The 121,896-nt window shown below is 52.3% G+C and overlaps 1 protein-coding gene across 7 annotated transcripts; it reads right to left on the minus strand.

The window, feature by feature from the left end:
• Nucleotides 1-2,232: 2,232 nt before the first annotated feature.
• Nucleotides 2,233-119,706, minus strand: ANKRD11 (ankyrin repeat domain containing 11). Of its 7 annotated transcripts, XM_052656656.1 has the most exons (15): nt 119,598-119,706; nt 69,266-69,347; nt 29,407-29,550; nt 26,454-26,541; nt 25,085-25,223; nt 19,042-19,138; nt 18,446-18,616; nt 18,148-18,351; nt 17,539-17,681; nt 15,099-15,246; nt 8,408-14,805; nt 6,623-6,721; nt 6,389-6,532; nt 5,070-5,162; nt 2,233-3,199 (listed from the first exon to the last, which is right to left on the minus strand). In XM_052656656.1, exons 5-15 carry the CDS (start codon nt 25,109-25,111, stop codon nt 3,014-3,016), a joined length of 7,710 nt encoding a protein of 2,569 aa, XP_052512616.1. In that variant the 5' UTR covers nt 25,112-25,223; nt 26,454-26,541; nt 29,407-29,550; nt 69,266-69,347; nt 119,598-119,706; the 3' UTR covers nt 2,233-3,013. The 7 variants fall into 7 exon arrangements, with proteins under 7 accessions (XP_052512616.1, XP_052512615.1, XP_052512611.1 ...); XM_052656655.1 differs by lacking the exon at nt 26,454-26,541; XM_052656654.1 differs by lacking the exons at nt 19,042-19,138; nt 26,454-26,541 and adding an exon at nt 4,734-4,893 and having other exon boundaries at nt 3,073-3,199; nt 29,407-29,547.
• Between the last annotated feature and the right edge of the window lie 2,190 nt (nt 119,707-121,896).

Here is a 121,896-nt window from a genome sequence, read left to right on the forward strand (position 1 = left end):
TCCTGTCCATCTCTCCCTTTACGTGTCGATTCCATTGTTGTTCAGTCGCTAAGTCGTGTCTGACTCTTTGCAACCCCATGAACTGCAGCAGCCCGGGCTTCCCTGTCCTTCACTATCTCCTGGAGTTTGCTCAAACTCATGTCCATTGAGTTGGTGATAGCATTCAACCATCTTGTCTCTGTCGTCCCCTTCTCCTCCCGCCTTCAGTCATTCCCAGCATCAGGGCCTTTTCCAGTGAGTCAGCTCTTTGCACCAGGTGGCCAAAGTATTGGAGCCTAAGCTTCAGCATCGGTCGTTCCAATGAATATTCAGGGTTGATTTCCTTTAAAAGGATTGACTGGCTTGATCTCCTTGCAGTCCAGGGGACTCTAAAGAGTCTTCTCTAACACCACAGTCCAAAGCATCAATTCTTTGGTGTTCAGATTTCTTTATGATCCAACTCTCACATCCATACATGACTATAAACCATAGTTTTGACTAGATGGAACTTTGTTGGCAAAGTAATGTCTCTGCTTTTTAATATGCCACCTAGGCTTGTCATAGCTTTCTTTCCAAGCAGCAAGCAGCTTTCAATTTCATGACTGCAGTCACCACCTGCAGTGATTTTGCTGCCCAGGAAAATAAAGTGTGTCATATTTTGTCTGATTTTGACTACTCAGAAGTATGTCATATAAGTGAAATTGTCCAGTATTTGTCTTTTTTCATTTAGTATAGTGTCCTTAAGGTTCATCCATCGTACCTCATTCTTTTCTTTTTAAAGGCTGAAAAACTACTTCACCTTTTCCTTATCCATTCATCTGTCAATGGATAGTTCGGGTTGACTCCATGTTTCAGCTGTTTTGAACAGTGCTGCAGTGAACACTGGGGTGTAGACAAGTCTTTGAAACCCTGCTTTCAGTTCCTGTGGCCTGTGTTCCTAGAAGTTGGATCAGTGGATTATATGTTACTTACATTCCTTGAAGAACCTCCAGTGTTCTCCATCATGGCGGCACCATTTTTCATTCCCACCAGCAGTGTAGGAGGATCCCACTTTCTGCACATCCTCACCAGCACCTGCTGTTTTCTGTTTTGTTATTGTGTTGTTAGCAGCCATCCTGATGGGTGTAACGGGTATCTCATTGTGGTTCTCATTTGCTTTTCCCCAGGGATTAGTCATGTTGAGCATTTGTTCATGTGTTTGACCATTTGTTCATCTTCTTTGAAGAAAGGATTGTTCAAGTCTTTTGCCCATTTTTTAATAGAATTTTTTATGGTTGAGTTTTACGGCTTTTCTACATATTCTGAAATTTAATTCCTTTTTGTCTTCTGGGTCCCACTCGTGCACAGGCATGCCGATGACAGCATCCATGACATTTGTCTTTCGTGGCTGGGAGTCACGTCATTGTGGTTCAGACATGCCAAACGTGGGGCGCACTTCTGCACAGGCTCGTTGGTGCAGAAGCAGCACCTTCAGCAGGTGGGACCGACACCAGGTGTGGGCTCCACCAGGTGCAGGATCTCCATAGGGGTGGCCTAACGGTGCTGAGGCCAGGATGGACCAGGTGAACACGTGTGGCCTAATTCCTGATGTTGAGAAAGGTGCTGGGTGATGAGGGGGAACACAAAGTTGGGGGGCTGGTGAGAGCTTAGGCCAGGGAGCCCACAAAGAGGAAATTGAATGGTGTTGTGTCTGCAGCTCCCACCCCTACCAGGTATAGAAAAGCACGGGAGTGGGGGTCAAGGTGCCCAGGGTTATCCCCAAAGGCCAGGCTGGCCCCAGCTCAGCCCTGCGGCCTACACCCGTCGCCTTCCACCTTGGGCCAGCCATTGGACAGACACCCCTGGCCTGAGAGGAGCACAGACCCCAAGACGTAATTACGAGATCAGAGTATGTGGTTTCAGGCGGGACCCGCGTCCTAGGTGGGTGCCCTGCATGGCAGGGTCCCATGGGGAGCTGGGAGACCAGGGATCCATGTTTGCACCGCCCAGGCCACCAGCCGTCCCATGGCTCACGCCTCGCCTATCTCCTCCTGCTCTGATGGGCCCTGGGGACACAGCCGCTGGGTGACCCCTACTCTCACAGCCATCTAGTTGTGAGCAGAGGACAGCCACTCAGGTCCCAGTAAGGGCAGGAAAGGAGGTGCAAGTATAATTTGTTTCAAAAGGAAAAAGGTTGAAGGCATTGGGGTTTCGAGGGAGGGACCCCTCCCCTCACAGCCACATCTGCCCTCCTGAGAGGGGTTGTGTACAAAGAGCATGTAATTAATTTATTTATTTCTTTACACATAACTGAAGTGATGTTACAGTACATAAGTTATTTACAACTGTGCAGTAATGTGTTGCAAAATAAATTATCTAGAAGGCAGCAAAAGTACATTGTGAACGTGTATAAAACTGTACAGCGTTTACGGGTACACTTTTTATATGATTATTGGCTCTGTAGTGTTTCAAGTTATGTTCTCAGAAAGAGAAACAAAATGCCCAAGATTAAAGGAAAAAATATACAAACCACGTGGATTTGACTCCATTAAAAACACAACTGAGTGTCCTGCCTCCGTGTCCCTGTGAGGCGGGCGGGCGGGCGGGCGGCGCAGCCAGGCCCTCACCCGGCCCAGCGTCCTGGCCCCGGTCTGAGGCCCGAGCCATCGGCAGCTTCGTGGTGACAGGACAGCAGCTGGCCCGGTGCTCTCCCCGCCCTCTGACCAGAGACCGCTGTTGCTGAGGGGTAGACGCCTTAGTTTTATTCTCTTGAGTTGATCAAAAATGGAACCAGGAATTTAAAGACTGTTCTCCATCCTGCAGCTCCTGAGATGCCTGCGTAGCCGCCAGAGAAGAGCCCGAGGCCACCGCGCCTGTGCCTGTGCCCCCGGCTCTGCGTCCTCCCGCAGGGGCTGGTGGGAAGGAGGCGCACCAGGGACCCAGTGCGGTTTCTCCCTAGGCGTCCCCACTGGGGACATGGTCTCCTCCCGCCGCCTGGACTCGGCAGCAGACGTCAGGGGGGCTCGCCTGTGTCCTGTGCAGCTGTCCCTGTGCATCAGGCCGGCAGGAGCACAAAGTCGTCGTTGACGTCGACCATGGGCACGTAGAAGGACGGCACCTCGTTCACGCACAGTGACTTGTGCCCGGCGGGGTCCAGCTCCTGGACTTTCAGCTGCCACTCCATCCTCTGCACGGCGTTGAGAGCCGCCGCCTCGTGCTGCTGCCGCATCAGGAGACACGTCTGCACGGGAAATGTGGCAGGTGAGGAGGGAGGAGAGACCCTGCTGCCCACTCCCCCTGCCGCGGCACTTCTGTGAGGTCGGGGCAGGGGACCCTTTTAAGCTCTGGCCTTGGGACGGCCTCTCGCATCTGGGTCTCATCCTGCCCAGTGAGTGGCCTTGCTGAGCACACAGGCGTCTGTCCATTCCTGCTTTATGCCCCTACGCCTGGGGGTTTCGCCTCTAGTCAGAACTTGTAACAGTTTTGCTTTTCTGTTTTCACTTTACAATTACTTTATTTATGGCTGGTGAGATTGGCTTCATTCGCATTCTCAGCATTAGAAATAGGTACCAAGGCAAACAGACTGGAGTCTGTGCTGTGTGTTTCATGTTAAGAATGCAGAATGTTGGAATGAGGACAGTACCTGGGTTACCCAGACGGGTCATAACCCGAGGCAGCAGTGTGGGCTTGCGGGGGGGAGGAGGTGTGAGGGAGTGGGGGTGCGGGGCACGTTTTGGGAACACATGGGAGATAGCAGCATGGCGGGTGGGAGCACAAACTCGGGTTAACAGACTTAACGATGTGACAGTGATTGCGCAGGAAGCTCATCTTATTTTCTTAGATGAGCACACAAGCGTTCAGGGCAGGGTATCACAATCTCTAAAGTGCTTTAAAATAATTCAGTTTAAAAACCTATTTCAGAAATAAGCCCTGTGTGCACCAGCAGGCCAGGCGTCCTCAGCACGCACAGTCACTCATGACCCTCAGAGTCCCGCTGCTCTTACTTAATTTAAGGTACTACGTAGGGTCTCCATCTCTGGGTGCTCCCGAGCCTGAGCTACTCCTGGGCTTCTGAACTGCTGTACAGTCCGAGTTTTCAGTGACTGAAATGAAACTGTTAGGCTGAAACCCCATGACACCCAACAGGCATGCCTGTTTACCCAGAAAACTGCCCTGAAGGTGCGGGACCTGAGGAGGGAGGCCTGTCTCCTAGCGGGACCTCGTCCATCCTGTGGTCCCAAGCGAGCAGCCACGCGCAAGGAGCCCATTCCACGGGGGTGTGGCCATCCCGTGCCCCTGCTCTCTATACCTCACCAGTTTCTTTTTCTATTACTTTTTAAGTTCTTGGCACATTAAGGAAATTTAGACTCAGCGTGGTCTTTTTAATGTACCAAGACTCATTTTACTTTGGTCAAAAAGTATCTCCCTAAAGGAAAGTTTTCCAGGCAGCTCCCTTCAGGCAGGCTGGTGGTGGGAGGACTGACCATGGGACCTCCATACCTTGGAGCTTGTCAGAAACGTGGCCTCAGCCAAGCCTGAAGGCCCTGTAAGCTGTTGCCTCTCTCCTCTGGACCCCTGGCCACCCCCTTGGGTATGGTGCTGGGGGCGGTCACCGAGGTAAGGTGGGGGTGAGGCTGGCAGCCCAGCGTGGAACCTGGGTCTCGCCTCCATCAACTCCACACTCAGCAGGCCCTGCCTCATGGGCCCTACTCTGTAGCAGGCGCGTCACTGCCGGTGTGTGTTCACGCGCCTACAGAGGAGGATGTGCTTCTTACTTGCTAAGCTCTCTATCTCCCCCCTGTCCTCTGCCTGCTGCACTGGTCAGCACATCCAGGGCAGGGCTGCTGGTGGATGCTGTGACCTTTGAGGAGGGTCAAGGTGGGGTCCCACAGAGGTCTGACCGCCAGCTGGTGACAGGAGCTGCTCCCCGCACACCTGGACAGGAGGGAAGACACTCTAAGAGGCAACATGGGGGCGGGGAGGCCTCGCTCGCTTGCTGCCAGCTGGGCTCAGAGCCAGTGTGAAGCTGCCTCCTCCACACGCAGCCCCACAGCAGCCGCCCCCACCCGGAGAGCCCGGCCCGCCACTGCCGCTCAGGGAGGGAGGCTCACCTTCATGCGGTCGTACTTGTCGTCCACGTCCTGCAACCAGGATATAAACTGGCGGGCGTTGAACCTGTCCCGCACTGACTTGTTCTCATCACCCTGCAGGGAGAGCCAAGTGCATGGGAGCATCAGGGAGGGGCAGCTTCCTGGCAGTCAAGACCGCCCCCCTCACTTGGGGTGCAGCTTCTGGAACCCCACCCTGTGTCCCCACATCAAGGACCAACTAGCAGGACACACACCCCCACCCTCCTTATGGGCCCAGGCAGCTGCCCCCCAACACTGTCCAGAGTGGAGCCGCCCTGCGGGTGACTCTGGACACCCCCTCAGGGTGAGCCCACGATGGCATCTGTCCAGTTTCTTCTTTGTGAAAACTGCAAGTGGTTTTTTTCTTTAAAAAGGACATCTGGGAGGCCTGAGGTGGCTGAGGGCCCCTGCAGTGGACAGTGGTTTAGGAGTGGACCAGGTTTCCCACCGGCTCCTGCTGGTTAGCTGGCGGGGCCTCTCCCCAGAGCCGCAGGCAGCCACCTGCCTGAGGAGCCCTGGCCCAAGACCTCCCGTCTCTGGACCTTCAAGAGGAAGCCCAACAACACCCTTTCAAGGTCAGCAGATCCTGTTTTCTTTTAGATGCAAAAAGCAAAACTTCTATCGATAAATGCTTTTTGTTTTGTGAAAAATATGTCATGGCTAGCACATCACCTGAGGAAAGTTTTAAAGCTTTTGTATCCTTAAAGATTATAGGTAAGTGAATGGAAAATCTTTAACCACTGTTGCATCACATGTGGCCAGTCTCCACATGATCTGCCCAGTGGGTAGGGGATGGAAGCCTGTTGGGGAACTTGGTGCCGAGGCCTGAACAGGGACAGAGGCAGAAGGCAGGCCCGGAAGGACACAGTCTGGGCTGTTTTCAGAGTTGTAGAGGCTGATGAGAGTAGGTCAGGGTGCACACAAGTCAGCTTGCTTTTTGCACGTGAGATCTCTGACATGTCCATGCATGGGGTAGGGGCCCTGAGGGGCACAGGCTCCACCTACTGGGACAGAGGCAGGCTGGACCCTTGGAGTGGACATGCAGGGCCACTCTAGAGGACCGACGAGGCAGACTGTGTGTTCTGACAGGTGGTGCCCTGGGCCCTGCCCCAGACTGGCAAGTCACTGGTAACGGGCCCCTGGGCCCGCCTGCCGTCAGTGGCAGCACCGCGTCCCCAGGGCGACAGTCTCTCAGGGTCCTCTGCTCAGGAAGCCCCAGAGCAGCAGCTCTGGCTGCTCGTGTCCGAAATTCATGTGAGCTTCAGAGGAAATGGTCAGCACACGCCCAGCCCACGCCCCACCTGGCTCTCCAGCGGCATGTTGTACACCTCTGAGTCCAGCAGCATGGTGCAGGCGCTGAACGGCACCGCCTGGTTCGCGATGGTCCTCGCTGCCCGGCAGTGGACCCGCAGTATCTCCTGCTCGCAAGAGACGATCAGCTTCTCCTGCGGGAGAGGGGTCGGGTGAGCTGCGCAGGCGGGGCGGGGCGGGGCGGGGCGGGGCGGGGCGGGGCGGGGCGGGGCGCGCGCACTCACCCGCTCGATGCTGTGCTGCAGGCGGAGCTTCCCCCGCACGGCCTCCTGCTGCTTGAACAGCTCCTTCAGGGGCTCCGCCAGCGAGGGTGGGGGCGCGATCTGTGGCCACAGAAGAGAAGGGCTCACTGGGGGCTGAGTGCTGCCCCAGCCCACGCGCCACGGTCCCATGATGCCAAGCAGGAGCCCGCGGCAGCTGGACGCATCCCCGGGAGCAGGTGAGTGAGCCCCCCTGCCCCAAGGGAGCTGCAGGCACCTGTGAAGAGGGCGGGGGGAGGCGGCAGGGGAAGCCAAGAACTGGGTGTCTGCAGCGCTGCCCTGGTGCGGTCAGGAGCAGGGGACTGGCAGGGTCCCGTTTACCACAGGCTTCACGCGCTCCGAGCAACGTGAGGCGCACTGGGACACAGCTGCCGAGAAGCGACACAAACAGGACAGTGGGCCTGCCCGTCTTCCCAAGGTGGAGGACTTGCCCGGCCGCTTTGGCAACTTTTGAAGAGACACCGCCAGGCCAGAGAAGCCCATGGATGCCGGCAGCCACCCCAAAGGGAAGAGCCAGTGCTTCTGAGTCACACAGGAAACGTTTGGCCTTGACCCTGGGCTGGAGGGGGCAGGAGGGAGGAAGAGCTCCCAGCCACAGACCATCTGAAGGGCTGCACTTGAGGCCCGCACTTGAAGTATGTGCTGTCTTCCAATCTTTTGGTTTAAAATTAGCTCAAAACTTGGAAAGGGAAACCCCAGCTGGGTCTCTTCAGCTGCCTGCCTGCCCCCTCAGGGCCCAGGGCACCTGGCAGATGTCCCCGTCAGGGTCTCGGCCCTGAGAACCCCTCCTCCTGCTCCGGAGGGCGGAAGCCCAGGCCCACCTGCGGGGCAGCCTGCCGTGACCCCAAGCCCTGCACCCCAGATAGGGTTGAGCCTGGCACACGCGCAGGCTGCTGTCAGTGAACTCGGGTGGCAGGCACCCTCGGCTGTTGCCTGTTTTCTGGTTCCAAGTGTTCTACAGACAATCGGCAGAAAATCCCTCTCCCTGAACAGAGATCCCAGGACAGGTTCCTGAACCTAGTGCCTCAAGGCCCCGACTGTCTGGGGACAGGCCACACACATGGGACACAGCCCGCCCTGAGCCTGATGGACAGAACAAGAGGAAAGCTAGGTTTTCTGCAGAGAAGGGGATGGTGTCAAAAAGCGAGGCGAGGTAATGCTCATGTGTGAACAGGTGGCGCTTGGGGAGCATCACAAAGCTGAAGTGGCCAGGCTCTGGCTGCGGATGGAGAGAAGTGGCCCAGGTGGGCTCTCACGGCCATGAACCCCGTGCCTCTTCCCAGGTGGGGGGTGGGGGGCAGCCAAACATGGAGGACACGCTTCCCCAGAGGTCCATGTGGCAGGACCTGCCCACGGCCCAGATGCAAGTATGAGGATGGGACCAGAGGTATGCGCGGCGGGGCCTGGATGGTCACAGCTGCACGAATGTGGGGAGCAGACGGCTGACAGGCAGGGTGGGGCCTGTGTCTGGTAGGCCTGCTGGGTGGGGGCCTGCTTCAAGGAGGCATGAGCAGCGCCCTCTGGCCCCTGGGGAAGAGGGTCTAGGGCCGGGTTCTGTAAAGCCTCATGCTGTGGGAAGGGGTGCAGAGGGGGCTGGGTGTGCCTGAGGTGGGTGGGCCGGGGTCCAAGCGCAAGGTGACCAGGCGGCTGCAGGGAGGGAGGTGACACTGGGCAGTGTCATGGGCAGACGGCGAGTGGCAGAGGCCAGTGCGGAGGGGGCTGCTCCCCGCCTCTGGGGCGGGCACTCACCACAGGGATGTGCAGCTTGCTGAGTGGCTTGCCATCCAGGAGGTAGGAGCCGGTGTAGGTGACGTACTCGGCGTAGCACTGCGGCGCCTGCGGGCTGATGTAGCACAGGATTTTGCGCTTCTCCTCAATCTTCTTCCGGATCTGCAGATACTCGAAGTATGGGTTGGACCTGTCGCTGTGGTAAGGCTCAATGGCGTCCAGCTTGATGGCGTCCACGATGGCGGCCAGCGTCTGCTGGATCACCTCGCGTGTTTGCCGCGTGGATGTGTGCATCTGCTGGGCCAGCTGCTGGCTGGAGCGCTGGAATCGGCGTTTGCGTGGGTGCTGGGCCTGGGGGTCGTCGTCCTCAGAGCCGCGACCCTTGGCCCTGGGGGTGGGCGTGGGCGTGGGCGTGGGCTCCTTTTCAGTGGGTGGTGAGCTCTGCTTGTGCTGGTTAGCCAGCATCTGGGCACGGGTCCTGGTCATGCGCTGAGGGATCTCCTCTACTTTGGGTGCCTTCGGGGCCTCAGCCATCGGTTTAGGTTCTGGTTCGGTGGATTCAGGCTGGACGCTGTCCGGGGTCCCCTCGGGCCCGGCACTGTCCTGAGGGCTGGCCCCATCTGCCATGTGGGCCTGAGCCGAGCCATCCACAGGGGCATCAAGGGTGCTGTGGGGCGAGGCCGAGGGATCTTGGCCCTCGGGCTCCTCATCTCCACTCCCTGGTGGACGCTGCTCTGAGAGGGCTGGTGTGAGCCCTGAGCCAGGGTGGGAGTCCTCAGGGGCTCTCCCCTCTGGCCCGGACCCTCCCTCTGCCGTGGCCTCAGGCAGCGCTGCTGGCTTTGGCTCCTCTGGGGGCTCCGGCACGGCTTCGGTGGGGAGCCGGGTGGCTGCCTGATCAGGAGGCGACACCAGCTGTTGGTCAGCAGCTGCCCCAGCAGCCTCCCCACTGCCTGGGAGCACAGGGGCCCCCAAGGGGGTGTTCTCTGGAGGAACGAGAGGACTCTCTTCCACAGGCTCTGCTTCCACGTCGGGAACATCCTTGGTCTGGAGAGGGAGCTCTGGCAGTGAGAAAGGCCCCAGGTCGAGGTCGTCCTCGGCAGCGGGGAAGGCACCGGACCAGGGCACCGGCTCCACCGGGCCGAGTGCCGACAGGTTGTGACCACCTTCCAGGAAATTATTCTCCAGGGGCCCCAGTGCCTCCACCTGAGCCACGGCTGTCACACACGCAGGCTCTGGGGGCGCATCAGGAGGCGCATCAGGAAGGGACTTGCAGTTACTGAAGAAGGACTCCAGCCGGGAGGGAGGGGCGAACGGGGCCGACTCCTCAGAAGCAGAGACGGTGGCTGGGACTGTTCCCTCGGCCTTGTCCTTAGCTTCCAGTCCCGGCTCGGGGACCGGCAGAGGGTATGAGACGGGGGATGCCGGGTAAGGGGGCTCGGGATGGAGTGACTCGGCAGGGCAGAACTGTTTCGGGGACTCTGGGAACCTCTGTGGGGACTTCAGGAGGAGGTCCGACCCCACAGGCCAGCTGGCCGTGTCACCAGGAGTGCCCCCAATAAGGGCGGGGGGCAGGCCCTGCTCTGCAGCAGCAGGGTGCGCCCATTCGACTGGTTCCTCCGTGATGACCGTGCTGAAGGGGCCCTCGTCCAGGGGCTCCAGGAAGCTGGGCTCCGGGGGAATGATGGCTGCAGTGGCCTGCTGGTCCTCCGTGGCATCCAGGGGGATGCCAAGGTCAGGGGGGAGGGCCCCCTCCATGGACGGGGCCAAAAGCTCATCTCTGTGTGAAGCGGGGGACTTGGCTTGTAAACCAGCAAAGGCGCCCTCTGGGGAGGGGGTGAGGTTGACTGTGGCCGCAGGCGGGCAGTGCAAGGCGTCGACTTTGGGGGAGGGCATGCCATAGTCCGGGGAGTAATACCCTGGAGACAGGCAGGCGAACTTCTCCGCGGGTGCTGGAGGGCCAGGGGCCTTGTCCTCGGGGTGCTGTCCTGGTGAACTGTAGCTGGGAGCAGCGGGGACACTCTGCTGTCTGAACAGCTTGTCCCCGAGGCCAAACTCCTCCTCGGGGGTCCTCCTGACGTCCACGGAGACCGAGCGGTAAAGGTTTGTGCACAGTGGCCTCGTTGATGTCTGGCCTGGGGTCTCTGAAATCCCACTTGTGGCCACAGAGAACCTGTCAAAGAAAGAGGGTGAGCAGGCGCTGGCAGAGGTGCTGGACATCGGCTGGGGGTCCGTGCAGTCGAACATGAGGTCGGGGTAGTCATCAGCGCTGCAAGACGGGGTCCGGGGCGTGTGCATGGCCTCCTCGTAGCTGGGGCAGGACACCACCGAGGCGGGGGTGGGGACCCCAGTGGGCCGGCCATGGTCAGGCCTGGGGGACGCAGGCAAGACCTCTTTCATGTGGGGTCCTGCCAGCCAGTCCCGGGGGTCCACTCCTAGTCCCGGGTGGGGCTTGTTCTCAGTGGCGGGGGCAGGAGGAACGGACTCCTTTGGTTTTCTGTCCTTTGGGGTGAGGTCGGGCCCAGGTGGCTTCTTGGGCGGGCCATCCAGACTCTTCTTGCGTGCGTCCTCTGCGGGCCGCGCCTTCTCCTTGAGCTTGGGGTCCCCGGAGCGGTGCCGCAGCTTCTCCATCTGCCTCATCCTCTCCTTGTGCCGCTTGTGCCGCTCCTCAATCTCTAGGTCCTTCTGGGACAGCATCCGCTCGAAGCTGGTCATCATCAGGTCCCCGTCGCCCAGAAGCTTCTCCCGGGGCCGCACGTCTTTCTTGCCCGGGTCTCTGGCCGGGAGCAGCTTGTCATTTCCGTTGCTGAGCTTCGCAGGGTCTCCCTTCTCCTTCTCGGGATTCTCCTTGGTCTTCTCCTTCAGCCTGGCCTCGCCGAGCTTCCCACCCTCGTCCTTGGCCTTGTCTCGGAAGGCGCTGGGGGCGGTGTCCCTGGCCGGGGGCTTGGGCTCCTCACGATGGTGCCGGTGCCGCTCCTTGTCCTCTCGCCACCGCTCGCGGTGCTTCTCCCGCCGCCGCTTCTCCTTCAGGAGGTTGAGGGCGCTGGAGCCGAAAGGCCGCAGCTCCTTCTCCACCTTCTTAGGAGGCTCTCGTTCAGGATCATTTTTCTCCTTCTTTTCAGCAGAAAACAGCTCGAGGGCTTTGTCCAGCTCATCCTCTGCGTCAGCCTTGGAGCCGCAGGAGGCACCGTAAGCGTCGCTGTCCAGGAGCTCCTTCTCGTACTGGCCGGCGTCCTTCCGGCCGCCGGCGTCCTTGCAGTCGTCGCTCTTGTCCTTCTTCTCGAGCTTGTCCTTCCTGCCCCGCTCTCGATCGTGGCTCTTCTTGGAGGAGGACGAGGCGTGCCGGTGCCGCTCCCTCTCCCGCACCCGCTCCTCTGGGGGCTCCGGGAAGGACACGTCCAGGAGGGCGCTGAGGCTGGGGTCCTGGCCGCGGTCGGGGAAGCCGTCGGAGGACGCCTCGCTGGCCTTGTCGTGGGAGTCCTCGCGGAAGTCCTGCAGGGCCGCCTCCTCCAGCCGCTCCAGCAGGCTCCTCTCTGCCTCAGCGCCCTTGCTGGCCCTCCTCTCGCGGCCCTGCTCACGGTCCGGCCTCTCCCGGTGCCTGGCCTTGGCCTTATCCTCCGCAGGGGGCCTCTTCTCCCCCTTCTCAGGTAGCTTCTGCTTGCTCCTCTTGTCCTGCACGGCGTCCACAGACGTGCGGTCCCTCCTGTCCCTCTTCTCCTTGTGCTTCTCAAAGGTCTTCTCCCTCCTGTCCTTCCCCCCGTCCGCGGCCCCCTTCTCCTTCTTCTTCTCCCTCATCTCTTTGTCCTTCTGCTTCTCAGCATGGGCTTGCCTGTCGGCTGAGTGCTTCCGGTGCCGGTCAGGGGGGTGCACCTCCCGCCCGTCCTCTCTCTCGGGGGGGCCATCCCCCCGCCCTTCACTCGCCTCCCCGACTTTGAATCCGCTCGCTGTGTAGTCATCTTTTTCATCTTCACTTTCATCTGTGAAGATATCTGCAATATACCAGCTTTTCTCTTTGCCCTTTTTCTCGTCTTTTTTTTCAGAGAAGTCCTCGGAGAGGATTCCAGGGAAGGCCTTCTCCCGTTTGTCTCTGCCTTGGTCAAGGGATGCCTTCCTCTCCTTGTCTTTGCTGTGCACGTCTTTATGCTTTTCCTTGGCATCCTTTTTCTCTTTAAAACACTTATCAAACTCTCTGTCCCTCGGACATTTCTCAAGGATGAGTTTTTCACTTTTGTCCTTGTCGCTGGACTTCTCCTTGTGCTTCTCCAGCTTCAGCTTCTCCCTCTTCTCCTTCTCTCTCCCCGGGTGGTGCCTCTCCCAGGGCTCCAGGCTCTTCCCAAAGTCACAGCCATACTCCTTCAGGTCCTCCCTGTGCACCTCCTCGGGCTTCACGCGCCCGTCTCTCCGCTCCTTAGCAGCCTCAGGGGGCTCCTTCCGGTCCCGGCTGCCCTCTGTGGACTCGCGCCGCCGTTTGTCCTTCTCGCAGAGGAAACTGGGGACGGCCCTGTGCCTGTCGGCCACGTGCTCTCGCCGCCGCTCCAGGCCATCCCTGTCCTTTTTCCGAGAGAAAAAGTCCCTGTCCCCGCGCTTCTCCCGGGCCTTGCTCTCCCGCCTCTTCTCCTTGCTGTCCTCCTTCACCGTCTCCAGGATCAGCCTGGCCACAGAGTCGCTCTTCATGTCCCTGTAGTCTGTCACTGGGGAGTCCCAGCTGTCTTCCCCTTTGAAATCGAAGGAGGAATCTGACAGATCCGAGAACCAGCGATCCTGCTGGTCGTCAGAGAGACTGAACTTGGTGTCTTCGTTTTCCAGAAACTGACTTTTGTTACAGTACTCGTCAAAAGCAGAGTCCTCCCGATACCCTTTTTCTTTTCTGAGTTTTTCTTTATCCTCCTTGAAGATCTTCTCCTTCTCTTTGGGAATTTTTTCATCCTTAAAGTCATTCTTTTTCTCTAACTTTGAGGGCCTGTCTTTGGACTTCTTCTTTCTTTCCTCTTTGTAGAGCCGCAGCTTCTCCTCTTTAGGAGACTTTTCCTTCAGCAGCCTCTCCTTCTCGGCCTTGTTTGAACGGTCCTTCTCCTCCCGGAAGGCCCTGCCCCCGTCCTTGTTCAGGTCCCTGATTCTCTTCAGCGACTTCTCCTCTCTGGAGACCTTGATCATCTCGTCCTTAAAGAGCCAGTCTTTTTCTTCTGACTTCATCTTGCTGAGCTTCTCCTCTTTCTTGCAGTGGTCTCTCTCATGCTTCAGGCCCTTCAGCTTGTTCTCAGCGGGCACGTCGTCCAGGAGGATGGCCTTGTCCGCCCTCTGCTTCGAGTCCTCGTACTCGTAGGTAAAGCTCTTCAGCTTCAGTTCCTGGCTGACAGAGCACAACCCCTTCTCCTTGCTTTTGTGTTTATGTTTAGTCTTGTGTTTCTTGATGACTTTGCCCTCCTTGTCCAGCTTGGGGATGGCACCATCCCCGCTCGGGTGGAAGGAGTTCTTCCTGTCGGGTAGCGTGCCCTGCAGGCCAGCCCTCTTTTTGTGCTCCTGTCTCTTCCTGACTGGTTTCAGTGACTCCACGCTGGAGCCTTCAGAGGAGCCATCAGACTCACTGCTCAGTCTTGTCCTGGTGGAGTCTGATAAGGAGCTGACCTCGGACCAGGCAGGAGAGGAAATGGTTTTCCAATTGTCTGTCCGCCAATGCTTGGCGTGTGGGTCTGCATGGCCGGTATTATGCTTCTGGGCGGTGGAGCTGCCGTGGGATGAGGTGGAGGAGGCGGACAGGGAGCTGAACAGGGCGGGGTCCTTCAGCACCAGTGGGGACTCCTTGAGGCAGCCTGGGCTGCCCACCGAGTCCCCGCCATCCTCACCACTTTCCGAGGACTCGCTCTCAGACTCGGACGAGCAGAACGTGTCGCCCCTCTTCCCAAACCGCACTTCTTTGCCCTTTATTTCTTTCTTTCGCTTCTTTTTCACTTTATTTCTTTCCTTCTGCTGCTTGCAGTTCGAAGGCTCCCGGGTCTTGTTGCCGGGCAGCATGGTGTGGGCTGAGAGTCTCAGCTTCTCCCCCGCCCCCACGGCGACGCCGACGTCCTCCTCGTCAGACGTGTCCGACAGGATGCGATGAGACGCCTTCTTTGGTGCAATCGTGCTGTTTTTCGTGTAGCTTTTCACTTCCATTTTGGGTATAGAAATAAAACTATTTGACTTGGCTTCTCTTCTGTAGTCCTTTTTCAGTAAGTGTTTGTCGTCCACTGGGGGGGTTCTGTCCTGCTCGTCATCCTCGTCAAACTCATACTCGTCCTTGACCGGGGTCACGGTTTTCTGCGGCTCTGGATTCTTGGCCTTGTGCTTTAGGCCCTTCTCAAACTCTGAGTCTGTGTTATTGCCATCAACTGAGCTGGAAGGTGCGAACGACGGGGCGTCTTCCTCCTCCTCCTCGGAGCTCTCTGCAGGAACAGGGAGAAAGGAGTCAGGAGCTGTTCAGGCAGGGGCAGTGGCAGACAAGCCCAGAACTTGAATAACTGGACTGAGGCTGGCCCTGGGCCGAGTGGCCAGATAGGGGTCTCCACAGACAAGGGGCTGGAGGCCTTGCACCAGAGCCCCCATCCAGGGTCCGGTGCTCTCAGTCCGGAAGCTCCCATCAGCACCGGGCATCCAAGCAGGCTGCCTGAAGTGAAACCACCTGCCCTGCCCCTCGGCCCACCCCCTGCCTTCCCCGCTCCCCGCCCCCAGCACTGACCAGCTGAGCTCTCCTCGCTAGACGTGTAGGTACCCTTGCCCAGAAGCAGGTTCACCATGGTCGGGGAGCTGGCCACCTTCAGCGGTGTCTCGCCCTTCCTGTTGCTCTGCTGAGGGTTCCCTCCATACCGGAGCAGCAGCTTCACCACCTATGTAGCAGCAAGAGGCACGTCAGGGACGTGAGGACCGTGGAGCAGCCACACCAGCGCCTGCTCACAGGGTCTGAGCGCGACCAGGCTGAGGGCTACAGGCTGTGCGTGCTGCCCACTGGGCCTCTCCCCGCCACAGACCCATCACACAGGTTCCTAGTATTTGGTTCAAAGTTTTGTATTGGGTAAGGGTCGGGTGGGGGGGCCTGTTAGAGTAGGGAAAACAAAGACCAAGCTTCCACAAGCAGGTGTATTTCATGTTTTTTATTTTAAAAGTCAGACTGCCTGTTCTAGTCTGTGCCCAGGACCACTGAACTCAAGGGCAGGCAGACCTCGATTTGTCATACTGTGTAGAGATGAAGGCCTGTGATGCACCCAGCAAGTCTATCGACACCATTTCCCTGAGGCCATTTGCTTCCTTGGTGTCTCTGTGTTACGTTTTGGTGATTGTCACGATATTTCAAACCGTCATGGACGTGAGTCTGAGTGAACTCCGGGAGTTGGTGATGGACAGGGAGGCCTGGCATGCTGCGATTCATGGGGTCGCAAAGAGTCGGACACGACTGAGCGACTGAACTGAATTGAACCAGCAAAAAGATCATGACTAGCTGGAGATGCAGATGACAGTTACAGTTTTAGTAATAATGTATTTTTCTCCTTTCTTTCAGGCCCTGCCACGCCTCATTTGGGATCTTCGTTCCCTGACTACAGGTGGAACTCGTGCCTCCTGCCAAGGAGGCATGGAGTCCTAAGCACTTGACCCCCAGGCAAGTCTTGGAATAACATATTTTTTAAGTGGGGTGTAGTTAATGTTTTACACTCTCTTTTGATGTGGTCCATTTTTAAAGTCTTTATTGAATTTGTTAAGATTTGCTTCTGTTTCTGTTTTTCTAGGCTGTGAGGCATGTGGAATCTTCATTCCCTGACCAGGGACTGATGTGGTGTCCCCTGCACTGAAAAGCGAAGTCCTGACCACAAGCAAGGCCCCTAGTTGATGCGTCTGTCTTGACCAACAAGTGCAGGTTGCTCAGAGACACTACTACTGCACGCCCAACAGCGAGCAGACAGTGTTCAGGTGCATCAGGAAACCACTGCTCCATCGCAATCCTCAGTCCACTCTGGTGGCCTCCCTTCGATGGCTGGCAGACGGGACAGGGGAGAGCAGTAACGGCATCTCCACTGCGGAAGCTCCCCTGCCCTGGGGACAACCACCGTGCACAACCCTGGGGCCAGAGGCTGGGCTCCAGGGCCTTGCCCTTGCTGTCTGTCAGCTGGGGGCCAGCCACCCCAGCCACTGAAGGCCACCATGCTCCCAGCGCTATGGGCCCTCCCTCTAGGACTAGCGATGCAGGCCAGTCCCCTTCACATGGAGAAAGGGTCTCTGCTGTCCACACCCTTGTCCACCTGTACAGTCCAGGGTCATTTCCCATCTCCTGGTCTTCCAGCTCCCCTCTGCAGAGGCCCCCCCGTCCTGAGGCCCCATGTCCACAGGCCTTTGACCACTCTCTAACAACAAGTTTAAAGATGAGCTTACAAATGCAGGCCTCATTTCATGTATACCTGCCCACTGCCCCGGGGATATTTTTAGCAAATCCTAGATATTTCATGAATTTTTCAGCCTATTTCTCTAAAAGGGCTCTTAAGAAAGAAAAACAAAACCCCTCTCATCTTCCCTAAAATGTTACCTAATTTCTGACGTCAGCACTCAGGTGTCCACAGAAGCTTTGGCATCTCGAGCCCAGAGCCCTTCCCAACCTCTCCCGGCACCCATGTGTCATTGTCCTGGTGTGCCCATCCCCCTGGCCAAGCTGCTGGTTCCCTGGCACCTGCCAGCAGGGCCACCACCAAAGACCAGATGTCACACGCCATCACGCTTGCCTGCCGCCTCTATAGACAGGGACCTTTTCAAGACATCGTGGTGTGGAAGTGGCCAGACCCTCACCTACACATGTCTCCAGTGCTGGGCCGGCACCCCAGGGGCTCATAGCTCCTGGCTGGTCTCACGGGTCACCCCGTGTGGCTGCACCCGTCCAAGGTGCCTGGTCTGACAGCACAGTGTTGAGGACACAGCTCCCGTTCTGGGGCTGGCCACTCAACCTTCTAATATCCAACCATACCTGTGTGGCCAGAGCAGGACCCTGACACACAAGCCATGGCAGGTGTGCAGAAAGCTGGGCCGAGCTGGGGTCGGGGGTGGTTAAAGACTCACTTCCTGGTCACCCTGCCACCAGGAAGGAGAGAGACCAGGAAGTTGCAGCAGGCCCACCCAGAGGTCTGCGGGGAGGCACCCACCTTGTAGTGCCCGTTGTTGGCAGCATCGTGCAAGGGTGTGTCATCATCCAGGCCCTTGGTGTTCACCTCTGCGCCCGCAGCCAGCAGCTGCTTCGCGACATCATAGTAGCCCCGGTTACAGGCCTCATGCAGTGCCGTCCAGCCTGGAAACAGACACTCAGCACGTATGTGACTTAACCCTCAAGGCCACTTCCACCTCGGGTGGCACCGGAAACTTTAAGGACGGGTGCCCAGCCTGGGTGTTCTTTCCTGGGGCACCTCTGGGTTGCCCATGACCGCTAGCGGTTCACCCTATAGCTAGGAAGCTGTGAAGGGTCCAGACAGGTGAGCAGTATCATCACACAGGAAAACAGAGCAGGCCGTGGGTTTGGACAGGCCTCTGTGCAGCAAGCCACCCCAGGGACTGGTCCCAGGGTTTTGGAAAAATTCAAAGTAGCACCTCTTAAAATATCAGTATTCCTAAATCAGGTTTGGGTCAGACATGTGGGGATCATGCTCAGCACGTATTCCAGCGTCCCAGGCCTCCTGAGGAGGTAGCTCTGGGCACACAGGAGAAGGAAGAGGGTGCTGTGTCAGAGTCTGCCCTGGTCCCACCCTCCGAGCGCTCACCCGCAAAGTCCTTGACGTTGACGTCTGCCCCCTCGCTGATAAGCTCCTTGATGCGCCGGGCATCCCCCCGGATGGCTGCCCGGTGCAGGCGGGTCTCCCCACGCTCGTTCCTCTTGTTCACTTTATCTTTGGTTTTTGAGGCAGAGTTGGGCGTCCCCTTCTGACACACTGTTGACTGAGAGGGGTGCTTTGGTGTCATGTCCACTGCAGGCCAAGGAGAGGATGGCAGAGGTTAGCAGGCGGAATCTGCCACCGTCCAAGGGAGGGCCGCCCCCAGCCCTGGACCTCCTGGGCTCACCTGGGCTGTTGGCGGATTCCTCGGCCGTCATCTGCATGAGCAGAGCCACCTGCTGGCGCTCAGAGAGAGGGTAGCCTGCACGGATCCCAGACAGCCCCATGCCGAAGAGCAGCCCGGCCTTGCGGGTGACGGGCTCCTTCCTGATCCGCTTCCGCTCAGGACCCTGCTTCTCTGTGAGGCGTGGGGGAGAGAGGGGACACTTCATGCCACGGGGCCCTCGACCCCGGAGCCTCACCTGGCCGCGCGGGAAGGGAAGGGGCAGCTGGCGGCACACAGGCCACCCGGCATCACCTCTTCCGGCAGTAACCGTGCTGGGAACACGATTCCAACACCTCGTCACCAGCCACTGAAGCCAAGCCTGGCCCCCACCGACCATCCACTGCTCCAGGTGCCTCCCCAGACCGTTCCCTGCACGCCAGGCGGCGGGACGGCCGACCCGAGTCCCCGCTCACACAGGACGGGCCTCGGTCTAGCAACTGCTCGCGCCTGTGGTCCAGGGCCTCCGCCCCACCCGCCTCCAGAACAGTTCAGATGTAAAATGCAAACACAGTTTAGAGACCCATGGAGAGGTCAAGGCTGACTGGGCGGTACTGTACCTTTCTTCTTGCTTCTAGGAGCCTCCATCTCATGCCATGGCGCTTCGAGGAGCGAACCAGCCTTGCAGTACCACGGCGTGGACTGAGCTGGAGGCATCTAAAGGCATCAACACAGAGCACTAACAAGATACGGGGCCAGCCCGGCGCCCCTCAGCCTCCTCACGACAAGCACTGCGCTCCTCGGGCCCCTCACACACACCCTGGTGGCCGCAGACAGCCACAGTGCCCGTGTCTTTCACGGGGCAGGGGTGATGGAGAGAAAAGCACTCCAACTCCTGGGATCAGGAGCCCAAAAAAAAGCTCATGGGAACTGGGGATCCACCAAGTCTCAGATCCCTCCCCTGCGTCCCTGTGTGTTCCGGGGGAGCCCCTGTGTGGTGTGTCCTAGGTCATGGGGTGCAGACCACCGGGTCGCCACTGGGGGCCATGCTTGAGAGGTTCTCCCTGCACCCCTGGGCTAGGTCAGACCCCAGAGAGAGGCAACATCGCCACTCCCAAAACCACATACCTTTACCGCTCACCACCTCAGGCCCTGCAAGTATATCACTTTCCATGTTCTTAAGAGTTTTCACTCCTACTTCCTTAAACTGCTTGTTTATAAAAACTACAGCTGTGACTTGCTGACAGTGCTCATCAGTGTCTTATGTGATCACTCCCCAGGCTACCCCACCAACTACTGATTTTTAACTAACCCACAAGGCAGAGGCCCAAGAAAGGAAATTCAGAAAAGATGCTCCTTATCGTTGACCAAGAGCCCTGCTTCCCCATAAGCTGTGAAGGCAGCGAGGAGGGGGCGGCGCAGGGGACCCAGCCTTGCACCGGGCAGAGCTGGCAGAGTAGGGACCTGGTGGCTCCAAGGAGTCCTGAGAAATGAAGCCATGGTGGACGACAGTCAAGCCACAGGGCCCGGCCCAGAAGCTACGCCACAACTGAGCAGTCACACGCATCTGTCTGGGCACAGCCTCACAATGTGGAAAGGCGGCCCTGGGTGTCAGAACCCGAGCCCCGAAGGGCCTCAGACAATCGAGGTGTGTGGCCTCCCAAGGGGTGCTGCCAAGGGACAATACAGACACGAATTCCCCAGAGACAAGAACAGACGCACAGCCTCCCACCAGGCTGCCCTGCCAAGTCCGCGAGGTCACCCTGGAAGCACACAGACCAGCACCACTCCTCTTCTGCTGCACAGAGGTCTTTGGGACAGAGGCCGTGCCCATGACTGTAAGACACCAGAGGAACCTGGCAGAAGGGCCACAGCTGACTCTGTCTTCAAGTGGCTGTGCGGGAAGTGACACCCAGGGCCAGGGGTGCGCCTCGAGGGCTCCACCTGCACAGCTGTTAGTGGCAGCTGAGAAGCACCTGCTGCCCAGACACTGACCCCAGTTGCAGGGCAGGGCCCTGGGGACCCAGGCCTGTAGTCTCAGGAAGAACGAAGGCCACCCACAGGTAGACCAAGCACATGGCAGGCAGGACCCCACCCTAGGGGATGGGAGAGCTGGAGGGCTGAGGCACCCCAGCAGGAGTCCTCAGGTGCCGGGTGTGAGGAGGTGGAGGTTTCCCAAGGCTTAACACAAAGGAACCCCTAAATGTAATCCCATCTCCTGAGATGCTGGCTTCTCCACACTGAAGTGCAGTTTTTTTCTACAGGCGCAGCGGGTGCCAGTATCTAGAGGAGCCCACGTCTGGCTGGGCTGCGAGTCCCGGATGGAGTGGGCACCCTCGGAAGCTTGGCCACAGAGGAGTGGAGGCTGGGGTGCTGGCGCCATAGGAGGGCCCGCCTGCCTGACCGCCGTGTCCTGTCAGCACATGCCCACCCCAGAAAGACCTGCAAAGCCTCCTTCCTGCCCTGTGCGACGACCACAAGGACACGGCAGAGGAAGTGTCCCAGGCAGTGGCCACTCCCCTGGGTGTTCTGCTACGGTTTTGTTTCTTACATCCACCCAGAAGCAAAACAGAACCTACAGAAGCCCAGACGGCAGGTGCCAAGTTAAGAGACATGGATACTGACAGGTGCGTGTGAGCAGCAAGGGCAGGCCAGGGGGTGATGTGTGGGGGCTGGAGGCGCCGTGCCCTGCTTCTATGGAGACATGCCTCTTCCCAGGCTGATGAGGGGGTGGTCTCATGAGCTGAATGTCCCCTCGCCACTAGGAAAGCGCGACTATGTGACCTGGCACCCTGAGTCTCAAGCTTGGTCATCTTGCTGGTCCTCTGTGAAGTCGGTGCAGATTTATCATCTCTTCCTGGGACGTGGTCACCCAGCCGCAGCTGCAAGGATTCCAGCAGCCCTCAGGCCTTCGCTGGTGTCCCAAGAGGCCTCTGGAAGATGGCTCTGTTCCCCCCACAACTGCCCAGCTGGGGCTGTGGAGAGAGCAGCCCTGAGCACCTCTGTTTCATAACTTGGCATGCAGAGTTGTGCTCCCTGACCCCAGCAGAACTGACAGCAAGGACGCAGAGTTTCGAGAAGACCTTGTGAAACCAGGGCCACCTCTGGCTTTCGGGCAAGCTTGCAGATGCCTCCGCCTCCACATCCCCCGGTTCTACCTGACACTCTGAGTGGGCCGTTCTCACACCTGCACAGCCACTAGGCGACCGTGTGCTCTTCCAGAGCCAGGCTGGATGCCCCAGCTCCCTGCTGCGCCTCAGCAAGGGTGCCAGCACCGGGAGGGCGCACCCCCTGCTGCCTGTGTGGCTTCCCAGTGCGGGAGCCCCGTCCTCTCCGGGACGCCATCTGATCTCAAGCCGGCTTCCCCGTGCAGCCCCTCCCGCTGCTGCCACCTGGGGGTCTGTCCTCGCTTCCACCTCTCCAGACAGAGTGGACGACAGCTGTTTCCAGCAGAGGCCATCCCGCAGGGGCAGGATGGCACGAGCCTGGGAGATCACACGGACCCTGAGCGAAGGACGGCGTCCTCCGGCCCAAGGTATCATACAGCAGGCAGGCTGTCCTCAGCCTGTCACTGCCACCAGAAGCCTGTGTCTGGGGCACAGGGTGAGTCCCCATCATCACACAGTCCTAGGCTTCCCAGCAGAAGAGCCTCTCTGGAGACTGGTTTGGCACAACAGTGGGGAATTGATGACCCTCTCAGATGTCACCACCACCTACACTCTGCCCTGAAGGGTGGGTGGGCATCCACAGTCCCCACGAAGTCACAGGGCTCAGTCAGAGCAGGCAGGAGGTGGGGTCAGTGCCAGGACCTGCCATCCAAGAGAGTGTCCTATCTCTTGGTCTCAGAAGCACACGGTCCACCATGCAGGACAGAGTCACAGACAGGCTCCTGACCAAGCAGCCAGCCTGGGCACCGTCCACACGTGACAGGGTGCCCCTGTTACGCTCCAGCCCTCTGGTGCCCTGGGCTACCACAGGCCTGTCATTCAGGCTGCAGTGAGGACCTGCTTCCTTCCGGTTTCCTGGTGTCTCCTTTTGTTTAAAGCAAATCACCATCACTGACCAGCGAAAAGGAGACCTGTGTGGCCTTCAGTACGTCCTTGACCTGAGGGGGCACGTGGGGGGCAGTCTTTCTCCTCCCTATTCCTGACTAAGGCTTCTTCAGCGCCTGGCGAGGGCGACAGAGCATGATCAGGAGGCCAGGGTCTGTGAGGTAAGGCCAGCATGAATGGACCAACAGCAGGGCTTCCCAACCACCGACCCCAGCTTTCACTCCAGCAACACCTGCAAATTGAACCAGGACTCCAGCAACACACGGACGGGCCACCCACTCTGCTGGTCCAGCCCATCTGGAGGCCTCCAAGCACCCCTCGGGCCCCCATCCCCAAACTCTGGCGACCAGTAGGCAGAGCAGCCACCTGACCCAGACCAAGTGGGCCCAGCCACACCCTCCAGACTCAGCCCGAGATGGAGCTGGCCAGTACCCCACACCAGTCCTGCTCTCACTGGGGTCCTGAGGACTCCAGGGTCATGGCATGGGTGGCTCTCAGAGCGTTACTCTGCTTTGGTCCGTGCCCAGCAGGTGGCCAAGCGCCTGTGTGGTCACACAAGTGGCCTCCAGCACTCAGCAGGGCATGTTCTCAGAACTTCAGAGCCCAGCACATCCCCCCAGAGCAGGCCCTGCCCCTCAGGGAAGCCACGTGCAGCCACCTATGTCCCCAGGTGGAGGGAGTGAGACCGTCGTGAGACTAAGCAGGAAGGCTGCTGTGTGGTGGTCAGGTAGGTGTGTGTAGAGTTAAGCTCTGGAGAAAAAAAAAAAAAAACAGAATAATCTGAAGCAGGTCCCAGTCCCACCAAGACTGGCACTGGGCAACAGCAGCGGGCAGGAGGATGCCCCTTCCACACTGTCCTGGGTGCATGTTCTCAGCAGGCCAGCCCCCGGGGCAGGGGGCGGGGGTCTGGGGCACAGCTGAGGAGATGCCACTGGTAGCTTGGAACCAGGCTGCATCTCCCAGCAGAGGGCGCTGGAGGGACGCAGGCACGCAAGAGGGAGCCCCGGCTGCAGCGGGCAGGGATGGGGATGACTGCAGCCCCTGGCCTCTCGGGGAGGACATAATCCTGCCCAGATGGCTGCTCACCAGGAAAGGCAGACAGGGATCAGTGACCAGGGCTGCAGGTGAGGTGCTCAGTACTGACTCGAAGGACATGACACTCCCTGTTACTGGAGTCTGGTTTGCCCCATGAACAAACCAAACAGGTAACAGAGCTGCGCGGTGGGCCCCTAGGGGTCACAGGCGGCTCATACCCTGCTGTTGAAGGGTTACTGGCCCAGTAGGACCCGTCCCCAAATGGGCGATGATGACCAGGAAGAGGGTGAGTGCTCTGTGCTGGGCCTCTGCAGTCACCCCACAGGACTCATGCTGAGGTGCTCCCAGCCCCCGGCCGCCCCCTCCTGGGGCAGCAGTCTTCCTGTGAGTGACAGGAAGGCCTTGCAGGAGAACACTGAACTGCAGATGCCCAGCATCCAAGAAGACTGAAACCAAACAGCAACACTGCACCCTGCACAGACCAGGACTGGCCAAGGCGCTCAAGCCTAAGTACGTGTCCGGGCCAGCCTGTGTCCTCTGCACCAGGCCTGACCCAGAGGGTTCCTGGGAGGATGCCGACAACTCTTCTTGTGAAGGACCTCATGGAGGCTGGACCATCTTCCCAGTAACCCAGTCGTACCCCAGCTGGCACCACCAACTCCACCACCCTGCACCACCCGCTTGCAGCGCATGAGCCCATGTGCTTACTCAGGGCTGGGAGCCCAGGGGTCACACGCTGGTGGGGGGGGGGGGGGGTGGCGCCTGTGCAGGAGCTTGAGGAGGAAAGAGACTCCTTTCAGGCTTCTCCCTTTGCCACTTCTCCCAACTTTCTCCCATCTGTCTCATTTCTGTGCCTGTACTTGTCCTGTGAACTGACGCAAATTCTCACACAGCAGGGCCTGCACCCCACCTCATCCTCCGCTCCTTCCCCCATGGCTGCATCCTGGGGGAAGCAGGACCCCCTCGTGGCGCCATGGATTCGCCCATGCTTGCCCCTGGCTCAGGGGCCTGCCCTCAGATGATCGGCAGGCTGGGAAGGCTCCAGCCCCAGGGCCAAGAGGAGGGGAGTGAGCTGACCAGCAGGGGGGCCAGGTTCTTGCCTGGACCCAGCTCGTCCCTGTGCAGCTCAAGACGGAACGGCCCTGGAAGCACGGGCACCACGCGGCGGTCTCCGGTCCTCCTGCACGCGCTCCACCGCACGTGAGGGAAGACGGCACTCGCTTCTGCCCGTTTCACAGTACCCTTTGGCTTTTACTTCAAACAACTGGGTTAATTTATGTGCGTCGGCAGCCCTGAGGGGAACCCATTTATCCTCCCATGTAAAGCTCTCCGGAGGCTGAACAGAGTGCAGGTGCCTGGAAGTTCAGAGGAAGAGGAGCTGGTGGTCACACACACACGGTGGACAACACGGAAAGCCCCTGGGCCGGGGCGATTCTCTGCAGGAAACCTTCCCTATCGGCTCCCAGTCACCCTGCCATCAGTAAAGAGTCTCGCCCAGCACCCCTCCCAGGCCTTCAAGAAGGAGCCCCTGGAGTCAGCGCAGAGCCCAGGCTGTGAGGGTGGGCGAGAGTGGTACCTGTGTCCGAGTCCTTCTGCTCTCCATTGGCCCCCACGGTGAAGGGCAGCTTCCTCTTGGGTGCGCGCTCTCTCACCTCCTTCCCACCATCACTGCGGTCCAGCTTTGGGGTCTTGGTTAGAGAAACTTTATCTTTGTCCTGGAAAAGAAAGTAACACCTTCAGACAGCGTCCCCAAATTAAAGCTTCAATGTCCTCACATCTACAAGGACTTCACTTCCTGTGTCAGGAGAACACACCTCACACTTGGCAATGGAGCCTTCTACCCGCCAGCCATGGCACTGCTCGTGGGACGGACTCGGAGGTGAGCAAGCATACCTTCAGAGAGGCTTGACTAATGGCGCCCACTGTGCGCTGTAAAGCCTCCCACTGGACAGAAGCATGTCTGCCCAAGACAATGGGCTCCCCTTTGCGTGAAGCCTGGTCTCTCCTCCTGTCCATGGGCAGCCCCCTGTCATCTCTGGCCTCACTACAGGCCTGTGACCCTGCGGGTAGCCCCAGGGTGGGCGGCCCACCCCAGCGCAGGAGCTGGCCTGGACGGTGGTGGGGTGTGGCCATCACTCCCAGCCCTGCTGGCCTCCCAGCAGGTTAAGGGCCCAGAAGCCCACAATCCAGCCCCGTCCTGGGAAGTCCAGTCACGCGTCTGCCTTGGTGTCACTATCTACAGAACCGGAGGTGATGCCTGCCTCGTGGGAGGGGTGGAGGGCTCAGACTCCACAAGGCCCCACCCAGAAAGAGCAGCACGCAGAGCCCTGCAAGTGGGGTGGGACGGGGCACACTCGGTGGCACCTCCGACTATGCAATGCCCGGCTCACTGGCCCACAGGGCGCCGCACAGGCCATTGGGCTCGCACTGACATGGAAGACAGCACTGCTACCGCCATGCGGCTCCCTTCCCCAGCGGCAAGCTTTCTTTCTGGAATCCTCCCCACACACACCACCTGCGCAACACTGAGGCACTCAGGTGATCCTGGAAGGGTACACCGAGGCCTGAACGCTGCACAGCCTCGTCTCCTGGGGCCCCAACAGCCCTCTGGTCTCGGGAGGTAACAAGACACCCTTGGTGACCAGGGGTCCCGCCAAAGCACACCACAAGCTGCAAGGGCATCTGGAGTGTGCAGAGGGGCTAGCAAGCAAGGCCCAATACAGGCCGGCCTGTCCCCACCTGCACCCCACCCCCGCCGGAGAGCAGACCCACCAGCTAAGCCCGAGAAGCCTCAGCACCTTCCCACCAAGAAACTCCTGGCCCAGCCGATGACTCTCATCTTTAGACAGAAAAAAGATAATCCAAATCAAAATATTTCAGAAATGCAAAACATTTGAAAAATGAATGTAATTCACATTAAGAAAATAAAGTACAGAAATCACGACCTTCTCAACTGCAGAAATGGCCTGAGTCGTCCTGACACCACCGCCCAGGTCACTGTGAGAAGGGTGTCCTCACTCGACACAGGCTCCACTACAAAAGACAGGGTTCAAGGCGAGAATACCTATAATCACAACTGCTGAAAAACAAAACCACTTTTTTAATGAGCAAAAGAATACAAGCATGCACTTAAGAAAGTGCCCCCACTCCAGCACAGCCGTGGGTGGGGGCGCCCACCCGGACAACAGCCTTGGGAGGTGGCTCCTCCAGTCAGAGCAGAGTCCCCCCAAACCCTGATCTTCCTGAGGGACAGCAGGATTGGACACCTGAAAGAATCATGAGGGATATACAGTCCAACTCTTCAGATTGGTGAGTGGGTGAGGGAGGCTGCTGGACAGAAAGCGGGCGGTTCCTACACACCACAGACAACCAGGAAGTCACGCTGAAGCAGGCCGTGTTAATATCAAGAGACATCAAACACACAGGAATAAACCTAACAGAAGATGCTCAAGGCCTCTATGCAGATGACAAATATCCCTGAGAACAGAAACAGGACTGACAAAATGGAGGCCACTTGTGTTCATCACTGTTAACCCAGCACATCTCCCAAACGCATCTTTGCATTCAGAGCAGTCAAAGCCCAGCAGATCAACCAGCTTTTCCAAAATGTACATGGAAACCAAAGGTACAAGAATTAACAAGGACAATGCTGGAGAACAATGAAAGCGGACAAGTTAAATTACCAGGCACCAAGATCACACAACAGGTGGCCCTAAGCTACAGGCCAAATGTCCAGAGCAAAGAGCACAAGTGAGCCCCACCTGACCGCCACAATCCAGGAGGAACAGACAGCCTTCCAATGACAGTGACCAGGTGGACATTCATGGGAAGAAAATAAACACTGACCCTCCTTCACAGCTCAAAACAAAACTGAGTCCAGACGGATCACGGAGAGCCTGTAGACAGTAGGAAAACCCCTGTCTGTCTACAGACATCACTGAGTGTCAGCATGGATTGGGTCCACCTCGACCAGGTTCTGCGGAGCAGAACTTTGCAGTCACTTTGAAAAGTGAAAAGTGAAGTTGCTCAGTCGTATCCAATTCTGCGACCCCATGGACTGTAGCCTACCAGGCTCCTCCATCCACGGGATTCTCCAGGCAAGAGTACTGGAGTGGGGTGCCATTTCCTTCTCCAGGGGATCTTCCCAACCCAGGGATCGAACCCGGGTCTCCCGCATTGCAGGCAGACGCTTTACCATCTGAGCCACCAGAGGAGCCGTCATTTTGACCAACTAGTAAACCCTATCTGTCACCTCTGCAGAAAACCCCTCAATGTACGTGTGTTCACATCCCAGACCTGAATCCGCACAACGGAGGTGGAGCTGAACATCCACACAGCGGATACCACGCAGCCCCAGAGGGAAAACCTCCTTCTTGACACCAAGAGCCTATCCACGAGAAAGCAGCAGAAATTCCTGCCACGGGTCCACATGCCCTGTGGGTGGGGAGGCATGGTTAGCACAGAGGCTTGACGGGGGTGGGATGGCCCCCAAGGACACTGGCGGTGCTGTGAAACCTGGTCTCGATCATGATGCTCCCAGGTTCTAGAAATGAAAGGTGCATTTCTACTTCAATCAAACTAGAGTCCCCAGCAGCTGGCTAACAGCGTGCAGAATACACCGTGCACACTGCTTTGGGTTGTGGGCTTGCCTCCTCACGCCCGCTGCCACACCCCTGGGCACTCCTCCACAGACACCCCCCAACCCAAGTCTAGGTGCTCACTGCTCTCAAGGTGGGACCCATCCCTTCCCTCATGGAGTCTGCTGTGGGCACGTGTGGCTGTCACACAGCTGTGCCCAGTGAGCACAGGGAGCTACAGCCCAGGTCCTGCAGAGCGGGGCAGGGTGCGGCCTGGACTGGGAGCAGAAGGGGCTCACACTGGGCACAGTTTGTTCCTTGAGGCTTTTTCTCCATTCCTTCTGTGCCCTCACAGACAAGCAGGTCCCCAGGCAACATCTGCCTCACAGGTCATGGGGACCACAGGAGTCCATCCAGGATGGCAAAACCCTGTCCCTTCGCTGCCACCAGAAAGCCTGTCTGGGGCCCTCCCTGGTGGTCCAGAGGTTAAATGAACACTCTGCGCTTCCACTGGAGGGGGCGCAGGCTCAACCCCTGAACGGGGAACTAAGATCTGGCAGACCCCTGCCCCTGCCGCCCTTCCTGGGCTTCAGCATCTGCACGTGGATCCTGAGAACCAGCGCGCAACAGTTTCCCAGCATTCAGAGGAGCAGGGAGTCTGAGGCCTCATCCAAGACCTGCTTGAAAGCCACGTGACGAAGCAGCATCAAGCCACACCCAGCTTCCACATGAGGTCATCTGTGCACCGGCCCCTCCTCCTGGACAGGAGCCAGGGTACGGGCCACAGACCGCCTTCGCGGGTGGCTCTCCCTCGGGAAGGCTGTGAGTCTGGGATTCTGCAGACCAGCCTGGAGGGGACACTGGGGTCACAGTGCGTGGAGCACACGGCACACCCCCGAGCCCAGGGCACCAGCACGTGAACAGGACACAAGGGTGCAGGCCGACATTCCGTTTCCTGTTCACACTGGGTCGAGCAAAACCGCGAGTCCAGTTGCCCAGCAGCGTCCCGGTTAGGACCGCTCACACGGCCTCTGTCACGTTTGGTCTGCCCACGGCTGAGGTCAGAACCCGGGGTCCTGGGGTCTCTCAGACAGGTACCAGCTTCTGTCCATGGACCTAGTGCTGAAAGCACTCTGCTGCCAAACGACAAACACATCCTCCAGAGGAAGCTGGTGCCGTCGTCCACAGCCACCCAGACCACGGCAGCTCCTCCCACGCTGGCCCCAGAGGGGGCCCAATGCCAGCGCCCTGCGCTGGGACAAGCAGAGCAGCCCGGGCGGGCGACACCCAGGTCTGACCCCGCACAGATGTGGGAGCTCACCTTTTTCCCGGGCTGCTTCTCCACCATGTCGCTGCTCAGGGAACGCTCTTCCTGCTGTGGGGTTCTAGAACACCCACCCTTGGGCATCGTTTCTCCTCACTGGGCCTTCATTCACGCCGCCATCGCTTCATCATCAACCGTCTGCTTCAAAACAAAGGACATGGGATTAAGGTTCGGTGACCCCACAGGAAACCCAGGCACCTCCAGCCAGCGTTGCACGATGCATGGTGCAGTGGCTCTTCTGAAGGGGTCCCCTCCCCCATCAGGGCCAGAACAGGGCTTCTCCTGACATACTATCCAGTGGCCAGCCCGGCAGGGCACTGTCTACACCCCACGATAGAGAACACGGCGGGGCCTTCGGGTTCACATGGGAGTCCAGCTAGCAGGCAACTAGAGACCCCACTGCATCGCACGAAGTTGGTCAATCCCCCCACCCCCCTCCCCGCAGAAACCCAGTGGAGGCTCTGCCCGACTCGACGTCTCACTACCGTGGGCTGCTCCCTGACCGCCTGGCAGGCGCCAGCCTCTCTCTGCACCTGTTCACGAGTCTCTTCTGCCTGCGGCCGCACTGACTCAACCCAAGCTGAGCCTGCCGGGCATGGACAGTGCCGCACATCCCGTCCATCACGTCCAGGCTGTTCACTGTGTTTGGCAGAAGGAACAGGGAAAAGAAGCATTGCTCTGTCTTCCTGGCAGTGCCCTCCTCAGCCCTCATCCTCACAGTCAGAGAGAGCATGTCACACCAACCAGATCACACGCCCGGGGGCCTGCCGTGCTGGACGAGGGTCTCACACAACTCACCAGAATTAGAAACAAAATCAGCCTCTGCTCTGAACAGCTTTGCAAACATGCTGTTCGGAAGCATCTGGATTGGGAGCACCAGCCTCCCAAGAACCTGTCTTCTGTCTCCATGTCAACTGATAAGAGTTCACAAAGGAGCCCCGGCTCGTAACTGGCTGCCACAATCTGGTGGCACAGCACCGCCCGAGGGCCCAGGTTTGCCTCCGCACATCCCAGGGCTGCGGCCGGAAGTGACATTTCCTGTCTATAATTGAAACTGGGAATTCCAAGCTTTCTTCTACTTTCCTACTACAAAACTGGACCATCTCAGCCTGAACTATGGCATCTCAGAAACTGACTCAAGACAGTGGCTGAAGCTCCACACTACCTGGGAACTCATCAGTAATGTTTCCATAAAAACTTAAAAGATTATGCAGAAGATAAATTTTTTAAAAACTGACTGCCTAGTCTCAAGATGAGAAAAATTGAGCCAAGGAGCCCTGAGACTCTCGCCCCTCTTGCTCCAAGACATGGGTACCTCTGAGTGTGTGTGACACCTCACAGATCCATGAGTCCTGGACCCTGATCTCATGGTGTCCAGACCAAGAGGGCATGCAGAGGCCAGTCCACACTTTCAAAACTCGTCTTAGTACATGCCCTGTGGATCTGAGTTGCACAAAGCCAGGCCATTCTTCACTAATCTTGTTTCCTTTTGTAAAATAGTTACTTTTCAGTAAAGGTCTACTGTGGCGAACCCTCAGGCATGTGAGGATTCAGGCCCTGCCACTGACCACCTGTGTGGCGACCCCGGGCCCAGGGAGAAGCGGGAGGACTTGCTGTCGGGAGCATAGTCAGGAAACCACACAGTGATCCCTGTGCAGAAGCCATGTCGGCAGGAGTCAAGTAGGGAAAAGTCTCGTGGAAAGAAGGAAGGAACCCTGCTAATAAACGTAACAAGGAAAGCAGAGAACCTCAAGTTCCATAAATAAATATTAATTTAAAAAATTAATGTCACAGTTTTTAAAAAGCTGAACAACAGTGCTGACACAGCCTGACGCTGACATGGGCCCCCCACAGGCTGAGCCCGTGTGCAGGTGAGCTGCATTCCCACCGAGGAGTGCAGTGCAGAAACGACAGTGATCCCCCCACAGAACCCACAGACCGCACGAACATGCCCTGGACGACAGACAGAACACTTCCGCAGCCTCCAGGTAAAGAAGACGCCTGCAGAGCCAGAACACTGACCATAACGGCCAAGCCTGCAAATTCCGACACCTGGAAAGCAGCACATTTTGTTCATTAAAGGTCGCCGTCCCACAGGAGAAGAGGGAGCTTCCTACACACACACCTGCCAGCAAGCCCTTAGGCAACCTCTGCAGAGAGCACCCACAAACCAGCAAGCCAGAGAGTAGACGTCCACTGTGGACATGGACGCGAGACTTAAATAGGCCCTTCACAAGAGAGGAAATCCAGATGAGAAATCCACACAAAACCAAAACAAGATACAGAGCATCAGCAAGGACGCAGAGCAGAAGAACTGACATCCTGACAGGAGCGCAGGCATAGCCATGCACACAGCCCCGCCACACAGGCCCCAGCGGCCCCAGCGGCAACTGAGTCACACAGGCCCGACCGTCTCACAAGTCATGGGGGGAAGAGGGCATACTGTCTGTCTGCCTGATTGAGGCGACAGGACGGCTAAGACGTCGAGCGGTGATCGCTGTAAAAGTGTGGAGGGGAGTCACGCCCGGGAGTGTGACAGGAGTTTTCTACACAAAGGCCACACCCACGTGCACTTTGTGAGAATGAGATCCTACATTTTTATCGATACTTTGCAGACTTTCAGATGTTATGTTACATTTCACAGTAATGAAGTTTAAAATGCTGGTTATGGACAGACTGCACCCTAGGAGGTCATTAGAAAGTGGGGGGCTGGTTGTCAGACTCTGTTCCAAGACCATCTCCCTTCAGGGGGCCCCATGCCTCATACAGAAGGGCAGGTCACTGGACACAAGGGGCAGCAGCTCAGGGCTCCCAGGCTGCAGGGAGACCTGCCCCTTGCACAGAGCACACGACAAGCCACTGTAACTGCGGCCAGAATGGAAACGAAACCTGATCACACAGCTCTAGGAAGATGGGGGGTGAAGGCGCTGGAAACACAGGAGGAAAAACAGCCATCGTACATAGAAGGGACCAAGATGCACCGGAAATGCAGAAGACAGGGACAGGCTGATACCCGCCTGAGAACTCAGGTGACCAAGAGCATAGGGGGCAAGTCCACACACCTCCACGGCTGATCCACGGAGAAAGAAGTGACAGAGATGACCAAGAGACAAAAGCACAAGCCAGAGGAAGACCAACCTGAAGACCCAGAGGAGGACAGCTCTGGAGAGAGACAGGACAGGGAAAGTGGCCCTGGATGGTCCTGCAGCACTGCCAAAAGCCGGGGACACAAAGCCCACCCACTAGGCAGCTGCAGGAAAATGGGGAGAAGAGCCAGCACCAGGTCCAGAGTGACCCCTACAGGGTCACCACGTGGAGAAGGTGACCAGAGAGGGTGGGCAGTGACGCCGGTGTCAGAAACCTGCAAACCTGGTTCAGTGCTTGAAAACTAATCAACACAACCCACCACATCAACAGGTCAGGGAAGAAGAATCACCCAATCCTAACAACTGATGCAGAAAATGTGTCTGGCATTCAAAGCCCAAGACTTTGAGGCCCAAGCCCTCAGCACCACAGGGTCCAGGAACCCCTCAGAGAGAGGAGGGGCGTGGACAGCACTGTCAGCCAGCATCGCCCTGACAGTGAGACACGGGACACGCCTCCCTCCCACTCCCGCTTCTGGACATCGTCCTTGAACAACCAGTCAGCGAATGAGGAAGAAAAGGGGGAAAAGAGACAAACTAACTGGGACGGAAAATAAAACATTCTACTTGATAATGACATGACTGTCTATCTAAAAAACTGCAAGAAATCAACCAAAAACTCCAAGATACAGTGAGCTCAAAGAGGCTGCAAAATAGCAGAGCAACACACAAAAATCTACCCTGTGTCTGCTAACTAGCAAGAACACGTAAAAACAACAAAAACACAGTATCATTAACAAGCGCTCCAAATAGTAACGGAATGCTCAAGTATGCATCTTTAAAAAAAAAAAAAAAAACAAACCTATAACAACCTGTACAAATTTCAGGAAAAACAGTAGGAGAAATCTTTGAGACCTCAGGTAGGCAGCGTTCTTAGACACGACACCAGCAGTGCCATTCATTCAAAAAGGGAAACACCCGTCCTCTGCATCTCAACCAAACTGAAAGCCGCCCAGGGAAGACTGATTTACAGGATGAAAGGACAGACTGCCCACCGCAAGTCAGACAAACGACAGCATCCAAACAGAAAATGCACAAAAGACACAAGCAGACTTTTCACCAAATGAGAAACACAAGCATGAGAGGGACTCTGGGGACATGCCCCGAGATGCAGCTCACCTCCTGCGGGTTTCCTGACCATACGTGGCCCCACCACTGCTGCAGCATGTTCAACAGCCATGTTTTAGAAAGTGGAATAGCCCACAACACAGAGTACCAGGGGGCATCACACTCACATCTCATGAAAGTCACCCGTGAGCACGTTTCCAGGGTATGTTAAGGGCAAAGACAGAAATAGACTGTTTTCCTCACAATGAGAAGCTGTCAGGACATTGCAGAAACACTGGCCTAAGTGGGTAAGGACAGAAATCTGTTGCTTTTCTATACCCTAATAATGAACTGTCAGAAAGAAAAAAACCCCATTTTGAATGGCATGAAAGAATACCTAGGAATAAACTTAGCTACAGAGATGAAAGATCTACACTGTAAAAACTATAAAACACTGGTGAAGGAAATTTGAAGGTGATATAAAAAAAATGGAAAGATATCGTGTGCTCTTGAGTTGGACAAATTAATACTGTTAAGATGGCCACATGACCCAAAACAATCTACCAGTTTAACGCAATCTCTATCATAATATCTATGACATTTTCCACACTACTAAAACAAATAACCCTAAAATTTACACAGAAGCACAAATTTTGCCAAATTGCCAGGCTGCTTTGTGTGGCCTGCAGGAGTGTGGTTCTCCAACCAGGGATCACACCTCTGCCCCTTATCCCGGGAACACAGAATCTTAACCACTGGATGGTGAGGGAGTTACTGCCAAACCAGCCCTAAGAGGAAGGGACAAAGCTGGAGGAATCCTGCTCCCTAACTTGAGACTAGCCTCTAGAGCTCCAAAAGTCAGAACAGTACGGCTCTGACAGAGAGACAGACATTTAGACCACAGACCAATGTAACAGGACAGAGACCCAAAAACCTACTGCAATCAATCTATGATGAAGAATACACATGGAGAAAAGACAGTCTCTTCAATAAGTGGTCCTGGGAAAACTGGACAGCCATATGTAAAAGATTAAAGATTAGAACACTTTCCCACACCATATACAAAAATAAATTAAAACGGATTAAACACCTAAATGTAAGACCACAGACCATACACCTCCTAGAAGAAAACACAGGCAGAACTTTCTTTGACGTTTAAGTCATAGCAATGTTTTTTTGGATCCGTCTCTAAAGGCAAAAGAAATGAAAGCAAAAAAAAAAAAGGGTATCTAAGTAAATTTTAAACTTTTGCACAACAAAAGAAACCATAAAAAGGCCAACTTACTGAGTGGAAGAAAACACCTGCAGATGATCTAACCAAAAGGGTTAGTATCCCAATGGGATAAACATGAACCTCCTGGCAGTCCAGTGGCCAGGACTCCACACTTGCACTGCTAAGGACACAGGTTCGGCCCCTGGTAGAGGAATTAAGACCCCACAAACCGCATACTGTGGCCCTATGTGTGTGTATATATATAGATATATATAATATAGGTACATATAATATAGATATATGTGTATATTACATGTAAATATATATATAACATATAAAGAATTTAGACACTGAAAACATTTTTTAAAAAATCAGAAAATGGGCAAAAGTCCTGAATAGACATTTTCCAAAGAAGACACACAGATGACCAACAGGCACACGAGAAGATGCTTCACGCGGCTAATGACGAGAGAATGTAAGTGAGAGCCACAGTGCGGCACCACCTCACACTGTTCAGAATGGCCGTCATTAAACCGCAGATACCAAAGGCTGGGGAGGAGGTGGAGGAGAGCGCCCTCACGCACTGTTGGTGGGAATGTGGACTGGTGCGGCCACTGTGGAGAACAGTATGAGGTTCCTTAAAAAACTAAAGGCAAAACTATTATATGACCCAGCAACTCCACTCTGGATTATGTCTGGAAAAAACAAAAATACTAATTCAAGATGATACATGCACCCCAGTGTTCACAGCAGCACTAGTCAGAATAGCCAAGACTCAGAGACAACCTAAGCGCACGCGCACGCGCGCGCGCGCACACACACACACACACACACACACACACACACACACACACACGATGAACTACTATAGCCAAGACTCAGAGACAACCTAAGCGGACATCTACAGATGAATGGACAAAGAAGAGGTGATGCGCACGCGCACACACACGCACGCACACACACACGATGGACTATTAGCCATAAAAAATGAAATTTTGCAGCAACATAGATGGATTTGGAGAGCATTATGCAAAGCCAAGTAGGTCAGACAGGCAAAGACACACACTGCATGATACCACTTCTATATGGAATCTAAAACATACAACAAACTGGTGACTTGACTCACAGATGTCGAGGACAAACCAGCGGTCACCAGCAAGCAGATGTAAGGCAGAGGGGCAGGAGAGAGGTGTGGGCTTAACAGACACAAACTCCTGTGTGACAGAAATTAGCTGCATGGACGCACTGTACGGCACAGGGGATGATGGACAGCGCCCACAGTCACCGCACTGGAGCCTGGTCTATAGAAGCACTGAACCACTGCCGTGTAGACCGGGAACATACATGACAACGTGGCAAATCAAGTATGCGTCAGTGAAGGAAAACAAAGAGCCTTAGTTTCGTGACTGGGCAGGAGGGTCTGTGCTGGAGACCCCGGGATCCAGCGGCCTCATGGCGGCTCACCCAGGCCCCCAGCCGCCCCAGGTTGTCACACGCAGACCATGGGCAGCAAGACCCAAGTCAGCCGGAGGCTGGACGCTGCCTCTGCTGTGATCACTTTATCACAGCGTGGCCGTGCCCCGGCCCCCGTGACACCCTTAGGCAGCCCTTTCATCGTTTCTAAATGAAGACGTGATGGCAGCTTCACAGGAAACGCGACACTCTTCCAGCCAGTTGGTTCGAAAAAGCCTTAATTGTGACTTTTGATGATTGGTTTCCGGCCAGGTGACCAGGCAGCCAAGCGGCTTGAGGACTCAGCACCACCATCCTCAGGCGTGGGCAAGGCCCAAGGTCGAGACGAGGACACTGCCTCTACTAGCCCAGAGCAGCCTGGCTGAACACACACACATACACACACATAAGAGCACACAGCACACAACCTTACAGTCTGGGCCACCAGCCCCATGAGAGTGCTAACACCTCCCCTGGCACTTTTCCGCAAGGCTTGAATAACAGCCATCACCACTGTGGGAAACAAACCCCAGGAGCCCCGAGGCACCCAGCCTACAAAGGGTGCCTTCCAAGGAAGAGGAGGGGCCGCCTGCCCAGAGCCGGGGCCTCTGGGGGCCCTCCCGCTCTGCACAGCCCTGTGCCCCCAGGACAGCCTACGCCGCTGGACAAACTGAAGGACGGCTGACAGAAGAATTCTGTACAAGCCTAACATTTTGGACATAAAGGGACATCTCCCCGTCAGGAAACTAGGCAGAGGGATGGACACGGAGCAGAGCGCCAGGGCAGGAGGTGCTGCCCAGCCTTGCACGGTGGCGCATGGCGATCACAGGCCTCTGGCTGCAGAGTGGGGTGCCGTCTGGGCGAGCCCAGGAGGAGGACCCGCTGTCTGCCCCCTCTTCCTCCGGGGGGCCCGGTGCCCACGCACAGGTGACCGAGCAGGGGTCTCTCCAGGGGTCTGGTCCTACAGCCCACGCGCCCCACGGTGCATTCCCGCAGAGCATCCTCACTGAGGACACGCGTCGCCCAGTCCCCCACTCTTCTAGAACTGCTTTTTAAAAAGACCATTCATGTCAGCCTGCTGGGCCGTGTGCTCTGACAGTGCGTGCACCCCATGTGGCCGGCAGCACCTCAGCTGGTTGTCTGCTAGGCCTATGTGGACTTGGAGAATTTTAGGGAGAAGACTGCAGGTTGGCCTCTGAGCAAGCCTAGGAGGGTGCCTTGCTTTTTGGTAGCCTTTTTCTACAAAACACTTTGTTTTAGGAAGCAGAGTGTACATGGACGCAGTGTTTCCAGCGCAGGTAGGTCCTGTCCAGGCTGCTGTGAGTCTGGCAGCAGTGTCCCCTCTGACAGATGGCTGGGCCAGGGTGGCCTTGGCCCCAGGAAAACCTCAGCAGCACGTGACAGGGGCAGCAGCCTCAGCAGTGCCTGGCTTGGACAGGTGGACATACATGCAGGGCTGCAGGCGTGTCATCATGGGGCCCAACGGAGGACACGTCTGGGGAGTGCTCACGCCTATCCTGTGACACCGTGAGAGAGGGTGCTGCTGCTGCACCAGGAGGCACTCACAGCTGCATTCGCGTGTCTCACGGCAGAGGAGCCTTAGAGACGGGTTCACCAGGTCTGGGCTCCTGCTGCAGGCTGAGAGCAAAGGCAAGAGGAGGAGGCTTCTTGGCAGGTTTGTCCATGTCACTGGGCAGATGTGAGCACCCACCTTGCGGTGGGCAGTGCCCCCAGACACGTCCTCCGCTGGGCCCCATGACAACACCCCTGTGCCCCGCATGTCTGCTTGTCCAAGCCGGGCACCATCTAGGCTGCTGCCCCCGTCATGTGCTGCTGAGGTTTTCCTGGGACCAAGGCCACCCGGGCCCAGCCATCTGTCAGAGGGGACACTGCTGCCAGACTCATGGCAGCCTAGAAGGGGCCTATCTGTGCTGGAAACAGTGTCCACATACACTCTGCTTCCTAAAACAGAAAGCTTTTTGTAGAAATAGAAAAAGGCTACCAAAAAAACGATCATCTCTGCTTTCCTTACATTTAAATAATCGGCTGGTTATTTCCCTCCTTTAATAGCAAGGTTTGCCAGGGGGATGCATGGAACAAAACAAGCCTAGTGAGTTAACAAATAAGTCATCCAGAAATAAACCCATAATGAAGCTGCCTCTTTTGCCCCAAAAGTCACCATCAGCCAGCCTTGGGGATGAGGGACCAGGGAGGGACACAGTGTCCTCAGCTCCGGACATGTCACTGTGGAACTTGAGCAAGGAGACGTCGGCTGACCTCTCAGAGCAACTGCACTGGCCGAGACCTTCTAAACACAGGTCTGGCACCACAGACAGGAGCTGTAAGCGCACACCCCAGCCTCAAGCCCTGCTCGTAGTGACCCTGTGCCTTTGTGACACTGGGGGCGTGGCCTCTGCCTCCCCCGAGGGCCTGGGGGCCCTTCCCGGGCACTGGCACCGCTCACTCGGAGCAGGACACATGCTGACCGTGGCAGACGCTTGCCCAGCCTCACCTCCTCCCTGGAGAGCCGGCTTTGGCAAAACCCAAGAGAAAGCCACTCCTGGGTAGGGTAGTGGAGCTCATAGAGAAACAGTGATTGTTCCTTAGTGAGAGAGCACTGAGAATACAGGGGAAACGCATCAGCCCAAACACCCCACTTCCTGTGGGAGCGGTCCTTGTGCATGACAGCTGGAAACTGCAAACAAAGCGTGTCCACGACTCAGTGAGCGGCTGGGAGCACCCGGCACACGGAGCACCCACAGTGGTCCCTGTAGGTCACGAAGAGCTCTCTTGATGGGCTGAGTCCCAGGTGAGCACACTGATGCCACACACCTAAAACCTGTGTGTTTACAAAAGAAAAACCCCACGTTTCCCTCCAGGAGACACTGGAGGGAGCTGATTGGCAGACCCCAAAGGTCTCTCCATGCGGCACTTGTGAGCGCGACCTGACTGGGTAAAAGGGAACCAAGTGAGGGTCTCGAGGTGCTCCGAGTAGACCCTCGCCCCAGCGCAGGCATCCTGATGAGGGAAAGGGGACGGCACCGTGGCCATAAGCCCAGGAAACTGGGGGCGGCCGGGGCCTCTGCTGGGCCTGGCAAGGGGTGTCCCACCAGCACCCCCACTCCCAAGTCTGCCTTCAGAACTGAGGACACGCTTGTGCCGCGCCTGCTGCCTGCTGCCTGGCGCTGTTACCGCGGCCTAGGGACTAACACACCCATGCAACAGCAACCGGCCGCACGCTCCCCCAGCTTCCCCCCCACGTCCTGTGCACCGGGGCCCCTGAGACCCCTGGCTTCAGGGTCACCTCCACCTGAGGAAGGCCCCAGGCCTGGCTCTCTGGCTGCTCCCCTCGCGTGGGGAAAGGGACTCTGAGCATAGCTAGTCCGAGCCAGAGAGTGGTTATCACAGAACCTGGGGTTTGTTTACAGCAGATTAACAACATTCTCAGTTTAGCCCAAAGCAAGAGGCTGGTCATTTGAAAAGACCCTGATGCAGGGAAAGAGTGAAGGCAGGAAGAAAAGGGGACGACAGAGGATGAGATAGTTGGATGGCATCACTGCCTCGATGGACATGAGTTTGAGTAAACTCGGGGAGCTGGTCATGGACAGGGAAGCCTGGCATGCTGCAGCCCATGGGGTTGCAGAGTCGGACACGACTGAGCAACTGAACTGAACTGAAGAGGCTGGTGGGCACTTACTGCTCCCTCCCTGGAGAAAAGGGACAGCTGGAAGGGGACCCAGCAAGGACTTCTGACAGCCCTCCCATTGCCAGTGCAGGCTTTCCTCCCTGCGAGGCCCTCCCTGGAGTCACCAGCATGTCAATACCTGTAAATAGTGGTCCTAGTACCTCTGAGGTGGCAAAGCCTGAGGTATTTCCCCTGGCCGTAGAAGAAAGAGGGCCAATCCTGTGCCAGCTCTGACAGACACACTGAAGGGCAGGTCACAGCTGCTCTGAGGTCTAAGACGGAAAGGCAGAGACCGTTGGGTGAGAAAGAAGCAGTTATAAGATAGCAGGATCTCGTTTTTGCTAAAATTCAACAGGTAATAATAAAATATAATTAATCCACAAAGCAAGAATCCAGAAAAGCGAGTAACACAGGGATCCCAGTGGGAATGTGTTTCTGGTCTTTTTTGTATTTTATAATCTCCCACTATGCACATACAGTGCCTCTGTCATCCAGTTAACAGAATCAAGCTTATGGAACTGCAAACTGCGTCCACAGACCTCATTTAAGATTCTGTGTTTTACTAATCATTTTACCTACATAATATGGAGAAACTCTATGAGTTTGGCCCTAGGACAGTTATTTCACAGGCACTATGGGAATGAGTGTCCCAAGTGAGCAAGTGAGAAGCTCAGGGAGTCCAGAGTAGAACCATGCCCCACCCAGAAACCCCTCCAGGCTGGGAAGCCGGAGGCTTCCAGGGGACTCTGCCTGTCACAGCTCCCATTCAGGTGGGACAGGGACACGAGGTGAGGTCCGAGCACTGCAGTGAGAGATGGAGCTGGGTCATAACGGGACCTGGGGACTCCCCTGGACACAAGCCAAGGTGTGCCAAGTGGCCAGCTTGGTTCCAACCGCAGCACCTCCCAATTAAAAACAAAACACAGGTACTTCCCTGGTGGTCCAGCAACTCCGCGCTCCCTATGCAGGAGGCTGGGGTCCAGTCCCTGGTCAGGGAACCAGATCCCGCATGCTGCAACTAAAACTTCCCTCAAGCTGCAACTAAGACCTGGTGCAACCAAAAGGAATGAATAAATAAATATTTTAAAAACACACACACACACAAAAACAATCACAAAAAACCTAAGAAACTTTAATTTAAAAAATTACAGGCTGGGCGAGCCAGTCGACAGCAGCAACTGAGGTCAGTTCTGCATCCTCAAAGCCCACAGCACCACTGTCTGACGCACATGTTCACAGTGCTGAGGTTTAGTTCTTTTCCAAACCATTCCAGGAATCTGGAGGGCCGTGAACATGTTTAAATCGGGTTGGTTGCTTTCCTGATTTCCTCACAGGAAGGATTTTCTATCCTTGTCATCTTACAACAAAGTAACAATGTAGAAGCAAACAGAAGAGTATGAGGTGCAATTAAAGAAACACTGATGCGTCCATCGTCTGCTCATTTTGCCATATTTGGTCTGGAATGCATTATATAAAGTAATACATGCGTAGCTGCAGCCCCGATGAAGCCTGCTGTCTCCTCCTCTCTTCTCTGAAGATTTTGGATTCTGAGGCTAATCCTCACCATACATGTCTTCACACTCATGCTAACGCTACACTGCCAGCCTCTACACATGACGTGGTGTTGTTACAGGAAACAGGTTGCACAGATCCTCATACACCTCTGCCCTCCAGAATGCTTTTGAGGATTCATCTAGGCTTCTGTTAAACGTAGTTCTACTTTATTATGACTGCAGTGTGGTATTTATTTTCTCTTGTTGACTGGCATTTGTGTTGTTCCAACTCTGGCAATACAAACAGTGTTACAGTGAACACCCGTCTACACTTCTGTACGCGTATACCTAAAAGTTTAAGGCTTACCACTAGAAATCAAACTACAAGAAACTAAATCCTTGTAAAAACCTGAAGCAGGACTTACCTGGTGGTTCAGTGGTAAAGAATTTGCCTGCCAATGCAGGAGACATGGGTTCGATCCCTGATCCAGGAAGACCCCACATGGTGCCTGGCAGTTACCAAACTAAGCCCGTGTGCCACAGCTACTGAGCCTGCGCTCTAGGGCCCGGGGGGCCACAACTACTGAAGCCTGCTTGCCCTAGAGCCTGTGCTCCACGATGGAAGAAGTCACTGCAGCGAGAGGCCTGAGCACTGCAGCTGACCCCCGCTCATCACAACTAAAGAAAAGCCCGCGCAGCAACCAAGACCCAGCACAGCTAATAAACAAACTTCTCTAAAAGACCTGACGCAGCTTCACACTGGCACAGTCATTCACACCACTCTTTCTGTCACTTCTGGTAGTGGCATATGTCTTCAGTTGTAAAACTATCAAGAGATCTTGACTGAGAAAGGGGAAAAGGAACTCTGCATGTAAGAGAGTCTTCTGTGGAATAAGACCAGGTTCTACCCAAAGTCACTAATCAGGAACTTTCATCTAAACAGAAACTGAATTCGAAGCTCTGAGACCAAGTTCAGGGGCCGCAGAGGTGACAGCACAAAGGTCAGGGGAGCCCTGAGGCCCCAGAAACTCTGAAGGAACAGTGAGAGGATCCATTCACAGCTTTGCCCCAATCCTCAGAGGGTTCAGGACCCAAACATGGTTGATGGTTTCCTGTTCCTGAAAGTGCAGTGAAGTGGCAGGTGAACAGGAGAAGGCCCCGAATGACACACAAGTATACTTGACTGTGCAAGCAGCCTTCAGAGAGGCGGACTGGAGGAGCAGCGCTGCAATATACGCGACTTCAGACTCCTTTAACCCAGGGAAAAAACCGTAAATCATAACCCAGGCCATGACTAAAGTTGCTTATGTGCAATATTTTTGAATGTTTAAAGGATATTTCCACTGACAAACACAGGAAGCCCAAGTCACTTGTGTGTTTCTAAGGAGGTCGGCTGAAAACCACAGAGGCAACGTGGGTCCCCTTCGCTCCATGGGAAACGCATCACAGGATTTTTCTTTTTAAGTTACCAAGGAAAGCAGTCGAGCCATCAAGCTACAAGGGGGCAGCCTGTGGACCTCTTAGTTGAACAGACCCCGCCAGGCAGCCCCTCCCAGCAGGACTGTGTGGGTGGTGAGAAGAGGCTCGTCACCTTGGCAACAGCTCTGAACATATGTGCCGTGACACCAGACGATTTCTGAAAGCTGTAAATAGAGGATAATGTCACAAAAATTCCAGATTAAAGGAATTCCAGATTAAAGGAGCACCCATCCCCTCCCCTTATTACCCTGCCCACTGCTTAAATCCCACTGGTACCAGTGAAAGTAATTCCATGTATGCAAACATGCCTTCCAATCCCTGAACACTGCAAAATTATATACCTGCAGAAGCAAAATAAAGCCCCTGGATGAACCATCTTTGTGCAAACTCGTGTACGGACATGAAGTGGCCACGAGACGGCAGCCTCGAGGCACAGGGCGTGAGCCACTTCAGAGGCGTCCAGTCCTCCTGCCCACATATCACCTGAGCCTCCCCAGGCCCGGGTCCAAGGTTCCCAGGACCGGCTCCACACCCGGCTTCACAGGCAGCCAGAAGTCCCAGAAGAGAGGGGGGCAGCCACAGCCTGAGGAAGGGCCCAGGCCAGACCGTCTAAGGTTCGAGCCTCAGAACCCAGTTCAACTTTGTTTGGAAAACAGAGGCCATTTCATCTTTGGAGAGTTTGAGACCTTGGAGCCAAACCATTCAGTCCAGGATAAACCAGCGGTATAAACAGGGGAGCTCCTGACAGGCTTGCAGAGAGACGGCCCAATGTGAACCAAACAGCACAGGAGGGAAGCATGCACGCCCTGGCGCAACTCCAGCACCGTCTCCGTGGATCGGAAGCGTCTGCCCTGTCCCCTTCGGTCTTCCAGTCTGAGATGTGGTGAAGAGAAACATACTTTTCTCCTATCTTCTTCCTACCATATTTTTAAGCCACTGTACAGAACGCAAAGCAAATAAACCCCTGGATCATGAGCTCACATTATTAAGAGGAAAAAACAAACTTGATATTTCATGTTGCAAAAATCTATTTATGGGCCCTACAGATACACTTCTCAGTATAGTCATCATTAGAATCAAATACTAAATATTCCAAGGAAGAAAAAACTGTATGTTAAAATGGAGTTGTTAAAAATGTTCTGAGAAATTGTTTTTATAGAATAACCAAACTTTCTTTTTTTTTTTTTTTTAACCAAACTTTCATTTCCTCAGTGTCTTCTTCAGTAATTCCTCCACATGGCGAAGGGGTGGAAGACAGAGAGGAGGTGTGGACAGGGGCCTGGGCAAGTCCTGGACTCAGGAGGACCTCTAGTCACGACCACTCACATACCTAACTTTCTGAACAGACATACAAATCAACAGCTAAAAACTCCAGTGCTTTGTTTTAAAGATTCAGCTATTTAAACTGCATCTGTGGCAAATTCTTTCAAAGCGTGTTATCAACTCAGACTGCCTTCTGTGTGATCTGTGTAAGTCACAACACGGGTGTTCCCATGCACGAAGCGGCCAGCGCGGGGCGGGGCGCTGCAGCAGGCAAGCCCCCCGCCCCTCGTCAACAGCCTGCTCCAGAGAGAGGACCTGGTCCCGAGCCCACGCCAGGGAGGAAGCACACGTGAGTGAGGCTGCGGCCAGCCAGGTTCACCGCCAGCACTCACTGCTCCTGCTTCCGGGTGTTCCCAGCAGTGCCTGGGGCCCTGAGAGACAATCCCAGGACCATGGAAGGCTCCCTCCCCTGTTCTGGCCCCAAACCAGACCGAGTAGAGGGAGTGAAGGCCTGCACGACAGGCTGCTTCAGGCCAGGGCTTTAGGAAGTTGGGCCCCTCACCGCCTGCGGGGTGGCTGTGGCCGTGGCACACACTTCGTGCTCACGGGCTGAAGTCGTGAGCAAGCCATTCAACCCGCCATCCGTCTCCCTGTCTGTAAATGAGGACAGGCATCACTGCCCTTAGGGCCACATGGACCCAGGCAAGTGCCCGGGACCCACAGCAACTATCAACAATGACAGCGCCGACTCCTCAGGGAGCGTGTGGGCCTCAACGATCCATTTTAACTGTATATGAATGGAGCTGTATTCTCAAGTGTTATTTTATTTACAGCCCCTGACAAGTCTCAGCTGAACAGATGGTATTGTCTAGGCTCGGGTAATCGTGGGGGTACTGACCAGGCCTCTGTGCAGGGAGGGCATCCAAGCATCAGTTCTCAGGAGCACGGCCGCTGGGCCAGCAGCTCCCAGTGAACCGACCAACGCAGACTTGAGAGGGTAAAATAATTCCATCTTCCAAAATTATGCTGAATCAAGGAGCCTTGGGGACAAATGCAGGCACTCCGCTACAGCCTGGAGAAGGCATCTGGGAGTAGGAGAACCAGGGGCGAGAGCAAGGTCTGCATCGCAGGCAGGCAGAGGCCCAGACGAGGCCTGCACAGGTCAGCGCCGGCTCTCCACTCTGTATTCACCTTCAGGAAACGCTGACGTGCACTTCTCTGGTTTCATCATGAAGCTTCAGTAAAGATCATTCGGAAGAAGTGGAAATTGCAGGTGAAAATATATAAACACACACACAGCACACACAGGACAGGAAACGAGGAGATGAGAACTATGAGAAAGGGCGAGCGGGCTGTAGGTCCTAGGTGGGCCGAAGAGTCAGGGGGTCATTTCCCTACATCTGACACTGAACTTCTTCAGAGCTGTACAAGTTTCAAAATCTCCAAAAGCCGTACAGCCACCAGGAAACCAAGAGAAAGGCTGGTTTGTCACACATCACTTTCAAGGTGACCACGAAAATGTACAATTCCCAAACTTGTAGAGAAAAAAACTAAAAAGGCAAAATAGGAAAGAAAAGAGAAACAAGTCAAGTGTGACAGTGTGACAGAACTAAATGTTTCTTAAGTACAGAAGTGAGAGGACTAAGAAACAGCTGGAAGACCAGGGTATGCCAGCCTGGATGGAAAATGCATCTGCCTAGCTCAGAATGAGTAAGGCACGTTGAAAACTTAACAACCCAGGAAGATTTTGAGAGGACAAAAAAGATACCTGGGCTAAACAGCAAGCAGAGAGCCCTGGACACAACCAGGGAGGAAGCAGCCACCCCTGCAGAGCAGAGGCTCCCTTCAGGAGACGGGAGGACGCCCTGGAGTCAAGAGCAAACCCTGATACGATGACAGAACAGACGCTACAGCACCCTACAAGAGCTGACGGGCCACGGACATCAGCCCAGCAAACATCAGAACACAGGACACTGGGACACAGTAGCCAGTCCGGCCAACGAGCACACACAGCACCCAGCCAGTCATCACTCGGTGCCCTTGCTTTTCAAAGACACAGGACAAGCAGTCATGAAAACTGTCCACCAAGGCCCACAGAGCAAGTCTAACAACCTGAAAGGACCGACCTCTTAACACCGGAGTGCAGCGTGGTGGGGTGGGGAGACCACTGACAGTTTAAGTCAGAGAACTAAGAACAAGGGCCAGAGAGAGAGGAAACTACACTGGGAATTAAGTCTTTAAAACTGGGGGTGACAAAATGCTACACAGTTAACTGGGAGACACCGATAAGTGATTCTTAAGAGGAAAAAGGGTTTACTTCCAAAAAATATCTCAATAAAGAGGCTTTTCAAATCAGAACATATCTTAACAGCGTAGAAGAAACGTGATGAAGGTAGCAACACAAAACCAATAAAAAACGGCCATGTAACAGAGCCTGACAGTCACAAGCGGACTCCATTCCAACGACCCATGAAACAGGCTACGGAAAGGCAGGGCCAAGGTACTAGCGCAGAAGGGCAGAGGCAGAGCAGGGCCTGGTGGGCAGGGCGGGAACTGTGTCAGGGAAGGGCCGGGGGCGGGCCGGATGTCGGACCCTGCACCCTGGAGGCCTCGCCACAGTCCCACAGCAGACGAGACAGAGCTCGCTGTCACACAGGCAACAATCACCGACTGCAAAATTAATAAATACATATTATATACTCGTCAGCCAGGGTTCTGTCAGAAACACAGATATGCATATTAAGAGGTTTATTGCAAGGAATCAGCCTGAGTGCAGCCCTGAGTAGGAGCCTTCCCCCAGATGCAATCAGGCCACTCCTTCACCCCAGCCGCTGACCACCGACCGCAGGGCTGTCCACACAGCTGCCCACATTCCACAGCAGTACCGGGACCAGTGCAGGAACACCTGGATCCTGCAGCCTTACACATACAGTACATACACTGCTGCTGTTTGCTGTTGTTCAGTCGCTCAGTCGTGTTCAACTCTTTGCGACCCCATGGACTGCAGCACACCAGGCTTCCCTGTCCTTCACCATCTCCCGGAGTTTGCTCAAACTCACGTCCATTGAATCACTGATGCCATCCAACCATCTCATCCTCTGTCATCCCCTTCTTTCTCCTGCCTTCAATCTTGCCAGCATCAGGGTCTTTCCTAATGAGTTGGCTCTTAGCATCAGGTGGCCAAAGTATTGGAGCTTACTGGTTTGATCTCCTTGCAGTCCAAGGGACTCTCAAGAGTTTTCGCTAGCACCACAGTTCAAAAGTATCAATTCCTCAGCGCTCAGCCTTCTTTATAGTCCAACTCTCACATCCATACATGACTACTGGAGAAACCATAGCTTTGACTAGACGGACCTTGATCGGCAAAGTGATGTCTCTGCTTTTGAATATGCTGTCTTGGTTTGTCATAGCTTTTCTTTCAAGGAGCAAGCGTTTTTTAATTTCATGGCTACAGTCACCACCTGCAGTGATTTTGGAGCCCAAGAAAGTAAAGTCTGTCACTGTTTCCATTGTTTCCCCATCTATTTGCCATGGATGGGACAGGATGCCATGATCTTCATTTTTTGAATGTTGAGTTTTAAGCCAGCTTTTTCACTCTCCTTTCACCTTCATCAAGAGGTTCTTTAGTTCCTCTTCGTTTTTTGCCATAAGGGTGGTGTCATCTGCATATCTGAGGTTACTGATATTTCTCTCAGCAATCTTGATTCCAGCTTGTGCTTCATCCAGCCTGACATTTCTCATGATATACTCTGCATATGCTAAATAAGCAGGATGACTCCTTTCCCAATTTTGAACCAGTATTGTTCCATGTCCAGTATTAACTGTTACTTCTTGACCTGCATACAGGTTTCGCAGGAAGCAGATAAGATGGTCGGGTATTCCCATCTCTGTAGTAGTTTTCCACAGATTGTTGGGAACCGCATAGTCAAAGGCTTTAGTCAATGAAACAGATGTTTTTCTGGAATTCTGTTGCTTTTTCTATAATCCAAAAGATGTTGGCAATTTGATCTCTGGTTCTTCTGCCTTTTCTAAATCCAGCTTCTACATCTGGAATTTCTCAATTCACATACTGTTGAAGCCTAGTTTGAAGGATTTTGAGCATTACTTTGCTAGCGTGTGAAATGAGTGCAATTGTGCGGTAGTTTGAGCATTCTTCGGCATTGCCTTTCTTTGGGATTGGAATGAAAACTGACCTTTTCCAGTCCTGTGGCCACTGCTGAGTTTTCCAAATTTGCTGGCATATTGCATGCAGCCCTTTTACAGCATCATCTTTTCAGATTTGAAATAGCTCAGCCGGATTTCCATCACCTCCACTAGCTTTGTTCATAGTGATGCTACCTAAGGCCCACTTGACTGCACACTCCAAGATGTCTGTCCCTAGGTGAGTGATCACACCATCACTTTAAGATCTTTTTTGTATAGTTATTCTGTATATTCTTGCCACCTCTTCTTAATCTCCTCTACTTCTATTAGGTCCACACCTTTTCTGTCCTTTACTGTGCCCATCTCTGCATGTATGTACACATGTGTAAACACACACACAAGATCTCTCCTCCAAATGATGAAAATATGGTATTTTATGCTTTATCGTTCCTTATTACTATTTCCTAATTTTCCACAATGCAGAGTATTGGTTCAGCAATAAGGTTATTTTTATTTTTAAGAAGAGAACAAAAGAGGTGCCCGCAGCAGCCCACTTTCACCTGGTGTCAGGAGAGGACTCAGCCGAGCTATTCACAGGTAAGCGCATCTAGCCATGGTCGGGCCCCCGGCGGCTCAGCAGATGGAAGGAGGCCTTCTCAACGCAGCATGAAGGGGTACGGGGTTTTGCCACTTTCTTTGCTTCGCGTCTTTCAAGATGATCTCCCAGTTTTTCTTTTCTAGGTGTCAGTCTGGCATGTTACAGTGATTAATTTTTGAATGTTAAATCCAATATGAGCTGCTGAGATAAATCCTACCTGCATCACTATCCTTTTAAATTGCTAATCTACTTTGCTTCAAAGTCAGGGTTTTTACAGCCACATTCATGTGGGAACTGGCTTGTGGCTTTTCAGCATGACCTTCTCTGATTACAGAACCCAGGTAACCCTGCCTTAAGGACAGAGGGGAAGCCTGTGTATGACGGATGCTCCCCACTCTTTAAGGAATGGTAGAAATCACCAGTGAGGACACCAGGGACTGAAGGCTTGTGTCAAGATTTTAATTAAAAATTCAATTTCTTTAATAGGACTTCCCTGGTGGCTCAGATGGTAAAGCGTCTGTCTATAATGCGGGAGACCCGGGTTCGAGCCCTGGGTTGGGAAGATCCCCTGGAGAAGGAAATGGCAATCCATTCCAGTACTATTGCCTGGAAAATCCCATGGACAGAGGAGCCTGGTAGGCTACAGTCTATAGGGTTGCAAAGAGTCAGACACGACTGAGTGACTTCACTTAATAGACACAGGGTTACTCAGGTGATCCATTTCTTCTTCAGTGAGCTTAGGTAATTTGTGTCTTTTAAGGAACTTGTCCATCTTATCTAAGTTGTCAAAGTTATTGGCATAAAAGTGTTCATATGCCGGTTGAACTGTTGTTTCCAGAACAACAGTGCAGATTCAAGTATCAGTTCTGTGAAAAAGGTACGGTGCAATTTTGGGGATTCCCCCAAAAGGACATGGTGGTGCAGTGGTTAAGACTCTGCACTCCCGATGCAGGGCCCAGGTCCCACCCCCGGTCAGGACACTAGGTCCCACGTACTGCAACTGAAGATCCTGCATGCCACAACTAAGACCCAGTGCAGCCAAATAATTTTTTTTTAAAGGACATCACACATAATAGATGTCAACAGAAGCTAGGCTGTTGCCTCCAAGGGCTGATCCCAGGCCCTTCAGCCATCACCTCCAAGGCCCAGGACCTGCTATTGGCAGGGGTGGCTCCTGGACCCATGGTGCGCTGTTGGGAGAATGTAAGACACCAGAGCCACTGGGAAGGTCCACAAAAAGGCCAACTCCTAATTACCATGTGACCCCACAAGTCCACTCCTGAGCACATACCCTCCCCACAAATGAGAGCAGGGTTCCAAAGAGTTATTTGCTCTTTCACGTTCACAGCAGCGCTATTCATAAGAGTCAAAACATGGACACAACCCAAGTGTCCATCAACAAATGAATGGATGACAAAATGTGGTTTATCTACACAACAGAATGTTCATCATTCTGCCTTAAAAAGGAAGGAGATCCTGCGATATGCTACCACACGGGATTTGGGGGAACAGAGAACACTGAGGACAATACGCTCAGTGAGGCAGCCAGTCACAGAGACGAATACTCTAAGACTCCGCGGATGTGAGGTCCTTGGAAGAGTCAAAGCCACAGAGAGACACAGGAGAGGGGATGACAAAGGGCCATTTTTAACTCTGGCATCATAGTCCCTCCCAGCCCGCCTCCTTCCCTGGCAGGATGGCCCTTCTCTCTGGACAAGGAGGAGCACAAAGAGGTCCTCCCGAAGGCGACCCTGCAAGGGAGCCGGGAAGGGGCTGCCCCCAGCTGCTCCCTCTGTCCTGGGACTGGGGCGAAAGAGCCAGGAGCAAGCTGGGTGCTCTGGGTGAGGGAAGGACCTCGGGGAGGGGCCGATGACACCCCGCCCTCCCCCAGCGCACCTCCTCCGCTCCATCCTTTTGTGAAGAACACTGCGCTGACAGCAGTGAGAAGCAGCAAGCCCTTCACAACGCGAGGCAGGCGCATTTTCTGTGCTGACTGCTGACGTCTGGTCCTTTTCCTTCTGTGAGGCCACACCCACGTCTCACAACCACAGCCCCCAGGCTCCTCCAGGGGCATGCAGTGCAGGGACCTCCTCACACGCCACCAGCAACAAGCACATCCACAACCTTGGGTCCCAGAGACCCCTCCACACCCCCACACCCGCCCCCCCACAGGAACACTCGCCACACACACCCTCACACCCCACTCACACATACCCCACACACACATCCACACACCCCCTCCACACACACACCCTCACATAAACACACCCCACCCACTCCACACACATAGCCACAGCCCGCTGCTGGGTTTAATGGAGAGACTGTGGATCTCACTGCAACTTCCAGCCCCACGCCACAGGCCCCTGCGAACAGTGGGGCTGCAGCCTCTGGGCTCTTGCCCATGTCACAGGGGCTTCACACCCACACCTACTCCCCGTGTCTACAGGTGTGCAGATCAGTGACAACACAGGCAGCAGTGCACATGTGCCTCGGTCTTGGGACCAGGTTGCCAGGCCAGGCTGGCACTGGGCCCCTGGGAGCAACCTGGGTGAGACCTTTCCCTCATGGCCCTCCCCACGGGCCTCCCACAGAGGCTCTGCTTCAACCAAGCGGGTGTTCTGTTCAGAAAGGTCAGACTGCAGCAGCTGGATGTTCAGCTCTGCTATGTGAGCAGTGGGGGCCTGTGTGGACATTCTCTGAACTTCATCTCTCAAAGCAAGAGCACCCAGGCCCAGAGGCTTCTGTGCTGGGGATAGGCCCCACACACACTCACTCCACACAGGTCTCAGAAGGTGATGCTCTGAAAGCCCAAAAGGTGAAGAAGAAAGGATGTCTTGAACACAGAGAACCAGGCCACCCGACACTTGGGCATCTTCTCGACGAATCACCACCGTGACTACTGTGACACAGGGCGCCGCTTGCAGCCAACTTAGCAACCACCAAAAGTGCTAGGCTTCCATGTGTGCGCTGAGGAGCCAAGCAGAACAGAGGAAAAGAATTAATCCACCAAGAACTCTAAGTGGAGTGAAAAACTTCAGGATAATTATTTTAAAAAAAAATCAAACGTCAACGAACAGTGAACAGGGATCTTGGTCTGCCCTGAAAACTGAACATGGGGTTAGGAGGCCGCTGGGCTGAAGAAACACGGCCTGGACGCGGGTGGGCGGAGGCCAGCTGTGCCCAGTGCCCAGCTTCAGCGGCTGCTGCGCGGTGCTGGCCTAGGTCCTGGTGATGTGTGGTGCGCACCCTTGCGCTTACAGAAGTGGGAACCGAGGTAGAGGGTAAACGAGGTATCAGCTCCATTCACGTCATTGTTTTCATCGAAGATTCTTGTAAACAGAAGAACAAAAAATTTAGAAGGAAATGACCTGCTACAGACACGTGCCATTTCAGTTTCCTCATCGTGCACTTTCATCTTTATTTACCAAACACTCCATTTTCTTCATCTCCAAAACTACTCAATTTAGGTCCAAAGATAAACAGGTATATAAAAGCACCTCCTTTCTACAAATGGTTATTTCTGGCCACCAGGTACAGAACACCAATACAATTTTAACTCCTTCGCTCCCAGGCTGGCTAAGCCACAGGCTCCGCCAGGGCCCCTGGTGGCCACACCTGCGTTCTCGGGGGCCCCAGAGGGAGGTGCCCTGGCTGGTGGACAGTCTCCGTGTGCACGGGAAGTCACAGCCGCCTCTGCTGAAAAGCAACGACCCAGAGCACACAGGCTCCTGGGCCAAGAGAAGACAAGCAGGCACCGCCCAGTGCGCTTGCCAGGCTCCACGTGAGTGACCCACGCGAGGCCTGCTGTCTAGAGGAGGAGAGAGGCTGAGTGGGTCTTGCCTGAAATGTAGCCCCGATAACAAACATCATGCCAGGCACGGCCCCAACAGGTCCAAGGGCCCAACCCTGAGAGGAGAGCAAGTTACTGACCCACACAGCTGCACAGGCCTGGGTGACCGAGGGAGCGCTGCAGGAAGAAACCGCAACACCCCTGGGCGGGCAGTCCGAGTGGGCAGCGGCTCTCCTGCGGCCTGCCCCTCAGTTGCACACCGTCAACAAAGAGCCACACGAGACAAGCACTCCATCCAAAATCCAGGTGAGGCAACTCCACGGGATAGCCCACTCTCAGCTCTCACAAGCGGGCGGACTTGCTCCCACACTGAGGACCGCGGGGCAGTCACACGGGGGAGTCAGCACACAGCCCCGCCCGCCGCCCCTTCACCGCAGACACGTGCCGTTCGCTGTCGCCTCGTCTCCAGGGTCTGCACTGGCAGCTGGTTCCACGTGAAGCCGCCTCGGGACGCGTCCAGAAGAAGCCTTTTGTGCAAAGGGGAAGCCACACCTGAATCAGACCTGCTGAGCTGGACTGTCAAGCGCCCAACAGGGACGCACCGCAGCACTGCCACACCGAGTGTGGCCCCAATGCCAGAGCAGGGGCCCAGAGCCCGCCCTGTAGCTCAGGCCCCTGTCCTGGCCAGGCAGAGCCCTGTCCACAGGCTCATCAGGACACACGAGCCACAGAACCAAACCTTCAGAATTCTCTTCACAAGAAAGGAATGTCCCATGACTACTCAGATCCTGCCTGGAGAGTTTTTGTTGGTAGACATGTTTGTGTACACACACACACACAGACACACACCCTGAAGTTACTCACTTCACCATCCAGGGTTGGTAAACATCTTCAGCCCCAGGAATGGATGTCAGGCGGGGGGGGGACGATGGCTGGGCCTGGCTTGGCTCACCCTGCCCCTGGCCTGGCTCACCCACCAGGTGACACAGTGCAGCCAGGCCCAGCCCTCTGGGGCGTGGCCTCCCAGCATTGTTCAGACCCTGTCTGCTCTCTCCCCCTAGACCACTGGGGACCCTTCGAGTCCAGGTGCCGTGTGGCCATACTGTGGAGGCCAGGGAGACAGCAGGGGGCAGAGACCCCTGCCCAGACCCACCTCCTCCTTCCCCGGAGCCCAGAAAGCCAAGGTAGATGCGTCAGACCGTGCCCAGTGCAGGGGCCAAGGCGGAGCTGAAACCAATCATTACTGCAGGCTCCACTGCACCAGGCTCTCCAGACCTAGAGATCAACAGTTTGTCCCGGCCTTTTAGCCTAACACAAAAATACAAGCGCAGTCTTTAAAACACGAGGCCATTTATCTATTCAACTATGCTCTGTCAAATAACTCTTTTTTGTCTGGATTTTCAACTTTCATACCCCTGTCAATTATCTTAAAACAGGTAATGTTGTTCTTGTTCAGTTGCTAAATCATGTCCAACCTTTTGGGACCCCATGAACTGCAGCACGCCAGGTTTCCCTGTCCTTCACCATCTCCCAGAGCTTACTCGAACTCATGTCCATTGAGTCAGTGATGCCATCCAACCATCTCATTCTCTGTCGTCCCCTTCTCTTCTCACCTTCAATCTTCCCAGCAACCTTTTCCAGTGAGTCAGCTCTTTGCATCAGGTGGCCAAAGTACTGGAGTTCAGCATCAGTCCTTCCACTGAATATTCAGGGTTGATTTCCTTTAGGATTGACTGGTTTGATCTCTTTGATGCCCAAGGGATGCTCAAGAGTCTTATCCAGCACCAGTTCAAAAGCATCAATTCTTCGGTGCTCCGCCTTCTTTATGGTCCAATTCTCACAACCATACACAACTACTGGAAAAACCATAGCTGTGACTAGATGGAGTTTTGTCAGCAAAGTAATGTCTCTGCTTTTTAATACGCTGTCTAGGTTTGTCGTAGTTTTTCTTCCAAGGACTCAGGCCCCCAACCCCTCACAACACAGTCCAGTTGCTGGGCTCAGGGCTTGAGACAGTAAGATAGGTGAGGCAGGGTCTGTCTTCATTGTAAAAAATTTGGGTAATACTGACACACTAAAAGAAAACTAAAGACAAATCCCCCACCTTCAAGTCTCCAGTGAAACAATGAATCACTGTTTCCCCCTCTCCACTTATGATTACTAGTGTTACTCAGGAGCAACCTTCCCTAAAGTAACACAGGAACACACGGTGGAGTCCCCAGACCTGCAGGGCTCCACACTAACCTGTGCAGCTGCCAGGACTGGTTATCAGGCCCTGCCTCCCCCACTGCTCTGTTCAGAGCAGCGGGGAGCAACATGTGCGTCCCAGGCTGTGGGGCGCACTCTCTTCACCTGGAATACAACCTCAGGAAACAGTCCCTCTCAAGCCCCGTCCCCCTCCTCGGACCACCACTGCCTGGTTCTTCAGTAGCCTCCTGCCACTTGGAAATGCCCACCTGTGACATAAGGCAGAAGAAGATGTCCCAGTGCTGACTAAGGTCCAGACAGGTTTGAGGACCGAGGTCACCTGGCATAGGAGTGGAGGAGCCACACAGGAGAGGGTGAGCCTGTGGACGAAAGTTCCAACAGGACAAGAACCTGCCAGGAGGCAGCCCTGAGGGAGAACGGACATCCCACCTCTGCTGGAACAGCGGGGACAGGCCCTTCCTGAGGCTGCTTTCTGTCTGACTGCAAGCCTCCCTGTCTTGCTATGTGGACACCTGCCATTTAACCTGTGTCTACAGTGAGAGCTGGGCCAGAAGCAGTGGAGCCCGCGGGCAGCAGCCGGGGCCCAGTGCTCCACACATTCAGACACAGCGGGTGGACAGCCCACGGGAAAGAGTCAAGAAGCAGACACCAAATGCACCCGTGCAGGCCCCACGGACCCTGGAGAGAGCCTTCCACCCACCCGCCTTCCCACCTCCCCCACAGCATGCCCACAGGGGAGGTGACAGTGGTCACACTCACCAGAGCTCTGTTCCCAGAGAGAGAGGTGCTCTAAGAGCCACAGGTGAGATAAAGAACCTAAAGCACCTCACCTGTCCTGAGTCCTGAAATCCCCTCAGAAGGAGAACATTCCCTAAGCTGAAGCCTGTCCCAGACTCCAGCCTCAGACCCTGGGACAGGGCATGCCAAAGGGACTGGCCCGCTGCTTGACACACCTGCAAGTCTAGCCCTGAGCCAAACCCAGAGCCTGCCTGGAGGGTCAGGGAGTCACTGGCCACAGCCTGCTCGCCCGCACAGAAGGTCAAGCACATCTCAGGAAGCAGGTGAGACCCGTCTGCAACCTCTCCCTGTCGTGTGCAGGGACCTGCACTGAAGTTGTTCTGAGACAAAGGCATGTGCCTCAGCTCCATATGGACACTGATGCAGAACACAACAGCGATCGACACACACACAGAGCTGCGAGGGAGACCACAAGAGGCAGCTGGCACAGAGAGGCAGGTATGGTGGAGGAAGGAGATGGCAGAAAAGGCAGAGCGGTCTTACAAGTTCTCATCACAAGAAACAACATTTACCGCTGTGTGAGGTGACAGAAGATGACTAGATTTCATGGGGTCATTTCTCTGCACACCCGAAACTTACACAAGGTGAAATGTCAATTGTGTCTCAATAACACTGGGGGGAAATAAAACATAAAAAAATTTTAAACTTAGGGACAGGGAATGATCTTTTCCTTCCTTTTGCCTCAAACACCTGGCCTTTGGTTTGACAACATTTTACAGCAGCCCGCATTTAGTATATGCAGAATTCAATCCTCACACCCCATGGGTGTCTGCATCACGGAAGGTCGGTGAGGAGTTTGCTGGTGCCCACGTGAGAGCCTGTGTGTGTGCACATGCATGAGCACAGACAAGCACGCACCAAGAGGCCGCTTTTCACAGCAGAGCTGGTTAGAGAGGCAAGAGCTTCCAGGCCATAAAAAGGAAACGAGATCTGTCCTCCAGCACAGGGCAGCGTGTGGCACAGAGCACCCCACACAGAGAGAACCCCTCCCAGGAAGCCTGGCTGGATTCCAGCCAGAGATGAGCCGCATGAGGGAAGGCACCCAGCAGCATCCAAGCCGCCGCCAGCTCTGCTGCAGAAACGCAGCTAAACCCCACATCCCGTACAACCTACAGATGCTCTATGCCACCTGTAACCTCTAGCCTCTTCATGACTTTCTAGTTGGACCACTGTGTTAAAGAAAACACCAACTAAATGCTTTCTAGGCAGCCCCGAAGCCAACACCTAACGAACAAAACCTACTGCTCCTCTACTCTCGCTTTTCTAAACACAGGCTCAGAGAGAAGGTTCAAAGAAACGCCAATTCTCCATGGCCGGGACCCAGAACATCTGAGTAAATGCACTCCCCAGAGAGCTACAGCGCCCATGGTGCTCGCATCTTGAGACCTCAGCCCAGGAGCCTCCCCGCCTGCCCCGTCCCTGCTGGAGATGGAGACACCCGGGTCCACAGGAGGGAGGCTCAGACAGGCTCCCATGTCCTAGGCTGGCCAAGGGCTGCCCTCTATGGCAAGAAAGAGGGCAAATAAACTGGTCCCGACAAGAACACAGAACCAAAGGACTAGGCCTTCACTTCTCGGAAATTATACTCACTGGGGCTTCCCTGATGACTCAGTGGCAAAGAATCCGCCTGCCAATGCAGGAGACACGGGTTTGATAACCCTGGTCTGGGAAGATCCCACATGCATGAGAGCAACTAAGCCTATGTGCCATAACTACTAGGCCAAGGAGCCCTAGAGCCCGTGTTCCCCACCAAGAGAAGCCACTGCAATGAGAGGCCCGTGCACCACAACTAGAGCGCAGCCCCACTCGCCGAAACGAGCAAAAGCCTGCAGTGGGCTGCACGAGTCACAGGCTGGAATCAAGCCTGCTGGGAGAAATACCAGCAACCTCAAATATGCAGAGCATATCACTCTCATAATAGAAAATAAAGAGGAACTAATGAGCCTCTTGATGAAAGAGAAAGAAGAGAGTGAAAAAGCTGGCTTAAAACTCAACTTTCAAAAAACTTAAGAACATGACATCCAGTCCCACCACTTCACTGCATACAGAAGGGGAAAAAGTGGAAACAGTGACAGACTTTACTTTCTTGGGCTCCAAAATCACTGCAGACAGTGACTGCAGCCATGAAATTAAAAGACGTTTGCTCCTTCGTTGCAAGGACTATTGCTGAAGCTCCAGTACTTTGGCCACCTGATGCGAAGAACCACCTCATCAGAAAAGACCCTGATGCTAGGCAAGATTGAAGGCAAAAAGGAGAAGGGGGAGGCAGAGGATGAAATGGTTAGTCAGCATCACTGACCCAAGGGACATGAATTTGAGCAAACTCCAGGAGATAATGGAGGACAGGGAAGCCAGGCATCCTGCAGTCTAAGAGGTCACAAACAGACACAACCTAACGACTGAACAACATCATACAGAACTCCAAACCAGCAACTGTGTACCAGTATATTCTGAGTCATCACGATCCAGATCATCTTAAAAGATCTGCAAAATCTGGAAAAACAAAGACAAATTTTTAGATCAAGTGATGAGGCTGAACCACAAAAGACAAAACTTCAGTCAGCCAAGTGTGAGCTACATGGTTCAAATGACCAAGAGAATCAGTGTCTAAAGCTGTGAGACGCACAGCCAGCCTGGAGACAGCTTCTCCGCAGGTAGAATTATTCGAGGAAACTGGCTGAGGCCCAGGGAGGGGCGGGCGCTTCTAGAGGAGGGGCGGGACGGCGCCCAGCAACCTGTCCTGGGAGCAGAGTCCACGTTCCCCTCCAGCCCCGGCCACCCGGGAGCAGAGGCACACAGGATGCCTGGCCTTCGGCTTTCTGCTGCCTTTCTGCTGCCAGTCTGCAAAGAAAGAGGAGGCCAGAGAAAGGGAAAGCAGCTTAGGGGACTGACCCACAGCGAAGAATGTGTGCTCGCCAAAAGACCAACCCGGGAGACACACGCAGACACCTAAAGGGGGCCAATGTTCATGTCCCCTTGACAACTACAGGAGGGGACTTAATGCCAAGGCTCTACCGAATCAGGAGCCCTCTGAAAATGCACACAGACTCAGGTGCTGACGCACTGGGGAGAAGTAATGCATACTCTGGGAGTTTCCCGAGGCTGTCACATTCTGAGTGAACAACAGGCATATAGGCTGACTTGATTTGTTAAACTACGATTTCTCATACAGGCTGAAGAGCTCAGTATAGCTGTTTACAAAATGCGGTCCAAGGACCCGAAGGAATTTTGGCAACCCACTTTGGAAACTTTTTTCATAGCAACACTGCCTCTTTGGCTGGGGTGATATTTGCACTCATGATACAAAGGTGATGGTCCAATTGCTTAAGAACCTCCATGATGAAGTAGTAATTGTTAATTTCATTAAATGCCAGGCCTTTCCATACTTGTCTTTTTCATATTCTATGTGACAAAATATGAAATGCACATGAAACATTTATTCTGTGTACCAATAATAGTCGCCTCCAGCAAAAGCGTTTTTTTCAGGGAACACCATTTTTATATGGAAGAATGACTGACAGGCAGGCTCTAGAGACACAGGAATTTGGCAGACTGCTTCTAGAAAATGAACAAAATGAGACTGCCACTTCCAGGAAAACACCTGAACTTTGGTTTTAATTCTACTTTTTATTTTTGGCCGCACAGCTTGATAGATCTTATTTCCCCACACTGGGATTGAACCCAGGCCCCCAGTATCAGAAGCTCAGGGTTCTAACCACTGGGAATCTGCCAATGCTAAAATTCAAGTATTTGATCAAATACCAGAATTTTGGAAAACTCTATGAACAGACAGCTTCTGGTGGCTTAAAGGTTCCTCTGATGAGAGAGCTAATAAGAAAAACAAAAGCAGCAAAATAAAATTTGTTAGCATCTGAGAGATGGAAAGAACTGAGTACACCACAGCTGACCAACTGCCCATGGGCACTGCTGCAGAACTCTAAACAGGTAAAAGGTCTGGTTACAGTGCAAAAAAGACCAAAGGGTCAAACACGGCTGAGAAGAACGAACTGGGACCTAGGGCAGGACCCTGCACTTCCTCTGACCTTCACCACATGGCCATCCGTTAGGTTTCAGTATCGTATCAAACGACACCTCCAAAACTGTACCAGAAAGCTATTAAAGGTAATTCCCTGGTGATCCAGAGGTTAGAACTTGGTGCTTTCACTGCCATGGCCTGGGTGCCATCCCTGGTCAGGGAACAAAGACTCTGCAAGCTACAGGGTGTGGCCCAAAAAAAAGCTATTCAAATATTCTTCCTTATTCCAACTACATGTTTTCTGGTATACTTTAACCAAAGGAACGTATGACAGTTTTTCATTTTGGAAAATACAGTGGTTTTTGAGTAAAGCTGTGCTATTTAGAATAACGTACAATGGGTTTATTACTCCTACTTTTTAAACGAAATGAGTAAATGAGCGTTTTAACTGATAGATGTCCCTACACGGACAGGACTCATTTGGGCCCCTCGGGGCTCCCAACATGAAGAGTTCCCAAAACGACAGGGTCCAGGAACACGGGTGGGCAGGAAAGATGCCTACTCCAGGCCCCATTCCATCACAGACCCTCCCAAGACCGCACCTACAACGTGACCCTTTAATACGTGTGCGTGAGAAGTAGAAGATGAACATACACAAAATCTGAGCACCTCTCTCCAGGAAGCGCCGGCTTTCTGTCTCCCTGGTGGTAGCTGGTGCCCAAGGCCGTGTGGACGGAGGAGACTGGAGCAGGGACGCGGGCCTGTCTGTCAGTTCTCCTCCCCCTGACACGCGGGAGGGCCTGTGCCCCGGGCAGGCAGGACTGGGCCTGCGTGCTTCCTGCTCAGCAGACTGACCAGCACCCCTGTGCAGACCCGGCACTCAGTACTCTGAGGGTCAGGATGCAAGGGTCCAGAATCTCATCATTTACAGACAGGGATGAAGGCCTTGCAGTGAAGCTGCACAACAGGGGTGGATGGATGGTCCCTGAGCTGGCTATCCGAACCACCGGGCAGACCTGCTTCAGAACAGGGCTCAGGCCCCGAGCATCAATCCCACTGCTGAGTCTGGGAGCAGAGCCCACTCTTGAAAACGCAGTGTGGGTTGAGTCTGGAGACTGGCAGCACGCAAATGGCTACAGACCTCATGACTCTACATGGTTCAGCCCAGGCTAAATACTGCTAGTCTAGTCTCTGAAAGGGAAATTCAGTGGTGTGGCCCAAAGCACACTGACTAGACAGGCACACAGGCTCCCTTGGGCCCAGTGAGGGCCCTGCACCACCTTTGGACTGGGGTGCGTGCCCTCAGACCCTGGAGACCAGGGCCTGGGCCATCCTTCTCCCTGTTGCCCATTACCGGCTTTGCACTGTTGGGGGGATGGCTTCCCTGAGAGCCATCTCAGGAGTCCCCTGGACGGAGGGCGGCAGTGTTCTGGAGCAACATCCCGCACAGTCCAGGGCTCGCAAAAATGGAGGACAGCATAGGAAAAGTGTCCAGGTGGCAACGCCCCCTTTTCCAAGCAGTTCACAGAGAGGTCAGAACTGAGTTCAGAGGTCAGCAGCGGGCTTTGTTTACTGTACTTCCCATCCAAGAAGACCAGAGAGACCATAAAGTGATCCAAGACGCCTTTCAGTAGGTGAATGGGAAAATAAACTGCGGAACATCTAGACGGTGGGCTATTATTATTATTCAGCACTAAAAAAAGAAAAAGAAAAATGAGCTATCAAGCCTTGAAAGGACACTGAGGCCCCTTAAATGCATGTTACTAAGTGGTAGGAGCCAACCTGAGAAGGCGGTATGAGCCTGACCACAGGATGCTCTGGAGAAGGCAAGAGTGCAGACGGGAGGTGGGGGAGCCGCCGCAGCACACACGGAGCCGCCAGCACCCAGAGGGAGGCCAGACGCAGCCTGCAGCCCCTGGGGACGCCGAGTCTGTGCAGCATCATATCAACCGCAGGCGCCTGGTGGCACAGAGGATAGGAATCCGCCTGCCAATGCAAGAGGCATGGCCAGGAAGATCCCACACGCCACGGGGCAGCTTAGCCCGTGCCCACAGCGACAGCCTGCACTGCAGAGGCCGCACTCCGCACACCGCAGCTAGAGAGGACTCCCCTCCCACTGCAGCCAGAGCAAGCCCGAGCAGCAGCGAGCAGTGCAGCCAAATAAAATTTTAATAAATAAATACACAGATCAATCCCTCCTCTGGGGTGAGTGAGTGGGCGCTGAGTGTGTATGGGAAATCTCTACACCTTGCTGTTTGATTTCTGTTGTGAACCTAAAAAAGAGGAACAGAGCACCGGGCTTCCGTTAGAGAGGTAGCCCAACAAGCTGGTCCGGGCCCCCTGCCGCCAGCCCAGCCTCCCGTCTCACCTGCTCCCCAACCAGTGCCCAGGCTATGCCCTCCTCAGGCTCAAGGGGCCCCTCTGCTGTGGGAGGGCAGACAGGGTATACAACTCCATCTTTGGCCAAGGTGACAAATGATCAGCTCAGGAACGAGGACGCCGGCAGCAGTGTGGGATCAGCCACCCCAGCAGGGCCCCGGGCACTGCCCTTCCACACAGGCAGCCATGCACCCCCAAGGGCCGACAGCTGGGCAGTCTCCACCTGCCACCCTCTCAGGGGGCTGCAGAGGCCGCTGGCCTGGGGACATGAACCAAGGCTCACTTAAGCCTCAGGACAAAGAGCGAAAGGTTCAGAGTGAACAGAACAGCAGCTTCTTCCCTGGACAAGAAATGGACCACAACGGCAGGCACGGGGCCTCTCAACAGAGCTCTGCCGTCAGCCTAGTGCGGGGGCCTGGCCCTGTCTGCCCCGCGCCCAGGCCTCGCCCTGCACTGCGCACTGTCCAGACACGTGACCCCTGCGCCAGGGCTGAGCACTGCATGACGGCCCAAGACACCACCCCCACCACAGACACAGACACACACACAGACACACACACACACACACACACACACACACACACACACACACACAGCACCCCCCGACCACAGACACCCCACACACACCACAAACCCACAATACACACACACACACACACACAAACTCCCTACCACCACAGACACACACACACCACAAACCCACCATACACATACACACACACACACCTCCCAACACCACAGACACACACACACAACTCCCCACCATGAGACACACACACACCACAAACCACACACACACACACAACTCCCCACCACCAGACACACACACACAGAGCACCCCCCACCAGACATCCCACACACACCACAAACCCACACATACACACACACACCATCATCACGGACACCCACACACACCCACACACACAGACACACACACAACTCCCCACCACCACACATACACACACAGCACCTCCCCACCGCAGACATCCCATACACATACCACAAACAGACACATACATACACACACAGCACCCCCCCACCAGATACCCCACACACACACCACAAACCCACACATACATACACACACACACAGCACCCCACCACCACAGACACACCCACAGACACCACAATCCCACACATACAGCACCCCACCACCAGACACCCCACAAACACACACACACACAAACACACAGAGCACCCCCCCACCAGACACACCCTATACACCACAAACCCACACATACACACACACACAGCACCCCCCCACCAGACATCCCCACACACACACCACAAACCCACACATACATACACACACAGCACCCCCCACCAGATACCCACACACACCACAAACCCACACGTACATACAAACACACACAGAGAGCACCCCCCACCACAGACACCCCACACACCACAAACCCACACCCCCACCAAACACACACACACAGCACCCCACCACCAGATACCCCACACACACACAAACCCACACATACATACACAGACACAGCACCCCACCACCAGACATCCCACAAACACCACAAATATACACACAGAGCACCCCCACCACAGACACACCCTACACACCACAAACCCACACATACATACACACACACAGCACCTCACCACCACAGACACCCCACACACCACAAACCCACACATACATACAAACACACACAGAGAGCACCCCCCACCACAAACTCACACCCCCACCAAACACACACACACACAGACAGCACCCCCCCACCACAGATAACCCCCACACACAAACCCACACATACACACACACAGCACCCCACCACATATCCCCCACCACGGATATGCCACACACCCACCACAAACACACACCCACACACCGCACCCCACCACTGTACCCCCCACCAGATAAGCCACACACCCACCACAAACACACACACACACTGCACCCCACCACCACATATCCCCCACCACAGACATGCCACACAGCCATCACAAACCCACGCCCACTCCCCCCACACACACTGTGGCACAATCACGGCACAAGTGTAAAGAGGGGCCCCTGCATTCGCTCCCTGCCCCTTCCCTGAAGGCAGACGCCTGCATGGTGACCTCTCCTTAGTGTAACAAGGACTCCACGGCGCACTCAGTTTGCTGCTGATAGCTATGGAACCTTGAAAATCCTACTATTCAGCATCTTTGAGGCCTACAGCCTTATGATAAAAATGTGGGGAAGGGGGAAGAAATACACAAGTGAAGGTGTCTGGACAGTCGGTGCCGCTCACAGCCCTTTGGGGTTCCTAGAAGAGAAGGAAACTCCCACATTAGCCTTGGGAGATGGAGACCCCACCCAGAGACCTGAAGAACACTGTCACCAGATGGAGGATGCCAGGGAGATGTTCTGTGGAGACTCAAACACAAAGAAAAGAGATTTTTTTTCTTCTAAAAAAAAAAGTAAAGCATTAGCTAAAGGAGATTAGAGGAGCTTACACATCTGATCATAGCTTTTCCCATAGAAAATGCCCATAACAGGGTTTCTCCAGCTGTGCCCCGCCACCCAGGCAGGGCTGCAAACCCGTTCTTCCCCCTGACCCATCCATGCCATAGGCCGCAAGCCAAGACAGCATGTGACCTGCTAGCTGTGAGGCTGGGCTACAGCACAGCTGACTCCACAGGCTCCAGCACCCAATTCACACAGACTCCAGAGACCCACACATACACAAACACAGGGCAGGAGTCCACTGTCCTTCTGCAGCTCAGGCTTCCAGCGGCTCCTCCCTACGTCCGCCGCTCTGCCTGAGGCCAAGATGAAAACACACAGAGGTGCCAGGCGCAGGGGAGGTGAGCTAGACAGTAAACTTTTGAAAAGAACAGAAAAATTAAAAAAGTAAAAAATCCCTGCCCAAAAAGTTAACAAGAACAAATTTTAAACCCAGGCTGACACTAACTAGGAGATGGAGAAAATGGACAAGGAGGAGGTTCCTGGAGGAGGCTGGGAGTGGACAGCCAGCTGGGAACCGGATGCAGATGCACTGCCCACAAGACCCACCCACCCAGACAGCCGAGCCCTCCAAGGTGCTCAAGGGCCCCAGGCTTACTTCTGATAAACCACCCATTCACAAAAGGTCCACAGAGTCCGAGGTGGTAAGTGCCACGTGACTTCCCAAGAGCTGGTTCCCACCCGCTCCTTCCTCCCAGCACTCCGGCCCCGCCCCAGGGCCTCTGCCTGGACTGAAGCAGGGAGCGGGCAGGTGCTGAGACAGCGGGTGCAAGAGCACTGCCTGCCCCGCCTTCCTGATGGCAACCCGGGGGCCCACGCTGCCCTCGGCCACAGCCCTGCACTGCTGCTGGCTCTGCTCTGCTTCCCTTCCTCGCCTCCTGGTCAGCCCTCAGTCCACCTGCAGCACCCCCAGCAGGCAACTGTGCGGATCAAACACAACATCCTCACCCTCAGAACACAGCACACCGAGAACCTCACCACCATCCCTTTTCTTGATGCTAAGAATACCCAAATCCCTATTCCCCAGGGGCAACACAAATGTCTGGCTTCTCTGGTGGCTCAGTGGTAAAGAATTCTCCTGCCAATGCAGGAGACACGGGTTCGATCCCTGGGTCAGGAAGATCCCCTGGAGAAGGGAATGGCAACCCACTCCAGTATTCTTGCCTGCAGAATCCCATGGACAGAGGAGCCTGGTGGGCTACAGTCCAAAGGGTCACAGAGAGACACAACTGAGCAACTAAACAACAACACAAGTGACGATCAAGGTACCAATTCCACGACATACAAGCACTACTTATGTACAGAACTGATAACTCTAGGAAACTCTACCAATACTCTGTAATGATCTACATGGAAACAGAATCTAAAAAAGAGTGGAAACATGTATATGTATAACTGAGCCACTTTGCTGTACGGCAGAAACTAACACAACACTGTACATCAACTAGATACCAACAAAAATTAATTTTTAAAAAAGGCATCTATTCTAGAGTGAACGCGGTCCAGCCACAAAGGTGCCTCCCCACCTCCGCCCACACCCTCCTCCCTACCTCCGTCTGGTCAGCCCCCAGACAGCCCACCAGCCCACAGCACCTCCACCACCATACCCAACCTCCTCCTCCCACTGAGGTCCAAGTGGGCTCAGGAATGGCCTCAGAAACATAGGCCTGCAGAAACCTCGGCAGCCTCACAGAGCCCAGTCCTGAGGGGTGGCAGGAAGGAGGAGGGACTCCATGCTGGCCCATAGGCCAGTTCAGCTTGGGTTTCACAGAAGCTGTGCAGCTCTGCTCTGAGGCAGACGCAGGCCATCTCTTCACCCTCTAACATAACACTTGGAGGAAATCCCTTTAGTCAGCTTTTAAAATCTGATGGCATCAAAAAATAAAACAGGGAGTTCCCTGGTGGTCCCTGGTGGTTAGGACTTCACACTCACTGCCGAAGCCCGGGTTCAAGCCCTGGTCGGGGAACTCAGATTCCACAAGTGACACAGTAGAGTCAAATAAATATAAATAAATACAAAGAACACTGGTTCCGTGAGAATCCCTGTTGCTAACAATGGAAGGAAAATGACTGCAATATTATAAGCACCAGATGAGCTGCTACCAACAGCCCACAAGCCCCTTCAGCTCCTTCCTGCCCAGCACAGCTGGGAACCAGAGTTCTGAGGCCGCTGCAACCAGAAATACCCAGAGGAACTAGAATGCAAGCTGGGCCCAGACACCCTGTTCCTCTCACTTGCCTGCTTCCCAAACCCTCTCCTTGGCCACACGAGTTTTCCCAGCACCTCAAACGTCTTGGTGTAAGACAACCAATATTCTACTGACCACTAAGACCTGTGGTGGGCAAGAGTGAGAACTTTTCTGGGAAAGCATGTAAACACAATGGCCAACTTTTATATGAACAAAAGCACGTGTTTAATGAAACCTAATTTAAATGACATCTAATATTCCATACTTTGTATGTATTTTAAGAGAACCTAGAACGGCCAGAACTCTAACATTATAATAAAAAGTTATTACACTCAAAAATCTAGAATACATAAGTTTTACTGGTATAATTAGCTATGCATATTTCTTTGAGAAAGAGGCAAAAGTGTGCTTTGTTACCTATTTTTAAATCCTGACAAATATCTCTGTTAAACAGGCAAATGTATTATTAGCACAGGCTCTATGAGCTTCTCACCAACTGCAAATCCACCCGCCACGGCCCTGCAGCCAAGGCCCCTCGCGTGTGCTGTGATGTCAAGGGCCACAGCCTCCAGTGGCCGAATGCTGCTCAGGTGCGGGCAGGGTCAGTGACTGTAACACAGCATGACCTTCAAACCATGTGATCCAAAAAAAAAACACTTGCAAATCCAATCAGCCCGCCCTGTCATGGACCCCAGAGCCACAGTCACTACAGACCAGCCCAGAGTCTATCCAAACTGGGCCCTAAAGGACACCCGGGAGGGACACGAGCACAGATGGAAACACCTAGGGTCTTTAACAAGCCCACCTCTGTTGGAAAAGGTGACCTCAGACGGGACCTCAGTGGTTCACATTCCACCTTATGTAGTCAGAATAAAAATAAGAACAATGGATGATATGAATAACAATGAAAAAGCATTACAAAGCCTGTAAAATTATTGTGTTTTTAAACTTGTGCCTTCAGATGCCAGGAAAGGTCATGGAATGTAGACCCCTCCACCCGTGTTCACACCCGCAGTCACACCCTTATCTCTATCCCATCCAAACAGTGGATTTCTGAAGACAATTATAATCAGTATTGACTGAATATTTATGGTTCACAAAAGTGATCAACAGCATCAGATACCCTGGATTACCTGTGTGATGTACTGTCAAAATGACAACCCTTCCATCTCAGACAACATTCCAAACGGGAACACGCCCACTGCTCGAAATCCACCGCAGCCATCAGGCCAGCCCCAGAACCTGTCAGCAGCCTGGCTGGTAAATTGTTTTCTTTTCATCAAGGATCACCAAATGCTTACTAATTACCTCATTTAGGCAGCATCTTGTTTTTTCTTGTCATAAATCAAGTCTCCAAACAAAGGCCAGGCTCAAGCCTGCAGGTGTGGGTGGGCCTGGCTCCTCTCTGCCTCCCGCCCTGGGGCAGAGGCTCTCAGTGGCTGCCCTGGTGTCCAAGACAGCCCATGACAGCCCATGAAAGCATGGGCTCATCCTGGAAGACCGCCCTGGGGGCCTCCCGGGTGCAACAGAGCCCACCACACCCCCCACCCTGCACCACCCACCGGTGGGCGAGCCAGCTGCTCTCCCATTCCAGACCACCCTGCAAACTAAGAGTTCTCCATCACACTCAACTCCATTTCCAAGGAAACACTTCCATCATCAGGGAGGCCGGCCTGGTGCATCTCTAAGTGGCCGCACACAGGACCGCTGAGGAACCGTTGGGTCCGTGGGGTTGAGCAGCAGGAAAGGCTTCTTCCCTGTCTGCTGGAAACAGCACAAAACGCAGAGAATACTCTCTGGGGCTATTGGTTTAAAACCCTAATACCTGGCCAAGGTATGAAACACTGAAAGGAGCCTACAGTTGTCTTTCCAACTGTTATCAATCCACAGATCAGAAGACAGGAGCAACTGCCCCTGGGACATGTCCCCTAAGGGAGGAGGACTCTGTCCTAGAGCAGAGTGTCCAGCCAGGCTGAGGCTGCACCAGGACCCCCAGGAGAAGGCAAGCTCAAGGCAACCTGGCCAAGAGCCCACCCCACACCTACCATCCACACACGCGGGCCTCAAACCTGAGGAAACTCACGCGTGCCTACTTGCCGGCCCGCACACAGAGCAGCACGGCCACCCCGCTTCCCAGCAGAGGGGTGACAACGCTCAGGTGGTGCAGGCACGACAGGCGCAGAGCACCAGACAGGAGCAGCAAGCGGGCCCCTGGGGACGGAGCCACTGAGACAGAAAGCTGCTAAGAAGTCAGCTTTCTGCACAGACCAGGCTGCCCGGTGTCTTCATGTGTCCACAGGCCTCCTCTCCCTGGCACACCAGGGAAGCTGCCTACTGACCCACAGGGCTCACCACCACCCTGCAGCCCCTTGTTTCCCTGAAATCCAAGACAAAACCCAGACACTGAGACAAAACTCTATCAAGCCCAAGAAAACCAGCAAGGAGACGTAAGAATGACTTTAATACTTCTTTTTACAAACCAATGAAAACAATACAAACTGTTGAGAGAGAGCGGGTGCAATAAAATTCTTACCGAGTCCATCGCTGAAAGCTGTGGCTGATGACTGTAAATTAAATCCAACAGAGGCGTGTCCCAGAGCAGCGGTGAGGAGATTCTGAAACAAGAGGATCCAGTGAGCGCCTATAAATACTAATTTCCCCTCAGTTCTTTTCATGTCGCCTCTTTCTGTGTGGACCACACCATGGCCCTTCCTTCACTTTGGGTCACTCCAACAACCCCTAGGTTTTAGGGTGTCTGGCTGTACAGGAGAGGCGCTCACGCCCAGGACTCAGGGAGGGCACCCCAAGCAGACACCTCTGTCTGGATTCTGCTCCTGGACAGCAGTGCTCAGAAAGGCCAGTTGAGGAGAGAACACCAGAATGGGCCAGTCATTCTCCCCAGAGCAGGCGCCTGAGGCCCGGGGCCCTGGAAGGGCCATCTGCAGACGTTTTCCTTTCAGGAGTTTGACAGTAAGCCTTTGCCAGAGTTACGGATTTTGTAGCTTCTACAGACTCACTGTCACACTCAAGAGTAAAATCTGAACTCACCCTTCGCTGACAAAACCTGCACGCCAGCCGCGCCTGCCCCTCAGACGGGCCAGTCCCACCACACCGTCCCCTCCCCACTCCCTCCCTCCATCTCCCCAGGGACCTGCCCACAAGGCAAAGGACCATGATTCAGACCAAATGAGCTGCCAGGACCCAAGGTCAGAGACGTGCCTCTAGGTCCAGCTCAGGAGAAGCCAGAGGGCCTGGGCGCCCAGCATGTGTCATCAATGTCACTAAGAAATATCACACAGAGGGGCCTCGTGGGCAGGCCAGCCACAGGCAAACAGCCCCCTTACTCATAAGTAAGCTGCAGCTACACATATCAACAGAAGCGAATCTCAAAAATCTTATCAATGAATGAAAAAATGTCTTGGAGGGATATACTGAATATATCTGGGTCTTTCAAAAACACATGAATCTTGAGACTTCCCTGGCAGTTCAGTGGCTATCTACCTGCCAATGCAGAGTGCACAGGTTTGAGCCCTGGTCTGGGATGATTTCACATGCTGCGGGGCAAGCAAGCCCATGTGCCCCCACTGCTGAAGCCTGCCCGCTCGAAAACAGGTGCTCTGCGATGAGAAGCCACCGCAACGAGAAGCCTGTGTGCCCCAACGAAGAGCAGCCCCTCCCCACCACATCCAGAGGAAGCCCCCACACTGCAACAAAGACCCAGCAAAGCCAAAAATAAAATAGTAATAAAACATGTAGGTACATGAAATAATACATGTGATTCATCATGTATTCATTCAAAACTAGGAGTTTAAAGGTACAGAGACAACTAAAAACATCTTTTCATTCATCAAATATTTTTACATCAAAACACAGTAATGTCAACTATTTGAAAGTAAACTCAAAGTCTAGTATCAAAAAAAGAGCAAATGGCACCATATACGATCTTCCAAAATCACTATTTAAAAAAAAAAACAAAACAGATTTTATTGAGAAGCCTCTCCAAAGACCTATGACAGAAATCAAATCAATGGACGCTGTGGCCTGGCCGTATGAATGCACGACACTGCCGGTGGGAAGGGGAGGTGACACTGCAGGGTCACAGCAACACTGCTCTCCCGAGAGAGCTGTGCGGTCTCAGGAATACACAAACCCGGTTTCCACAGTCCCATCAAGCACCCTCCCGTCTCCACACACACCAGTGATGCCGTGTCAGGATGGGGCTCGCAGACAGGAAGTGGGCATGGCCGGCGGGACAAGCGCTCGTGGACAGTGGACTCCCAAGGTCTGCACGTGAGCTACACGTGTGTGTATACAGCTGGGTCAGGACTTTTTTGTCCTTCTGTTGCTGGCACAGGATTTCTGAAGCTGACGTTAAGCACAAGGACTAGAAAAGCAGCTTCCAACCACATCTCGGTTTTCTTGAAAAGCACAAGCTGCTCATTAAGCATCTCGATTTTCCTATAAAGACAGTAACAGGATAACAGTGTTTATGATGAAGTTGACACCTGCTGCTGCTGCTGCTAAGTCGCTTCAGTCGTGTCCGACTCTGTGCGACCCCATAGACGGCAGCCTACCAGGCTCCACCATCCCTGGGATTCTCCAGGCAAGAGTACTGGAGTGGGGTGCCATTGCCTTCTCCGAAAGTCGACACCTAGAATACTGCAAATAACAATACTATTCAGTCTCTGAAACCAGCACACTGTCACTTGGGACACACCACCCTCCACCACCCTGGGCACTTCCTGGGCCTAGGGTGCTAAGTGCCCCACGCCCCTTCCACACAACAAGCCACACAGAACACGGTCACTCAGACATCAGAGACACACTGGAGACCCTGACCACCAAGATGGGAGACAGCTTTCCTGGGGATCTAAGTCAGGAAACAGACTACCAGTGTTTAGCTCCCAGCAAACTCAGAATTCCCAGACAGCACCCCGCTCTCCACAGAGAGGACACTGTCACCTGCCGTGGCCGGGGGCACTGGCGCCTGGCCCTAGAGACACCTGGTCTCAGGAGCCAGGCTGCGGCCGTGACACTTGCGTCCAGAATCACAGCCCACTGCAGCCTCTCTGCTGTCAGCACTCCTGCTCCTGTGGGCCTGCCAGGGGCAATCAGACCAGCCCTCTGGTAGACCCCATTCCCGATCTCCAGCTCAGAGCTCCCCACTGAACACACAAAGCTCACCACACCAGAGACAGGCCACATCACACATGCGCACAGATGAGCCCCAAGGTAATTATGACTGTATTTCCTGCCCTGGTTCGGGGCACTCCTGTCTAGAAGATCCTCCAAGTCCAAACCTGCTGTGCCCAGCTCATGACCAAAACCCAGACAGAAGCCTGAAGTCATCCAGCTCCAAACCTCTGCTCTCTCAGCCCCCAGCAGCCAGCCAGACTCCTGACTCAGCAGACCCAGTGCTTCCCCACTCGTGTCATCACAACTCCCACCACACTGCTGAGAAGGGGACGCGCCATGTCTGGTTTACCCCTACACACCCCACTCCACCCACAGGAGTCACTGGGCTCTCGAGGGGTGGATTCGAGTCCAAACTTCAGACGCCACCCTGATGACGCACATGCGTATCCGCACACATGTACATGCACACACGTGCACACACACAGAGAACAAAGGAGCTCCCACTTTCCTGCTCGGAGGGCGGGTTCTCACTGCAGGCACCCCGCTAAAGGTGAGTGCCCCAGGGACACAGGCACCCCGGCAACTCCAGACTGCTTCCAGTTTCTGGGAGACACCCCGTTTTCCTCGCAGGAGGCGCCTCCCCTCCGCTCCCGTGTCCCGGGGCTGTTCTCCAGGCCCGCTCTCTGGTTCTCCGTCAGGTGGCCATCATGCTGGAGGACAACTGTTGTGCTCAACTCCAGGGCTGCACACCGCATCCTGGGCACTAGCAGGCACAGCATGAGGCACAGCATGAGGCCCAGCGTTGGCCTCGGAGCAGAGAACACAACTGACCCCTGGGAGAGCGGGTGCAGAGAGGAGGCCACTTCCCAGGGTCACAGTCAAGTGCCCGGCTCCAGACCTCCAAGCATCCGTGCCCTTCCAATCCACCCAGCTCCCAATCACCCTTTGACCCAAGTGAAAATTCACCCCAAATACATGTGGTTAATGGACAAAATTAATCAGAGGTAAAAACACAGTAAGTAAGCATGCCCTCCCCGGCCAGCGCATCCCTCTAGCCCAGCCAAGCGATGGTGCCCGGTGGGCTCCTGAGCAGCTCTTGAGGGTCACAGGCCCAGCACGCCGTCTCCCAGAGAGCGGGGGCTGCCTTGCCTCCAAGTCAGTGCATGTCCAGAAACGAAGATCCATAGTCTCCTTTCCGGACTCACCAATTCCAAGCGCTGCGAGCGCCCTCGCTGCACACACCTGCACACTGTGCTCCTCCTCTGCCTCGCTCCCGCCACAAAGTTTTCAAACCAGACCACATTATCAAATGCAGAACAAGGTGTGTAACACAGTGTGTTCACCAGCCCCAGTCAAGCCAGATTAAGTGCTCGACTGGAAGCACTCCCTCAGCCTGCAGAGGCTGGGTGAGGAAACAGCTGCGTGACATACACATGTGCTCTTCTTTAACCACAGAAACCGGGCCCGTGACACAGACAGGACACTGGCCTCCAAGTCTCCGGCTCCCACCAGGAATTTAAGACCCCACCGCCACCCAGGACTTCCCACGCTCCAGGTGGAAACAAGTGGCTCGGAAGAAACAACAGGCTGCTCAGAAGACATGCCCTTGTATTTCAAAGACTTCAATCTCGAGTGATTTGTTCCCGGAACATTCCCACCCCGGAAGATGCTTCAGATTAAGTGTGTCTGGGGGTGAGTACTGCAAAACTGTTTTAATATTTCCCAAGCAAATCTAATAAATAATCACTGCTCTACTCCCATTTGCCTACCCAAACCCCCAAATACAAAACCTTGAGAATCCTTACCATTCTCACCCTCTAAATAAGTTGGAGAGGGTTGGTTTGAGATGAAGACCACAGAAATGAGAGGGTTCCATGGAAGTCACTGGAGCAGGACTAGCTTCACGCTCAGAGGGGACCCAAAGTCCCATCTGTCCTCACAAGGACATAGGGACACCAGCTACCGGTCCACTGACCATGCTCCAGCCCAGCTGCCTGGCCACCAAACGAAAGCCTACCCAACAGCCTGACACAATACCTGCCAAGACACACGTCTCCTGGGTCCAAAATCTGCTCTAAGGGGCAGGACCCAAGCCTTCCTAATGAAGCGAAGAGTGTGGGCCTGCTAGGCCACGCCACTCATAGGAAGTCAGGGCTCAAGTCAAGATCGTCTTTGGGCTACCAGTGATCTAATGTGTCCTGAGTGATCTGTGCTGTGATCCTGGGCATGAGAGGGGTCCCCACCCTGAAGACTACACAAACACACAATCACAGCAATAGCACCCTGAAACACCTCGTGCAAAGGGCTACACGGTGGGGTGCGGCCTAACCTGCAGGTGTGTGCCTAAGTGTGGTGACCGGCCTGCTGGGAGCCCGACGCCCACCCACCAGCCCTCAGCCGCAGTTGCCCTGCCTGCACAAACAAACGTGCTTTCAACTTGTCAAGTCAAGGAAGGAGAGATCTTCCTCTTTTAAATTTCTATGTTTAATGTGCTGGTGCTGCACTTCATTTCTAAACCACCTTAAATTTCCAGAAGACACTCTGTTGCAATGACAGTGCTAGACTGTTAAAGAGTGACGAGCACGTCAGCCGACAGGTTCTGCCGCCAAGCAAGGAGACGCCCACCGGTGCACATGCGTCCCCTCCGCCCAGTCTCCCGGGAGACCCCTCAAGCAAAGAGTCTCCATTCTGAAAAGTGAGTAAATTCTTCTTCTATTAAAACATTAAAATCCAAATTTCTTTCCCGGCAAATGACCCTCAGCAGGAAGAGAAACTCCTGTAGAAAAGACACACTGTTTCCCAACAGCAAGTATTACTAGGAAATCTCAAACCCTGGGTGTGAGAAGAGAACAAAGCAGAATGATCATTCAGCAAGAATAATGCAACTCAGACCAAAACGCACAAGAACATCAGGGCAGCCCTCGCCTCCTGGAGCCACTGTCCACTTGCTTTAGACTTACATTCGTCGACAACACACTGTAAGACACGTGCAAGCAAGACATGCTGACTGCATACTTTCCTCTTTTTTATTATTTTTTAAAATAACTTTATGCATTTGTTTCTGGCTATGCTGAGTCTTCGAGGCTTTCTCTAGTCTCAGCGAGCAGGGGCTCCTCTTCGCTGCAGTGCACAGGCTCCTCGCTGTGGTCAGGGCTTCCCTCACCGCAGAGCACAGCTCCTAGGGCACACAGGCTCAGCAGCTGCGGCTCCCAGGCTCCGGAGCACAGCTCACTCGTCGTGGCATGTGGGCTCAGCTGCTCCACAGCATGTGGAATCTTCCCAGACCAGGGATTGAACCCGTGTCTCTTGCACTGACAGACGAATTCTTTACCACTAAGCCACCAGGGAAGCCCTAACTACATATTTTTCAATAGTTATAATTACGAGAGTAAACTAATCAATCATCAGCTGAGACATCTTGAAGTAAGGATCAGGGGCTTCCCTGGTGGCTCAGACGGTAAAGAGTCTGCCTGAAATGCAGGAGACCCTGGTTCAACCCCTGGGTCAGAAAGATCTCCTGGAGAAAGGAATGGCACCCTACTCCAGTATTCTCGTCTGGATAATTCCATGGGCAGAGAGGCCTGGTAGGCTACAGTCCGTGGGGTCGCAAAGACCTGGACATGACTAAGTGATTAACACTTTCACTTTTCAATATTTTTGAAAAATAAAAAATATTAGTAACATTTAGCTCTTAGATGGACTGACCCGCTTACCCCAAGTTAGTGAAATTCTGAAATTAATATACATTTATCAATGGTATCTTTAAAGATATGGGAGAGGGCCTCACAACTCAGCACAAACTGTCCCCAATCTCCTAAAAGCTGACAAGAAAGGAGAATTATGAAGAAAAACCATACTCACCCAAACCTAACCTGACATGTATGCTACCATTTTCAGAAAAATGACATCAGCACTAAGTTAGATTCCTGAGAAGAGGCCCACAATGAAAACACAGGACAGGTCTCTCAGTAAAGTAATGCCAATTTATAAGCTGTGAGGGGACGGGACACGGCCCTCACAGGGCTTCCCTGGCGGCTCAGTGGTGATGGGCTCGCCCGCCAATGCGGGAGACGTGGGCTAGATTCCTGGTGCGGGAACACCCTACATGCTGTGGAGAGCTAAGCCCGTGCACCACGAGCACTTAGCCTGTGCTCTAGGGCCGGGAGCCGCAGCCACTGAAGCCTGCGTGGCCCAGAGCGCGTGCTCCACAAGCAGAGACGCCACCGCAGTGAGGAGCCTCGCACCACAACCAGAGAGCAGCCCCACTCACTGCAGCCAGAGGAAAGCCCGCCCAGCAACAAAGACCCAGCACAGCCAACAAATGAACAAATGAATAACCTTAAAAAAAGACACTTATGTATTCTATGACTGAGAATACAAGACAGAAGTCACACAAAGTCTTCAATATGCACCAAAAACAGAGCACTGTCTGCCTCGGTGCCTGCGCTCGTCCCAGCGGCAGGCAGGCCACAGTGAGGCCCTGCCCCTCGGGCCTCCTTCCCAGAGGGCTGCACACCTCCACTGACTTTGCCGTCACAGAGCTTGCACCTGGGCACAGCTCTCCTGCCCCTGATGCATCTGCCCCTGAGTGCCAGCTTACCACCTTCACAAGCAGCCAGGTTAATTTCCTGAAGATCAATGTGGGGCCATGCATGCAAGCTCAGTTCAGTGTCAGCGGTGTCTAATGGCCGTTGTTAAAATTCTGACCATGCCCCTGTACTGGCAGTGACCCTGGGTACATTCTAACAGCCTGTGTCATTCTTTTCTCATCTGTAGAAAAAGAAATTCCTGGATACAAAATACAGATGAACACATAGAAGCCAGTTGCATTTCAAGACATCAGCACAGTTAGAGCCTACGAGGAAAAACGGTACAGTGTCACCAGGACAGACAAGGCGACCAATGGGGCGCACACAAGCTCTACCACCACGTGGGCACACACGGGGAGACCCCATTCATGACAGCAAGCACTCCAGATCAGCAGGCAAAGGACAGTCCACTCATGGATGAAGCTGTGAGCAGTCAGCTTGTGCACAGACATCAGTCTGGGACAGAGTACAGGCTCAAACATAAACAGCAGAAGTACAACAACATTTTCAGACGGTACAGAAAGCTATGTCTGTGTCCTTGGGGCAGGGAGATTTTCTTAACTAAGAATGACGGGTCATGATTCACATTTTGGAAGACACTGTCCTAGAGGATCTCGCACAGATCCTTCAAAATAAAAGGACTCAATCTCAAGCATCAAATGTAACTACATCCTTCTGATCATCTCACAGGTAACTATCATGACAGAGCATCACCTTCATCCACGGCAGATGTTGTTCAAAATGCACATAGGTACACAACAACAACAAAACTCTTGCCTTTCCTACTTAGCACTGAAGGGTAAGTAAGTTCCACTGTCTTCGGTAAAAACAAAAGATTTCTGAAAGATGGACAATATTTAGGTAAAAGCAGCTCTATGTATGAATCATGAGCACAATTACATTGGGTTAGCCAAAAAGTTCACTCTGTTTTTTCTATAAGATGGCTCTCTCCAGTAGTGCTTAGATGTCTTTAACTTGATTCAAAACAATTTTGTTAGATTATATTGTGACAGCTGTCACATCAGCACACATTTTCTAAAAACTCAAAAATCGTGAATTTTTGTGTGCACATTTTAATACTGAATATGGAAAAAAAGCAACATTTTCAGTATATTATGCTTTACTATTTCAAGAAAGGTAAAATCACAACTGAAATGCAAAGAAAAGATTTGTGCTGTATATGAACAAATGTGTCAAAAGTGGTTTGCAAAGTTTCACGCTAGAGGTTTCTCCCTGGACGATTCTCCAGAGTCAGGCAGACTAGTTGAAGCTGGCAGCAATCAAAATCAAGATATTAACTGGGAACAATCAACGTTGCATTACGAGGGAGAGAGCCGACACACTTAAAATATCCAAATCAAGCAGTGAAAATCATTTGCACCATCTAGATTGTGCTCATCACTTTGATGTTAAGGTTCCACATAAAGTTAAGCAAAAAAAAAAAAAAAAGTATTGACCATATTCCCGCGTGCAATTCTCTTCTTAAACGTAAACAAAAATGTTCCAATTTTAAAACAAATTGTGACAGGCGATGAAAAGTGGATACTGCACAATAATGTGGAACAGAAGAGATCTCAGGGCAAGCAGAATGAACCACCACTAACCTCACCAAAGGCCGGTGGTGGTGTGCATACAGCGGGACTGGAAGGGAGTCCTCTATTATGAGCTCCTTCTAGAAAACCAAATGATTAATTCAATAACGTTCCCAATCACACCAACTGAAGCAGCACTCCACGAAAAGCAGCCAGAATTAGCCAACAGAAAACACACAATCTTCCATCAGGATACACAAGAATGCATGTTTCTTTGATGACCAGGCAGTAACTGTTACAGCTTGGCTGGGAAGTTCTGATACATCTGCCATAGTCAGCAGACACTGCACCTTCAGATTTCCATTTACTTGAATCTTTATAAAATTCTCTTAATGGAAAAAATTTCAATTCCCTGGAAGACTGTAAAAGGCACCAGAAACAGTTCTTTGCTCAAAAAGATAAAAAGCTTTGGGAAGACAGATTTTTATGAAATTACCTGAAAAATGGCAGAAGGTAGTGGAACAGAACAGTGAATACATTGTTCAATAAAGTTCTTGGTGAAAATGAAAAATGTATCTTATTTTTACTTTAAAACTGAAAGAATTTTTTGGCCAACCCAATATGTGACCTCTAAATGTGTAACACAAAGTTAATGGTTTTACTTCTAAGAAAGCGGAATCATGTCCTTTCAGTGCTAAAAATTGCATCAGAAGGAAAAACAAGTGACAACGGTCTCCATGTAAAACAGTGATGAAGGGGTGTGAGTGAGGGGATTCCCTGCAGTCCAGTAGTTAGGACTGGGCACTCCACTGCCAGGGGCCCGCACTCAGCCCCTGCTCAGGAGGGAACTAAGATCCCACAAGCTGCGCAGTGTCTGGGCTGCTGCTGGCCTGAGTTCACGTTAACACGATCATTAAATTACTACTAGTAAAAATTTTGTGGGGGATGGTGTGTGTAAGAAAATTGATCTAAAATGCAAAGCAATATTCAAGATGAAGTTGAAACACACAGGACAGACCTCAGGAATGAGGCCTGTGAAAATGGCCACGCTGTCCACAAAGGAACACTGGTCCCACACCAACAGCCTCATGAGCCATATGCAGCTCCACAGGCAAACCCAGCCCAGCACAGCGTCCACTCCACGTGTTCACACACAGACCCCGGGCAGGCTGAGCAGTCACCGCAGCAGAGGTCAGTCGGGTTTGGACCCATGGCCTGCCTGAAGCAGAGGGCTCTGCAGCACCAAGGCCCACACCCTCTGCTTGTCCTTGGTTTAGGAGCTGAGTCAAGCCCACCTTTTCCACTCTGTGATCTGTGACTCTGCTCTCAGAAGAAGAGCTGCAGAGGGATTCACTGCAAGTTCTGAAACATACAGTGCCCTCGCTTCCAGCTCTGCACTCTTTCTACTACATCACTCTCCCTGCCTCTTTTTCCTCTCCAGTCTTCAAGGGGACAATGGAACAATTCACACCACAGGCGTCCTCCAAAGAGCCCAGGGTGCTACAGCTCAACAATGGACAGCTAACACACACATCAGGATAAAATGTCTATGGTCCCAGCGGAGGGGCGCATGGGAACCAGAGCATTAAGAGAGACAAGCCCAACCAAGGGTCCAGAAAAGTACGACCCAAATAGCCAAAGGGCTGAAGCCCTGGAGAGGGCTGTGGGCCAGAAAGAGGGACACCCACTCTGGGGGCTGCAAGTCCTGCTGGCACCTCCTCCAGTCTCCCCACAGCACTGCACATGTGCTCAAACTCTCTGGGAGATAAGTCTTAAAATATTTAAGTGAATTTTCATTCTGAAAAGACTGAAGAAATGTACACAACAGTCTATTACAGACTTTTTAATTTCGCAAATCCAGTGTCAGAATATATTATGCTACCCAATAACAAATGCAAAGTCATAAAAAAAATCAATCTTCAAAAGAAGAATGATTTCAAAGATGTGCAAACCTGATTCTAAAAAATTAAACCTACCCTGCATAATTAAACAGAAGCTGCACATAGCAGTCCACATAACCCAGTGTTGCCACAGTGACCTCATGGTGCTGGCCAATGACCGCCACTCCTGGAAAGCTACCTTCCCACACCCTCCCTGGATAACTTTAGCACTTTTTTAAAGTCACCAGAAAGTTCAACCTGGCGTTGCATTTGTTGGGAGATTTCAAAACAATTTATTCCAGTTTAAATAGCTCCTAATTAAAAGTCTGTCAGTTAAAAATGCTTGCTTAGGCAGCAAAATCAAGGTGAACTGTGACTAAAACCCTAGAAATATAATATTTTTTAGTAAAGTAATAAGCGTTAATTCAATGATCTGTGAAGGATTTAGGTAGGCCTGAACATCCCTCGTGGACACCAAGCACACGCGGACAGGACAAGGGGTGCAGAAACCGTAAAGGACAGGGTAGGGAGGGGCAGCCGGGCGGACGCAAGTCCCTGGGAGAGGCGGCAGGCCTGGCCTCCTTCCTTCTTACTGGGGCTTCATCTCAACAGTCCACATTCTAACTCTTCAAAACATAATTAAGACTATGTTTTTGGACATAATGAATCTTGTACAAACAAACTTTGGAAACTTCTCAGAAAGCCACCTGTTAACAAGGGACAAAGACTGTTCCTTTTCCTTTCCCTAGAGTTGTGTTCAAAACAGATGCTGAACAAAGACAATTCTAGGGAATTCCCTAGTGGTCCAGTGGTCAGGACTCAGCACTTTCACTATCAAGGCCTGGGTTCAATCCCTGGTTGGAGGACAAGATCCCGCAAGCTTGTCTTCATCTCTCTCTCTCAATACCTCTAGGTTCTGGGCCAAAACAAATCCATTTTACTGAGCTGGAGTATGTCATTCAGGAGTAGTTTTACACACCCTAACACTGGCTTCCAAAAGATGTCTGTAAACAGCTTGTGGAGAAGCCTGCATCCTTAAGAGGGCAGACTGGGGTTGGTTCAGCCTCTTCCCCAGACCCTCACAGCAGACCCCACTCCCCCAGCAGCAGGAAGGTCTGGGCTCCCAGCTGCCTCTGACCCCGTCACGGCCCCTCAGCCCCGGCCAGCCTCCAAGCGCCACCCTCACTCTCCCAGCTGGCTCGCGGCCACTCTTAGCAGCACTTCACCACAAGAGCCGGTCTCTCTCCCTCTTTCACTAGAAAGATAAATAGGAATTTTTATTCTAGCCAAGAAACCTGTCAAATGTGAAGTATTTGATGCTAGGCCTGTTCTCAGCAAAAACAAACAGGCACCTGCACTCGTGGCATCAGGAGCCCTCCAGTCGGGGGGGGGGGGGGGGGGGGGGGTGGGGAGTGATATGAGGAGGAGGCACACTCCCCAGGCAGACGCCCTTCACACCTGTGAGGGTGCCAGCCACACACGTCACCTGCCCACGACACGTGGACACTGTAGGAGCGACACCCTCCCCACCCAGGGCCAACCAGACCTGTTAATCCCTTTCAACAGGTTTTACAAGCAACAGAAATGAATTAAAGACACTGTAAGGACAAGTAAGGAACACCCTCTTATACATGTAAAGAGATACACAAATGGGCCGAATTAAGCAGGGGCACAAAACAATGACCTATGACCAAGGGAGGCTCAGAAGAACGCACCTTGAGAACAAAGGTCTGTCCCTGGAGGGTGGCAGGAACCAAGCCTGTGCTAACATGCACCTGCGGTGACAGGACACAGCACCTGCCAGGCTGGACAGGCGACGAGTCTCAGGTCAGGCACACGGCTTCAGTGGAGCACGCCCATGCACCAGGGCTGGGGCAAAAGCTGATGGCAAGTTTCAATCAGAAATCAACAATAACTGGCTGAGATGTTTTACCAAGGAAAGTAGTTACATAAGTTCTATTCTCCTGTGTACAACAGTAACAAGACTCAACACAGATAAACAGGGTGCGCAACTTTCAAACAACAACACACCGCACTGCAAGCCTCCACATCAAACAGCAGTGAGCACAGACTTTATCAGCAAGAAAGGTTTTCATGCCCAGAGACGCTCTAGTTATGACTTCCGTCTGAAATGGAACTGAACAGATGGAAAACTGCAAGTGGCTGCTCGCCCAAGATCTGCTGTGCATAAAAGGCTTTCTGCTGGGAAGAGTAGCTGAGCATGAAAACACACTTTCTCAGACAGCCTCTTTTCGGGAGAGAGGTGCAGGGGGGCCAGCTGTCAGCATCAGCCGCTTTACCCACTATGGAGGCCTGGACCTCGGTCCCAGGACTCCATCCATCCCTGGACGGCACCTGAAATCTGACAGATCAAGAGCACCAGAGGAGCGAAGCAAACAACTTCTGTCCACTGCCTCTTCTCCCAGACGTGGGAAGGTATGGAGGCCAATGCACATGGGCCACCGGGGGGCTTAGCAGCACATAAGCCCACCTTCCCGGATTCTAACAAACAGAAATCAATCACAAGTACCAACCAAAGACCAGGCAGGGCTCCACCCACAAGGTGCGAGGGGGCCAACCGGGCAGCAGGGTCTGGAGGCATCCATGGCACCCAGGCACAAGCTTCCCGAAGCCCAGATCGCTGCACAGCAGGCCAGAGGCGGCTGCAAACAGCTGACTCGTCCCTGGAAGGTTGAGCCCTGGCTTGAAGTTGCTCATCAAAGGGCATCAGGCTGTGTGGAGACGGCAAGGAGCACCACCATCCATCAGACAGCACAGCGCCCGCTCTGCCTCGAGCACTCCAGCCCCACAACTCTAGCCGGGAGCGCTACCTCACCACCCCACACGTGTGTACACACACTGGCCAGACTACCCCCCACCCCCTGCCCACAGGGGGCACGTCTCCCCACATGTTGAGCGGTGAGAGCAGAGCCTCTTCTGTGGAACACAGAACAGGCAAGGACCCAGGTTTTCAGGACACAGACAAATGTCGGGGAACAACACTGGGGTCACTGAGGGAAGGACCGCAGGAGAAGGGCTCCAGGGCCCCAGGGCCCCAGGGCCCCAGGCCATCCTCGACCCCGCAAACCCAGGATGAGCATGCCAGCTCTCCAGAGCCCAGAGTGCTGCCACTGGGAGCCACACCCTACCCCCATGGCACCCCAACCCCCTCCTCTCCCTGGGACTGGTGCCTGAGCGCCCAGCAATCACCCCACATCCTCCAACTGCCAGGAACACAGGGGAGCGTCATCACAGACGCAGTGACCACACCCTCCTACATCCATCCCTCCTCTGACTTTGATATCCTGACAGCCTCAGGTTTTTAAAAACGAAGAACTAGCCTAGCCTAGCATGTGTCCTGCAACAAGTAAACAGCAAAGAGAACATGAAGTTTTGCTTTTGAGAAGAATCCACCTAAAACCACTCTCCTGAGGAGCAGTGCCTGCACAGTCTATTTACAGTTCTATTTCCAAGGTAATTTTCAAAGAGTCTCCTAACTGCATTTGTGTAGAATGTAAGAAACGCACACACGATCAGCTCCTAGTTAGATGTGATAATGGACTACCATGAGGGAGAGCCCAAGCCCTGTCGGCAGAGGCCCCAAGGGTGCCCGGACCCTGGCAGGGACAGAAGGGGCACCGGAAGCCAGATGTAGAAAAGGTCTCCACCCTTGAAGCTTAGACAAAACTCCTGAGTGTCAAGAATATAGAAAAGAAGCCAGGTTTTCCTCGTTGCTCACACCTAAAAGAAGCGTAAGACAAAATCAACCAGGTCAGCAAGTCGCAAGGGGCCCGGAGGTGAGACCATTAAATCCCCAGCAGGAGCCTGGACCCACAGAGGGAGCCCAAGAAGCTTGGCCCAGGCAGGGGCCCCACCCTGCACTCTGCACCTGCTTAAGGCTTCCAGGAAGCAGAGCTTGGGAAAAGCCCAGCACAAGGCCCGGGCCACAGTTCAGCTGCTGCCAAAGACAGTGCCCTCACGGCGTGCGCCAGCCCCAGGAGGACACAGCCCGCTGCAGGAGTGACACGCAAGTGCAGGCCGTGGTGTCCATACCGTGTGGGGCCCATTCTCCAGGCCTCCAGGCCTCAGGATCCCCTCACAAGTCCCATATGTGGCCCAGGCGCTCCTGCTTCTCCCCAACTTGTTCAGTCACTCAGGCGTATCCCTCTTTGCAATCCCGTGGACTGTAGCCTGCAGGCTCCTGTGTCCATGGGATTCTCCAGGCAAGAACATTGGAGTGTGCTGCCATTTCCTACTCCAGGGGATCTTCCCAACCCAAGGATCGAACCCACATCTCTGGCATCTCCTGCATTGGCAGGCAGGTTCTTTACCACTGAGCCACCAAATAAGCCTGCCCAGAATGACTATTTATGTACTTTAATAGAAATTCAAGTATATCTTCACATCTTCTTCCTGGAGTTCCTTTCTTAGACACAAAAAATTATTAGAAGGGAAAAATTAAAATATTTGAACTACACCAGAATATAACTAAATTCTGCCCCCAGAAAAGTCCCAGAAAATCCCAAAGCAAGTCTCAATTATACAGCACACAGCCAACTGCCCCAAGTCCCACTGGATGTTGCATTATGCACGAAAAAGCAGAAACAAATACAAGTCAGAAGCCACCCACAGCTCCAGTCACAGAGCGGAAGCCAACTTACACAGGGCTCCCCACTGCTAGCGATACTTGGGTACTTGTGACTCCTCCACACACCATGTTAAGAACAAAGGCCACAGGCCAGAACCCTAACACCCTGGAACAACCAGGTAGGGGACTCTCACTTCAGTTCCGCCTTTGTTGAAAGATGGCTCAGCAGAGAACTCCCTCAAGAAGAGGCTGCAGAGGGCCCAGCACCCAAGGAAGCATATGCACGGTCATTCCCCATGGCCTCTGGGTCCTGGGAGCCACCAGGCAGGGGTGGGAGGACCACAGGGCACGGGAGGTCCCCGCAGGGACCCGGCTCCCTGCAAGCAGGGGTCGCTGCCCAGCACCTGTGGGGAGATACCTGTGAAGGGAAGAGGGGCACACAGGTACCATGACTAAAAAAAAAAAAAGCATCCTGTTTTTAATGCTATCCTGGGAAACTTCTGTATTCTTTCCTCAGATTCCAAATGAACGTCCAGCAATTCAAGAAGTGAAGAGATGCGCACAATGTAATAAGAGAAAAAAAGAGAAGACTGTATGTCTTTGTGTACTAAGGCCTCTAACCTTCACTCACATTCCTAACTGCATTTCAGCATATATACACACCTATTCTCACAGGCCCAGGACAGGCACTCAGCCTCCACAGGAAGACACAACCCACCCAGCCACCCTCCCACCTCCTCCCTCCCTGTGATGGGGCCACACATGTGCATGGCCAGTCTGTGCTGCACATTTACCAACTGGAGGAGGGAATTTCTCCATTTTTGTAAAGAAGTAAATAAAAACTGAAGACTCTGACAAGGAGTCTATTTTTTCCTTGGGCTCCAAATCACTGCAGATGGTGACTGCAGCCATGAAATTAAAAGATGCTTGCTCCTTAAAAGAAAAACTATGAAAAACCTAGACAGCACATTAAAAAGCAGAGACATTACTTTGCTGACAAAGGTCCATTTAGTCAAAGCTATGGTTTTTCCAGTGGTCAGGTATGGATGTGAGAGTTAGACCATAAAGAAAGCTGAACACTGAAGAATGGATGCTTTTGAACTGTGGTGCTGGAGAAGACTCTTGAGAGTCCCTTGGACTGCCAAGGAGATCCAACCTGTCAATCCTAAAGGAAATCAGTCCTGAATATTCACTGGAAGGACTGATGCTGAAGCTGAAGCTCCAATACTTTTGGCCACCTGATGCAAAGAACTTACTCATTTGAAAAGCCCACGATGCTGGGAAAGATTGAAGGTGGGAGGAGAAGGGGACGACAGAGGATGAGATGGTTGGATGGCATCTCTGACTCGATGGACAAGAGTTTGAGCAAGCTCTGGGAGCTGGTGATGGACAGGGAAGCCTGGTGTGCTACAGTCCATGGGGTTGCAAAGAGTCAAACACGACTGATCGGCTGAACTGAACTGACACAAAGAGTAAGACAGAGGGGCAACTCCCACAATAACAACCGCTTTCCCAGGGAAGAGGGGCTGCAGGCCAAACCTGTACCTGACGGTGCAGGAGGCCTTGTTCTCCCAGTTAAATGTGATGGATCCATATTTACGGTCACCAAGTTTGGGGGATTTCCTTGGCAGTCCAGTGGTTAACACTCCATGTTAACTGCAGGGGGCAGGGGTTCAATCCCTGGTCAAGGAATTAAGACCCTAGAAGCCATGAGGTGCAGCCAATAAATTAATGAAACAAGTTGCAAGTCCCAAATCGACTCATTTTCATATTTACTGCTGCTGAGTGCCTGTTTATGATCCTACAAAACCCAAATCTTTTCTCATGAGTAACATTCCCAAACTCTTTCTAAAACTTACTACTATGCATGCACTCCTAAATTCCTCATTTCCCTGAATCACCAGGCTCATCTAAATTCTAGCTTTATCTTCCCAGATATCTTCACATTTTATATGACTTCACATATCCCCCAGAAATTAAGTAGGTATGTTCTCCATCAGCCATCAATACATCACACCCCTGGAGAAAGGGCCAGGAAGTCCACAAGAGGTCCACTCCTCACAGGACATGTAGCCGTAACCAGAGGAGCCGAGGACTAGCTCTGTGAAGGGCTCTCCTGATTTCTTCCTGTCCCCACCACTATTCTCATGGTTCAGCAGCAAAGCTGGGTACCTGTGACAGACACCTGGGGCCCACAGAGTCCAAAATAATGACCACCTGGTCCTCTTATGTCAGACCGCAAGGTTTTACTCCAAGATAAAGTGCGCCTTCATACAGATGAGTAAGGAAGGTGCTTCTGCTGCCTTTAAAGGTGTTTAAGGGCTTGTATATTAATTATCTATAAAGGGAAATCTACAGAAATGTAAGCAGATGAGCAAGTGGCTGGGTTGAGTGCAGAAACAGGAACTAACTGGAAATAGGTAAGAGGGATCTTACACAGTAAAGCTCGGAAAAATCACTAAATTATACACATCACATGAGTCCATTTGGGCTTCCCAAGTGGGGCTCAGTGGTAGAGGATCTCCATGCCAGTGTTTGATCCCTGGGTCAGGCAGATCCCCTGGAGGAGCAAACAGCAAGCCAATCCAGTATTCTTGCCTGGAGAATCCCACAGATAGAGGAGCCTGGCGGGTTACAGTCCATGGTGTCGCAGAGAGATGGACATGAATGAGCGACTGAGCACGCATGCGTGAGTCCCTTTATGCTATAAAAATTAAGCCTCAATGAATTCTAAAAAAACTCAAGTTTGTTATCTGTATAACTGCCTTTGTCATCTATAACCAAAGCTGAGGGTACAACTCACAGTAATTTGCTACAGATCCCTCTGACACATGTATCCTAAATCTTTAACCCTGTGATCTGTGGCAGCAGGCAGCTCAATGTGGCTGGAGGGATGTGCACCGTGAGGCCAGGCAGTCTGTGCGTGGCCCACCCACATCTCCAGTGCCACTGCCAACCCCCATCTCTCCACCCTCTGCCCACCCAAGTCTTCAGAGCCGAGGGTGTCCACATTCTGGATCTGGGGTAACCAAATAATGCCTTGCACTTAGTAAACAAAGAGGTGAACACGGTCATTCACCTGTCACAAGTCAAGAATACTTTATGAGGAGAAACACATCTTCAGCACATTTTCATCATTCTCTACTATGGACTACTAGTGGTCCTACTGGGCCCTGGTGGTCCAGGGTTAAGACTCTGTGCTTCCACAGCAGGGACCATGGGTTTAATCCCTGGTCAGGGAACAAGATCCCATATGCCTCAACTAAAGATCTTGTGTACTACAACTGAGAACCAGGGCAGCCAAATGTTTCTTTAAAAACAAAACAAAACCACAAAAAAACAAGTTGTACAACTACTCTGTCGTTTAAAAAAAGAAAAATATGTTTATACATATGTACATATATAAAATATATGTATGTGTATGAATATATGGGACAAGCTTAACCATAAATTCAAAGTAATGTTTAAAAATTGCATTTTAAAAAACTTTAATAAATTAAGGAGTTTGGGATTAACAGATACACACTACTATATATAAAACAGATAACCAGGAAGAACTACTGCACAGCACAGGGAACCATATTCAGTATCTTGTAACAACCTGTAGTGTAAAAGAATCTAACATCTGAATCACTCTGCTGCACACCATGAAACTCAGTTTGTAAATCAGTTAACGGTTCAAATAAACAGAGGCAAGAATCCCTCAGACAGTACCTATACTTTTTTTAAAGTACCGAAGCTGCTAACCCGAAAAAGTTTTCTCCCTCTACAAAATGACCCTTCTGCCAGCTAAGCTGCCTTCCCGTTGAGCAGGAACTGACTGCCAAGGACTCCGGAACAGTGCCCTCAGCAGCTCAAAGCAGCCACACAGGACATCCACAGCATGGCTCACACGGGCCGACAGAGACGCTCCTGCGAGAAACATGTCGTCAGCACGAGCTCACAGTGCAGCGAGGAGGGCAGTCACTCCCCACTGGGCGGCCTGCTGGAGACACAGCCGCCCACACAACAGACGGCATCTACTGTATTGCAGAACACGTGACCAGAGGTGGGGCTCTGGAGCCAGGCTGCCCAGGGCCCAAGGCTAGCCTCGCCACTCATGATCTGCGGGGCCTCTCTGGGCCTGGATTTACTCGTCTCAACAACAGAAATGAGCGGGTCTCCCCCTCAGGAGTCAACAAGATGAAATGAGCAGATCTTGAGAACCAGGCAGAACGGCACCTGGCAAGTAGTGCATGTTTTATAGCTGTTCCTTCAGTGACGGACAGAAATGACGCGCTCACTAAATACACAGGGGAAAGTGAGTCACAAAGGGCCCGGGGACTTGTCTGGCACCCAGTAGTTAGGACCGCAGACTCCACTACAGGAGCAATCCCTGGTCAGGGAACGAAACTCCCAAGTGCTGTGCAGCACAGCCAAAAAAATAAATTAAAAATAAATTTTAAAAAAATTAGGCACAGAACTGTCACACAGCCAGCAATACCACTTCCAGGCAAACACCAACCAGGTGTTCCAAGGAAACTTTACACACTTGCTCACAGCAACACTGTTCACTATAGCCAGAGGTGGAGACAGCCCACATGTGCATCGACAGATGAATGGAAACAAAGAGGTGCATACCCCTACTTGGCAAACATGAAAGAGAATGGAGTCCAGTACACACAACAACAAAGATGAGCCCTGAAAATATTGTGATACAGAAGACCAACTGTGGAAGACGCTCTTAACCTGAAATGTCTAGAGCAGGCAAATCCACAGAGCACCAAAGCAGAGGAGCGGCACTGAGCGGCTGAGGGCCCACAAAAAGTAACTGCTGGACGGGGACAGGGATTCCCTTTGGGGAATAAGATCGTCCGGAACAAGATGGTGGCAGGGATGGCACAACACCGCAAGCGTGTCACAGGCCACAGAACCATACATTCGAAAACAGTTAAAACAGCAGATTTTTCAACGTGAATTTTATCTCAATTCTTTTAAAAATCATGAGAATAATGTGAGATGCAAAAAGAGTATCTTGTTTGAGTCCGTTCATGAGAAACTCTGATAAAACAGGCAAAGCTAATCTATGACAAGAACAGAATAGGTGGTGGCTGGGGCATTCAGTGCTACAGGAACTTCTAGGAGCTGCCAGCCACGTGGGTAGGATAACTGCGGAAATGCACCTGGCGATAGATTTCAGAACAAGCACTGTTACTGTGGAGAGCGGAGATGCCACTACAACCATCACAGGCACACGAGTCGCTTCCCTGAGAAACACAACGCAGGTCGGACGGACAAGAGAAATGACACGCTCTGGCTAACGGCAGATCAAGCGAAGGCCCAGAGGCTCCACTGAGGACGGGCTGCCCCCACAGAGAGCCCCCACCAGAGCCCCCGAGACGCCCTCCTTGGAAGAGAGGCCAGAGCACAGCTGCCTTCTGTCCTCAGAGGGACCCGCTGCTACAAGGCAACCAAGGGAAGACAGTGGCACCAAGACAAGAGTCTTCTGAAATGATTTTCGAAAGTTTATTTACAATAAAATCCAGTCAACTCTGTTCTTCAAAATATATACCTGGCTCCTGCACAACCTGAGCACTCAGGCTACATGATTCAGTCTGCGGCAGGGCTTCCACCGACGTCATGAGTCCACTGTAGTCTGTTAGGTCGACATCTTCCACTCATCTCCAAAGCTGCCGGCCACAAAGCTGCCGCTGTGCTCAACAGCACTTCTTCACACAAAATCCAAACTTGTCTTACATAAAGTAGCAAAACTGGATTAAAATTCTCCAAAAGAGAAATAAGCCTACAGTCATCTTCTCCACCTTAAAAATATCTCAAGCCCCTCCAGCCCCTGGGCTCAGCACTAGCCCCTCTGGACACATCTCACCTAGCAGTGGGGGGCTGTGAGCTCAGGGCCAGGTCCCCTCTGCTGCCACGCCGCACGTACAGCAGCACAGTCCTCACGGCCACATGACTGCAACTCTACATGCAATGTCCTGCCCAGTTACAATCCTTACTGTTCCGTTCAACCAGGAAAATGTAACTGTTCTAAATGTCAACACTGCGGCCCACGCTGTGACAGAAGCAAGAGGGCCCACAGCACACCTCTGAAGACAGCCTGGGGCTCCCTGGGCCATCTGAGCTGCGGCGTCTCCTGGGGGCCCAATGGGACTTGGACAAATGAAGGACAAACCTTGTTTTTCAAGTAAACAACTGTTAAGTATCTTTGGTCAATTATGAAATCTAAGCTTTCAAGCAAAAATACTAAAATTCTGGAAAATGTCTATCCCAGCTTCCATTCTGAGCAACATGGAATAAAAGGAACACATTCATCCCCCGCGCCCTGGAGAGAAGGAAGGAATAGTGATCTCCAGACTGAACAGCAGGCAAGGGGAGGGTGACCCTGAAAGGTGCGGAGCACGGGAGGGAGAGGGCGCGGGCAGAGGGTCCTGGAGAGGACAGAGCTGCGCCAGGCAGGCTCACCAGCGACCTGCACAGACGCCGAGGGCCAAGGAACGGCAACACATGCCTGGACTGATCACTGCTCTGGTCCCATCCAGCAAAGCTGCAAATAAAGAACTGAAAGAAGCCACTGGCTCAAAGGATCTCAACTATCCTCAAGAACAAAGCCCAGGGATGTTTACAGTAACATAAAAATATCCAGCCACAACACGGTACAATGAACAATGCCTGGCACACAATCAGAAATGACCAACACGCAGAGAAGCAAGAGAGTGTGGGTAACAACAGGGAACTTGCCAGACGGATTTGGACTCAGATGCTGAAGACTCACCTGCTAATCAGACAGATGAAGATGTGAAGGATTCAAATCAAACTATTGACAAATTAAAATTTCTACAACGTATGACGTAAAATTCTCTGAGACAAAAATGTCTGGCATACATTAAAGAATTAAGAGTGGTGCGCTGAGAGACACAACAATTAGAAGTGTCCAAAACGTGAACTAGAAGACACAGGGCACCACTGTGCTGGGTGACATTTAGGCAATCGCCGCACACACGTAAGTGGAGTCTCCAAAAGAGAAAGGGAGAAAGAGAAAATTATCTGAAAAGAGTAACGGCCAAGACCTGAGAGACACTGCAAACCCACAGACCCATAAAGCTCAACAAACGCCACGCACAAGAAACATGAACAAAACCACTCTACATTGGGCTTCCTGGCAGTTCCAATGGTTAAGAATCCGCCTGCCTAAGGCAGGGGACACCAGTCTAACCCCTGGCCCGGGAAGATTCTACACGTCTCAGGGCAACGAAGCCTGTAGGCCACATCTACGGAAGCCAGCTCGCCCTAGGGCCCGTGCTCGGCAGCAAGAAAGAGAAGCCGCCACAGTGAGAAGTCCAAGCTCTGCGGAACACGCAAGCAGCCGCGCTCACCGCAAGGAGAGAAAGCCCACACAGCAACCAAGACCCAGCGTGGCCGGAAGTGAAATAAACAATAAAAATGCTTTTAATAATAAAGGAAATAGGAAAACTTTTAAAAGACACTATGCTGCATTATAAACCAAGTTACCTAAACTCTCAGCCTTCAGAGGAAAAGGCCTGTTCCACACAGAGGGCTGAGGACAGATTTCTGGTGGAGACAGCGCATGTCAGAACCAGTGGAGCAACGCCGACAAAAAGCACTGGGAGAACAGGGTCAGCCTTCAGAGGACCTCCCAAACAACGGCAGAAGAAACACACGGTAAGGCAGACAGAAGCTGGAAAACCTGAGTCCCCAGTGAGCACGCCACAGAGAGGGACGGAGAACGAAAACAGCAACCACCCAGCTTCTCCGCAGTTTTAACTTCTGAATCTTACAGAACTGCTAACTACACCATATAATTTAGGTGACCTAAAAAATTCTTCAAGTCTAGGTTTTAAAACCTTTTAACCTTTTTATTTAAATCTCCTTTAGAAGAAAAGTAGCCATTTAAAGCAAAAATAACACAGCATGGATTCTATAACATGTAGAGGATGGATCAGAGCAACAAGACAGCCCTTGCTGGGAGGACGGAGCACGCCGCACAGAGCAGCAGGCGTGCAACGTGCCGCTCACAACCCTGGCCCCCCCACCACTGACAACAACACACACTGCCCGTGGCCCAGCCACTCGAGGACCAGCGTCATGCAGTCTGGATAAACCTTAAAGACAGGACACTCAGCGAGGTGCTGCGCTCAGTCGCTCCGTCCTGTCCAACTCTTTGTGACCCCATGGACTGGAGCTCACCAGGCTCCTCTGCTGGTGATTCTCCAGGCAAGAATACCGAAGTGGGTGGCCATGCCCTCCTCCAGGGGATCTTCCCAACCCAGTGAGGTAAGCAGACACAAAAGGACAATGCTGTCTGACTCCATCACATGTCCCTAGGGAAGTCACATTCACGGACAGAGAGCAGCAGCGTGGGGCGCTGGGGGCCGCAAGTTTCCTGGGAAGAGCGTTTCAGTCAGGGATGACGATCAAGTTCTGGAAACGGATGGTGGCGGTGGGGGCTGCACAATAACGTTAACATGATGCCACAGAATTATACTCTAAAATGGCTGCTTTATATTTTACCATAATAAAAAGAAAACTCAAGCTGGCAATAATCCAGCTTGAATGTAGTTTTACTAAACAAGGAAAAATTCACACAACCACAAACTATACCATTCTATTTTACTTATCTAAATTCTCCAAACTTTTTCTCCTAATCTAGGAAAATAAGGACAAACGCCTCCTCTGATTAATTTCCACGGTCATTTCCACTACGCTGTGAAGCTGTATCAGGAGTGCTCTCCTCTGAGCCACACTCACTGACCAGCAGCGCAGCTCCCACCCCCAACCCCCAGTCATGAAGTGTCCCCGGGTCCTGCAAAGGCCCCTAAGCATCCCTTCAATCAACAAGATACTATTCTTGTCACAGCTTCATTTCACAAGCAGCCTCATTATAAATACTCATCAATCATTATAAATACTGTATCCCAATGTGCTACTCCACAAAGTGTTCAGTTCACAACTCAAAATTAATTCCTTAAGCTGGCATATGTGCATGATGTTAACTGTTAAAAGTTTAATATTTCCACAGCTTTCAACATGAGGAAAAAATTTGTTTCTTCTGAACCACTCAAAACATGCTTGGAGAAAGCAAGTACTTCCTGTTGCAAGAAAGATCAATACTAGTACATTACAATAGTGGACTATATCCTTCAGTCTAAAATTTCTTAAAAGTGGCAAACACCTTAAAAAAAAATAAATTTACAACAGCACTGAGAACCAGACCAATGTATCAGCAGCTGACCAGATCAGACAGATCAATTACCATGTCCAAGGAAACCACACAGCAAACTCAGTTCAGTTCAGTTACTCAATCATGTCCAACTCTTTGCAACCCCATGGACTGCAGCACATCAAGGCCTCCCTGTCCACCACCAATTCCCAGAGTTTACTCAAAGTCACGTACATCGAGTCGGTGATGCCACCCAAACATCTCATCCTCTGTCGTCCCCTTCTTCCTGCCTTCAATCTTTCCCAGCATCAGAGTCTTTACAAATGAGTCAGTTCTTCCCATCAGGTGGCAGAAGTACTGGAGTTTTAGCTTCAGCATCAGTCCTTCCAGTGAATACTCAGGACTGATTTTCTTTAGGATTGACTGGTTGGATCTCCCTGAAGTCCAAGGGACTCTCAAGAGTCTTCTCCAACACCATAGTTCAAAAGCATCAATTCTTCAGTGCTCAGCTTTCTTTATAGTCCAACTCTCACATCCATACATGACTACTGGAAAAACCATAGCCTTGACTAGACAAACTTTTGTTGGCAAAGTAATATCTTTGCTTTTTAATATGCTTTCTAGATTGGTCACAGCTTTTCATCCAATCTGTAAGAAGGCCCGAAGTCAAGACTGCTGCAGTTAAAAGAAAGCTGCAAGGACAAAAATCAATGAACTGATGCACTTCCAAACTCATCCAATGCGTCAGGGTTTAGCAAGTGGGGGTCAGGGGGCAAGCGTGTCCCACTGCTGTTTTTGACACAGTCCACAATCTAAGAATGGTTGTATATGTGCATCTGATCCAAAAATAAAGACTATTTTGTGACAAGAGAAGATAACACGAAACTCACATTTCAGTTTCAATAAATGAAGTTTCACTGGAACACAGCTAGGCTCCTTTGTTACATATGGGGCCTCCATGGCAGAGCTGAGCAGGTACAATGGAGACCATGCACCCCAAAGTCTACAACAGTTACTACCTGGCCCCTTACAGGAAACCTTTAAGAGATGAATTTAAAAAAAGACAAGTTTGCATGCTTGAAGAGCTACTAAATACTGATGAGAAAGTCAAATACCAAGATGAGAAAGTCAAATCCACATCAGACGCCCACAAAAGGCAAAAACCCTACAAGTCAACAAGAAGTCCTAAGAGATGACCTACACAGAATCATGAATCAGACTGCTGTCAGATGCCATGTGACACAGGACAGGGGTCTGGAAAGCGCTGATGTTCAGGGCACCGGTGCTGGAACCACTCGAGCAGCACAGCTGTGTGCTGGCTGGAGAACAGCCGCCCCCTGCTCCCACTCACTCCACACGCCCCCAGTCTGCCTGTGTCCAGAAACAAATACAAGGTTCTTGGTGACTCCCAAGAAGTCACAGCCACAGCTCCAATCACCACTCACACGTTCAGAAATGTCAGGATGCTGACGGCAACAGGGACTGTGAGAACAAGGCTGTATCTGAACCTGGCAGGATGCCGTGGGGCAGCCACCTCATGCCGCTACTACTTTTCTGTTACAAGTCCAACTTTGCGGGCAGTTCAACTGTCTGAAGAAGAAATGACTCTCAAATTTATCTAAAACCTGAGAACCTGACTCCTTAACCTCTCACTAAGCCTCAGTTTGGCCATCAGTCAAGCAGGAAGCATCCTGCCAACCATACAAGATCACCAGGCAGATACCAAGCACTGGGGTGATAACTGGCACACAAACAGCTAAGCACTTGACAAATGTTAGCATTACGTGTTGGCTAAAAACTAAGTAAATTTTGGAAGAAAATCACACTGACATCAAAGGGAAAAAACAAAGCTTAACTGCTGCCTAAGCTTAGGAGAGCTAGGCCAAGCCCTTAATGAACAGTCTGACCTCGTAAACTCAGCATCAAAGGAGCTGTCAGATGAGAAGGAAGAGTGCACCGTGCACAGGGCCATGAGCAGCACTTGCCCCATCAGTCCACCTGCACGCACACACGTGTGTGCATACAAAAATCCGCATGGATATACAGCCAGTCAAGATATCACAAGATAACACTGAATCTGTAGAAGTCACACACAACGACTCAGTTAATTGCTACCCTCGTTCTTTTGGCCTTGACTCACAGCTTGTAGAAACTTAGTTCCCTGACCAGGGAATGAACCCAGGCCCCGGCAGTGAGAGTACTAAGTCCTAACCACTGGACCACCAAGGAATTCCCACTCCCCAAGTTATTTAACACTCCTGACACTGTAGTCAGGATCCACTAGTTTAGTGTTAACTTGAAAAGGAAAACCAAAACACAGAACCAGAAGGTAGTTCGAGGAACTACAGCAAGAGCAAGAAGATCTGGGGTGTGCTGTAGAACGCCTGTGCCCCCAGATGACTGTGGAAAGGCATCTTCCCTGCAGTGTCATCCACAACAGCAGACTGCGAGGCGAGCCGCACCTCCGTTTCACACCCCTTCAACATGGGCTGCCCCACAACATGCTCTGCCTGGCAGGATGGGACAGAAGTGACATTATGCAGCTTGGGCCTCGGGGGTCACATGGCACCTGCCCTCTGGTTCACTGTCCGGGAAGCGTGTCGAGGGACGCACGCCCTGCCACCTATCAGCCAGCCACCAAGACAGTCAATTAGCCCATGGAACTAAGGGTTTAACTCTCAAAAACAAGATTGGTTTCATACTCAAAACACAATCCATGTAATTCACAGATTTTACAAACTATAAAAGCAAAATCATACAATCAACTCAAATAGGTGGGAAAAGTGTGGGTTCTGTTTTGTTTTGCTTAACATTTATTTGGCTGTGCTGGGCCTTTGTTGTGGCATGTGGGGTCTCTCCTTGCAGCACATGGATTCTCCATGTGGCCCATGGGCTCCACAGCTGTGGTGTGCAGGCTTAGTTGCTCTGCGGCATGTGGGATCTTAGTTCCCAGCCCAGGGTTTGAACCCGAGTCCCCGGCACTGCAAGGTGGATTCTTAACAACTGTACCACCAGGGAAGTCCTGCAAAAAGTTTTTTTATAAAATCCAATGTCCATTCCTGATAAAGGGAGGAAAAAAAAAAAGAACTGAGCATACCTGGAATAGAAGGGAACCTCCTCAGCCTATGAAAACCCTACAGTTAGTTAATGGCGAGTCCCAGTTAATGGTGAAAAGTGATGGCTTCCCCACAGTCAGGAACAAGTCTCAGACGGGTGGCTACTGGCCCTGCTTCTTTCCATCCCTGCACTGAAGGGTCTGGTCAGGGCAGTCAGATCAAGAGGAGACAAAAAGGCACCAGCGTAAAGAAAGAAGTAAAGCGGCCTTCCTGTGTGGGCGGCACCGTCATCTTCGAGACAAGACAACCAAACCGAGCAGAGAGCCACCAGAACCAGCCATTGAGTTTAGCATGGTGCCAGGATCCAAGGTTAATAAAAAAATTTGACCTCTCTATTAGCACAACATAATAGTAATTTTGGGAATTTCCCAGTGAGCCAGTGGTTAGGACTCGGAGCTTTCACTGCTGAGGGCCTGGGTTCAATCCCTGGTTGGGGAACTAAAATGCCACAAGCCACACAGTGCAGTTTTAAAAAAAGGAAATTTTTAAAAAATATCATTTACAGCAGCATCAAAATATGAACTACTTTAGAGGAAAATGTGACAAAAGATGTATAAGACTCTGAACCTGACAACTGAAACCCCACTGAGGGAGAACACAGGACACAGAGTCGGCAGAGAGAGACCCAGCATCCATGGCCAGGAGGCTCCAGGCTGCTCAACTTAAGAGTCAATGCGACCCCAACCAAAACCCCAGCCAGCTTCTCTGTGCAATGTGACAAAAAGCAGGAAATAAGAGTCTCAGAAAGAAAACAGTCTGCAGGCCTCTCTGTGCAGCTCCAGGAACCGTGGGGGTGCTGCAGTCAGAGACAGGGAAAGAGGCAACCGACAGAGGCGCGTGCTCAAACAGACACAGCCGAGTCTCCACCAAGCACAAGGGTGATGGAGAGGAAAACAGATCCCATCTACATAAAGTTCTGGAAAACACAAAGTACCCTGCAGCAAGTCAAAAGCAAGACAGGGATGGGGTGGGGGAGGGGCCCTGGACTCGGGGGTGAAAGATACACTCACTTTCTTAAGTGTGCTAAAAGCACACAATTTAATAGCAATACAGTCTACTGCATGTCAGTAACACCTGAGTAAAGCTGGAACAAAACAACACTTAGCTGGCATCAAAGGCCACCCTTGGCCAAGTGAAACACGTGAGGAAAGATAAGCAAAATTATCATAATTTTAGGGCTTGTGTGGTGGCTGCTTTAATAGTCATCAGTTCATGGGGGGGGGGGGGGCGGGGGGCAGCACTGAGAGGCAGATGTAATCCCAATTCTAATCAGAACAAGAGATGCAATGACCCACGCTCGGTCCTGGCTCTGACCCCACCTAACCTCTGCAGAGGAAGTCCAAGGTGCCACAGCCGGGGCCCAGCAGTCTCAGGACAGGGTGCCCAGTGGCCAGGCTGCGGATACAGACAGGTGACCATGGGCTCTGTGGGCAGAAGTGGTAGAAAAACTGACAAAGGAAGCTAACAGATTAAAGGAGAAGCAGAGTACCAGCCTCAGGAAGGGTAAAAATCAATCTCTTCTCCTCTATATCCTAAACTGAAAAGCACTACTAAACTGCAAACTAGAGACTCTGGAATTTCCAATAATTTCCCTGCCACATTCTTTGAGCAACTGAGCACAAAACTCAAAGGACTAGTAACCTTAGCCCCTGAGCACCCAGATTTCACACCCTCAGAAACACAAATCTGAGCCAGGTGATGACAGCAAGTCAAGGAAGGCTCACAACACAGCAAGAACACACCAAACTGCCCCAGAGGCCTGGTGCCCCACAGGAAGGGCTCTGCAGAGGCCACCCTGAGCAAAAGCATGCAGCCACGGTCAGGAGGAAGCACAAAACGGGGGGTTTAAGGTACAACCCACCACCCAAATCATACCCTCAGGTCCCATGCGGCAACGGACAGAAGAGGGAAAAGGAACCCTTCTCTAGCTATGTATTTGCTTCAGGGCCTTAGTACCCTAACCTCCAGGCCCTGCTCACCACAAATGGGGCAGCTTAGCGGTGTCCGCAACTGTGCCGAGCACCACAGCACTCACTTTATCTTAATTTTTACACTGTATTCACCCTCTGCCATAACGGTCCATGAGGAATAAACTTAGTATAATTAGCACTTTTCCCCAAGTACCAGGCATACATCATCACTCACAGATAAAGATCTGTAAACAAACAAGAGGCCTCTCCAGAGTGCCACCACACAGGTTCCACCACGCAGGAGCGGGCAGAGGTGGGGACAGAGAAGGAAAAGGGCAGGTGGTGGACGCTCCAGATGAAACGGCAGGCATCCTACCTTCTCTCTGAGATGGAGCTGCCTAGTATACGCCCAGGGCCAGGGCGCAAAAAGGCACAGCTCAGCAGGAGGCAAAAGAGCAGGGGTCAAGCAGAGTGGCCGAGTACCCTCTCCATGTGCCAAGGCTGGGCACAACACATTCTTATTTTTGCACACAAGTGGGAAGAGGGTACCAAAATCTGTAAGTTGGGTGTGATATTTAGGCGATACAGACAGTAACTAAAAAGAAATCACTTCAGATTCCCACAACAAACCCAAGCCATGGAGCCCAGCATGGGGATGGACACAGAAGCAAGGGAAACGCAGCGGGGTCCAGACAGCCAGAGGCGACGGCCGCCACAACACCTACTCTGGGGAGCCGCCACCATGCACCAAAACAGCTTCATGGGGGCAGACAGTTCACTGAAGCACAACTCTTACACAGAACAGGAACCCACAACCAGAGAGGGGAGCAGGGACGGCCCCTGGAGATGGGGGATGAATCCACCAAGGGGGTGCCGAGGGCACAGTCACCAAAGGAGCAGGCGTGACATGGAGAAGCTGACTGGGGGGCAGAGGCCTGAGGTGAGTGGGTGGCACCAGACACGGGGCCGGGGGAGAATGGGCTCCCAGGCAGGAAGCACTCAGCTTAAGACCTGGAAGAGGGCCATCTCCTTAAGGAAAAGGGCAATGGAGTCAGAGCTCCATTTCAGAAACTCACTTTGGTAACTGTGGAAGCATCAGGGACCCAGGCAAAAGGGAGAGAAGGACCAGCAGTAAGGGAGGGATGACGGGGAGAGAGCTGAGAAGAGAGACAGGAAGGAGGGTGTTTACAGGAAAACACGGAGAGAGACCTCAGAGAACGCCCCACACAGAGGCTGAGCCCAGCTGGAGGAGCGAGAGGCTTGAGAGCTGCAGTCAGGATCACCCTCTACCACCTCCTGCAAGAGAAGCCTGGAGTATGGAGGGGGGTTCAGCCCAGAGCCCCGTCTGGGGTTCCCTAACACATCCATCACCGCCCAGGCAGGTATACACTTGAGCCTCGAAATCCCACATGTGCGAACAGGCCCAAGAAGGCGGGGAGCATGGGCACCACGCAGCCAGATCCAGGAGCCAGAGTTCTGAGAGGCCCCATCCCAGGAGTCGCCCAGGAAGGACGCTCAGCGCATGCCCGGGCCTGGGTGGGAGAAGGGCGACTGGCGTGAGGCTCAAGATGCAAGCCTGGGAGGGGGCTCCAGGGCCAGGAGGGGCAGAAGCAGCCCCCGAGGGTGTGAGGAGGGGACCACTCTCCCGATGCCTGGCCGTTGACCAGGTGAGCCCGAGCGAGGACCCCAGACTCCGCGCAGCGGGCGCTCAAGCCTCCATGGTCACCTGTGAGGTGTCATGCGCACCCGCCAGCCCCTCCTGCTCCACCTCCTCACACAAACAAGTAACGACAGGGGACACGTTGCCAAAAGGGAGTACAGGCCTCTTGGACACAAAGTTCAAGAGAAGAACACCAGAGCAGAAAGCGTTCTGTCACTCAAAGGGAGGCTGAACCACACTGCACTGAACTGCCGAGCGCCCATCAGGAGGCCTGGTAGCTCAACCCCCGACCAGCACTCACCACCACGCTGGACTGTTTCCACAGCAACCAGAAAGGAAATACAAGGCAATCAGTTTTACATGAAAATTATTCTCCATTACAATAAAATGCTACAGTCAGGAAAAACATTTTGACAAAGAACCAGGTAAACAACATCCATAATGTTAATGCTAATTATTTATTCACCATCCATACAACTTTTCCTTATGTTCTAAAATACTTTGTATTATATTACTCACCCCAGAAATTTGAAGGCTATTTCATGAGCACTAAATATTACTGTCAATAAAGCATGCTGGGTCTTCCATCTTTAAATGAGAAAAAAGTGGCAGATGACATCACAAAAGCAAGTCAACAAATACAAAAATTACAATCAAATCAAACTTATCTTTTCTCCAGTATCTACAGGGATCAAGAAATATCCTCAGAAGTTTGAAGAAAGATCAGACATAAAAACAGCTGAGCAAGACAAAGATGAAAAGATAGAAATATACAAATTCTAAGAACAAAACCATCTTAGCCAATGCCTTCTCTCATCAAAACCACCAAGTTACAAACACAATTCAGGCACATCAACCACTTCTCAAAAACCAGAATCAAATTCAAAAGTCCCTGTCTTCCACACCCCTAAGGCTGCCTGTATCTTGCCACAGCCTTAGGGGCTCGGCACCATGAGGACAGTCTCATGGCGCGACAGAGCTCAGAACTCTGAGGAAGGACCGCACACAGCAAACCTGGCGCACGAGGAAAGGTGTGCGGCTCGCGGGGCCACACCCGCCTCCGAGCAGCCCCGGGAGTCCTGACTCAGTGTACGCGGCTGACACGGGCACCGGGCTGCCCCATCTCCCGCCTGGCCAGGGGTGACTGGTTCTTCCACAAAGAAGCTCCAGCATCTCGCCTGCCAACAGCACTGTGATCACTGCTATCCTCACACAGGCCAGAGAAAAGGCCTGGGCCAGCAACTGACCCCACGACCAACACAAGGCCCACCACCCCTGCACCTTGACTGGTATTCCTTCCCCAGAACAGTTTCCAGTTATGTCTGGAAACTCTCCAACCCAAAGAGAAGAAAGATAGCCTGCGAGATACCATCCCCTCCCCTCCTGACCCACACGCCGGTCTGAAGGTGACTGAGTCTGGAGGGGCTGGCACTCACCATGGTTATGCGCTCTCTGTGGTCCAAAAGGACCTTCACGATCTAATAAACGTGCGGATGCTGCCAGCATTAACTACAAACTAAAACCATGACAAATTTCAGTAAGACTAACTCTTTAACCAATGACTTTTTCAGCCTTTTCTAAAGAGAAATCTCTAAAATACAAACACCCACCAAATACCAGTCCCTCAATGTATGGAAGCTTCCACCTGTTCAGATAGCCTGGCTACTCTGATAAACCTCTCAAAGGTCAGAACTGCACTGCTTTTAAAACAAATCAAAAGCACTCAGATCCCACTGGTGGGCTGTGAGCCAACACAGTCTCAGTAAAGCCCTGACCTCACAATCCTAGGCACGGAACCCACAGCTGACACTCATACCAGAAGGATGCACAAAGCTGTCATTCTGTCACAGCGAGATGCTGGAAACAAGAAAATGTCCATCAGGAACAGGCAAGTTAGGTAAGCTGTGCCACATACACGTTACCACGATGCAAAACATGAAGCAGCTCCACAGGTATTAACACAGAACAAACTCAAAGAATAAGTGGGAAAAAAAACAAAGTACAGAAAAGCATCTACCCGCACAAACTCACACTTACATGCACGAGGCCACCCAAGGGATGTGAAGGAAGAGCCCTGGAGCTCAGCACTGGGGGACAGGAACCAAGGCTTCCTGTGCCAGCCCACAGAGAAAACCTTATTTTCAACAGAAACTCGAGCATAAAGACTAAAGTGGAAAAAAAAAAAAAAGAAAACTGTGGGAAGACAAGATAGTACAGCTTTGCCCATCACAGCAGGGGTGATCTACCCCATCACCACAACTCTTAACAGTCCAAAGCAGAGGCATTTTTGCTTTCTATTTGATCTGAAAGCCCTAGGCCAGCAAGGCCCACACACACATGCCTGTCCAACTGCTGGGGTTACTTCCATGTCCCCTTGGATCGCCTGGCGCGCGCCCTGGAAGTGCCCCCTGGAAGCGCTCCTCGCTGTGCTCACAGAGGAGCAGACCTCAAGTCCGGAGACAGTGGGCTCTCTGAGGCATCAAAAGTGCTGAGTGGGGACCAGACACACTGTGCACTGCAGCGTTCCCTCTGGGCAGAGACACACACACACAGGGGTGTACGGGCCGGCACCCAGGATCACACACAGCTGGTCAAACGGGTGAAAGTCCACCCACGAGCAGCCTCTGTGGCCTCCTCCACCAAGAAACCACTCTTAAACCTGTGCAAATTAACAATGACTCACCAATACCACCTGACACCTGGTTCATATTTAAATGTCCATGTGTCCTCAAAACACTTTAATTGAGGTGTAACTGACACGTAGTTCAAAACATTTTTTTTAAAGCTCTTCTGTCCTCTCCCTCCAAACCAGGACCCAAGCAAGGCTTCCTCACTGCCTGTGGTCACTAACACAGGTTACACATCAGCACAGGACTTCCTTGGAGTTCCAGGGGTTGGGAGTCCACCTGCCAGTGCAGGGGACACAGGTTCAATCCCTGGTCCAGGAAGATCCCTACATGCCACGGGGCAACTAAGCCCACGGGTCACAACTACTGAAGCCCAAGCTCCTAGGATCCGTGATCCGCAGCAATGGAAGCCACCATGATGAGAAGGCTATGCACCTCAACTAGAGAGCAGCTCCTGCTTGCCACAGCTGAAGAAAGCCCACGCGCAGCAACAGACACCCAGTGCAGCCAGAAATAAATAAATAAAAAGTCTAAAAACCATCAGCACAGCTCACGGACAATGCCAAGCATGGTGTCGGTGACACTGAGTTTCACCACCTGGCTAAGGTGGGACCACGAGGTCTTTCTACTAGAATGACACACAAGTCCTTCTGCAACCTAGAAGCCATCAGTGGGGTGACCTTTTGTCAGTACTTGAATATTTTGAACCAAAAATTTTACCCAAAAAGGTAAAAATGTTTAACCCAACTCTAATCCAGACTTTCAACCAAACGTCCAGTTAACAGGAAACACAGGACAGAAGAACAAGAAGTCAGACCCCAGAGCTAGACAACTCAAGGATGTTCTTCCATCTACGGGTGAATGATCTGGCTTCAGGAGTAAGAAACAAACAGGGTGCCTGATGCTAAAGACCCTAAAGGAAAGGTGTAAACACGGCTTGGAATCAGCCAGGACCTAAGTAGGGCCCCCGCAAGCTGTGCTGTAGCCCATAGCACTGAACAGCTCAAGATATCGGTGAGGGTGAGATGCCAGAAGGCCTACCTCTTGTTTCCAAACTGCCAGGCGGTGTACACACCCCACAGACAAGGCAAACAGGGCAAACTATTAACAAGAGTTGAATCCAGATGGTAGCACATGGGTGATCACTGTACTCTTCCTGACTGTATATTTCTGACAATTTTCATACTAGAAAATTGGAGAAATGGACTCCCTAGTGGTCCAGTGGCTAAGATTCTGTGCTCCCAATGCAGGGGGCCTGGGTTCAATCCCTGGTCAGGGAACTAGATCCCACATGCTTCAACTACAGCCCAGTGCTACCAAATAAATAAATAAAAATTTTTAATTGAAGGAAAAATTTAGAACTTTTTTCTTCCACTCAAGTTTGCTGAACTTAATAATAGGTACTTACAAAATCAACTAAAAGTACTCGTTAAACTGTATATCAGATGATAGGGAATTATTGTTTATTAAGTATGACAAAGGTAACGTGATTGTGTGAGCAACTGGCCTACATGAAGTTTTTATGGACCTGTAGTTGGCTTTAAAATACTTCAACAACATAATAATTAAGCAAATATGGCAAAATGCTAACTGTTAAATCTAAATGATACATACAGGATGTTTATTTTACCATTCTGTCCTCCTTTAAAAAAAGGGCTCCTTAAAAAAAAAGAAGAGTGTTACTGGTGCAGCTGCTGTGGAAAACACTCTGGCAGTTCCTCCAAAGTCAGACACAGAGCCACCGTGTGATCCACCAATCCCACTTCTGGGTGTGCACCCAAAGAACTGAGAGCAGGAACCTGAACCAGGACTTGCACACCCATGCTCACAGCAGCACTATTCAGCACAGCCGAAACATGCAGACCTAACCATCAACAGAGAAACGGAGAAACAAAATGTGCTCTATACATACAACACAGCCTTTACAAGGGAGGAAATGACGCCACAACAGGGATAAGCCATGCCAACATCATGCTAAGGAGAAGAAGCCAGGCACAAAGGGCTACGTCTACAGAATCCACGTCCAGGGCCCTCTAGACAAGTCAGTTTCATAGAGATGGGGGAAGGGAAGCCAGGACAGTCTCCCTGAGCAGAGGTGAAGGAGTTCTGAAACAGCAGTAATGGTCAAATGACACTGTTGATTTACTTAATGCCACTGAATTGGACATTTCGAAGTGGTTAAAATGGTCAATTTTATGTTATTTTATCACAATAAGTGAAGTGAAGTGAAGTGGCTCAGTTGGGTCCAACTCTTTGCAACCCCATGGACTGTAGCCTGCCATGCTCCTCTGTCCATGGGATTTTCCAGGCAAGAGTACTTGGAGTGGGTGCCATTTCCTTCTCCAGAGGACCTTCCCAACCCAGGGATCGAACCTGGGTCTCCCGCACTGTAGACAGACGCTTTACCATCTGAGCCACCAGGGAAGTCTTATCACAATAAAAATTTTTTTATAACCAAAGGATGAGAATACTTTGGCCACCTGATGCAAAGAGCTTACTCACTGGAAAAGACACTGATGGTGGGAAACATTGGGGGCAGGAAGAGAAGGGGGCAACAGAGGATGAGATGGTTGGATGGCATCACCAACTCAATGGACATGTATTTCAGCAAACTCCAGGAGACAGTGAAGGACAGGGAAGCCTAGCATGCTGCAGTCCATGGGATCACGAAGAGTTGGATACAACTCAGCCACTGAACAACAACAACAAAGGATGAGAAAGTTTAAGAACATATAGATCCAGATAACAGCCCCACCTCTACACCAAAGAGTGCCTAGAGAGGACTCCACCTAAAAATGAACATGTGAAAGGCAAAACCAACACAGCAGGCAAGAGCTTTCTAAGCTGCTTCCAGAAAGCACGGGTCAGTGTCAAGGCACTTAAGACAAGGGGCCCCCTTCCTAATGAACCTGCTTCTACTACGTCTTCCCTGAGCCCACACACCAAACACAAAGTTCTCACCCACGAGTAAGAAGCATTAAGCTTTCTCAATGGGGAGGGCCTGGACTGACTGGCTTCCCCAGATGTGGGAGACTGTGGGGACAAAGCTAGAATTCCCTTCTCTCTCCAACCTGCATTTCTCTTCTTTCACCCACCTGCTGTCAGAGCACTGGTGACAATGTATCTTTGAATATTATTAGCTGTGCTCCATGGGAAAACAGGTCCCATGACTGATAAATTTTAAATCTGAAAAATCAGACCTTCTATTTGTTTTTTGGTGTGTTTTCTTCTGGCTTCGAGAGAAACCAAGGGAAGAGGGAATGGCTTACTGTGGGGAGTGCTGGTTGTGTGCCCACCTCTACAGGAACAGTCTCTATCGGGACACCACGGACAGGGCACAGCAGCAGTGACGGGGTGCTCGCCCATCCAGCCTGGATGTGGGTTCTGGGGAATAGCACACATGGGGCCCTCCGGGTTGGCAGTCCCCAAGCCTCACGGACCTTACCTTTACAGTCACATCTGACAAAACTGGAGGGGGCACGTGTGAACAAACACCCTAACGGACATTGACTGCAAAAGAGAGAGAGGGATAGACAAGAACTGGAGGGTAAGCAAAACCAAAGCATTGGAGTTGGTTTTTCTTTTGAAATCCCTCAAATCTGTCTAAAAATAAGACATCCTATTCCAAACACCTCAGTAAAAAATAAAGGCCCTGCACCCTTAACCAACCTGATGCCTTCAGCCCACATGTGAACATTCCCCACAAGTTCTCGGGGCCTGGCTGCCAGTGGAGGCAACCTGGACGTCCTGCCCCAACGGGCAGCACGCCGGTGGGGGGACAGGGACGCACTGGTGGCGCTGCTCCCGGGCTGCTGCAGAGTGGTGCTCACACGCACCCACTCCTGGTAAAGTCTGCCACCAACCAGCAGCTGCTTCCTACCTTTGTCACCAATTCTAGATAAGTAATGAAAAACCCTCACTGTAACGCTAACCTCAAAGCACCACCCCTCAGCAGAACGAAGCCTTGATTATTCTGAAGTTCTCCAGGACGAGGTGATCTGGAAAGCTCACCGCGCCTAAACTGAGACATCTCACAGTGACACACCTGGGCACCAACATCAACGATCCCAAGCAGGTAACCATCCCACCACTGGCAAGGACTCTCATCTCCTGCTCCCCATTTATCCCCCACCCAACATTCAGTACCTGGAGACTCAGTCCTTAAGGGTTTCAGTGTCAGATAACTGACCTCGGGAAAGTGTAGGGTCACTAGAAGGCAGGTTTGTTCCTGCATAAAACAAATATGACCCGATATAAAAAATATCCTGGTACTCAAAGTGACCTTTAATGAAACTGAAGGCTATTTAAAGCAGCCGACTCCCTAGATTCATCAGCACTTAATACTTGCTTCTGTATAACCTCAACTTATAAACTGTGTTTACCTTGTTATCTTTTTAAGCAAATGCAGGTACAGATATACTAACAAGGACAGGCGCAGAGCGGTCCCCAGGCGGGCAGTGGGCAGGCTCGCCCTCTGCATTCCCACAACTAGATCTTAGAGTCAACTTCGGTGTTTTTTTTCATTTTACTGAAAAATAACTTAGATTACTATATAAATTGAAGGTGTACAGCATGATGGTCTGATTAACAGACACTGTGAAATGATTACACCAGGTTCAGCTGATGTCCATCTTCTCATTAGACACAAACAAACAAAAGAAAAGGAAAATACCCTCTCCTTTCCCTGAAGACTCTCAGGCCTTCCTCTCCTGGGTGTGGCACACCACACCCAGAACTCAGCTGTCTTACAGCTGGGTTTGTACCTCTTGACCACCTTCCTCGAGTTCCCCTCTCCCCTCCTTCTGCCTCTTTTCTATGACTTCAGCGTTCTGTTTTGTTTTAGACTCCACATGTAAGGGCGTCTGTCTTTCTCTGACTGATCTCACTTACATAATACCCTCAAGGTCCCTCCGTGTTGCTGCAGATGGCAGGCCTGCCTCATTTTTATGGCTGAGCGGTTGTCCACTGGGTATCTGCGCTGCACCCCCTATACTGGTCTATCTCTTCGGCTCTCTCTTAGCTCTTGGCAGCACTGCCTCAGTGGCCGTGGCGGTGCCTGTCTTCCCACCGTGGCACCCCGCTCTCTCGGGGTGAGCGCTCAGGTGTGGGCTGCGGCTCACGCAACGATCCAGTTCGCATGTTGTGAGGAGCCGCCGCTGCTTCCACGGCTGTGCCAGTCTCCGTCCCCACCACTCTTGCTAGCTGTCTTGTTGATAACAGCCCACTCTGACAGGTGTGAGGTCACAGCTCACTGTCATTCTGATCTGCACTTCCCTGATGATTCATGATGCTGAGCATCTTCCATGTACCTGTTGGTCGTTCATAAACCTTCTTTGGGACAATCTTTACTCAAGTCCCTTGACCATTTTTTAAATTGCATTATTTAGTTTTTTGCTATTGAGTTGTATGAGCTCTTTCTATAATTTTGGATATTAACTCCCTATCAAATACATGGTTTACAAGTATTTTCTCCCAATTCCATACATTTTCTTTCCACTTTGGTAATAGTTTTCTTTTTAAATTAAACAAAATTATTAACATAAATTTGCTAACATCTAGAGTTAACTTGACTTTTACATTTTACATCCCCAAAGAATAGTTTTCATTACTTAATCAGTCTGTAACATTTGCAAAATAGGCCCCTGGGGATGAAGCCAGCCAGCACCACCTCGCCCACACAGCACAGGGAGCCTTTGGGCAAGGAATCTGGTGTGCCCTCCCTACAAGGGCCAGGACAACCTTTTCTCCCCTCTGATGCAGGGACAATACCTGGAGAATCCACTCACTAGACAACATCAACTATTAACAATGAGGGCTTACTTCTCTGAACTACAGGCTAGGTTTCCAAGTCAAATTGGAAATTCATTTAATTCAAGGGGGAAATGTCTCGCGAGCAGAGTCTCATCTGTGTGACTCAGCTCTAAATCTTACAGGTGACTAGTGGTATTTTCAGCAGTAAAGCTAGTTTAGGGAATGTAGCCACTATCAACAGTCATCTACATGAGAAGTTTAGAAGGCACCTTAGCTTTCGGTAAGGACATGGGTCCTAGCCAGCTCTCAGGTCACTGCCCTGTAAACACCCAGATGCCAGGCCACAGAGGAAATAAACTCGTCAACATTAACTTGTCTGCTACAAATCTCTCTGCCTCCTTTAGAAGCCCACAACCCACTTCCAGCCTCCACTGAGAGGACAGAAGCTGCCATTTCCAAGCTCGCAAAGCTTGGCCCCTTAGCACAGACACCTGGCACCCCTGCAGCTGGTATTTGCTGCTGTGAGGACTTCAGCCTGCAAGTAGCTCAGTAAGAACAGAGTCTGTGGACGGGGTTGGGGGGGAGCACAGACTGCTTCCTTAGCTTAAAACCAACAGCCCAGACATGGACTTCAACCCACTTGCAAACACTTGGAAACCAAGTAGCTTTTGCCCATTTAGGAGCTTTTATAAATGAGGTTTAACAAATACCAACTTACAAGTGTCAGTAGAGAAGTCACTAGCATGGTGTGCAGCTGCAGTGACACCAAGGCTGCAACAGCTTGTGTGGCCTCGAGTCTCCAAGGACATTTACATCTTAAAATCACAGGATATTCCTTTCCTGTCTGCGTTTTTGGTTTTTTTAAAGTTATTTTTACAGAACCCTCTTCGCTGAAAGACCAATCCTCAAAAGCAGCCCTGGATAAACAAAGAAATAGTGCCAAGCCTGCCTCGGGGAGGGCGAGAAAAGGCCAGAGGGCACCAGCTGCCTGAGCCCCTGCCCACCCCAGCCCCACTCCTGTGCTCCTGCGCAGCCATCATCACTGCAATTAGTTCAGAAGCAGTGGTGAAGACGAGCTCTCTCCCTCCAGTGAGCAGCAGCTGTCAGCCGGCAGAGGTGAGATGTTCCACTGTCATGGAGGGCTGGTGACACGGGGACCTGGCAGAGCAGCGAGAGCGTGAGTGAGAATGAACACAAAGCCAAGCACCTCGCAGCTGAGCGGCCCAAAACGTCCACTTCTGCATCTGCGATGAGACGGCGAGCAATTCAGGGCCCTGCCAGAAACAGTACAGCCTACAGAGGCCATCCCCCGCTGAAGGCCAGCAGCCAGACGCCCTGAGTGTCACTGCTGCCCCGCCCACGGCCAGACCAAAGGACGAAGTCCGTGTGACACGGCACATGACCAGCGTGCTATGACAGAGCAGGGCAGAGGCTCTGTTCTGATGGCGTGAAGCCAACCAACCGCGCCTACTCACGCAAGCAGGCCCCCACGCAGCCTCAAAGCACACGAGCTCCAAGCAGACACTGAGGCTCTCCTGCCAGGTGCCACTCCTTTCTCAGCCGAGAGCCTTTTAACATCGAACTCCTGGGCAAACACTGGCTAAGCATCTAATCCTATGTGCATAACATGTGCGCAGAACTATGAGAGACACAAAGCAGACAGCATCCAGGAGAAGCCTAAGATAGGGCGGTCTTTCTCCTCTGGATACATCCACCACCTCCACCGTAGGCTGCTTTTCCAGCTCCTACCACTCGGACCCAGAGCTACTCTGCTGGGCCTGCAGTTGAACGTAGGGGTCAAAAAAGGTGTTCAAGCCAATCGCAGGCTCCTGGGGAATGGCCCACTCCTCCCTGCAGTGGGGCAAGCACCAGAGACGGGGCACCTGGGTCTGTCACAGCTCCACAGGCAGGGCACCTTCCCTAAAACTGGTCATCCCTCTCAATCGACCCTCAAGTATGTACATCAACACTTGTCAGGAAACACTATCCTGCCCACACAGCCCACTTTCAAGATTCCCTGGACACTCTGAGGACCGCTTTATGATGGGAGGCCCTCCCTGTCCCCTGAGCGGCCTCCAGCCAGGATCCAGCAGACATACTTCATTCCTCAGTCACTTTCCCAGGATATCATCTCTGCCATGTGTGTGAACTCAGGCATCATTCCTACAGCAAAATCTCAACCCCGTCATCTAGTTCTCCCTGGTCATCATCACATACTTTTCCCCATAAAATGGTGTTCCCACTTTCCCTAACAGTGTCTCTTCCACTGAGACCTTCTTAAACCTGATATTCATCCCAGAGCAAAGGACAGCAGGGGGACAAGAACAGCCAGAAGATGAGGCAGGGCCTCTCACGAGCAGTGGCCACCTGGCCACTCTCCCTCCACCCGAGCCCTAGATACTGCCTTCTCCCGGCCCCAGATCCAGGCGCAGGGCGCTCACCGCCAAGCCTTCTGCCCACCATGCACTGGCATTCCTCTAGCCTCTCTGACACCACCCACTCCACGTGTGGTCTCTGCCTCCCCATCCCCATCAGCAGAGCCCTCATCCCCAGAACGCACAGTCAGATGGCGCTCTGCTTTCCTGGCTTCAGCTGCTACTGGCTCCTGCCTGGGCTCCGGGCCGTCCTCACGTTACCACCCGTCCTGCCCGCCTTTGTCCAGAGCCTTCTGACTCTGCTACTGCCCCTGCTCTGCGCACCAGAGGGCTTCCTCCAGCACACCTCCAGAGCTCACAGTGCCCTGGCCTCTGCGGGCAGCTCCGGCCCCACATCCTCCTTCCTCTCCCTGCATCCACCACGCAGTCCTACACACAGTGAGCAACCAATGAACATCTGACCACATCAGTGGAACGTGGGGAAAGCTGTCTGTCCAGTCTCAGAGGCCCCTCCCTAAGACGTGTACTCACCCCAGTTCCCAACTATCCTCCCAATACACAGCAGGCCACATTCAGAAAAACCAGAAGTCAGCTACACAACTGCCGATACACAGTGGCTTTACACAGTGCCAAATGGGTGAATGGTTATGACGACAGAAAAAACAAAGACTGTACTCTTCACAACTGCCAAGGTCATGAAAAACAAGGAAAGCCTGGAAACCTGTTCCAGACAGGAGGAGACTAAGGAGACCTGCAACTAAACGCCATGTGGGATCCTGGAGAAGGAAAAGGACATTAGTGGGAACTGAGTGAAATCTAAATGCATCAGGGGTTGAATTAACAGCATAACGTATCAATGCTAATTTCTTAGCTTTGCCACCCTTAACGTTGCTATGTAAGATAGTAATAATAGAGGACCAGAATAAAGAATATAATGGAACTCTCTATTATTTTTGCAATTTTTCTGTATATCTAAAATTATTCCAAAAAAGAAAGTTTATTTAAAACAAAACCTTGAGACTTCCCAACAGTCCAGTGGTTAAGACCACGCTTTCACTGCAAGGGGGCACACATTGGACCCCTGGTCAGGAAACTAAAATACTGCATGCCAAGTGACGCAGCCAAAAAAATAATATGACATTTAATTTTTTAATGAAATTAAAATGTTTAAATAAAACTTTAAAATAAAACAGTACTTTATACAGAATGTGCATTTCCACCATACCCTGTCAATCCCAAACTACACTAGCTGACCAATGGTACTGTGTCTTCCAGGAATCAAGAGAGCTCCGATGAACCAAGGCCAAGTGCCAGAGCCTACTGCACACTGACCTGACCCAACCTCACCTGTAAGGTCAGCATCTAAGGATGCCAAGCCTAGTGTGGTCAGCAGAGTGACTCCCCCAAAGAGGTCCACACCCTGATCCCTGGCACCTCTAGACAACTCAGGCTAGTAATCAGTAGACAGGGGACTGACCACCATGGATGATTCTGGTGAGCCCAGCATAATCACAGGGGTCTTGCATAATCACAGGGGTCTTTAAAAGTCGAAGACGGAGGCAGAAGAGAGTCAAAGGAGGACGTGACTTTGGACTAAGATCAGAGAGATGCAAGGTTGCCAGCTTTAAAGATGGAGGAAGGGCCCATGTGAAGAGCCTCCAAAAGATGAAGAGGCAAGGAAATGAAGTCTCCCTGGAACTGGCAGAAGGAACCAGCCCTGGTCATTTGTTACAGTCACAGAAAATAAGCAGTGACAGCACTGAAACGGAAAACTCATAAGGGCTTCTCCAAACCCTTAGACCATGTTTCCTCCATCCTTCACAGCTGCCTGAGTCAACCCCCGCCCCTCACCTCCCTTCCGGGTCCCACCTCCCTCCAGCCAACAGACTTGGGAGGTTTAGAAGAAAAACATCAAGGAAAAGGAGATGCTATGGGTTAAATTATTATAAGAGATTTTCTCCCCAACTTTCTAAAATTTCACTGTGCCATTAAATAACTTTTTTTTAAAGATTAGTTATTGCTTAAACATACTCTTTAAAAAGTCAGTCATCTGATGAGAACCCAGATTCAGCAGAATCAGATCTAATCACTTTACCAAAGAAAAACAAAGTTCACACGTATCTCATTAGGGTCATAACTGCTGAAATCACTCAGGATATGAGTGAAAGCACATGTTACTTTTCTAAGTCTCACACTAAATGATAAGACACTTCAAAGATCACCTTTCCCAAGTATTAGGGGAAACTTTTCCCCATAAGAAAACATTCTGAGTTTAAGCATATTTCATATATTAACCTCTAAACTCAAAAACTTCAAATTCTAGATGGACTCTTCTCAAGATAATGGAAACCTCTATGTAGGTAAGCTAGCGTTAAATATATTAGAAGCCAATCATACAACTCTGGCAAAGAAAGAATTCACAAAGTCTAGAAATTCTTTGAAAACATAATCACCTTGAGGGCTACAGTTTTCAACCCCTAAGGCTGGCCGTTCTCCTCTGTAAGCATCCAAAAGGGTAAGACTTCTTATAAAATGTTCTGCACATCCTTTAATTAGTCAGGCGTTTTAGTAATTTTTTTTTTTTTTAGTTAATTCCTTCAAGAGTGGTGTCTTGGGGTTTTGTTGAGTTTTTATTCTTACTTCCTGTTTTACAGGATGTAAAACCGCATTTAGAAGCACACTAGCAAGGCTTAATTTCTTAAGAGTAATAAGGTTCTCCACTGCATTTCTCATGCTCTCTGCTTTAGGTAAGTTTACACAATATAGCCATAATATCTTCAAGTCTACATTTTCACCCTGAATTAAATGAAAGTTTTACTTTGCTGGATATGAATGAAGTAAAAAAGAAAAACACAAAAACACTGTAACTTTAGCCCAAACCTTATGAACCAAGCACCTTCCCGCAATGCTCTCATTATTTAGAAACGTTCATTATTCTAGCACATTCGCATTCTGGGTCTGAAGACAACCAATGGAAGGGGAAGAGGATAGGACACTCTCTACTGATGAGCTGAGAACAATCTACTTGCTGTATTTTAGATGAAAAAAAATCTCTGATATCAGAAAGTTATTAGGCATTTACAAATTAAATTTCAATCCCAGCCCTTCTTAAAGGTCACCTTTTTTGAACAAGTGGCTGGAGAAGGAAGGATTTTATGAATTTTAGTTAACCTTGACCAAAAAAACACTTCTTTTTCAATCTAAGTGATCAAAAATGTTTTTAGTTGAGAAAAGGCCAACATTATGTCATGATGAGGTGCACACTGGTTTCTTTACAAGTGGAAAAAGAACACCTACAGATTTTCAGAATAATAAATAATTCACTGCACAGATGCCAAGGGCAGGACTGGACATGCGGGTCTCGCCCAGCCAGCAAGCACTCTGTAACTCAGACTGCACTGCTCACCTCGATCCTGGTTGGGGTGGGCTTCCCAGAAGCTGCACCCTGCAACAGGATTTTCAGTCATTTCAGCCCTTGAAATATCTGAGCTATATTAATCAACCAGACTTCTTTACACTGAAAACCCCCTTAACTGTTTACTCAAAGGATCATAGTTGGAACTGATGGTTTTCTCAAGTTCTAGAATGATGTCTTTAGTTTCAAAAACAACCAATCCCCCTCACCTAAAATGTTAAAGCCACACAAACCTAAACCTACTGTTATCTAAACCAAGAACTCAAATCTTTATCACCCAAATTATGTCCACAATTAGGGTTTTCAATAACAAGGGTTTTCAATAACAACCTTTTCCCAAGTACATAACAGATTCATTTTTTTAACTTTAGAAAACATAAACCACATACAACCCTATTTTTGTGAGTTTCTCCCCAAAGAGATTTTTTTTTTTTCCTTCATTAAAATACCAAAACTGAGCAGGGGGATAAGGGATAAACGTAAAAAGGGCTGCCTCCATTCTGGAGAATTTATATTGCTTTGGCCTTTTTTATTACAACTGCTCAGGAAGTTAAAAACTAAATCAAAAAATGCTAAACCTTCCAAGGGACTCGACTATGACAGTAAACCACCGTTGACACGACACATGAGCAGCACCAGCAGCAGAGGACACCTGGCCAGCCTGACTGTGGCCCCAACATAGCAGTCCTACCAAAACTGCTTTCACAGAGAACTTTCTTCTTCTTCCACAAAGAGAACCCGCCTCAATTACGGACATTTTCTTTTGTCTCTTGTTTTGTGCCAACTGTAAAAGCCATGCCTCACGCCTTCCTCTAAATTGTAAAGGTAAACTTGTAATGATAACAAATGGGAAAAAAGCTAAAATGTACATAGCATAATTTCTAATCAGTCAAATAAATGTTCATAATCCTAAGTTTGTCCTTTCAAAATTACTCAAATACTTCCATACACAGTCTCGGAACAATTCAACAAATACTTCTTGAGCCAATTCTATGACTATGGTCATTTCTAGCCTGTAACTCAGATGACAAAGAGACCATGCCTACTTTTATTAAGCTTACAGCCCTGCTATCACAGGGCACATACAAACCAATTACATCTGATCAACTGTGTCAAGTTCTACATGGCTTACAAGGTGGGCTTATAAGAAGACTCTATGAGGAAGCATATTTAACTAAGACCCAAAGGCTGAGCAGGGGTTATCTTAGAGGTTTTGGGGTGGGGGCAAGTAGGGAAGACTTGCAAGGGAGACAATAAAGGATACTCAGCAAGACCCTGGTCCAGGCAGAGGCCCCCTAGGAAATGAAAGGCCAGTGGAGCCAAAGCATCAGGTTTGAAAAGACCTGAGTGAAGTGTGTGTGTGGGCGGGGGGCGGGGGGCGGGGGGGGGGGGGGGGGTCACACAAGCAGGGTTAGACTGATTAATAATTATTTGGGACACTTTTCTTAAAAATGCTTGTAGTTCTGGCATATACATAAAACACTAAATAAATAAAACACTATTTGGGCTTCCCTGGTGGCTCAGGGGTAAAAAATCGGCCTGCCAATGCAGGAGACATGTCATCCTCGGTCCAGAGAGAGCCCAAGAGCCAAGGAGCAACTAAGCCCCTGCACCACAACTACTGAGCCCACACACCGCAACTGCTGAAGCCTGGGCACCTAACGTCAGTGCTCCACAACAAGAGAACCCCATGCGATGGGAAGTTCTCGAACTGCAACTGGAGAAAAAGTCCACATAGCAATGAAGACCCAGCACAGTCATATTAAAAAAAAAAAAACAAAAAAACTATTTGGTCCAAAGCTGAATTTGAAGAAAATTTTAAATATGGAGAGGGAAGAATGGGAGTTAAGAAAAGCACAGAAGAATGCTAACAAAAACATACATTTATGTACACAGCTGAGCCTGACTCTGGCTTAAAAGATATCAAGAATAACATCCATCAAACAACAACAACATAACCACTTGGAATAGAAACATCTCTATCAGAATTAACAAAGCAGGTGTTAAAGTGGACCCTTTCCTAAGCCTTTTTAAAAAGGCTTTCTAACTGCCTGCATTCCAGGTGCCAGGGATTGACCTCTTTTTTTTTTTTTTTTTCTGTATAGCTTTAAGATAAAACTGGAAAAGTTGAACTGCAAAGAAATTCCATTTGAAATTCAAATTAAGAGAACACATATGAAAACATTTCAAGACAGTTTAACTTTCAGTTATTTGCATTCACTTATTTTTTGCGTTAAGTTTACCAAATGGCCGAGCTCGATCCCCACAGAGCACTGACTGAACAACAGTAGTGAACTGACGCGGTGCGCGGCCAGACAAGCAGTGCAGCTTCAGTCTCACCTATCAACTCGAGAGTGTCTTGCTATTAAAGGAAGTTCATCCATTACACTTTCATTTGAGACACGAAGGGACTTCCACAGGATAATGGACAGATCAAAACACTTATTTTGGCAACAAATGACGACCATGCCCTGAACCGGCATCTACTGGCTCTCTAATTATGTTATTTAATTGATGATGGGCTCAGTGCCACCCTATGCAAAGTAACTCCTCTCTCATATTGGATGAAATGGAGCCTTACTATGTCAAATGTACTTAAAAACTCAAGGATCACAAAGCATCTTGACAAATACTCTTCAATACAAATAGCATAGTTTCTTTAACTCTATGTGCAGAAAGTTCTACTTGTCACTGTATCAACACTGTAATTAAAGCTGAGATGACAGCCACTGGTCCCAAGCAGCCCATCTGGTTTGGAGAGATGAAAGGCCTGCTGCGCGGTGCGATTATCACGGCCGGGCCCGCAACACACCCAGAGAAAAACATCCAACAGTAGCAACCCAGAGGTACAACTGCAAAGGAGAAATTCACGATTACGTGACACCTTTAAAAACAAACTTCTGGTAAATCTTGTTATGCACATTTTCTCACCAAAAAAAAAAACAAAAACACAAAACTTAGAAGAAAAAGACCTTTTCCAAGTTCCAAATCTGGGTCAAATTTGGCACTATCTTTGGGCAGCTTTTTAACTAACTCAGGAGGCACGCACAAAGAACAGAGGAAAATGTCACAGCAACTTGGTCTTTGTTTCCTCTGTCCAGAGAGCCAGCCTATCAAAGGCGAGCCTGCTCCTGAGCGTGATACCACAGAGAGCGGACAACAGCTGAATGGAGGGCGGGGGACCAAGGGTCACAATCTAGGTTGAGCAAGATGTGTTCCCTTTTTCGTCTCTAACGACAGTTTCAAAGTAATACCAGAGTACTTGTGCAATCATCCTCAAAAGACACAAACAGAACTCAGGTCCTCCAGGATGGCAACACTGAGGAAGAGCAATCAGGGTCCTACAGAGAGCAAATGCAGTCTCAGGGTCTCTGATTTAGAACTATCCAAGTTATGCCATTGACTGGGTCTGCAGGAACCAAAAATAGTAACTGTTTCAATGGCACTTTTTCCACAAGCAGAATCATCTTACATCTTTTGGCTAACAGCATTTCATCACCACCCCCCCACCACCACCACCACCAAAGGATCAGAATAGTCTAAGTTTTGCAATTTAACAACTGCATACACTCTCACTCCTCAGTGGAGAAGGAATGTGAAGGATATTGCGCAAGTCACTTCAGAAGACCCTCTCACCATATAAGAAAGTCTGAAATGTGACTATGGAGAAATTCTTGCAAACGAATATAAAGCTTCTCAAAGCCTATAGAAACCATGAAACCTAAGCCTGCTCCATCTGAACTGCTAGAAAGAAAATGGTTCTGAGAGCACGGAGCCCTCTTAGGCCAGCTTAATCTTCCAAAAGCCTCTTCCAAAACTCTTCGGAAGTTGGGACAGGAAACAACAGAAGCAGAAAAGCTTGACAGGACACCGAGAAAAGAGCAGCCCCGAAGAAAAATTAAGACTCCCCGCAAAACGCCAGAGATACAAGATTCAACACAATCCCTCTTTGAGAGGGGACTGAAACCATGTGGCAGGGCCAACCCTACATACACCCTCACACATACACATACACACACACACACTCTCACAGCTACCGCCCTGCCAGGGGATGATGAAATGAGGAACGGAAATTAACATTTCAGGCAACGTCTCACATTGTTCCTTGAGGCCAAGGGCTGCTGCTGGTGCAGCCGCCGCCGCCGCTTCCCTCCCACCCGCCCCCAGTCCCGCCTACCCTCCCCCCGAAACACCCCCGCGCCGCTGCCCCGCATTCCTGCCCCTCCGCGGGCCCACGCGCCTCCCGCGGCCCCAGCGCCCCCTCTCCCTCCAGGGCCCCGGCTCTCCCGCCCCCTCCGGCTTGGAGCCCGAAGCCGCCTGCTCCCATTTCAAAACAGCGATAATAATAGGGACGCTGGGAATAACAACTACAGCCCACACCGCGAATGCGCCCCTCCCGCGGGTCAGAGGTCGGCGCCCCGTTCTCCAGGTGCCCGGGGCCCTCCGCAGCTCCGGGCCGGCCTTTCAAGGTTGCCTGGGCCCCCCAGGCCCGCCTGGAACGCCCAACCGCCCCCCATCTGCCTCTCGCGCTGCCCCGGGACCCCCAGGTCCCCAGGCCCAGCCGAAGCGCCCCGTCGGCCCCTCGGGCTTCGCAGGCTCACCCAGAGCCCACCCTCAGCAGCCTACGGCACCCCCGCAGGCCTGCCCCGAACCCCTGTCGGCTCCTTAGAACCCCTGAAGACCCCCGTCGGCCCCTGCCCGCCCACAGTCCATCCTCTGCCCCTCAATGCTGCCCGGGATTCCTGTAGCCCCCCCTACCAAGGCTCCAGGCCCGCCAAGAGCCCCTCGTCGGCCCTCTGGGCCCTCCAGGCCAACCCCGAGCCCACCCTAGCCCTCGCCTGCCCCTCAGGTCAGCTTGGAGCCCCTCGGGGCCCCCAGCCCCCAAGTCCGCCCGAAGACCACCGTCGACCCGCCCGGCTGCCCCCCACAGGCCCACCTGAATCCCCCCCCAAGTCCGCCCAGAGACCCAGAGCGCCGTCACCACTGCCCCGGACCCTGGACCCCAGGCCCGCAGGAGCCCGCCGCGCTGCTCCGCCCGGCGCGCAAGGCCTGCAGGCCGCGAAGCCGCCCCACGCCCGCCCCGAGCCCCGCGCGGCCGCGGCTCTCACCGGCTCCGGCTCCGACTCCGGCTCTGGCCCGCGGCTCAGCGGCGGCGCGCGGGCGAGGCCATGCAGCCCCGGCCCGTCACCGGCCCGCGGCCCGAGCGGGAAGGCGGCGCGGGCTCCGAGCGCCGGCGAGGCGGGCGGAGACGAGCCCGCCCTCGGGCGGCGCCGCGGCAATCTGGCTCTCACTGAGGGGGCGTCGGGCCGCGCGCTCGGCGGCGCCTCCCCGCTTGGGGCCCTCGCTCCATCGCGCTCCGGCTCGGGCGGCCTCTGGCTCCGGGACCCGGCGGCGGCTGCGGCGGCGCCGGCAGCATGAGACGTTACCTCCCATTGGCCCGCCGTATCCGCCACCACCATTGGTCCACCGAGTTCGGGCACAGGGCTGCTTACGTCACGGCGTCGGAGAGGAAGTGCGCATGGGGCCAAGGGAGAAAGAGAGATTGACAGTTTCTAGGACGGGCTGGGGCGGGACCAGAAGGACGTCCGGGGTCGGATTGGACAAGGTCTTGCGTCCAGGCGCAAGAATCGCCGAGGGAGCGAGAAGCTGGATTGGCTACCAGTTTCCCACAGGGGGCGGGTCTTTTGGCCTCGAATATGACGATTGGCCTTTCCAAGTGCCGGAAGCGGCGAAGGGAACGGTCGGGAGCGAGTCTGGGCGGAAGGCGCTAGAAGGCGCGGTGTCGCGGGCCGCCCGCTGGTAGGGAGGCGCGCCCGCGAGTCAGGGCCGGTGGGGGTGGTTGGTGCCGTGTCAGCTCACATCCAGACCATTCTGCTCTTGTTGCACCTGCCGCTGGCGCAGGGACGCTTGACCACCGTCCACCGACCGAGTCGTCTCTCAGATCTGCTTTTTTAAAGGGAACGAAGATCCTTCAAGCCGCGCGGCGGGGCCAAAGAGAAAAACAGTGACTTCAACCAAATAGGGGGTTAAAATTAGGAAATATGAATAAGGAGGCAGTTTGCCTAGAAGTAATCTGAGAATATACTAAAGCAAAAACATAGTGAAGTTCCACAGAAGATATGGATAAAAATATACAGTAGCGAAAAGAAGTGCAGAGAAAAGGAAAGAATGAAACCTTTGAACATATTAATTCATAAATGTTTACTGAGTGTCTGTTACCGGCCAGGCACTAAATCAGGCACTGGAAGCGAACTGTAACAGCGGTTCTGTCTACCAGCATATGATTTCTCACCATGGAGGGAAGACACACGTTCGTTGAATACAAGTACCTAATTACAGGCTGTGATAAGTGCTTTGAAAGAGAAGTATAGGGAGTTATGAAGGAATACTGAGTGAAAATCAGGTCTAGTCTGAGCAGTGGCTTGACACTTAAGGTGCTGCCAGAAGGCTGAAGAAGAAGTAGGAGTAAGATGTGGTGGAGAACATCCAGTAAGGTGGCTTCTAGCTACATGTGACAAGCACTAGAAATGTGGCAAGTCCAGGTTGACATGTGCTGTGAATATAAAATATCAGGTTTTGAAGGTGTGGTGTGAAGAAAAGAATGTAAAATGTGAAAAAGTAAATCTGTATTTTTTACAAGTGGTGTGTGTGCTTAGTCATTCACCGTTTGCAACCCTGTGGACTGTAGCCCACCAGGCTCCTCAATCCATGGGATTCTCCAGGCGAGAATACTGCAATGAGTTGCCATGCCATGCCCTGCTCCAAGGGATCTTCCCAACCTAGGGATAGAACCCACATCTGCATTACAGGCAGATTCTTTGAACCACCGGGGAAGCCCTGCTGCTGCTGCTAAGTCGCTTCAGTCGTCTCCAACTCTGTGTGACCCCATAGACAGCAGCCCACCAGGCTCCCCATCCCTGGGATTCTCCAGGCAAGAACACTGGAGTGGGTTGCCATTTCCTTCTCCAATGCATGAAAGTGAAAAGTGAAAGTGAAGTCGCTCAGTCGTGTCCGACTCCTAGCGACCCCATGGACTGCAGCCTACAAGCCCTATTACATGTGAAAATGATAGTGTGTGGGACAATTGCATTAAAATATAGTGTTAAATTAATTAAATCTTCTTTTTTCTTTTTAATTGTAGCCACTTGGGAATTTTAAATGACATCCTGGCTGCATTCCATTTCTGTTGGACCACCCTGGGCAAAGAGTGGTCCTAACCCATCTCCTTTGGGTAGAGAGAGGCCTGGTGGCTGGAGGGACAGCACTCATTTATTCAAAGCACACTGAGGGCTTTTGAGTGCCTACTATGTGCCTGGAACAATTCTAAAAGTGAAAAAATGAATGTTAGTCCCTCAGTTGTGTCCGACTCTTTGCAACCCCATGGACTGTAGCCCACCAAGCTCCTCT

This window comes from Budorcas taxicolor, chromosome 18 (assembly GCF_023091745.1).
Source record: "Budorcas taxicolor isolate Tak-1 chromosome 18, Takin1.1, whole genome shotgun sequence".
In the NCBI taxonomy this organism is placed as follows: Eukaryota; Metazoa; Chordata; class Mammalia; order Artiodactyla; family Bovidae; genus Budorcas; species Budorcas taxicolor.

What these genes read in the sequence shown, in the direction of transcription:
- ANKRD11 (XM_052656651.1), bottom strand. Translation starts at nt 29,493, where the DNA reads ATGCCCAAGGGTGGGTGTTCTAGAACCCCACAGCAGGAAGAGCGTTCC. An exon ending in CAACGTCAAGGACTTTGCGG is followed by an intron (nt 17,682 to 18,147) that starts GTGAGCGCTCGG and finishes GTCTGTTTCCAG; the next exon opens with GCTGGACGGCACTGCATGAG. An exon ending in GCAAGCTGCACATCCCTGTG is followed by an intron (nt 6,722 to 8,407) that starts GTGAGTGCCCGC and finishes CTGTGGCCACAG; the next exon opens with ATCGCGCCCCCACCCTCGCT.